Source organism: Sorex araneus, chromosome 3 (assembly GCF_027595985.1).
Source record: "Sorex araneus isolate mSorAra2 chromosome 3, mSorAra2.pri, whole genome shotgun sequence".
In the NCBI taxonomy this organism is placed as follows: domain Eukaryota; kingdom Metazoa; phylum Chordata; class Mammalia; order Eulipotyphla; family Soricidae; genus Sorex; species Sorex araneus.
In genome coordinates, this window is record NC_073304.1 from 27,739,360 (window position 1) to 27,883,538 (window position 144,179).

The 144,179-nt window shown below is 43.2% G+C and overlaps 2 protein-coding genes and 2 pseudogenes across 5 annotated transcripts in view; 1 reads left to right on the forward strand and 3 right to left on the reverse strand.

Annotated features, from left to right (window-relative positions):
• The first annotated feature begins 4,783 nt into the window (after positions 1 to 4,783).
• On the forward strand, positions 4,784 to 5,392 carry LOC101541717 (ATP synthase F(0) complex subunit C3, mitochondrial-like; annotated as a pseudogene).
• Positions 5,393 to 27,587: 22,195 nt separating this feature from the next.
• Positions 27,588 to 92,992, reverse strand: PSEN1 (presenilin 1). Of its 3 annotated transcripts, none has more exons than XM_055131336.1 (12): positions 92,872 to 92,992; positions 81,705 to 81,786; positions 81,476 to 81,615; positions 62,298 to 62,554; positions 59,781 to 59,922; positions 54,790 to 54,857; positions 53,977 to 54,197; positions 47,519 to 47,617; positions 41,867 to 41,953; positions 39,089 to 39,262; positions 36,800 to 36,918; positions 27,588 to 32,699 (listed from the first exon to the last, which is right to left on the reverse strand). In XM_055131336.1, exons 3-12 carry the CDS (start codon positions 81,560 to 81,562, stop codon positions 32,544 to 32,546), a joined length of 1,410 nt encoding a protein of 469 aa, XP_054987311.1. In that variant the 5' UTR covers positions 81,563 to 81,615; positions 81,705 to 81,786; positions 92,872 to 92,992; the 3' UTR covers positions 27,588 to 32,543. The 3 variants fall into 3 exon arrangements, with proteins under 3 accessions (XP_054987311.1, XP_054987312.1, XP_054987313.1); XM_055131337.1 differs by having other exon boundaries at positions 92,876 to 92,934; XM_055131338.1 differs by lacking the exon at positions 92,872 to 92,992 and adding an exon at positions 92,404 to 92,571.
• A 7,476-nt stretch (positions 92,993 to 100,468) lies between these two features.
• Positions 100,469 to 100,585, reverse strand: LOC129404080 (U6atac minor spliceosomal RNA; annotated as a pseudogene).
• A 4,241-nt stretch (positions 100,586 to 104,826) lies between these two features.
• Positions 104,827 to 144,179, reverse strand: part of RBM25 (RNA binding motif protein 25) — a 53,856-nt gene continuing 14,503 nt past the window's right edge. The window contains exons 5-19 of one of the 2 annotated variants that reach the window (XM_004612299.2): positions 140,648 to 140,705; positions 139,297 to 139,457; positions 130,184 to 130,369; positions 128,738 to 128,791; positions 128,423 to 128,506; positions 124,835 to 125,121; positions 123,085 to 123,307; positions 122,897 to 122,986; positions 119,788 to 119,861; positions 116,385 to 116,535; positions 114,958 to 115,282; positions 114,292 to 114,566; positions 112,876 to 112,974; positions 110,644 to 110,691; positions 104,827 to 106,436 (exon numbers count right to left, since the gene is read on the reverse strand). In XM_004612299.2, coding sequence (XP_004612356.1) covers positions 106,344 to 106,436; positions 110,644 to 110,691; positions 112,876 to 112,974; positions 114,292 to 114,566; positions 114,958 to 115,282; positions 116,385 to 116,535; positions 119,788 to 119,861; positions 122,897 to 122,986; positions 123,085 to 123,307; positions 124,835 to 125,121; positions 128,423 to 128,506; positions 128,738 to 128,791; positions 130,184 to 130,369; positions 139,297 to 139,457; positions 140,648 to 140,705 — 2,208 coding nt within the window. In that variant the 3' untranslated portion in view covers positions 104,827 to 106,343. The remainder of the gene's footprint in view (positions 106,437 to 110,643; positions 110,692 to 112,875; positions 112,975 to 114,291; positions 114,567 to 114,957; positions 115,283 to 116,384; positions 116,536 to 119,787; positions 119,862 to 122,896; positions 122,987 to 123,084; positions 123,308 to 124,834; positions 125,122 to 128,422; positions 128,507 to 128,737; positions 128,792 to 130,183; positions 130,370 to 139,296; positions 139,458 to 140,647; positions 140,706 to 144,179) is intronic. The other variant, XM_055131265.1, reaches the window with a different exon arrangement.

The window sequence follows — 144,179 nt, forward strand, 5'->3', positions numbered from 1 at the left end:
AAGAAATTACCCTCTTGGGATCAGAGCAATAGTACAGTGGGTAGGGTATTTGCCTTGCATGCCATGACCCAGGTTCAATCGCCAGCACACCATATAGTCCCCCAAGCACCACCAGGAGTGATTTCTGAGTGCAGAGCCAGGAGAAATCCCTAAGCATCACCTCTACCCCCTAAAAATAAATGATCCTCTCATATCTCATAACTTTTTAATTTTTTAATTGAATCACCTATGAAATAGGCCATTACAAAGCTGTGTTCATGACTGGATTTCAGCCATACAATCTGCCAACATCCATACCTCCACTAGTGTACATTTCCACCACCAATGTTCCCAGTTTACCTCTCACCATCCTCCAAGCCCTGCCTGCTTCTATGGCAGGCACCTTTTTATTTTTCTCTTTCTTTGCATTATGGCTTGCAATACAGGTAATAAGAAGTTATTGTGTTTGTTCAGGGCAATCAGTATTTTTATTGGGAAGGCACAGCTGGTGTCACTTTTTTAATTGGGTGGTAGCTTTGGAGTGTGGATGTAACTGCCAGGGCTTCCAGAAGTACAGAGAGCCGGGGAGAGGTAACCCATCCTGGAGAAAGTCTGGTGATTTCAGTCACAAAATCCACATCCCCAAATTTTTAGCAGATTAATATCTCGGAGAGGTTTGTCCCGAGATAGTGGAGTCCAGAGAGGGACATGACAACGATTTGGGGTTGTGGGGGCAAGAGTCTTCCAGCGGCTCTGTTTGGGTGGGCACTATGCTAACCCGCCCCCTTCCTAGGTGCCCTAGGTTGTTAAGCCATGCACAGGTCATAGAAGTGCAGATGGCATTTCTGTTGTGTGTTTTTGGGCCCCAGGGAATATTCCCAGAAGTGGTATTGCTGGGTCATATGAAAACTCAGTTTCTAGATTTGTCTTGTCTAAAAGAAGCCCCTGTAGACTGTCTTGCAGAGTTGGTTTTGAATCTATGAAGTTCTTGAGTTGTTTATCTGCGAAGCTCTGTATTGTTCCTTCAGATCTGAATTAAAGTCTGGTTGGGTAAAATGTTCTTAGTGAGGCATTCCTTTCATTGAGTTGTTTACTTTGTTTTTGGGGGCCATACCTGGCAATGCTCAGGTGTTACTTCTGGTTCTGCACTAAGAAATCACTCCCGATGGACTTGGGGGAATATAGAGGATGCTGGAGATTGAACCCAGGTCAGCTGCAAGCAAGGCAAGTGCCTTCCCCGCTGTACTATCACTCTAGTCCCCCATGAGTTTTTTTGTTTGTTTGTTTGTTTTTGTTGTATCTCACACTATCCCACCATTGTCTTTGGGCCCATAGGGGGACACTTGGTAAATCTGCTATAAGCCTTAGGCATGCTCCTTTCTACAAAATTTCCTTCTTTCATCTTGCTGTTTTTGGTATTCCCGCTACAGTTTTCCTCATCCTGATTAAGTTTTATCTTAGGTCTTTTTATTTGGGTCTCTTTTAGCTGGTACCCTTTGGACCTCTTGGATTTGGGTGCCTGCACTCTCCAGCTCTGTGGCAACTTCTCAGAAATGATGTCTTTGACTGTTACTTCTTCATCGAGATCATCTTCCTAGCCTCCCAGGACCCCAGTGATTCTTATGTTGCTCCTCTTGAATTTATCTCAAAGTTCTCTTGCCTGCCATTCATTTATTTTTAGGCTTTCCCCCCATTTCTGCTGATATTTAGAGGTTGTCTGAATCTCATCTTGGGGTTCGCTGATTTTGTCCTCAGCTGCTGTTACTCTGCTAAGACCTTCCAGGGAGTTTTTCCTCTACCAAATGCTTTTTGGGTCACACTGGGTGATGCACAGGGGTTACTCCTGGCTCATGCACTCAGGAATTACTCCTGGCGGTGCTGGGGAGACCATATGGGATGCTGGGGATCGAACCCAGGTTGGCCGTGTGCAAGGCAAACGCCCTACTGGCTGTGCTCTGGCCCCTCTACCAAATTCTTAAGTTCTGTCATTTCTGCTTGTGGTTTTCTCATTTGTTTTCATCTTATGTCTGATGACTATTTGTACCATTGTGGCTTTGAGCTCATTGAACCTTCTCAACATTTCCTTTCTAAACTCCTTTATCTGAGAGGTTATATACTTATGTTATTTGAGTCTTTAGAGTCACACTTCTTGCTCAGTGCACGTGGTGGGGTTCTGTGCTGCTTTCCCATTGTGCCCGTTACTGCTCCTTGTATTCCTGCCCAACTACAGCTGAGCTCACTGTGTGTTATGGAGGGAGAGTACCAAGTGGTTGCGTTAGTGGCTGTATACTTCTGGGAGGCCCAAACTGTTCTTTGGCTCTGGGAGTTTGCCTCAGCCCCGAGCCTGTTCCTTGAGGGTACTCACCTGAAGATTTACCAGAATTGAAACTCTGGCCGTCATTCCTATTGCAGTGCAGCACTGTCGTAGCACTGTTGTCCCGTTGTTCCATTTGCTTGAGCGGGCACCAATAACGTCTCCATTGTGAGACTTGTTGTTACTGTTTTTGGCATACTGAATACTCCACCGGTAGCTAGCCAGGCTTTGCCGTGTGGGCAGGATATTCTCGGTAGCTTGCCAGGCTCTCGGAGAGGGACGGAGGAATCGAACGCGGGTCAGCCGCGTGCAAAGCAAATGCCCTACCCGCAGTGCTATCACTCCAGTCTCATTGCAGTGTGGAAGTTTCTCAATTAGGTTTAGTCCTATTGTCTATCTTTGCTTTCATTTGCTTATCTTTGCTTCTATTTGCTAGGCCAATGGCATTGAATCATTGAAGAAATTTCTAGATTCAGTATCATCTGGATTCAGTGTCCTGGATTAGAGTCACACTTCTTGCTCAGTGCACATGGTGGGGTTTTACCTATGTTCTCCTCAATATAATCTATGGATTCAAGTTTCCTATCAAGGTATTTAATCTAATTATTTTAATTTATATTTTTCCTGGTGACTAACCAGTTTTCCCAGCACCAGTTGTTGAAGAGGTTTTTCCTTATTTTGTTTTTGTTTGGGTGCCACACTGAACATTGCTCAGGGACTATTTCCCCAGCCTCTGTCATTTTAATTTAGCACAGCAGGTAGGGAGTTTGCTTTGTACACAGCCGACCTGGGTTTGATTCCTCTGTCCCTCTCAGAGAGCCCGGCAAGCTACCAAGAGTATCCCGCCCGCACGGTAGAGCCTGGCAAGCTTCCCGTGGCATATTCAATATGCCAAAAACAGTAACAACAAGTCTCACAATGGAGATGTTACTGTTCTTGCTCGAGCAAACCGATGAACAACAGGAGGACAATGCCACAGTGCTATGTTAAGGAAGGGTTAGGGAGGCAGCAGCTCACAAGGCTGGAGCACATGCTTTGCTTGCAGGAGCCCTGGGTTCAATACTTGGTATACATGAGCACCACTGAGAGTGATCCCAATCACTGAGCCAGAAGTAGCTCCTGAACACCATCAGGTGTCACCCCCCCGCCCCCCCCCCCCACAAAACAAAGAGACAGGCCAGAGAAATAACATAAATAGCTGAGTGCATATTCACAAGCTGGAGACTTGGGTTTGATGCATCTGTTAGGTTCCTTTTGCCCACATCCATGCCAACCCACACAGACCAGAGCAGAAGTAGTTCCTGAGCACTGTCAGGTGTGGCCTCCGCGCCCTCCCCCTAAATAATAAATGATAATTTAAAAAAAATAGAACCCAGGAGCTGGAGCGATAGCACAGCGGGTAGGGCATTTGCTTTGCACATGGCTGACCTGGATTTGATTCCCAGCATCCCATATGGCCTCCTGAGAACCGACAGGGGTAATTCCTGAGTGCAGAGCCAGGAGTAACCCCTGAGCATCACTGGGTGTGACCCAAAAAGCAAAAAAAAAAAAAAAAAAAGGTGGTTTAGTGGAAAAGCACCTACCTTGAGACTCTGAGTTTTTTTTTCTTTTTTTCGGGGTCACACCCAGTGATGCACAGGGGTTACTCCTGGCTCATGCACTCAGGAACCACTCCTGGCGGTGCTTGGGGGACCATATGGGATGCTGGGATTCGAACCCGGGTTGGCCGCATGCAAGGCAAACGCCCTACCCGCTGTGCTATTGCTCCAGCCCTCTGAGTTTTGATTCCTGCCACCACCCCATGTTGCTGTGATTCCCAGCACTTGGCTCTGGTGAGGGTGATCCCTCGTGATCTGCAACCAAGTGTGTGGCAGCACCCCAGCCACAGGTAGAGCCCCCAGTGAGCACTGAAGACCAAGTGAGCAACCTCTTCCCAACAACACACAGTGTGCAACCCAGGATATTCATTCATCACAGGATATTCATTCTTCAGGATGCAGAATCCTGGAGATGGATGGTGGGGAGGGTGGTGTGTCCTTTATTCACAGAACCACTTTTTACTGCAAAACTGTCTACCTTATAATTGTTGCGTGGTTTTAAAGAAAAACAGCATAATTTTTAAAAAAAACTTCACATGACGCCACTACTGTTTTTTGTTTTTGCAAAAAAAGGGAATAAAATCTGACCATTATGCAATGAAAGGTAGTGCAAACTTCCCTGTGATTAAGATGGCAAATACTTTTGTTTCGGGAGCACATTTGGTACTGCTCAGTGCTGACTCCTGGCACTGTGCTCAGGGATCTCTCCTGAAAGTGCTCCAGGGACCATATGTGGTGCTTGGAATTTAAAGTGGGGTTCACGGGTCCCACTCCTTTGACCTCTGCCGCCGCCGCTGCTGCCACCACCTCCGGGGAAGAGAGGAAGCGGGAGAGGAGCCCATTTCGCCTGCCACCCATGTCCTCCAGCAGCGCCACCCCAGAAGACTCTAAGATGTTTGCCTGCGCCACGCTCGCCTGCACCCTGGCTCTGATCCGGGTTGGATCCGGCGTTGCTTACAGACCAACATCAGCATCAGTGTTATCTCGACCAGGACTGGAGACGGCTCAGCGGTATTTAGTGAGGCCCAGAATGGTGTGTCTCAGCTAATCCAGAGGGAGCTTCCGACCAGTGCGATCAGCAGAGACACTGATACTGCTGCCAGATTTACTGGTGCAGGTGCTGCAACAGCAGGAGTGGCTGGGTCAGGTGCTGGTGTTGGAACAGGGTTTGGCAGCCTTATCGTTGGTTATGCCAGAGACCCTTGGCTGAAGCAGCAGCTCTTCTCATATGCTATCCTGGGATCTGCCGTGTCTGAAGCGACGGGTCTCTTGTGTGTGATGGTGGCTTTCTTGATTTTGTTTGCCATGTAACAGAAATTACTGCTTGAAATGTTGGCATTCGTCATAATTATGGATGTTAATTCTGTGTGTCTTACTGTGACTCCAAACGCCGTAGTATGGGTGTCATGGAAATGTATGTTATTTCCAGTCATTTCATGAAAGATGAAAACTTTAATTTTTGCTGTGATTTGTACTTAACTTAAATTTAGGTCAACACAAAGAAGACTCAGCGTTTGGGCAGGTGCTGTCCACATGAGGAAACTGCAGCAGTTGCCCTGTTGACGGAAAAGATCCTGGTGTGCTTTTTTATGGGTATTCTCGTGTGGAGTGTTCTGCACCATGTTAATTTATAGGGCTTTTGTTCATACAAATACTGGATGTCTTGAATGTCTATAAAATCTTTTTTTTTTGTGTGTGTGTGTGTGTGTGTGTGTGTCACACCTGGCGATGCACAGGGGTTACTCCTGGCTCATGCACTCAGGAACCACTCCTGGCGGTGCTCAGGGGACCATATGGGATGCTGGGAATTGAACCCGGGTTGGCCGCGTGCAAGGCAAACGCCCTCACTGCTGTGCTATAGCTCCAGCCCCTGAATGTCTATAAAATCTTATTAAAACCAACAATTCCTCAAAATGTTTTGTATATACATGAGTTACAGTGCTTGGAAGCAGACTTGGCTGGTTTTACACAATTGACTTAAAATATGTCAACTTCCTAAGAACTAAAGGCTTGGGGCTAGGGCACATGTTTTGCATGTAGGAGGCTGGACCTCAATCTCCAGCACTTCATGGTGCCAGAGCACTGCTTGGTATGACTCTAAAATGAGAATTGAATGCTTCGGGTGTGGAAGTCGATGTGGAGGTCTCGTTCTGTTCAGCAGGGAGAACCCTTCGTAGGGCGCAGCCGAAAGAACAGACGCAGAGCCCGGAGGAGGGAGAAAAGGCGTTTATTCTATGGCAGTTACAGTATTTTATACCTCCCTGTTGGGAGGAGGTGGTTCCAGGACCCCCAACAGAAGTGCAGGGTGTGGCACGGGATTTAGCTAGTAATAAACAAATGCTGATAGGATAAGATCAGTAAGATTAGGAGTGGCAACCTTTGCTAGGTGTGGCATGGGGTTAGCTAGTGATTAAACAAATAGTGACAGGATAAGATCAGTAAGGTAAAATGGCTCCCTACATCTCCCCCTGTTTTGTTTTAAATTAAATGTGGTCAGGGGAGGCATTGTCCGGTATCCCTTGTGACATAAAGACTCCATTTTTGCAGGGAGAGGAAGGAAAGGATGATCGGGTCTATGCAGGGGGCTCCTCATAGGCCCCATCAATCCTTGGTTTTGGAGTAACCTCTAAGCTATACCAGAATACCTCGCAGGGAGCCAGGCCAGGGTATCAGCCCTCCCTTGCAGTGCTTTGCCTGGCAACCTGATCCACAAGAATAAATCCTTGGGAGCCCGGCATCCTCAAGGTAAAGAACTGGGGGAAGATGAGGTCCTACAAATCAAGCCAAAGATCCTTAAACACTCGAAAATCTCATTTGTTACTCTAAGATATTAACCCAGCCCTGGACCCAAAGTAGCACTTGCTGTAGAGTGTCCAATTGTTGCTCAACATCATGGTTGACAGTAGCCTGCATTGTCCCAAGGTGGTAAGAGTCATTTTGTCATGTTTAGACGAAGTTGTGTGTCTGGACCGAGGCTTGAAGAACTATTCCTGCAACAGCATCAGTGGTGGTTACAGCAATGAGTCCAGGATAGCTGTGATCAGAGGCCCAAGGAATCATCAGGAGCACCGGAGCAGTTGTGTCAGATCTTCAGTCAGGAGCCCTTTATCGGGGGAGCGTTGCCATTCTCTGGTCAGGTTCACTGGTAACCATATGCGATCCGGCCCTTAATAAAATTATACTGTGGGGAGAATCTTGGATTGAGAGGGAAGAATTGAGACAGGTAGATAATGCACAATCACCAGAAAAGAAAAATCTTTTTGTGAGTGATCAGAGGTAGTATGAATTTGGGACTTGGTATGAATCCAAGTCTGAAAGTGAAGAGGGAGACAGGGAGGCACTCCAATGCAGACAGGATCAAGTGAGTATCCTAGAGAAAAAATTAAAAGGTGTTTCTTCTTTATTCGGCAGCTGAGGCATCTGTGAATCCCATGGAGGGGGTAAAAAAAAGGAATTGTTAGCCCAGATACTGGGTCCTGGCATGGTCCAATCTACAACCTGTAAAAGTGGAGGGTGAGGAATGTAAGTCCAATAGATATGTTTAGCTTACTAGAATTCAAGAGGATTTCAACTGTTAATAACTATTAATGTTCTCCCAATATGAAATCTGGATTAAAAATTTCAATTTCTTTGTAGGCGCCACATTCTGATTAGAAATCTTTGTTTAGACCTGAATCTAGCAAGCTCCAAAGATACTTAGATCTTTTAAATTGCTGGGCTCCAGATCACTCTGACCTCCCTTGATTTTGTTTGCCCAGATCTAAGAATTACTGACTTTAAACTAGCTCTAATACTCGAGTGTTCCACAGACAGAGAGACAGACAGTCAGACAATAAACATCACACATGTGCACAAATATATACTTGATCGATCAATCTGACCCTTCAAGAATGGCAGGAAAAAACTGATAGACTGAGAAAGGAAAGAGCAGTCCCCAGGGCAAAGTGAGCCCTGTCGGCCGATTGGGAACATTGCTCCCCGTTTCTCTGCCTGAGCAGCCAGTTTCCTGCTTGTTGAAAAAACGGGTCAAGAAAGCACTTTTGTTGATATAAGCTGGCAAAACCTTCTCAAAAGTTGTTGAAAAGTAAGCAGAACTAAGAAAGATAATGAGACAATTGCACACACACTAGGAGCACACGCACAAATCTTACTCCTGCACACGCTCGGACCGGTCCTTCTTTCACGCGGGTGCGCACCCCACTCACCACATTCACACTGAGACTCCCGATCCTGCCCTACGGGCATCATCTTCGGTCTTGAAGTAATACTGGTTCCTGCTCCAGCCAGGCCAAGTCTGAATAACTGTTCTGTGAGCGAGACCACTAGTTGGTCACTCCCGACGCGGCTGACTGAGCACAAGCAAGTTCCTGGGCAGTGGCAGAAGGGACACTGTCCTCAGAGGATTCATTTATTCTCTGGGTGGAAGTCGGTTCAGCCTGAGCAGGTGTGTCGACCTGCCTTATCAGTCGTTCGGGGAGCCAGCGGGCTACACTATCAGCAGCATCAAATATGCAGGCTGATCCTCGGCCCCATATAAGGACTGGATCAGGGCCCTTCCATAGACCACTCAGAGGGTCTTTCCACCTTACTTTTGCATAAGTGTGGCTGGTGGAAGTATGCCAAAAACGGTCTGCTGCACTGCGACCTTCTTTGTCCAGTATAAGAAAGTTCATGACAAACAAAGCGTGAGATAGTAACGTCTTAGGGGAAAGTGAGGCTGGGTACAGTTCCTTTTCTGTCTGGAGCTTTTGAATATATGTTTTAAGAGTGAGATGGGCTCGCTCCACTATCCCCTGCCCTTGAGGGTTATAGGGGATCCCTGTATGATGGGAAATCTGCAGCTTCTTACAAAAATGCTCAAACTTTTTTCCAGTGTATCCTGGACCATTGTCTGTTTTTATTAGCTGCGGTTTGCCCAGTACAGAAAAGCAGTGCAAGACATGAGCAATGACATTTTTTGAGGCCTCTCCAGTCTGGGCTGAGGCGCAAATAAACCCACTAAAGGTATCAATAGTCACATGCACATATTTAAGCTGCCCAAAGGAATGAATATGAGTGACATCCATTTGCCAGATGGCATTAGGGACTAGTCCTCGGGGATTGACCCCTAAGTGAGGCACGGGTAGAAGGGATACACAGGAAGGGCACTGGCGCACAATCTGCCGTGCCTGCTCACGCGTGATTTTAAACATAAGGCGGAGAGTTTGAGCATTCAGATGGTGAAGGGCATGTGCAGTTGTGGCCTCCTGCAGCGGATCTGCTTGTAGAGTTAGCGCTGTGAAAGATCGGGTGGCCAAATCTGCCAAGTGATTACCTGCCGCCAGTGGCCCAGGGAGGTTAGTGTGGGCACGAAGATGACCTATGAAAAATGGAGCTCGCCGGGAGCGAATATACTGTTGGATTTGCAAAAACAATGACGTTGCGGGGGAGGAGGGTTTAATGTAACTAATAGTCTCCAGTAATGGTATAGAGAAGGCCACATAGGCACTATCCGTGTATAAATTAAAAGGAAGAAGGGAAAAATTTTTAAAAACCATTAGAACAGCTGTGAGTTCAACCAGCTGAGCAGAGGACTCCTTTGTGGAAAAAGAAACAGTCTCACCCTCACAGGCATAGGCGGCCTGGCCATTAGAGGATCCATCAGTGAAAATCACTTTAGCCCCAGGGATAGGGCTGGTCTTAGTGACAACAGGAAAAACCCATTGATGTAAAGCCATAAATTGTATCAACTTATTGGGGGGATAATGATTATCTAAAATTCCTGAAAAGGAAGCGCAGGCGATGGGCCAATCATCAGTATTTTGAAGAAGCCAATCTATCTGTTCCTTATTGTAGGGTTGAATAACAGAAGCCGGTTCAAGACCAAAGTGTCTACGAGAGAAACTCCTTCCTTCAATAATTAAGGATGCCACTAAGAGATAGTAGGGTACAAGAACTTTCTTTGGTGTGGCAGGAAGGTGAATCCAAGAAACAGGGTTTTCCTGCCAAATTAAGCCCGTGGGAGAATGAGGAGTAGCGAAGATAAGGAGGTGAAAAGGGCGCTGATAATCTAGAGAGCAAACAAAGTGACCTTCAATCGCTTTTTCTATGAGAACTAGGGATTCTCGGGCTGCTGGTGTCAGACTCCGAGGGGAAGAAGGGTCAGCGTCACCGCGCAAAAGGTCATACAGGGGCATAAGGTCTCCTTTGGTAAGTTTCAGATAGGGACTGAGCCATGTAATATGCCCAAGCAGTTGTTGAAAATCATGTAGTGTCTTTAATGAAGTAAGCTTCAGCTGCGTTTTTTGCAAAAGTACACGGGACCCCTGAAGACGAAATCCAAGAAAGGTATAAGGGTCAGCGATCTGAATTTTTTCGGGGGCAATTTGAAAGCCAGACTGAGTAAACGCACGGATCACCTGATTGCAACAGAGCATAGTGGCCTGTGGGTCAGATCCAGCAAGCAGTATATCATCCATATAATGGATCATATAGATGTCGGGCCATTGTGCCCTAATGGGAGCAAGAATTTGAGCCACAAATTTTTGACACAGTGTGGGGCTATTTGCCATTCCCTGGGGTAAAACCTTCCATTGAAAACGTTGCATGGGCTCTTTATAATTAATAGCTGGCAAACTAAAGGCAAAACGGGGGCGATCATCAGGATGCAAGGGAATTGAGAAGAAGCAGTCTTTTAAATCGAGTACTATCTTATACATTTCTGAAGGGATGGCTGCTGGGGACGGCAGTCCAGGTTGAAGCGCCCCGAAAATGACCATGGTTTTATTTACTGCTCGTAGATCCTGTAGCAGTCGCCAACTGCCGTTTTTCTTTTTTATAACAAAAATGGGTGTGTTCCAGGGGGAAGAGGTGGGTTCTATGTGTCCCGCCGCGAGTTGTTCCTGCACTAACAACCTGGCAGCCTGTAATTTTTCAGTGGGAAGCGGCCACTGGTCCACCCATACAGGCTCATTGGACTTCCATATGATCTTATCCGTATGGGGTGCAGGAGGAGCAGTGGCAGTAACTGAGAATAAACCTAAGCCTGTGTGGTCATTTTTCACTGGGTCGAGGGCTAGCGGCGCAGGCGTGCCCTGGAGGTATTTTCCTAGAACCTTTCCGGGAGAATAACCTGCTGAAAGGAGCATGTCTAGGCCCTTGGCATCAATTAGTATAAGGTCCATTTGTGAAAGGATATCCCTGCCCCAGAGATTGAGTGGGAGTCCGGGCAGAACATAGGGGCGTACCATCCCGGATTTTCCCTCCTTGGTGCGCCAATCAAGGGTAAATGAGCTTAACATAGGGTTTTGGGATTGACCTATACCCTGAAGGTGAGTCAATGAGGGGGTGAGGGGCCACCTTTTTGGCCAGTCTTTTTCAGCAATGACTGTTACATCCGCACCAGTGTCAATCAGACCTAAAAATTCCTTCCCGTTGATCTCTAAAGTCATCAAGCCCTTGTGATTAAGAATGCGTTGGGCAAAAAATGCAAAAGTCTCTGACATTGGGGGTGGTTTTTGTACTGTTGTTATTGGAATGAGTATTAGCTGTGCTAGCCGCGCGCCAGCGTCCAAGACTGAAAATGGGGAGAGTGATTCAACTACTACTCCAATCTGCCCTTGAAAATCAGCATCTATAATCCCGGGGAGTACTTGCACGCCCTGAGGGAGCATATTGCCTCGCCCAATAATTAGGCCAAAAGTTCCAGATGGCAAAGGGCCACAGGCGTTGACATACACTATCTGGGGTCCCTGTTCTTTAACTAATATTGTGCGGGAGGTGGCACAGAGATCCAATCCGGCTGAGTATGGGATGGCTCTGCAGAGGGGTTGGGTGCCGATGGGTTGAACAGCCCATGATTTTGAGGTGCCCCGGTCATGGGAGAGGGAGCGAATTGGGGGCTGGACGCCGATGGGTTGAACGGCCCATGATTCTGAGGTGCCCCAGACACGGGAGAGGGAGCGGACTGGGGGCCCTGGGGCTGGCCCTGTGCCCAGTTTCCCGGCCTGGCCTTCTGGCGGCACTCTGACGCCCAGTGGAAACCCTGTTTGCACTTAGGGCAAGGACTTCTAGGTCTGGGCCGCGATTTTTTATTGGGACAGTTTCTTAAGAAATGTCCAGGCTGCCGACAGCCAAAGCACAGCTTGTTCTGACTGCTCGATGGTTGAATAGAGAACTGTTTGAAGGCAGCCCCTATAGCATGCCCTATTTTTTGGGTGGTGGGATCAACCTCGGAGCATAGCCGAATGTATTCTGAGAGGGTCTTCCCACGCTTATAGGGGCGGAGTGTGGCCTGGCAGATGGGATTAGCATTCTCATAGGCCAAATGGCGGATCAGCTCATTATCCGTCTCTTCGTTTCCCATGAGTTTTTCAGCCGCCTCCGTGAGGCGCCCTATGAAATCACTATAGGGCTCGTTAGCTCCCTGACGAACTTTGGCTAAGGATGTTACCACCGACCCTTTAGAGGGAAGTGCCTTCCAGGCCCGGAGGGCAGCCACATGTATTTGGGCAAGTAGCCCTGGGGGAAATTGAGCCTGCACCTCATTAGAATCAAAGGGTGCCTGACCCTGAAATTTAGCAAAGATCCAGGATGAGGAAGAGCCTCCTGCCTCGATGTTGCGGCGCGCCATTTCTTGGCATCGTTCTAAATAATCTGCTTTCCACAAGAGATAGTCTCCCCTACTCAGGACAGCCTTAGCGACTGAGAACCAGTCGTTCGGCGTGAGCCATCCCTCACAAAAGGAGTCCAAAAGGCCAAGCGTAAAAGGAGCAGTGGGGCCGCAAGAAGAGACAGCAGCCTTTAAATCTTTCAGGTCTTCGAATTTCAATCTACGGTAGCTTTGGCGGATTGGTGCCTGCAGAGCTACGTCCTGAGGGGAATTTTCCTCTTGGGAATGTGCCCCTTCCTCAGGCTGATTGGCCTCCTCAACTTCTCTGTCTGAGGGATCATCATCAGGTGGAGCCGTGGCAGAGGTGGGGTATTTGGGGGCCCGAGAATGGGACCTGGTAACTGGGAAGGCAGCCATAGGTTTTGAAGCTAGAGTGTGGCAGGGCGGAGGAGAGACCGAATTTGCACTAGATTCTTGGGAGAGGGTAGAAGGCTGCAGGGCACTCACTAGTTCTTGAACCACCTGCCTTATTAAGGCAGCGGTGTCCTGGGCAAGCTGGCGGGGTGCCTCACTGGCGTATGGGGGATTAAAAAAGGCAGTGTCATGGGACAGATAATGGAGTGGTGGAGCTGACGGCTGACACCTCTCCTCCTCATCTACCTGGGTAGCCTTGTCCTCCAGCTTACACCTCTCCTCCTCATCTACCTGGGTAGCCTTGTCCTCCAGGGGCAAGGATTTAAGTTCCGGAGGAGAGGGATCGGGGATATCAGAAGTCACAGGATAAAGTCTCGGAGGTGCCTCTGCGCGGGAGGAGTCAGTCCCCTGCATGAGGGGTGCCTCATCCCCAAAGACTGAGGAAGCCTCTGAACTCTCATACTTTTTCCTCAAAAAAATCTCAATTTCGGAAACACGGTGCTGAATCTCTGCAAATGACTGACTTTTTCTCGCCTTAAAAATCTCATTTAAGATCCAAATAAAATTAGCGAGACAAAGGATGCAAATAACACAAAGGATGCAAATAACTGGGGATTCCCAGGAGTAGGTAGGGATGGAGGAATCAGAGGGTAAGTAGGCCATTCCCGCACCACGGTGTGTGCCAAGAGAAAGGCGACCCTCAGAAATACTCACTTTTTCCGTGAATTCGACAGCCACGTTGGGCGCCAGGTGTGGAAGTCGATGTGGAGGTCTCGTTCTGTTCAGCAGGGAGAACCCTTCGTAGGGCGCAGCCGAAAGAACAGACGCAGAGCCCGGAGGAGGGAGAAAAGGCGTTTATTCTATGGCAGTTACAGTATTTTATACCTCCCTGTTGGGAGGAGGTGGTTCCAGGACCCCCAACAGAAGTGCAGGGTGTGGCACGGGATTTAGCTAGTAATAAACAAATGCTGATAGGATAAGATCAGTAAGATTAGGAGTGGCAACCTTTGCTAGGTGTGGCATGGGGTTAGCTAGTGATTAAACAAATAGTGACAGGATAAGATCAGTAAGGTAAAATGGCTCCCTACATTCGGGCCCAAAGATGATGCTACTGCCGTGTGGGCTGAGTCAACTGTAGGAAGCCAGATGTAGGAAGCCAGATATAGGAAGCCAGATGCAAGGAGCCATTTTAAGACAGAGCCTGGCTTTTTTCAAACAGAGGCCTACTTAAACTTCCTGCCATTGCTGACCTTGCTGACCTTACTGCCCCGCCATTGTTTATCTATGATTGACCACTACCGGTACGGGGGTCCAGGCACGTATACCATACCACTGCCTCCCAGCAAGCAGGTATAAATGCTGTAGCTTCCAGTGAATAAACGCTCTCTCTCTCTCTCTCTCTTTCCTCCTCCCTTTGTCTCTGCGTCTGTTCATTTGGCTGCGTCCCCTTCTCAGTCCCACAAAGGGTCCTACCTGCTGGACAGGGCAGGGCCCTCACACCTGGCGCCCAGCGTGGGGCAATAGGGGACCACTGAATGCCCGGTCAAGTTCACGTCGGCCGACAAACTCACGAAGAAGGTAAGTATATCTGAGGGTCGCCTCTCTCTTGGCGCACACCCTGGTTTGGGACCGGGCTCGAATACAGTCTCGTCACACCCTGGCATGGGACCAGACTTGACAGTCTAGTGTTAAGGACGAGACGGTCACTGGTGGAAGGCTTGAATTCCCTTGTCTTGTGTGTGTGTGTGTGTGTGTGTGTGTGTGTGTATGTGTGAGTGATTGTGCAGTCTTGGACGTCCTCGTCCTTGTACTGAGTCTGTGGCTCCACGACTTGGCATCCTTAAGATCCCTTTAAGGTTACGGAGTCTGATTGGGCTGTCTGCGATTCCACGAGGAACATATGGTCTAGGGTGGTGCTGGTTTAGACACTGGCCTCAAGTCACCTCTCAGGCTGATCCACTATGGCTAAGTTCCTCACCGGCCAGACATGCATCTGAGTGGTTTGTTATGAGTGGACCCATCCCCCCCACCCTTCTTGTGCCTTTTGTGCTTTCATTTCAGCCGAGTTAGAGAAACAGCCTGCCAGTGACCATTTCTTTCTGTACTTTCATTTCCGTCGAGTTAGTTCAGAAACAGCCAGTGAGGATAGCCACTGGTGGAAGGCTTGAATCTCTTTGTCCTAGCAGAAACAGCCTACCAGTGAAGACAGTCACTGGTGGAAGGTTGAATCCCTTTGTCCTGTGTTTTCATTTCTGTCGAATTGGCAGAAACAGCCTACCAGTGATCCTTTCTTTTCTCTTCTTGCTTTATGGCCTGCTTATCTTCTGTTTCCAAGGCTCCCTCAGTCTGGGGGGGTGAGGCCACCCCTATGCACGGGGCTGACTCCTCAAATTCTACTACTATAGACTCTGACCATCCTGCTCCCCTACCTGAGCCCTCCCGTGCGGAGGCACCTCTGAGACTTTATCCTGTGATTTCTGGCATCCCTAATCCCTCCCCTCCAAAACCTGAATCCCTGCCCCCGGAGGACAGGGCTATCCTGGAAGATGAGGTGGCGAGGTATCAGCCCTCAGCCTCTTGGCCCCCGTCAGGAAAACAGCCACCCCCTTATCTGTCCCATGCCACTGCCTTTTTTAATCCCCCATATGACGCCAGTGAGGCAGTCCGCCAGCTTGCCCGGGACACTGCCGCCTTACGTGCAGTTCTCCAACAGAAGCAGGAATATGTCCAACTTTTGACTCAAATAAGGCAGCTGGATAAGGAACTAGTGAGTGCCCTGCAGCCTTCTACCCTCTCTCGAGGACCTAGTGTCTCTCAAGGACCTAGTAAGAAAAGCTTGGTCTCCCCTTCACCCCGCCAAACTCTAGCTTTATATGTCGATCCCACCACCCAAAGAATACGGCTTGCTATAGGGGCTGATTTCAAACAGCTTGCCATTCAATCAATGAACAGCGAGAACAAGCTGTGCTTTGGCTGTCAACAGCCTGGACATCTTTTAAAAAACTGTCCCAATAAAAAACCGAGGCCCAGACCTAAAACTCCTTGCCCTGTGTGCAAACAGGGCTTCCACTGGGCATCAGAGTGCCGTTGGAAGGCCAGGTCAGGAAACTTGATTCGGGGCCAGCCCCAGGGCCCCCAATCTGCTCCCCCTCCCATGACTGGGGCACCTCAAAATCATGGACGTCCAATTCCTTTGCAAAGCCATCCCATACTCAGCCGGATTGGACCTTTGTGCCACCTCCCGCACAAATATTAGCTAAAGAACAGGGTCCCCAGAGAGAGTATGTCAACGCCTGTGGCCCTTTGCCATCTGGAACTTTTGGCCTAATTATTGGACGGGGCAATATTTCCGCTCAGGGCGTGCAAGTACTCCCCAGGAATGTAGATGCTGATTTTCAAGGGCAGATTGTAGTAGTAGTTGAATCAACCTCCCCATTTTTAGTCCTGGATGCTGGCGTGCGGCTAGCACAGCTAGTTCAATAAACCTGTGTGGGTGGACCAGTGGCCCTTCCCATTAAAAAAATTATAGCCCGCCATGTTGTTAGTGCAGGAAAAACTCGCAGCGGCAGCAGAGGCCAGCGGGGCCCAGCGGGGCCCGGCGCCCCACCCCCATAGAACCCACCTCCTCCCCCTGGAACACACCCATTTTTTTTAAAAAAAAAAGAAAAAAATGGCAGTTGGCGACTGCTACAGGATCTACGGGCAGTAAATAAAACCATAGTCATTTTTGGGGTGCTTCAACCTGGACTGCCGTCCCCAGCAGCAATTCCTTCAGAAATGTATAAGACAGTACTTGATTTAAAAGACTGCTTTTTCTCAATTCCCTTGCATCCTGATGATCACCCCTGCTTTGCCTTTAGTTTGCCAGCTACTAATTATAAAGAGCCCAATGTACATTGGAGCAACCCCATTGTCAGGGGGATATGACCAAAGATAATGTGGACGTCCATAGAGCAGGTTCAGGAATCTCAGTGTGAATGTGGTGAGTGGGGTGCACACCCGAGTGTAAGAAGGACCGGTCCGAGCGAGTGCAGAAGTGTGCTTTGTGCGTTTGCCTTTAATGCGTGTATTTGTCTCATTATCTTTCTCTTAGTTCTATTTGTTATCAGCAGAGAAGGCAGGAAAATGCAAGATCATGTGGTTAAGTGTTTAATAATATCAGGAATGAAAAAAGTATATCACTAAGGTAGCCTATCCCCAAGTCTGATAAGAAGATACTAGTTCCCTGCCTTAGAACTAGTCTTGACCAAGAAAGAAAAATACTAGCACCTGACCACCTTTCAACAATTTTGAAAAGGTTTTGCCATCTTATATCAACAAAAGCGCTTTCTTGACCCATTTTTAACAGGCAGGAAACTGGCTGGTCAGGCAGGGAAATGGGGAACAATGTTCCCAATCGGCTGACAGGGCTTAACTTTGCCCTGGGGACTGCTCCTTCCTTTCTCAGTCTGTCAGTTTTCTCCCTGCCGTTTCTGAAGGGTCAGATCGAGAGATCAACTGCAGACATGTGCACATGTATGTGTGGTGTTTTTAGTGAACTTATTGTCTGTCTGTCTGTCTGTCTGTCTGTCTGTCTGTCTGTCTGTCTGTGGAACACTCGAGTGTTAGAGCTAGCTAGAAGTCAGTGATTCTTAGACCTGGGAAAACAAAATCAAGGGAGATCAGAGTGATATGAAGCCCAGCAATTTAAAAGATCTAGGTATCTTTGAAACTTGTTAGATCAGGTTTAAACAAAGATTTCTAATTAGAATGTGGCACCTACAACGAAATTGAAAGTTTTAATCTAAAATTCTTATTGGAAGGACATTAATAGTTATTAACAGTTGAAATTCTTTTGAATTCCAGTATCCGTACTATCTAGAAAAAGCTACAGAACTAGAGCCAGAAAACTAAATGTGAAATAAGAATTCAGAGAGTGCTGGGGCCGGAGCGATAGCACAGCGGGTAGGGCGTTCGCCTTGCACGCGGCCGACCCGGGTTCGATCCCCGGCATCCCATATGGTTCCCCAAGCACCGCCAGGAGTAATTCCTGAGTGCAGAGCCAGGAGTAACCCCTGAGCATCGCTGGGTGTGACCCAAAAAGCAAAAATAAATAAATAAATAAATATAAATAAAAATAAAAATAAAAAAAGAATTCAGAGAGTGCAAGGCTTTATCTTACAAACCTCAGCCAATTTTAATGAGGAATTTAGTTGTTTTTTAAGCAACAGAGGTACAGAAATCTTCAAAGTAAACAAAGTTTTCTTGTGTTTCCATAAACATTGACAGTCCAAATGTTTTTTCTATGCTATTATCAAAGTTTGGTTAAAAAAAAAATACCTAAAGGGCTCTTTCTGTGTTTTAAAGCATATTTGTATTGTGGAATTGATAAAGTTAGAAAGCTTGTGATTCAAACTAACTAAGGTATAAGAACTATTGAACTTAAGCCAAAGAAGGTTTACTTATGTTTCATAAAATTCATGGTTTAAAGGTCTTATTTTATTGTGTCAATGTACACATACATCTGCATTCAATCATTAAAATGTGAGCTGAAATAATTGTAGTAAAATCAGGTTCTAAGAGTAATGGTTTAGTTAAAAGATGAATTTCTAGAGTTATAAAATTGGTTGCAAAACTTATCCTACCAGTGTTTTATTTGATCTGAGCTTTTTGATAAAGCTACTTAGTTCAGGGTTATAAGTGGTTAATCTCAGTTGTCACCTTGAGAGTTTTTAAAGATTTTTCCCTGAATCTGCCCATCCCCCTTCATTCCCAGCTCAGCAAGCTCTGCCTCAGTCAGACTGGATATGCAGACCCTCCCTAACTCCAACAGTGAATTCTAATCACACTTTTGCTCAGCAGATAAGACTTGCTAATTTAGTTTGTTAACTCTTCCAGGTATCTGGCTCTTGCAACTTTGTAAATGAGAAAGGGCTTGGGAAACAATTGATTTTTATATTTGCATTAAAATCTGACAAACACACAATAAAGGAAATAGTGGGAAACCTCCTTGTAGGAGGAAAAGTCTCTGCTTATATTTTAACAGATGACAGACCTACTAATACATTCTGGATCCTGCTATGGCCTCATCGGGAATAAAATTCATCCTCCTGGCTCAGTCTCCAGACCACCTGAGACTCCAACCCTCCAAACTTCAGCCCAGAGCAGATCTCAGCTGGAAGTCACAAGAAAATCTGAAGAAGACTCAGCAAAACAGAACCCGCATGGGGAAGTGCAGGCTGAATTGGCCTGAGGACTTAGTCTGGGATTTACGGCACCAACCTTATCCTGAACCTCAGAGAACTTTGAACACAAGTGTAAAATCCTTACTGTTTCATGGTAATTTATGAGTGTTTTAATCCTTAAAAAGTGTTTTCCTAGAAATCAGAATTCTAAGATGTCCCCTGGTTAATTTCTAATGTAAAGCGAACTTTCTCCCAGTGAATATATGTCATAAGATCTTTAGTTGTGATCATCTTTAAAACTTTTTGAAAATCTATAGAACTGATGTAATGCCTTTTGAATGATACTGCAGAGTAGTTTTTTCATGTTAAATGAAAAGAAACTGTAATCAATCTATATTGTAAAAACTCTTTAAATATATCTGCAGAATTGTTCTAGTATCCAGACTCCTGTCACAGTGCTCTTAGATAATGGAAAATCAATGTTTTCAACATGGAACTAAATGAATATTATGTGATGGTCACTGTGCTTCCCTGAATCCTCTACTATGAAGGAGACTCTTTATCCCCACAGGTAACCCATCATTCCCATTCAGAAGAGGGAGGTGATATCCACTCTAACCATAGCCACGCTGTTTGGAATTGGACTGGCAGCTGTTTGGAACTGGACTGGCAGGAGCCGGAACTGGTATCAATTCACTTGCAACCCAGTGGAGCAGATTCTCATCCCTTCGAGTAGCTACTGGCGAGGACCTGGAGAGGATCGAAACCTCCATCATCATCTCAAGAAATCCCTGACGTTCCTATCTGAAGTGGTGTTGCAGAATAGGAGAGGACTGGACTTATTATTGTTGCAACAGGGGAGGATTATGTGCTGCCCTAGGAGAGGAATGCCGTTTTAATGCTGTTTTTTTGCAGACCACAGGAGTGGTCCGCGATTCCATGACTAAACTCAGAATAGAATTTAAGATTATTTACTCCCCTTGCTGGGTCCACTGTCAGCTGTATTATTGTTAGTTACTGTTGGCCCTTGCCTTTTTAATCGAATCTTGGCTTTTATTAGACAACAAATTCAGCAATTAGAAGCCAAGCTTGGTTTGCAGGACGCTCACACCTCTGTTCAGATTCATACCTCATCTTCCTCCAGTTCTCTACCTTGAAGGATGCCGGGCTCCCGAGGACTTCTTATAGTGGATCAGGTTGCCAGGCAAAGCACTGCAAGGGAGGGCTGATACCCGGGCCCGGCTCCCTGTGAGGTATTCCGGTATAGCATAGAGGTTACTCCAAGACCAGGGTTCGATGGGGCCTGTGAGGAGCCCCCTGCATAGACCCGATCATCCCTTCCCTCCTCTCCCTGCAAAAATGGAGTTTTTTCTTTGTCACAAGGGATACCGGACAATGCCTCCCCTGATCACAGTTAATTTAAAACAAAACAGGGGGAGATGTAGGAAGCCAGATGTAGGAAGCCAGATATAGGAAGCCAGATGTAAGGAGCCATTTTAAGACAGAGCCTGGCTTTTTTCAAACAGAGGCCTACTTAAACTTCCTGCCATTGCTGACCTTGCTGACCTTACTGCCCCGCCATTGTTTATCTATGATTGACCACTACCGGTACGGGGGTCCAGGCACGTATACCATACCACTGCCTCCCAGCAGGCAGGTATAAATGCTGTAGCTGCCAGTGAATAAACTCTCTCTCTCTCTCTCTCTCTCCCCCTCTCTCTCTCTCTCTCTCTCTTTCTCTCTCTCTCTTTCCTCTCTCTCTTTCCTCCTCCCTTTGTCTCTGCGTCTGTTCATTCGGCTGCGTCCCCTTCTCAGTCCCATAAAGGGTCCTACCTGCTGGACAGGGCAGGGCCCTCACAGTCAACCAGGGCAGAACCACTGTTCATGATTCACGGAGAGAAGGAGCCATAAGATAGGTTCATTTTTCTGGGGGTGGACCTCTGAAGCTTTTCAAGGGGTCATGCTCAGCAATACTTTGTCATGACATGTGTCAAAGCTTTCCTCACCGCCCCATGGTCCCGGGCTCCCAGGAAGGGTTTTTAAAAAAGTGGTTTTAAGTCTTGTGAAATGGAGGGTGAAAGTGGATTTTATGCTTTTCAGAAAGACATTAAGCAATCAGATATCTACAATAAACCTTCTATGTCTTGTAAAAAAAATAAAAATAAAAATAAAGTGGGGTTCATCACATGCACCTGTACCTTTCACTTGTAACCCCCTGTACCTTTCTGGCCCTGTGGTAGTAATTTTTTTTTTTTTTTTTTTTGCTTTTTGGGTCACACCTAGCTCTGCACAGGGGTTACTCCTGGCTCTGCACTCAGGAATTACTCCTGGCGGTGCTCAGGGGACCATATGGGATGATGGGAATCAAACCCGGGTCGGTCGCGTGCAAGGCAAACGCCCTACCTGCAGTGCTATCGCTCCAGCCCCTGTGGTGGTAATTTTTTAATGTGTATTTTATGAAGATAAAACAACAAATTACATCACAACATTAAAATGAAAACATATTTCTAGGCAGGGGATTGAGCCACACCTGAGGGACTCAGGGATCACTTCTGGCTGTGCTTAGGGAGACAATATGTGGTGCTGGGGATCAAAGTTGGGTCAGCCATGTACAAGGAAAGCAGCTCAACCCCTGTTCTCTCTGGTCCTTAAAGCTTTTTTGTTTTTGTTTTTTTACTTTTTGGGTCACAGCTGGTGGTGCTCAGGGGTTATTCATGGCTCTGCACACAGGAATCACTCCTGGTGGTGCTTTGGGGACATATGAGATGCTGGGGATCAAACCTGAATAGGCTACATGCAAGGCAAACACCCTACCTGATGTACTATTGCTCCAGCCCATTTTTATAATTTTTGTAACTCCAGAAATGCTCCTACCTGCAGCCATACTTTGGGCTGTGTCCTTGGGGGGTTCTTCACAATCCTCAGCTGAGTGAACAGCTTCAGATGATTAGTCAGCGTGGGTGAGGGACTGTGAGCAATGTCCTCAGGTTTTTTTTCCCCCTTTGGTTTTGGGAAAACCATATCCAGTTGCATTCAGGACTTACTCTAAGCTCTGTGCTCAGGGATCACTCCTGGTAGGCTTGTAGGACCATATGGGATACTAGGGATCGGACCTGGGTTGGCTACGGGAAAGGCAAGCGCCCTACCTACTGTACTATCACAGATTGCTTTTTGGGGCCAAATCAGTGCTCAGGGATATTCCTGGCTCTGTACTCAGGAATTAGTCATAGTGGTCCTTGGGGGACCATATGGGATGCTAAGGATCAAAACTGGTTTGGCTGTGTGCAAGGCAAGTGCCCTACCTGCTGCACTCTCACTGTGGCCCCGAAGTTTGCTTATTAGGGGAGAACACTGGGAGGCTGAGCACAGCGGCCCAGTCCCACAGCCTGCCAGGGAGGTGACAGACACAGAACTCCTTGGGCAGGGCAGCCTTTCCCCACACCTTTGCGGAAAGTCTGGGGATATGGCTCATATCTGGAAACTTCCAATTTCTCACCTGTGAATTTAGAACGACCCCGGCGCCATCTGGCCGCACACAGCAGTCAAGAGTCCCAGCGGGCACCACAACACCGGAGAATTCTCCGGCCCCATGCCGGGCCGGTATCACCCCAGATGGAGCAGGTGCAGTCTCCCCACCTCCTCCTGACGGAATCCCGGCGACCATGAGCTTCTACAAGCATGGCTCTGGTATGTGGGTATCAGGACTGTTCCTCCGAAACAAAGTGAGGAATGGACTAGCGTCTGCCCCTGGGAGGCATGAATGGTGGTGGAAATACCGGAGCAAAATGTAATGCCCAAAACTAGACAGAGTATCTGAGCAATTGTCTGGCGTAGAGGCAGGGTAAGGACTGGGATGGAAGTGGAAGTGTGTGTGTGTGTGTGTGTGTGTGTGTGTGTGTGTGTGTGTGTGTGTGTGGTTGGGGTAATGGGGATATTGGTGGTGGAAAGTTTGCACTGACGGAGGGATGGGTGATGGATCATTGTATGGCTGAACATTAAACATGAAGGCTTTGTAACTGTATCTCACGGTGGCTCAATAAAAAATTTAAAAATAAAATTTAGAACGAGGCTCCATCTCACAGTTTGGAGTGACAAGGACCCAAAGGGCTGGGAGGTTTAGCATAGTTCTGGGGCCTATTCACAGTAACTTCTCAACAGACATTTGTCTAGGGACAAATATCCTCCCCCAGGGCTTCCCTTAGTTAAATGAGGGAGAAGCCTAAGCCCTTTCTTTTTGCATTCAGCAACTTGGAGCGCTGACCTGCCGCGCCCCCGCCCCCAGCACCCCAGAAACCCAAACATCTCTCAGGATGCACCATGTGTCCCGGGGAGAAATGTTTGGACTCACCCTGACCACCGTCAAAAGCTATAAATACGGGTTTGCGAGTGGAGCAGGTCTCCAGAGCAGCCCTGTAAACAAGGGCAGAACTGATGTTTGCTCTTCCTCCCACACACGCGCACTCCCACCGGCGCCCTGCTCGGAGTGCTCCTCCTGTCAGCTTCCTTTCTTCCCCCTTTGGGCAGCAGATCCCAGGGGCTTGAGTGAGGGGCGCTGTGTGGCCAATGAGAGGTGCACCCGCCCTGCTGCCCGCTGCCCGGCCCAATCCACATCACTTCCCTGCATCGGAGTTGGCCAGCTCCCCTGCTGCTCAGTCTGTGGCCAGAGGGAAATCAGGGAGATGGAGGGAAGCAGCCGGTGGGGGTGGACCCACGTCTTCCCTTCCCAGCTGCAGGCAGCACCCTGGGGGCAGCACGTGTGGCTTCAGGAACACAGCTCGGTGGCTCAGATCCCACGGAGGAAGTGGGGCTCTGTTCCAGCCCCAGCCTGGGAACCTGCCAGCCAGAAGGCTGGAGTGTTTTCAGGAGAAAACCTCCAGAGCCTTCCAGGCACCTCTGGCCTGGGTACAGCAGCAGAAGCCCCAGGCCTGTACGCAGGTGGACCCTCCAGTTCAGACCACCCACCTCCCATCACAGAAAATATTAACCACTGCAGGACTCTGAAACAAAAATCAATTCATGCAAGTTTTTTTTTGCGGGGGAGGTGTGGTGATGGCACACCCAGAGATGCTCAGGGATTAGTTTTGTCACTGACATTCCTGATGGTCCTCAGGGGACCATATGGGATTCAGCCCGGGTCAGCGGCGTGCAAGGCAAATGTATCTGCTGTACAGATACAGCAGGTCCTACATGCAACAACTACTAAATGCCTTGAGTGCCTTGGTGAATCAGACCTTTAATGTCCAGGGCTGCATAGCTGCTTGTAACAGTAGCTTGTCTTCTGAATTTATCTACAGGAAAGAGGGTGGAGGGATCCCAAGTCTTGCAGACCATAATGCATCCCCCATTAGCAGACTGCCTTATGTAGCCAGGGACAGGTTGAGGACCACTTCCTGTCTCTCTAGACTGGGAAACTGGGAGAGCATGGCCAAAGGGCATGGTCTGCACCCCGTACATACTCGCCCTGGGAATTTCAGTGTGGTGTAGTAAATGTTTTCTTGCTCCATGTGGTGTTCGTGTTTAAATCACCCTTGTGTCTCTGAATTTAGTGGTTCTTGGCGGGCTCAACCACCAATTCTTCAGGCCACCAGGAGGCACACAATGTATACAAAGATGAATAAAATCCTTTGGTGTAAAACAGATCTTGAGTTGCTATATGATTAAAATAATTTTAGGAGGGCTGGAGCAATAGTATAGAGGGTAGGGCGTTTGCCTTGCATGTGGCTGACCCAGGTTTGACCCCTAGCATCCCATATGGTCCCCTGAGCATCACCAGAGGTAAATCCTGAATGCAGAGCCAGGAATAACCCCTAAGCATCGCCAGGTGACCCAAAAAGCAAAAATAAAATAAAATAAAAGTAATACAAATTTTAGGATAAAAAAAGAGGAAGGGGTTATTGAGATAGTACAGTGGGAATGGCATTTGTCTTGCACATGGCTGACCCAGGTTTGATTCTAAAATGTTCCCCTGAGCACCTCCAGGAGTTTGCTGTACCTCACTACAGCCAAAGTGCCTAAGACTCTCCACCACTGACTCTTCATCACCTTTGGGCCACTTCTTTTTCCCTTCCCCCCTCACGGCTGCTTGGCAATCTCAGTTTTGTAATCCAAAACCCAAGGTTTGTCTTGATTTGATATTCTGTATGCCCATGTTTTGTTTTTGTATAGACCGCAGATGAGTGAGATCGCCTGGGATCTGTCCTCCTCCCTTTGACATTTCCTTTAACAAGATGCCCCTCCCCCAGTTCCATCCACGTTGCAGCACACAGCATGATTTCATCTTTTCTCACAGCTGCAAAGTATAACATTGTGTATATATACAACTTCTTTATATGTTCTAGTATATGTAATCATCTATTAGACATTCTAGGTTGTTTGCATATTTTTTTCCCTCTAATTTTATTCTTGCAGGTATAATGAACAACTTTAACCACAAGTTTCGGCCATTGAATGTGTCAGGCATTTAGCACCAGTCCCACCAGCAGGGTGACCTTCCCTCCACCATTGTCCCCAACACCCCCTTAGCAGGCACAAAGTAATTTATTTTATATTGCTTGTTGCAACAAAATGACAAATAGAATTATCAAAAAATTGTTCGGTAGAAGATTTGTGAAAATTATTATACCTCTCAGTAGTGTTACTAAAGTAATTGAGGATTTACCAAACTATTTCTTGTTGGTTGAGCCCTTGAGCCCTTTGAGTCATCTTCCCAGCCCTCAAACAACTTTCTCTTTGGAGGGGACTCCCAAGTGGTGTTCAGGAGCACTGGGACCCCAACAGTGGTTCTCAGCTAACCAGGCAGAGGTTTAATGCAGAGATCTGAGAATGTGGTGCAGTGACTCAATATACTACTTCGGAGCGTGAGGCCCTGAGTTCAATTCCCAGCACCACAAAAGCTATCACAAAATAGAAAAAAAGAATAGAACTGGAGAGGTAGTAGAGGTTAAGATTCTCGGCTTGCACTTGGCCAACCATAGTTCAATCCCTCAGGCCACATATAATCCCCCAAACATTGCCAGGAATGAGTGCTCTCTGAGCACAGAACCAGGAGTATGCCCTGAGCACTGCTGGGTGAGGCTCCGAAAAGGAATTAAAAGAGGAAAGGCCAAATAGTAAATCATATCTATTTCTAGTTGCTTAAACTGTCTCTCCCTTATTGAATGACGAGTAGAGGCTGGAGAAAGAGCCCCGCTGAGTACATGCTTTTTATGCAGGAGGACCTAGTTTGATCCCCAGCACTGCAGAGTTCCCTGAGCACTGCCAGGAGTGACTTGTTCTCCTGCCAGTTCAAAGCCTGGAATAGCATCATCCGACTTCTGCACCCCCTAGAAACCACTATATCACTGTCATCCCATTGCTCATTGATTTGCTCGAGCGGGCACCAGTAACATCTCCATTGTGAGACTTGTTACTGTTTTTGGCATATCGAATATGCCACGGGGAGCTTGCCAGGCTTTGCCATGCAGGCGAGATACTTGCCAGGCTCTTCGAGAGGGCAGAGGAATCAAACCCGGGTTGGCCGCCTGCAAGGCAAATGCCCTACCCACTGTGCTATTGGTCCAGCCCCCAGAAAAAGACATGAAAATCATGGAGGAAATTTCCTAACTTACCTCAGGGGCCTTTCAAGTCTCCCTGGGGAAGAAGGGATCACATTCTCTGTGGCCTCTTTGTGTGTGTATATGTGTGGCTACCCTGGTGATTCTCAGGGATTACTCCACCAAAATGATAAACAGTAACACTATTGTAACTGTATAAACATTAAACTCTTATAACCATCTGGCCTGAACTACAATAAACATTTAAGATTTGATTTAACAATTAAGCCTTGGGCCAGAGCAATAGATAGCAGGTAAGGCTCTTGCACACGGCTGATCAGGGTTTCATCCCCGCATCCCATATGATCTCCAGAGTCCCTGAGTAGTCAGGACTGAGCCTCAAGCATCGCCAGATTACCCCCCCAAACAAAAATACATTTAAAAAGCCTTTACTGGAGTTGGGCAGCCATAGATGGCAAGCTCATTTACTCATCACTATTTTCACCCTATGGTCTTCCGGACATCCCAACAGGAAGCTGATGTTAATTTCCAGACAGGAAGTCATCCACAGCTCCACCAGCAACACCATCCATCACCACTGAGAAGGTCTGCAGTCTAGTCACCACTACTGTGATCTCTCTTCCCATGAGCTCCTTTCAGAACCACATTCCTCGCCCTGCCTCTGTAAAAGCGGTTCACTACTCTTTAGATTTCCAAAATCAATGCGTAGCATGCTCTTCAGAAGTTGCAGTTCTTTTCTTAGTAAATAAATCCACTTTTTTTCCCTGGCTTTTTGGATCACCCTCAGCAATGCTCGGGGGTTACTCCTAGATCTGCACTCAGGAATTACTCCTGGTGGTGCTTGGGGGACCATATGGGATGCCAGGGCTCAAACCTGGGTCGGCTGCGTGCAAGGCAAATGTCCTACCCACTGTGTCATCGCTCTGGCCCCTAAACCCACTCTTCTGAGAAGAAAGCAAACTCTGCACAGTTAGCTGGATTCATGCAGTCTTTATTCATCTGATAAATACAGGAAAATCAGCAATCATCTATCAAAATTATCTTACCAAGAATCTGAAAGGTATTTAAAAAAGATGTATTCACAGTCTGTCTGCGTCACGTACAGAGCGGTGTCTGTAGCGGTGAAAGCCAGACGATGGACATGAGAATAATGATCCCAAGGTGGCCATGTCCCAGCACCTCCAATCATATGTAAACAGTTCAGCCTTCAGTCCCCACTCTAGACCAGGGTTTCTCAAGCTCTTCCATCATAGTCCCATCCTGCAGCCAGCCCACCACATCCTACCCGCTGGTCCCTAGTCTCACACTGTGCCCCTCCTTCCTGCTCATGCAATTCTCACCTGTGGCCCCCTGGAACTTTCTGGCAGAGAAACACTGCTCTGAACAGTTCATTTGGAAGCATCCCTGCTGGAACAATTATTGAAGAGGAAAGGTGCTTTCCGGGGAAAGCGTTATTGCTACACAGACCAGGCCGACACCATCCTGAGTCGGCCAGGACAGAGCCTGTGGCAGACTCAATGACCAGCTCAGGCAACGCAGGCGGCCAGACTGGGAAAAGCCTTCAGATATTTGGACATTTTAGGAAGGGAGTTTGATTTCTGAACCCCTTTTGAATTTATAAATCAGGGGCATTTCCTACCAGAGAAGAGGACAAAGGTGACAGCCTGGCTGGTACTCTTGGTTTGGCAATTTCAATGAAGGTTTTAAAAAGCTAACGCTGCCATTTTAAGTATGTTTGGGGAACTGAAAAAGGGAAAAGGATCACAAGGGTCACTTTCGGGCTCAGCTATGATGTACTGTTTTCCAGGGCAAAATGAGAAGTCCCAATTTTTCCAGTCTTGGTTCACACTGTTTGGGGTAGCTTTAGAGGTGAGGGTTATCTGCAGGCCAGATTATTATTTTTAAACAGTTGTTGTGGTACGGAACAAAGCAAGGAGTCTGGAGGGACTGGGAATGGCTGACCTCAGCTTCCCTTCTCTGGGGTCACCAGAGATCCGAGAACACGATTTACCACCTCCCGCCAGGAAACCCCATCAGGCAGAAGGCCCCAAAGTGGGGCGGTGTGGGCTGGGAATGAGGGAGCCATTAAATGCAAAGGCTTCTACTGGAGAGGAAAACCATGACGGTGCCCTAGTATATCCTGTGCATTCGTGGAAGGAGACACAGGTCCACAGAGATGAAAGCGTTGTAGCTCACTTGCTCACAAAGGTTGTCTAAACATTCTCAAAATATTTCTCCACGAAGGGAAATGTTCTGAAGATGCCACAGCTGGGCTCACAGCTGGTATCGCCTAAATGTCAGCAGGTGGAAAAATAGAGTGGAAAGGCCAACTGGGCATGAGGCAGGCCAAGCAAGTGGGGCTGGGGCAAGTCTGCTCTTTATGGACTAACCAAAAGCGAATTCAGAAAGCAGTGTGCTAAAGGGTTGGTTTCTAGAAGAAGGAAGTCATCATTAGATCAGTGTTAAAGCTCTCCATAAAGTTAACAGTGAAAAGGAGTTCTTGTTAAGTATGCAATATTTTAGAGCCGTTAAAGATGGCTTATACCTGGAAACAAGAGATCACAGATGCATTCTGGGGATATATATTTCTCTCTTTTGGGTGCGAGTGTTGGGGACTATTTCCAAAGCAGTGCTTGGGGGGACCACAGGGGCCAGGGATCAAGCCCAGGCCGCTGCATGCAAAGCAAGCGCTCCAAGCCTTGGAGTCATTTCTCCAGTCCCTGGGAATGTATCTAGTTCATCTTTGCATTTTCATTAAAAAAATATTTTTGGTTTGTGAGTCACACTTGGTGGTGTGGCTGAGTGAGTTGGGGCATGGGGGGCTGGGGGGGGGTCACTCCGGGCAGTGCTCAGAGGGCTACGTAGTGCTGGGGATTGACTCTGCTCTTCCTGAATGGACTTAGCTTATGAAATCATTTCTTCAGTCCTAATTTTTTGTATTTCTAGATCTTGGCACCCTGACCAGAACATGGAGACAGTAAATAAATCTTTTTTGTAGTGGTTTCTGAGCACTTTTTCTTTCAAGGATAGATCATAAATTTATCATAAATCTATCACTACCAAGTGCAGGGGTTGGGATCGGCGGTCTTCCGAGGCTTCAGACTTGGGGAACTCACAGGGTTGCTGACATTCTATGAGTGCCACGGAGACTACCTGGACAAAGCTGCTCGAGGCAAGGAGAAGGAAACGTACTAAAATATCATTTGTTTGGGCACCTTTTTTAAACCAGGAGAATCTCTGTAGTTAGTATCCCTTTGTGAAGCTGATAAATTGCTTACATATGTTTTCTTCCACGTTACTTAAACAAGTTTTCCCCTACCCCCCCTTTAAGGAATTTAGGAATTTACAGTGAAAGCTGTGATCCTAGACCACACACTAGGGAGAAGCAGAAACAGGAACGAGAGCCCTTCGTCTCTGAAAAGGATTTACCATTCTTCCCGCACGGTGGGGTATTTATGGAGAGAAACATAGCAGCAGTCTGTGTGCGAACACTCCTCTCTCTGCAGGCCCTCAGACCTGACATCTGTGGCTCCTTTTCTGCCGCTCTGCCTACTAGTTCTGTTTTGCTGATTTGTTTATTTTCTTAAGGAGCATGGCTGAGCTAATCAAGCTGGATCAGTTGTTTCGCCTGGTCCCAATGCACAGTCTCTGTGGGATTCTTACTGTCTCCTCTGCGGACATTTTCCAGAGTGGAGGAGTAGCATTTTGTTATTTCAGGAACAAATGCATTGGTTCAAAAGGAATGTTTGCAAGAAAAGGTCTGCATCTAAGACTGTGGCTTCAGAGAAATGTTTTATCCCTATGTCAAGATGTGCTTCCAACTTGTAGAAAAACGAGAGATTTATTGCAAACGTTCTATACGGGGCCACAGTACACAGGGTGGATTCAAACATGTTCATGTACACCACACGTATTTCATCTGGGGTGAGCCTTTTGTGAGAGAAAGCACATCTGGACTTGGGAACAAATCAGCTGCCCTAGATTAGGACTCCCCGACACTGCTTCCAATCACAAGTCTGTTCCAGTGGTTGCTAAACTGTGCCTTTCTAGAAGACAATATTCACACTGCCTTAAGGCTGAGAGGATAAACAGAAACTAAAAATGTGGGGGGAGGGGGAGGGCGTGGGGGGGGGAGCCAGGGATGAGAGAATCTACAGCTCTAAGACCCACTCTCTGCAAAGCTCTTCTTCAAGTTTTCAACGACCCGATAAGAACCAGCAATTACTTCTATTCCGTTTAGCACATGACTCCTTAAGCTAGTTTATCTGAACTACTCCACATCAGAAGCCAAGGTGAACCCCAAGTGACATCCCAGATAGGTTGGGAGAAAAGGTCAGGAAAAAGGAAAGGCTGCTCTTTGTCTAGTCACAGGAGGAGACGACTGACCCCCTGGCCCGGGTAAGGAAAGGCTCTAGTTAGAGGTGTCCTGGGCCCATGACTCTGATAGGGACACTGCCTGTCATAGGGCCAAACACCACTGCCCAACTCACATGACCAAAGGGAAACCCCAAGAACCCCTACTGATTTTCTGGGGTGGATAAGTGAATCTACTCCTTAGTATCTGCCAGGGAACAGCAGCGCATTCGCCTGAGGGCTGCCAGAGGCCTCTTCTTGGTTCTGGCAGCTGCTCCTCCTGACTCCAGATTCTCCCACAGCTCACAAGTGAAATGCTGGTTTCCTTTAGACCCCGTTTTGAACTGACACAAATGGTCTGTACATTTTATAGACTACCAGTTTGGGGCTGATGGTTCTAATTCTGACCTGCTATTAAGAAATAGGGGACTGTAGTGGACAAAAAGAAAAACGAGGACAGAAAGTGCTTCACCAGCCATTTTACTCTTCTTTAATTCTACTCTCTTTGGGCACACATTGTACTTGTGATCAAAAAAAAAAAAAAAATTAGGTCAGCAAGGCTGACAGTACTGATTCATAGCACATTCTTTGCACCACACGAAGAGCAAAATCCTAGAGTAACTGGGTCATTTGCTCCACAGTGAGCTGTCTTATTTGCTGCAGAACTGTGTATGGGGAAGTGAAGTGGAAAAGGGGGAATAGGAAGAGGCATCTGGGCGAAGTGACCCGACAAGTATGTTGGAAAATTAGGAATTTGGTGGAAAACCCAAAAATCACCTAAATGGAAGTAGGAAACTGTTGAGTAGTAGTCCCATTATTTCCAGAAATGACTGAATTTTGGAACCTAAGGTTAAGACTTTTAAGATAAAGCAACTTCAAAAAAGTTCAGACTGGCCTTGGGCAGAATTGGCAACCGTCAATGGCAATGAGTTTCAGTGCTTGAGAACAAAAATCATCAAAACCAACCTACACACCTGACTTGACTCGAGGTGAAAACAAGTGTCATTTAAAAAGAAGTTCAGCAAAAAAAAAAAAAAAAAAAGTCTGCCATGAACATTTTGCTCCACCTTTCCATTTTGCTGGTATTGCTTGCTCTCCCTATGGTACCTCTGAAAAAGGTTCAGGATCCCATACAGATTTATTACGTTGCTTTTCACTGTGGAGTTTATGATGAAGAATTCTGTTTGGCTGAAATCACTTCATCTACCTCTTGGTAATGGCATCCTGAGAGGCTGCAGCAGTGGCGAAATTCACCTGCCACCAAAGGTCAAACTGCCAGCAGGAGCACAGCAATGTCTGGGCCCATCACTTTTCCTTGTTTTCGTCCCTCAAATCAGGTAGTTTGCACCAAGGGACTCAATTCCACCAAGATGTCACCATGATGAGTGTTCATAGCCATTTTCTGTAGACTCCTTCTAATGCCCCGGAGTATAGACGGTCAGGAAGACTTGAAAGGAAGCTGCAAAAGTCCAGCCGGGAATCTTGACTTTGATGTGGACACAGGAAAACCACCTTGTCCTCCCCAGATTTTATTATAGTCAAAGGAGAAAAATCCATGGGATTCTAATTGCATATGTGCTAGATATAAAACTGATGGAATGCTAATTGGTCCATAAAGGGCTGTACAAGATAATCTGTGGCAAAGTAGAAAACAAGCCCAAAGGTGATAGAGATGGGAAGAGCTGGCAATGCTTTCTTGAAAATGGCCAGGAGTAATAATGTAAGGCACAGACCCTGTGGAGAGGGAAAACACAAACGCATGTATAATTATCAAAGTATTTTATGCAAAGGAACTCAGTCACAAGCCTGGGCTTTGATTCTGGACATTAAATACTATACCCTCATGAGAGCTCGTAACTATCTTACAGTGATTCAATAAAGTTAAAAAAAAAATACTATACCCTGAGGTCAAATTCTTTTTTTTTTTTATAGTTTATTTTTAATTAGTGAGTCAACGTGAGGGTACAGTTACAGATTTATACATTTTTGTGCTCATGTTTCTCCCTTACAAAGTTTGATAACCCATCCCTTCACCAGTGCCCATTCTCCACCACCAGTAAAACCAACATCCCACCCCCCCTTCCCAGTCCCGTCTCCCCCCACCCCACACTGCCACTATGGCAGGGTATTCCCTTTTGTTCTCTCTCTCTGATTAGGTGTTGTGGTTTGCAATAAAGGTGTTGAGTGGCCATTGCGTTCAGTCTCTAGTCTATATTTGGCCCGCATCATCTTTCCCCCACATGACCAACAACCACATTTTACTTGCTGTTCCCTTCTCTGAGTTGCCCAGAATGAGAGAACAGCCCTGAGGTCAAATTCTATAACAAATGTTTTTATTAAATCTGGGGAGGGGAGTCATTAAAAATGTAGTGACTAAACAAAAAGGGAACCTATTTTACTTTGCAAGGGAAGAGCTTGTAACAAACACATTATGAAAATACCATCACCTAATTCTAACTACGGACTGGTATCTGGAATTAAGTAAAACTCCTTTTGAGGGCCCAAGAGATAGCAGAGGGTTTAAGGCACTGGCCTGCACAGAGCTGACCCCCAGTTCAATTCCTGGCACTGCACAGTCTCTGGCACCACCAGGAGTGATCCCTACGCAGTCAGGGCAGTCTCCAACCACCATCAGGGGTATCCCCCAAACAAATGAACAATCCCCCTTAAATAAATTAAGCAATACTGGAATTCCTATCTCAAATATTAACTGGCTGTTCTTTTTTCTGTTGGGCAGGCTATAATTCTTACAGTGAAGAACAATCTTTATATTTTGTGGAAGTAAAAAAATGCTCACAGGATAAACTGACAACATGTTTTTGTGTCTGATGCAGAGGTTGAAATTAGGGCCTCACACATTTAAGATAAGTTGTGATACAACTGAATTGTACTATCCCCGGCCCATATAGTCCATTTTTGACTTTATTTAGTAACACGCTAGCTATTAAGTCTGGAGGAAGAGCATCAAGAAAAGAAGGTTTTTTTTTTTTTTCCTCTTAAAAAATACACCAATCATTCTGTGACTAAAATCTCTAGGCTTTCTCGGAGTTGGGATGGGCTACTTCCCCCCATTTCTTTATACTCCTGGAAGCCCTCTCAGTCACCTCCACAAACCAACTCCAGCACTACCATGTAAGCTCTTCTACTGGCCTTGCTCCAGAAATCCACAAATCAATCTTGAAAGAGATCAAAAAATGCCATTAATCTTGAACCTGAACAAAGTTGAACAGACTGGGGTAGATTGGGAGGGGGGCAGGTTAGCCTGCTACAAAGAGCCACCCCAACTGAGCCCTTGGCAGTCACTTGCTCCCACAATCCAAAAATGCCATATCCTCGACTGGACTCCACCATCTTAGGATGGACCTCACTGAGACAGTAATCTGCTGAAGATCCAGGTATGTGGGCTCTGTGACTGAAATCTCAAGGCATCTCCCAGGGACGAGATGACCTACCTCCCCGCACCTCGCTGTACTTCTGGAAGCCCCAGCAGTCATGTCCACACCCCAAAGCTGCCACCTAGTTACAAAAGTTACTCCAACTGTACCTTCCTGATAGAAATACTGAATGCCCTAAACAAACATGATGATCTCTTGGTACCTGTATTGCAAACCATAATACAAAAAAGGAGAGAGAAAGAGAAAGTAAAAAAGTACCTGCCATAGACGCAGGCTGGGCGGGAGGCGGGGGTTCGGGAGGGAGGGGGGCATTGAGGGATGGTGGGAGGGAAATAGGTGGTGGAAAATGTACATTGGAGGAGGGATGGGTGTTGGATCACTGTATGACTGAAACCCAATCATGAACAGCTTTGTAATGGTCTACCTCAGGATAATTCAATAAAAAAATTGAAAAAAAAAGTGTTAATCATACAGAGTTAAATATGGAATTAAAAGGCATATAATGGACAGTGTTACTCAAATGGGGAATATTAACTAAGGAAAAGAAACTGGAAAAAAAAAATCTCACTCAGACTTGATGAAATTTATGGTGGTTCCCAGAGAAACCAGGAAAGCAAAGTGGGAGGAGATGGGAGAGAGGACTTTTAAGTTGTGAAAAGAACTCAGGAATTTTGCTGGTTGGGGTGCTAAGTTTTGCTGCATATACAGAGGTGTTAATATAATACTCCTGAAATTCTATAGTACTGTAAAACAACAAAAAGCTGAGAAACAAAACTACACAACACACCCTCAAACCAACCCCGAAAGAGAAAACACGAAGTTCTTTGTTTGTTTTTTTTTGGGTACCCCTGGCAGTAGTGAGGACTTTCTCCTGGCTCTGAGCTCAGGATCTCTCCTGGCAGTGCTCAGGGGACCACGTGGGGTGCCATGGATGGAACCCAGGTTGGGCCCATGCAAGGCAATAGCCTCACCTGTTCTACTATCTGATATGATACTCTGGCCCTAAGAAAACATAAAATTCTAACTGGTTTTTAAGTCATGATAAATCACAAGTATAAACAAAAAGCAAATGTGCAAGAAAAGTACTTAATGAGTCTCTCATCTAACTTCATTTTCATATTGTATATGAAATATGTCTTTAATTCAAAAGAGCAATGTGACATATCTTTTGAATTATTTATGTAAATCAGTCTTGAAAACTCCGGAGTTCATGTGGCACTGTAAGATCTCTGAGGGATCATGATTGTACTTCCTTTTTATTTTTTTTGCAAGGGGCAGGGGGAGAGGAGGGCAGCATTGGGGCCATATGCAGTGATGCTCAGGGACCACCCCTGGAGGCTCAGGGATGGCAGATGCCAGATGCCAGGGATTAAACCCAGGTGGGCGACATGCAAGGCAAACACCCTACCCTCTGTACTATCACTCCGGTCCCTGTGCTTGCATTTCTTGCCTTACCACATACTCGCTGCCCAAAGGAATATGGTGGATTGGTTGCAGGTGAAAAATAAATACACCACCAAATCTCATGGAGTTGAGAGGTTCTGCTTACCCTTTTAAGACTGATACAGTACATCAAATTTCTTAGTACATCAAATTTCTTATATACTTATGCTGTCAGGTTAGAAACAGTGAAAGTACCTTATAGTCAGAGGTATTTATCAGTTTCTTAGGGAACTTGAAAAAACAGACAACAAATCCAAATCAAGTAGGGACTCTGAGGGTAAGCATACGGCTTTTTTGCTGCTGTCGTCTTGGGGCTGTACCCTGACGTTGTAGCTGCTGGGATGGTGGTGAGATCTTCCCAGCTCTGTGCTCAGGGAACCCTGTGGTGCTGTGGGTCAAACCCAGGCCCTGGGCCTCTGGTGCGCAAAGCCTGTGTTTGGCCTGCTGATCTCTCTCCAGCCTGTGCACTGCTGGTCTGTGGATTCTGTGGTCAGATGAAGCAAGAGCTCTTCAGGGGAGCTCTTGAACTTTAAAAGCTCTGCAGCTGGGGTCAGGAGACAGTACAGCAGGTAGTGCACTTGCCGTGCACGCAGGCAACCCAGGTTCAATTCCCAGGACATATGGTTTCCCAGGCACTATAGTGCTGGTGTGACCCAACATCAAACTCCCACCCCCACAGCCCCCAAACACACAAACCAAAAAGAAAAAAAAAAAAAGGAAAAAAGCTTTGCAACTGACTAGACCTCTCAGTGCAGCTGCGGTTCAAACGGGCTGGGGAAATGGCTCAAAGGACTGGAGTTCCAATGTCAGAGTCCCAGGCATGGGCCCCTAAGCATTGCCTGAAGCAACTCCCAAGTAGGCCCTGAGTATGGGAAATGCCGAAACCAGAACAAAATAATAAACAAAAATTCCCTAAGCCGCAACAGGACCAGTCTGACGGGGAAGTATGGGAGTTCTGGCAGGAGCATGGGCACACCTTTGTCTGGGTATACTCACAATTAATATGGCTACGAAACAGGCTATGGTCGTGTTCCAGTCTCCACTGGCTGTTGCGGAAGCTTTGCCAACCAAAACACTGTAGAAAATGAAATCTCCTAATCCAAGTTTTACTCCCCCTAAAAAATGAAAGATTACAAACAGAGGGTCACTCTGGGCTCTGATTTCAAATCCAACAACGTCCTGCCCCACCGCACCCTGACCAAGTGAGGCGCCAGTACACGGCAGCATGCAGAGCTCAGCTTAGCGACGTTTCCTTTTTCTTTTCCTGCTCCTGCACACTAGGCACTTCAGAGTCTTGGTGGCTGACTCTGGGGCCTTAACAGTTAAATGCTGCTACAATATACAAAATAATAGGAGCAAACACCATCTATTGAATGCCTTGTTTATACTTGTCCCTTGTTACAAATCCTTAAAAGAACCCCTATAAAAATAGATTCCATTTCTTTAAAGTTAAAAAAAGTGCTTTATTCTATCCATTCACTCTGTAAGATATGTGATAGCTCGATGATTATAAATTATGCTTTATGGAGTTAGGCAGCTGTGAGAGCCTAAATTAGAGAAACCATGTCTGGAAGGCAGGGGCTGAAGGTCCTGAGAAGTCTTGCAAGCTTCACAGGGAGGGAGAAAAAGAACAGTGAGCTGGTTAGTATATGTTTACTGTTCTGAGATCATGGAATCCAGAAGAAAAATCTTCCTTATAAACATATAACCGGTGAAATCTGATGCTATGAACTAAGGGCCAACTACACGAGCAGCTTCCCAGACTGATGGATATGCTCACCAGTTCAGGTGTGCAACAGGGCTCGGTCCACTATCCAAGCACTTGCGTGATGTAGGGCAAGTTGATCAGCTTCGATCACCCTCAAATTCCTCACCTAAACATGGGGTTTACAGAGCTATTTCACAGGGCTGTTATCAGAGTTAAAAATAACAGAGCCATCATTCTTATAAACATAAAGAATGGATAAATAAGAGTCTTAGAAAGGCTTTTGACTCCAAATATTATAAGAAACAAAACTGCAGTTCTTCAGAAAAAAATACAAAACATTTAAAAACAATTTTACTTTGGGTTTGGGGACCAGACCCAGCGGTGCTCATGGACTGTTCCTGGTTCTGAGTTCCGAAGTGACCCTTGGTGGTATTCAGGGTGTAAGTGCTGGAGTCTGCCCTTTGAAAAGGATGCACTCCAGCCACTGGAGCTACCTCTATGGCTCATAGTCGGGTTTTTCTTGAAAGAAAAAACAAAAAAAACCAGAGAGGGGGCTGGCATGCAGTGGGTATGGCTCTTGCCTGGCAAAGAGCTGGCTTGAGTTCTATCCCTGGCATCCCATATGGTCTATCAGGAGTGATCCCTGAGTGTAGAGCCAGGAGTAGCCACTGAGCACTGGTGGGTGTGATCCAATCTCCCCACCCCCTGCAAAAAAAAAAATGATGAAAAGGAGAAGGACATGGACACAAAGAGATGATAAAGAAAGAAAACGCTCAGGTTGGAAAGGCAGAGCGACACTGCAGCTCTGCTCAACAGCCTGCATCCTCCTTTCTCCTGAAACCAGGCATCCCTCAGGAAAGAGCTGAGAATCAGGAGACACGAACTTATTGCCGTGGTGACTTTGCAGACACAGAAAGTACCAGCCAGGGCAAGTTCAAGCCTGGCTGTAAGAAGAGGGTCCACAGACTAGAGATGCTCTAGCACCTGGAATACTCAGCCAAGCATCAAGGTGATGGATATACGCAGGATCTGAATCAGTAAAGTTCTACTCAAGCAGAGAGATAATGTTAAAGACATATACATGACTGACTAGTTAAAGCAGTGAAAAAAATCTAGGTGTTTGTTTCTTTAAAACTAGTTAAATATTTCCACCATGTTTGAATTCAAGGCTTTATTTTGTAAAACCAACATAACTAAAAGTAAGTCAGTCCACTTGGACAATTTGTTCAGCTTATTCAATAGTGACACCATTACACATTAGTGATGCCTCTTAAATTTAACCGAACAGATGCCTGAGTCCTAACCAAACAGCCTTATTACAGTCAACAAGTCTTACTGGAATCATAATTTTAAAAAGAAGCATTCACTTTATAAAACAAATGCCAAGATAAGGCTGTACATACAGTATTGGGTCCGTGAACATATTTAGCTATGGGAAAGCACAAAGTATTGACATTTCCCATTAAAACCTATATTATTATTACTTAGAATCAGATTATTAAAGTCCCAGTTCATTTTAATTTGTGTGAGTATAACAATGCAGCAACTAATGGGGTCCAATGTAGAGATGCACATACTTTCCTCTGGGTCCTCACTGGTCAGGATGCTGCTGGAAATTTCCTGGGCAGCAGCTCGTGTCTCAGCTGTGCTGCGATGAGGTCCAAGACGACTATCTCTCTGGGCTTCCCACTCCTCACTGAAGCCGCCATCGTCACTCTCTGTCACAGGGTCTTGTGAGTTACCTTCTGAGCCTTTAAGAGGAAACGGGAATTACAACTATGATGTTCAGAAAAATGCCTTCATTCCTTAAGACTTCTACATGAAACAGTTAGAGCATGTGTGTATTATGTCTGGTGCAGGGTATAAAGCCTAATGCCTCATACACCAAAGCACTTGCTCTACACTGAGACACCTCTCTACGTTGTTTTTTTTTTTTTTTTTGCTTTTTGGGTCACACCTGGCGATACACAGGGGTTACTCCTGGCTGTGCACTCAGGAATTACTCCTGGCGGTGCTCAGGGGACCATGTGGGATGCTGGGAATCAAACCTGGGTTGGCCACGTGCAAAGCTACCTGCTGTGCTATTGCTCCAGCCCCGACATCTCTCTACTTAGCCCACCCACAACGTGGCTGTCTTTTTGGGGGATTGGAAGGGTGTGGTGGGGTCAGGGACTATTCCTGACTCAGGGCTCAGTGCCTGGTGGTGTTTGGGGTAATCATATGCACTGCAAGGGATCAAATGGTGAGGTGCATGAAGGCAAACAAACACCTTACTTCCTGAACTATCTCACAGATGTACAACTGTCATTTTTGGGGGTGATGAGGGGTTTTGGATCATATCCAGTAGTACTTGGAGGATATTCTTAGCTCTGATCACAGGCCTGACTATTGGTGGTGCTAGGGAACCATATGCAAGGTCAGGGATTTGAACTGGGGTAGACAGCATGTACAGTAAGTGCTTCACATTCTGCACTGTATCTCCAACCTGCCCACCCATGAGTGCTTTTAACTAGAGTATTGAGGTTCTTTCCTGAGGACAGAGTCTACCTCTTGCCCACAAGATTCTGGCATTATATAAAACCCAATCAAGATAATTCCATCATTCTTCTTCCTGGTGAAGACTCCAAGGCTGTAGGTTTGGTGAGGCAATGGTCTCTGGGGAATTTTGGAGGAGGAAAAAAAAAAACAAACACACAACAGGGTGGGGCTGGTGTGCATAGCTTACTCCTGGTGGTGCTCAGGAGATATGGGGTTACCAGGGATTGCATCTGGGTTGGCCGTGTGCAAGGCAAACAGCCTAACCACTGTACTACCTCTCCAGTCCTGGGAGAAACTGTTTTAGACATAATGAAAACATAAACAGCTCCTTCTTGTTTTGGAAGCTTTGACATTGAACAAACAATGCTTGTTTGCACATATCCTAAATCCCTATCCTTAAAATCAGCACGGAGTTTTCCCACAGAGTAACAACAGAAAAGACTCAAACATGCAGCTTCACAAGCCTTTGTACAGCATATTCTGAGCAGCTGTGACCAAGCATTATTGTGTGGCCCAGAGGAACAAGGGAGTAAGGACCAAAATTATACAGAAAGGTGGTAGAGCTGGAGGATGGCAAGAAACTGGGCAGCAGATAAGATCAGTGGAGCACAAAATTAACCAACTCTGCACACACTTAAAACTCGGGACTCTGGTTATATAAGAGAACACATTTCTTTGCTTTTTAAAGCAATTGATTTGGGTTTTCTGACATTTGTAGCTGAAAACTTCCTAATTCATGGCACTAAGGAGCTTGAGGGAATAAATTACTGGACCATTACTGGAGACAGCAGTAGGCTGAGAAAGCGGGGAGGTGAAGTTCTTTTGTTTGTTTTGTTTTGTTAATGAACAGTCACTGTCAATATGACTAAAAATTATGAGCAAAACATTAGTTTTGAGCTCTTCTATAATAAACATAAACCACATGTATTGGTACCTCTTACTGTACTCCTTAATTTTTTTGGACTATACCCAGCAGTATTCAGGGACCACTACCGATTCATTTGTTCGGGACCGTTCCTCGCAGTGCTCAGGGATGAGGTGACGCTGGGGCTTGAATTCAAGCCTACTGCCTGCAGCCTAATGAGTTACCTTTATGGCTTAGAAATTCTGAATTTTGTGCTCAGAACTTACTTTTAGTTCTGCCCTCAGGGAATCACTCCTGGCAGGATTCGGGAGATCATTAAGTAGTGCAGGGGATGGAACCCAGGTCAGCGGTGTGCAAGGCAAAACGCCCGACCCACTGCATTACTGTTCTGGCCCTTGGCCTATGGCGTACGTTGGCTGTTTTGTTGTGTTTGGAGCATTTACCTCTTTAGGCTTGGGGTCATAAGCCTAAAGTGTTCCCAGTGAAGTGCTTGGGGCTTGTCAAGGGATCGTGTGGTTGTTAGGCACTGAGCCCAGGACTCCTGCACACAGCATGGGCTCCAGTCCACTGAGTTAGCTCCCCAATCCTGGAGCAGTGAAGCCCCTTCTTTTCTTTGTTTTTTCTTTTTTCCTTTGGAGTCCACCTGTCAATGCTCAGGGGTTACTCTGGGCTCTGCACTCAGGAATTACCTCTGGCGGTGCTCAGGGGACAATATGGAAGGCCGGGGATTGAACCCGGGTAGGCTACAGGCAAGGCAAACGCCCTACCCACTGTACTATTGCTCCAGCCCTAAGTTTCTTATATATGTATCTGTTTTTACTTGTACCATCATACTTTACAGAAGCTCTCAAAGAAGATCATGACAAAAGTGGTTATAATCACTGCTTCGTAATTCATTGTTAGCTTATGACAATGACCCAAGTCAAGGAACGGTCAAACTAAAGTCACCTACTTTGTGCATTGTGATTGGAGGTTTTGGATACCTTCCTTTGGGCTTCTGGGTCTCCTTCTGCCATATTCACCAACCACACCATTGTTGCTGTTGAGAGAGACAAATATCTAGGTAAGCACTGAAAGCAGAGAAGGAAAGGAAATACACAGACAGAGCAGTCCATTATTTTTCTACATAAATAACTGTTTTCAATAATATTAATATTTGAGGTTTGAGGCTCTTCGTATTCCTGGAGCGAGCAGATACCATTGGGCTATACTAGCACTTGACAGGGATGGATGGAGACATTACTGGCGCCCACTTGAGCAAATAGAAGATCAACGAGATGACAAGTGATACAACTGATACAAGTGTTAATATTTGTGGTTCTGATGTAGTTACATCTCATCACCACAGAATGTACCCAAGATCATCCCCCATAGTCCCTGAATTACTTCCAGTTGGCCTTGTCACTCTCCCTTTTGTCTGGCCTCCCTCCCCTTGCTTGGTACGCTGAGTTTTGTCATTTTAGGCCAAGGGTTTGTTATCACTTATTTGTGGGAAAAGCCACTCCTGGTGGTGCTCAGGGGATCACAGTGATGCTGGGGATGAAATCAGGATCAGCCGATGCAGGCAGGTGCCTTATCCACATCACAACTACTTTATCCATTCATCTGCTATTGGATATTTGGGTTGTTTGTGTAACGTGGCTACAGTACCCATCTCTTACCCTCTCCCCTGCAAAAGAGTAACAAAAACAAAACAGCAACCTAGGAAAGGTCCTAAGCACTGTCACCAGTCACCCCTGAGCCAGAAGTGGTCTCCTTGAGAGGGCATTTGGGAGAGAGAAAGGACTAGGACAATGATGGCCGCAAGGGATCACTCTGGAAGGGGGATGAGTGCTAGGAGTGGGTGAAGGAACAAACATGATGGAATCTCAGTATCTGTATTGCAAACCATAATACCCAAGAGGAGGGAGAGAGGGGGAGAGAGAGAGAGAGAGAGAGAGAGAGGGAGAGGGAGGGAGGGGGGAAGAGAGAGAGAGAGAAAGAGAGAGAAGGAGGGAGAGGGAGGGGGGAGAAGAAGGGAGGGAGGGAGAAAAAGTGCCTGCCATAGAGGCAAGCTGGGGGGGGAAGGGGTGGCAGGAGGGATATTGGGAATATTAGTGGTGGGAAATGTGCACTGGTGGAGGGATGGGTGTCGGAACATTTATGACTGAAACCTGATCATGAAAGCTTTGTAAAGGTATATCTCATAGTGATTAAAAAAAAAGTGGTCTCTCTGAGCACAGCTAGATGTGGTCTCCCCCTCCCTCCCCTACCCCCCATAATTATGAAAGGTTCTCTTAGATCTAAATAGATGAAACATTTTGAAGCTGAACACTGACTAGAGCTTTCAAACTACAGTTGCTGTTGAAAAACTGTTCACCATTTACGATCCCTAAAACTTAACCATAAGGAGCTGGCGAGATAGTACAGGGGCTACAGTGCTTGCCTGGCATGCCGCCAAACCCAGTTCTGGTACTGCATCTGGTCTCCTGTGTACAGAGCCTGTGCACCACTAGGGGTGTGGCCCCAAAACAAAAACAAAGCAATAAAAGCACAAAAATCAATTAGGTCAGCAAGTTTCACCAAGTGAATAGCTGGGTTTAATAATCTTATGTTAAACAGTGTTAATTTGGGGCTGGAGTGGTAATACAGTGGGTAGGGAGTTTGCCTTGCATGCGAACAACTGGATTTGATCCCCAGCACCCCACATGGTCCTGAGCCTCACCAGGAGTGATCCCTGAGCACAGAGCCAGAAGTAAACCCTAAGCACTGTCAAACAAAAGCTTTCCCTTCACTGATGGAATTACTTATTAGAAGCAGAGGACAAACTGACCCACACACATAAATATATATGCATGAGATCAATATAATTCTAAAGATGAATACATTTCTGGAATTCTCAATAATGCTAAACTGTGTTGGACACACAGAATAAAAAAGACTAAAAGTAACAAACATACAGAATATAGTCACCTGGCCTTGCTTATGTTCCTTCCACAAAAATACAGGTATATCAATATATCTAAGACATAGATACACAAAAACATGTCACATTTTTTTGTTAAGATAAAATGTCTTAACATTTTGTTAAGACCAGTTCAAATGGTGCATGTTTCACACACTGCAGGCAGGATGAGAAGTGGAACTGCCCCTTCCCTTTAGGAAGGGAGTTTGGAAACATCAAACACAACTACACAAGCATTAGCCCTTCAACTGAGCAGTACCACTTGTGGGAATTTATCCTGAAGACCAACAACAACATTAATAAAAATACATGTGAATATGTGCTATATGCAGTTACTATGAAACCAAAAGTCCCCAGCAGCCTCCAATCTGGTCAGAGAAAAGCAATTATCTTGTTGTTTTTGGGGGAGAACCACACCAAAGGTACTCAGGGCTTACTCCTGGCTCTGCACTCAGAGATCACTCCTGGGGGAACATCTGGGATGCCGTGGATTGAACCCGGGTTGACCACGTTTAAGGCACTGCTGTACTATCACTCCAGCCTCCACAGTAAGCAATTTTTTTTTTTTTTTGCTTTTTGGGTCACACCCAGCGATGCACAGGGGTTACTCCTGGCTTTGCACTCAGGAATTACTCCTGGCAGTGCTCAGGGGACCACATGGGATGCTGGGATTTGAACCCAGGTTGGCCGCGTGCAAGGCAAACGCCCTACCCGCTATGCTATCACTCCAGCCCCCACAGTAAGCAATATTAAACAAGATACTTGGCGTCAGGAGGTTTGCTCCATGGCTTGGAAGCCGGCCTCACATGCTGGGGGAAAAGGCAGCTCAGATAGAGAAGGGAACACCAAGTAAAGTGTGGTTGGAGGACCCACTCGGGAAGGGAGAAGCGTGCTGAAAGTAGACTATAGATTGAACACGATGGCCATTCAATACATCTATTGCAAACCACAACACCCAAAAGGAGAGAGAGAGAACAAAAGGGAATGCCTTGCAACAGAGGTGGGGTGGGGTGGGGGATGGGATGGAGGGATGGGAGGGATACTGAGATCATTGGTGGTGGAGAATGGGCACTGGTGGAGGGAATGGGTCCTTGAGCATTGTATGACTGAAACACAAACACGAAAATATGTAAATCTGTAACTGTACCCTCATGGTGATTCACTAATAAAAAAAATTTAAAAAAAAAACCCATGATTCATGTGGAAAACAAAAAAGATACTTGGCATCTATGCCTCTCGCTTTTTATTACTCATTTTATAGTTACATCCATGTTGGATATAACTAATCTTTTGGACTTTTTGGATAACTTAGGAAAGAAATATACAACCAAGAGGCCAAGACTTCACCAACAGCCCCACCACTGGCTTCACCAGGTTGTGTAACTCTGAAGTCACACCAGGTTCATAAGATGACAAGCCCACTAAGTGGTCTAAGTCAACATGAGCCAGAAAGACAAGGCAAATTCAACCTAAATGCAAAAAAAATTGAAGGACAAAACCACATGCAGTGCTTATGCAGTGCTTATGCATTCCTACAGCTTCCTTGAAAAACAAAACCAGCAGGTACATTTTTTAATTGCATTTTATGCAAGAACAGAAAAATAAGGCTTCTCTAGCTAGAAGGACAATCCCCGTCCGCCATCTGCCACAGAAACAATACTGAGGTCACAAGAGTGAGGGTCACTCACAGGTGTGCCCAAACCTTACCTCTATTTTCACTGTCCTCACTACCTTTTCTTCTTCTCTTCTTTCCCCATTCTCATCTAATTTCTTTGCCTTAACTCAGAGCAATTTCTACCTGCTTTGTTGATCTGTTCCACTAATTATTTCTTCTTTCCTCTCTAATTCATAGGTTTTCTTCACCCTTAGAGGCAAGATTAAATCTTTCTTCTGGAAATGTCACCTCTTCTCATTTGCTTTTGCCCATGACCACTTCTTTGTAAGATAAACTTTGAGGTAGTAGCTAATGCTTATAACACTCCCTTCTCCACCACTCACCCTGCCTACTGCCCACACCCCCAACTACGCCGCAGCTCCAACAACAGCAAAACACAGACTTTCTGTCCTTTGGGATTATTGTTCAGGCTTATTATTCTTCTGACATGGCTCTCTTAAATGCCAATAAAGATGTCTAAGGTAGGATCAGGAGTAATGGTATGGGTCTTACAACATCTGCTTCGCAACATAGTCATGAGCACAAATCCCTGGTGCCCAGGTGCACTGAGAGCAATCTGGCAGCTCTGCTGTCTGCAACCCCAGGCAATGCAAGAGATTTCCAGCCACACCACAGCCAGGTGTGTCTATGCAGGAGTGATCCCTGAGTGTAGAGCCAGGGGTAGAAACGGTTCTACAGCAGAACCTCAGTGAGCATAACAGCAGACTTCCCATCAGAAACAGTGGGGGTCAGAAGGCAGTGGGTCAATAAGACTTATTCTCAGGACTGAAAGAACCACCAACCAAGTATATATGCTCAATAAAACTATCAAAAAGGACAATTAAATTACATAATGGTTATAGTAGCACGATTTGGTATATATATCAAAAATCACTACAGTGGATACTGCAAGAGGGAACTCTCTATGAACTATAGTTCTTTCTTGAGCAGGAGTTGCCTGCAATATATAAATATATGGAATAAGGGCTCATTAACTCTTGCCTGATTTTATTTTTTTTTTATTAATTTATCTTTTTTTGCTTTTTGGGTCACACCCGGCGATGACAGGGGTTACTCCTCGCTCATGCACTCAGGAATAACTCCTGGCGGTGCTCGGAGGATCATATGGGATGCTGGGAGCTGAACCCGGGTCAGTCACGTGCAAGGCAAACGCCCTACCCGTTGTGCTGTTGCTCCAGTCTCCGATTTTATTTATTTAACTTTACTTATGTATTTATCTTAGGCACCATGATTTATAAAGCTTTCCATGATGGAGTTTTCAGGCATTCAACGTTCCATCTCCAAACCCATCACCAGTGTCAAGGTCCCTCCATCAATGATCCAAGGTTCCCTCCCCCTCTCCTACCTACCTCCTAAGCAAACTGCTTTTTCTTTCTTTTTTTGGGGGGGAGGGGAAGTGGCACACCCGGTGATGCTCAGGGGGTTACTCCTGGCGCTGTACCTAGGAATTACTCTTGGCGGTGCTCAGTGGACCATATGGAATGCTGGGAATCAAACCCGGGTTGGCCAAGTGCAAGGCAAATGCCCTACCTGCTGTGCTATAGCTCCAGCCCTGCCTTAAAAAAAAAAACAAACTTTACTTATTATAGTTTGGGTCATATGTTATAACAATAAGTGTTGACTCTTATGGTTTTGATGTACATAGTTACCTCACTTCTAAACCACCCAAATCTCTAAGACTCTGGATCAATGTCCTTACGTTGTAAGACCCAATGTATATTGTGTAAGTTATACAATCCAACAAATGAGATTTTAAATGAGAATATTGGCTTCCCATCTTTAAAAATTCCTTCAATTTCTACTCATACTGAAAACTTTCTTAATTAAGTTTTCGGGTATAAGATAATAGTTTTGCACTTAAACAGAGATCTATAGAAAATCCATTAATGCTTTCAGATAAAATACCATGATAGAGGCATAATTACACAAATTTGAGTTCCTATCATTCTAAAATTACTTATCTCTTATCATTTTGATATACTTACAGGAGTAAATGAGGGCTGGAAACAGAGTTTCATTCCTCTCCTGAGCTGTTTCAACCAGCATTCGAAGTGGGCCTTTTGGACACAAAACAGCCACTAAATCTAGAAAGAGAAAAGAAAAACTTTTATTCACCAAAAATATATTGTCTAAACTTGTAAGAGAGTGTGTTAGAGAGCAAGTACCCAAGGAAAAAGATTTATTTTCTTTCCAACACAAAAAGATGATGAATTAATGTAAAATAAATGGCAGATAACTGGTGGGGGAGAAAATAATCTTAAGCAAATAAACAAAACCAGCTGGGAAATGACTCAAAGTGAGGCCCTCTAGCTCTGCATGTAGATCTCTAGCTCTGCAAGGAACAACAAGCAGACCAGGAATGGCCCCAGCACCATGCTGGGAATAACTCCTGAACACAGCCAGGTGTGGTTCAAAAATGGGGGTGGGGGGACCAGAGCAATAGTATAACAGATAGAGCGTCTGCCTTGCATGCAGCTGACCAGGGTTCAATCCCCAGCATCCCAGATGATCCCCTGAGCAACACCAGAAGTAATTCCTTAGTGCAGAGCCAGCAGTAATCCCTGAGCATCGGGATGTGACCCAGAAACAAAAACAAAAAAAAAGGTGGAGAGATAAGTGGGGAGATGTCTGGAAAGAGCTCAACAGGCCAAGCACAGACAAAAGCATGCTTTAAAGGAGAGGGACAAGGCTGGAGAGATAGTACAGCAGGTAGGGTGCTTCTCTTGTCTGCAGCCAACCCAAGTTTAATCCCCAGCACCCCAAGTGGTCCCCTAAGGCCTTCCAGGAGAGATCCCTAAGCACAGGTAGGAGTAAGCCCTGAGCATTGAGGGTGTGACAGTAAACAGGAATGTATTCACTTTCTGTCTGCAATGTATTTACTGGTGCTTGACTGGACAGTCAATTTTGCTTGCAATTTTTGGTTTGGTTTGGTATTTATTTTTTTGGTTTGGGTGTCACACCAAGTGGTGCTCAGGGCTGACTCCTGGCTCTGCTCTCAGGGATCACTCCTATTATATTATCCTACCTGCTGTACTATTGATTGCTCCAAGGTTGTTTGTTTTTATTAAGATGTTAGGAATTGAACCCAGGGTTTACACAATGCCTCTACCACTGAATTACATCTTTGGATCCACAAACTGCCATCTTTCTACCCCAGTGGGTGGAGGGGGTCTGATGCGACACCTGTAGGTACTTACAGGCTATTTCTGGCTCAGAATTTAACAGCTGCTCCTAGAGATCCTGAGAGGGCCATGCAGTGCTAGGAATCAAACATGGGCTTTGGGCATGGAAAGTAGGCACTCTAGCCCTTTAAGCCTTCTCCCCTTCCCAGAACTGACATTCTCAATCACACCTATGCAATAGTAAATGGGTATTTTACAAGCCCATCTCTGACCATTAAACAGTAAGTAACTTGGATCTGGAGCAACAGTACGGCGAGTAGGGCATATGCCTCGCACATGGCTCACCTGAGTTCAATCCCTGACATCCTGGAATAATTCCTAGGTGCAGAGCCAGAAGCCCTGAGGACTGCTGGGTGTGGCCCCTGAAAGTACTATATAAGGCAAGGCTGGACACAGAGTATTTGTTTTCTATAGTTCTACCACTGAGAGCTCAAACATGCCAACAGAACCAATTCAGTTCTATTTCCATGAGCTCTTATCAAACAAGTGGGAATGATGCTGGGCTGTGGAGTGTGTTTTGCGTAAGGGAGCCCCACGCCCTTGATCACTAGCACTGCATGGTACCCTGAGCCCTGCTAGGGTTGCCCCTGTGGCTCCTAACACCAATCAGAAGTGCTCCCTCAGCCCCCTCCACAAAAGAGGATGCTTTTGACAACGTACATGGTTCACCTGACATATTACTGACTTATATTTAGGAGTTTTGGGTCATCACTGGCAGTGCTCAGGAGCAACTCCTGGCAGTGTTTAGGGGAATGTATGTGGTTCCTAGCATCAAACCAGGTTTGGCCCCCTGCAAGGGAAGAGGCTTAACCCATATACTCTCTCCCTAGCCCTCCGCCAACATTTTTTTTTCTTTTTGGGTCACACCCAGTGATGCTCAGGAATTACTCCTAGCTCTGCACTCAGGAATTATTCTTGGCAGTGCTTGGGTGACCATATGGGATGCAGGGAATCGAACCCAGGTTGGCTGCGTGCAAGGCAAATAAATCCCCTACCTGCCAACACTTTTAAGTACTGGACACCCAGCTGAAAAGTTCCTTTAGCCTTACCATCCCGATAAAAAAACCAAATGCCCTGAACAAACACCATGGCCTCTTAGCACCTGTACTACAAACCATACTGCACAATAGGAAAAGGAGAGAGAGCGGATAAAAGAACACAGTGGCACCTTTCATTCTGGAGCAAGGTACATCTACTTTTGCCTTATGGGATCGTGCTTCTACCTCTTCCTCTTTCTTCTCCTCTCTTCTAAATATAGGGCCAGGCTGGCTCTTCAAGCCTGGGCTCTCCCTTAAACACACATCTCGTCTGCTTGTTTATGTTTCTTTGCTTGCTTATTTCCACTCAGGAGAAGTCTGTGTTCTCTCCTGAACACATATTTCCCCTCTTTCTCTCCGTTCACATCTTTCTAAACAAGTTTTATTCAATAAAAACTACCACCCCCTTGCTTCACTAAAAAAAAAACAACAAAAAAAAAACTAACCATATATACATACATACATACATAAATTCATACACACACAGATATATAAGACCAGAAAGATAGTATAGTGGGTAAGGCACTTGTTTTGCAAATGGCCAAGTCAGGTTTGATCCCAGAAACCATCTACAGTTCTCCGAGCATTACCAGGAGTGATCCCTGAGAACAAACCAGGAATAAGTAAGCCCTAAACACCATTGGGTATACCTCCCCACAAAATTCCCCCGGCCAAAAATACCCCTTATTTTTCAAATGTGAATATTTTAATAGCACTGTAGCATTGTCACCCATCCGTCGATTTGTTCAAGCGGGCACCAGTATGTTTCCATTGTGAGACTTATTGTTACTATTTTTGGCATATCGAATATACCACAGGGTAGCTTGCCAGGCTCTGCCATGTGGGCGGGATACTCTTGGTAGCTTGCCGGCTCTCCGAGAGGGATGGAGGCATCGAACCCGGGCAAACACCCTGCCCGCTGTGCTATCGCTCCAGTCCCATGGCTCAAGTAGTAGAGCAAATGATTTGGATGCATGAAGCACTAGGTATTATTACTGACACAAATGTCCCTACCCCAAGTATTGCCAGGTCTGGCCATTACAAAATATATACAGAAATTTCAGGGGGTATGATGCCGCCAGCAGGTCAACCTGTACCTGTGGGTCGAGTGCATAAGCAGCCTGATGGTGCCTTCAGGCTTCCTGATACCCCAAAACTGCCGCTGTGCCTTTGGCTTGATCCCAACAACTTGGGACCAAGTTTACCAAGAAATTAAACGGCAAAAATTAGGTATGTGGGAGCCATGTACACAAACCACCTCCAGCTCAGCTATATAAGGTCATTTATTGACCTTGCCTCAGAGATCCATAGATAAATCTCGAAAGAGATCAAAAGCTGCAGTTAATCTCAGACCCATGTGTGGCTGAACAGACCAGGGTAAATCGGATGGGGATGGTTTGCCTGGTGGTCTGCCCAAGCAGAGTTCCCGGCAGCAGCTTGCTTCCACAATCCAAACTCACTGCCATACCCCTTGCCTGACTCCACCGTCTCAGGTCAGACCTCAGCAAGATATAATCTGTTGAAAATTCTGGTATGTGGGTTTCGTGACTGAAATCTCCAAGCTTTCTCAGGGTCAGGATGAGCTACCTCCCCCCACCCCTCCACTTCCAGAACCCTCAGCAGTCACATCCACACCCCAAAGCTGACACCCAATTGAAAAGTTCCTTTAGCCTTACCGTCCCGATAAAAATACCAAATGCCCTGAACAAACACCATGGCCTCTTAGCACCTGTACTGCAAACCATAATGCACAACAGGAAAAGGAGAGAGAGAGAGCAAGAAGGAAAGTGCCTCCCATAGAGGGAGGCTAGGGGTGGGAGGTGGGGGACTGGGGATGGTGGTGGGAAATGTACACTGGTTGGGAGATGGGTGCTGGATCACTGTATGACTGAAACCCAATTATGAACAACTTTGTAATGGTCTATCTCACAGATATCCAATTAAAAAAAAAAGTAACGTGGAGTTCATGCCCAATTCAATCAGCTTAATCAATGGCTGAATAAGTAACAGTACTTCTACACTAGAAAAATATATATGGAAATTTCAAGCTGGAGAAACTTGAAACTGGGGTGGTTAACTGCTTGTCTTATCCACAGCAGACACTGGTGGAATTCCTAGCATCACATGGCAGCCTGAGAGCAATTCAGAGCTATAGGAATTAAGGGGGCTGGAGCGATAGCACAGTGGCAGGGTGTTCGCCTTTCACGCGGCTGCCCCGTGTTTGATTCCTCCTCCCCTCTCGGAGAGCCCAGCAAGCTACCGAAAGTATCAAGCCCACAAGGCAGAGCCTAGCAAGCTACCCGTGGCGTATTCAATATGCCAAAAAAAAAAAAAAAACCAGTAACAATAAGTCTCACAATGAGAGATATTACTGGTGCCCGCTCAAACAAATCGATGAGCAACGGGGTAACAGTGCAATGACAGTGACATGAATTAAGGCACATGCTTTGCATGTGACCAACTCTGCTTCAATCTGCAGCTGCTTATGGCCCCCAGAGCATCACTGGGTGCAGCCCTGAAGGCCCCAAGCACTGCCTGAATAGCACAGGTAGTCCTTGGCACCGCAGGACCCAAGCAACACTGCATGCTTAGGCCTCAGCACTAAAGTGCCAAACCAGTTGGTGTAGAATAGCCAAGGGCGAGAGCAGGCCTCCTAAGTACCACTTGGGAGGCCTCAAATGAAGTCATTTATTTTAAAATTGATTTAGGGAGCTGGAGTGAAAATACAGCAGGCAAGGTGCTTGCCATGCACATGGCTGACCTGGGCTTGATCCCCAGCACCCCATATGGACTCTCCTGAGCCCTGCTAGGAATGATCCGTGGGCACAGAGCCAGGAGAAAGCCCTGAGTACTGCTGGGTGTGGTCCATAAACTAACAAAAAAGAGCACTCTCTAATGATAACCTAGTAACTTTTCAAAATGTCACTTTTTAGCCTTCATGCAGTAAGAGAGCTACACAACCTTATAGCTGGTCTTGTGTTTTCCTGGCTAGGATGCTGGCTAACTTTTCAGTAGCTGTATTTTTCTGGGTGTTAACAAATCTGAATTTCACACTGCCCAGTGAAACTGATTTATTTATAATTTATTTTGAGGCCACCTCCAGCAGTGCTCAGGTGTGCAAAGGACTAAACCTGGGCTCCAGTATGCAAAGCATGTGGTCCAGCTCTTTAGGCTTCTAGCTCTCCAGCCAGACAAGCTTATTTTCAGTATAATAAAACTAAGATGACTTACAAAACTTAGTAACCTAATTTTGACTAAGAAAATCAAGCATTTTATGTGCTGGGCACTCTACTAGTGCTTTTATCATGTCCTTTTTTTTTTGTTTGTTTGTTTGTCTTGTTTGTGTTGGGGGTCCCACCCAGGAGTGCTTAGGGTTTACTCTGGGCTCTGAGATCAAGGGACCACTTTTGACAGGACTGGGGAACCACAACAGGTGTGTCCAGGTGGGGTGCTGGAGATCCAACCCAGTTCAGGTGCATGCAAGGCAAGCAACTATACTATCTCATATGCACTATGCTATTACTCCAGCCCTCATATATTCTTTTCTTTCTTTTTTTTTAGGGAGGTGGGGAGGGTTTGGACCACACCTGGCAATTCTCAGGGCTTACTCCTGGCTCTTTACTCAGAATCACTCCTGGCAGTGCTTGGGAATCATATGGGATGCTGGGAATCAAATCTGGGTAAACTAAGCAGAAGGCGATGCCCTACCCTTTGTACTATTACTTGAGCCCTTATTCTTAACTCTTACAGCTCTAAGAAGCACTGTTCCTATTTTCCAAATGAGGAAATTGAAGCCTGAATATGAAAGAAAACATTCCTAAGACCACAATCAGCCGCAGAGAGAGGATTTGAATGTCTTCTGACCAGATGTCTATGAACTTGTCAATTCATTACTGATTTAAACTAGGAGCAGTTTACTTAGAGACCTTTAACATCAAAAGATTGGAAATTGTGGGCCCAGAGTGATAGTACAGCAGGTAGGGCGATTGCTTCCATGGGGCTGACCTGGGTTTGATCCCTACCATCCTACATGGTCCCCAGAGGCCACCAGGAGTGATCTCTGAGCACAGAGTCAGGTATGTCCTAAGCACTGCCTGTTATGTCCTCCCACCCCTGCCAAAACCAAAAAACTAAAAGCCCTAACTACAAAAAGATACTATAGAATAAGAAGGAAAACACACCAGTGAACTATTTCTGTGATGAACAAAATGTCTTGGGCTTTACCATATACTGAAATCACAGCCAAGATGAGCCATGCGGTCCACTCTGGGAGGTACTTGATGAACACCAGGGCCATGAGGGCACTGATCATGATGAGATATGCCTGCTGCAGTCGCAGTGGCCCTTTCCAGTGAATGGCAATCATTCCCACCACACCGAAATTGAAGATCAGGAGAGCAACAGTAATGTAGTCCATGGCAACATTGTAAGTTTTAAATACTTCCCTGGAAAAAATTAAGAGAGGTACATAAATAGGTGTATGTACAATGATTTCCATCAAAACACACTATTCCATTTGGCAGTCCCAGATTCAATCCTTAGCCTTAGTTCAATCCTAGCATGGTAACCAATACCACCAGAAGTGGCTCCCAGGTATTAGGTGTGGCTCCCCGCTGCCTCAGAAACAAGATAAATTTGCTAAGTCCTTTACTAAGGAGCAACTTCTGTCTTATGTGTTTTATCTGGTTTTGTTCTAAGGAGCCTCCCTAACAGTGCTGGGGGACTACAGGGACATACCCAGCAGTGCCTGGGAGGCCAGTAATCAAACCTAGGCCTTGTGAAGCTGAGCATGCATTTCTGCCCCTCTAAGCTATCTCATTCCTCCTGTCTTACATTATTACAACTCTTTATTTACAAGCAGGGACCAATAAGAGAATATTCCCATCAATAATAATAACAACCTGTTACATAAACTATGACCTATATGTGAAATTAACTGTAATTCAAAGAGTATTGAATCAACAAAGTTCATGGTTGGAAGTGAGTTGCAGAATCCAATTAATTTCAGAAAAGCAGACCAAATATTTCACCACTTACCCCAAGTAAATAAATGAGAAAAAGAACAGCAACAACAAAGATGAAATAATTAGCCAGCCATGAATGACCTAGAAAAGAATCATAATTTAATTAATAGAGTCCATACATTCCCTAAAAAAAATAATTTTCTTGGGGGCTGGAGCGATAGCACAGTGGGTAGAACTTTTTTGCCTTGCATGCGGCCAACCCCGGGTTCGATTCCCAGCATCCCATATGGTCCCCTGAGCACCACCAAGAGTAATTCCTGAGTGCAAAGCCAGGAATAACTCCTGTGAATCGCCGGGTGTGACCCAAAAAGGGGAAAAAAAAATTTTTTTTCTTCAAAAATTATTATTTGTATATATGGTTTTCAAATAGTAAGAAAAAAATGACAGTCATCATCAATGTATACTTATATGAAACATTTAAAAATTATATGCAATAATAGATATTGAGACCATGGAGTCATTTCAAACTATATACAAAAACCAAATATTTCAATAAAATATTTTAACATTTAGGGGCTAGACAGATCAGACTGAGGCACATGTACTGCATGAAGCTGACACTCGTTTGATCTATTACAAGGTCCCCTGAGAATCACTGGGTGTAGCCGGTAAGGCCCCCAACACCTCCAACCTGTCCTGGGTAACCTGTGACGCACTGCATCTTTGGCCCCCAGACTGAACCACTAGCCCAGCTACTGAGAACTGCAGGAGACCAGATAATAAACAGGGTTATCATTTAAATAATATAGACAATTCTCTCTGCCCAACGACAACCAGAGTGGACAGTAACATTTTCTTTACAGACGTATTATTTCTTTACTTTTTGGTTTTGGGGCCACATTGGCAGTGCTCAGAGCTTACTCCTGGCTCTGAGTTTAGAGATCACTCCTAGTGGTGCTCAGGGGATCAAATTGAGTGCTGGTGATCAAATCTGGATTAGCTGCATGCAAGGAGAGTGTCCTGATTGCTGTACTATCTCTCCAGCTTCTTTACACAGATATTTTGTCTGCATGAGTAGGCATGTGCAAAGACCTTTAAACAAAAGGTATTCTGTTTTTTCTGTTTGTTAGTTTTCCTCTTCTTGGGAGACACTCAGCAATGCTCAGGGCTTACTCCTGGCTCTGCACTCAGGAATTACTCCTGGCAGTGCTCAGGGAACCATATGAGGTACCATGGATTGAGGTCCCAGGTAAACGTCCTACACATTGTACTATTGTTCCAAAATAAAATAAAAAGCTCTAGCCTAGATCAGACTTCTGTACTAAGATTCTGAAAGAGCTCTGCTTCGAACACCAAGTGTCTCCTCTAAATTCTGACATAGGCAGGTCAGAAACATAGAACCTTGGGGCTGGAGAGATAGTACAGTGGGTAGGGTACTTGCATTGCATGTGGTCAATACAGGTTTGATCCCTGGCACCTCTATGGTCCCTTGAGCCCTCCAAGAGTGATCTCTGAAAGCAGAGCTAGGAGTGAGCCCTGAGCACATGCCGGGCATGGCTCAAAAATCAAAGGGAAAAAAAAAAATTACGAGACCTCAATAATTTCCATTTCTACCTTTTAGAGATCTGATTGGTCTTTTAGTTTTGGCACTGCTGAACAAATAGACAGCAAGTCCTGAAGGTTTATTCCAAACAGGTCCTAGCAAGTTTTGGAATTTCTGACTCAAAAGCTCCTTTTATTTTATACTAGGAGTGAAAGTAAACAACTTACTTCTGTAGAACTGGCTGTGCTTGTTAAGAACTGAACATTAAAAGTCTTTTTGCTAAGGAACAATTAAGCATGGCTATCTGGCTGAAGATAACCATTATAGACTATCCCAAGTAGTTTCTTAGGAAAGATGCAAGAAACTAACCTGAAACCTATCAAGGTAGGTTGGAGTAAAGGGAGGTGAAGCACAATCCACCCTCTCTCCTCCCCAAATACAACAATGAAGCCCTGAGAGGGTGCACGCAGGGGCTGGTGAGGAATTTGAAAGTAAAAGGATTGGTGCGCTGGGGAACTACAAGCACCAGAGACCAGCAATGAGTTTACCACAGTCTCCTCTCTTGGGAACTACCTGCTCCATACCAGCAGCTCGGGGGAGGAGCATTTATCAAGAGAGTGACAGCTCCAGGAGCAAGACAAAAATGCAGGACCCTGAGCTAGTATAAGGGTTCAGGAACTTGCCTAGTCATGCCTAGGTTTGGTGCTGGGACACTGGAGCAGCTCCAGAGCACAGAGCCAGAAGGAGCCGTAAGCACTACAGGGTGTGGCTCCAAAACTCAACACCCCCATCAAAAAACTTTTTTTTTTTCACATTTCACATTTTTTCACTCTCTCATGTCTAGTCACCAAACAATTCTGTGGTGACGATAACGGTAAGGACAGAAGCCTAAACTTCAATGACTTCCTCTTTAGTTCTTGGAGAATGAGGCAAATGGCTCTAGCTTTATTTTTCTGAGTTCCCATTCCTTGTTTCTGATGCTGGGATAATAAAGGTCAGTCTTGGGGCTGGAGAGAGAGCACAGCGGGTAGGGTGTCTGCCTTGCACAAGGCTGACCCGGGTTCGATTCCCAGCATCCCATATGGTCCCCCGAGCACCACCAGGAGTAATTCCTGAGTGCATAAGCCAGGAGTAATCCCTATGCATCGCCGGGTGTGACACAAAAAGAAAAATAATAATAATAATAAATAAATAAATAAATAAAGGTCAGTCTTCTTATTGAAGGAAAGAGAGAAGTCCAAAAGAACCAGAAAGGAGCAGGGAATCACAGAAAGAAAACAGCTCAGGAAAGTCACGCTGAAAAGGCTGTCAAGAACTTATGTGCCCCAAGATGTGCAAGTGTGGCTATCACCCCGAATAAGGGGCATATAATCCAGTTTAAAACCACAAAATAAGTCTAATAAAGCACAAAAGTAGAACTAGGAGGCAAACCTAGGCAAACTCAGAGAAAACCTTCATGAAAAGAAATATGAAAATTAAATGAGATATGAGCATATTTGAACAGAAGACTTTACAGCATTTGCACTTGGCTGCCTAAGTGTTGATGAGTCTTTTTGTCTTTAATCTTCTCTATAACACTATGCAAATAGCTACTCTCAGGTCAATACTTCCACCCACTTAAACATTCAATACACACGCAAATATAATTTTAGAATCTGCAAACATTAAAAATATATCTAATTGTACTAGTACCGATACATGCAAACTAAGGGGGCTTTTTTTTTGTTTGTTTTGGACCACAGCAGTCTATGCTCAGGGCTTACTCTTGGCTCTGGGAGTCACTCCAGGCAGGCTTGTGGTACCATATGGGGTTTTGAGGATCAAATCTGGGTTGGCTACCTACAAGGCAAGTGCTTTTGCCCTCTGTACTATCTCTTAGCCCAAGATATTTTGTTTTGCATATAAAATCAGTAAAGCCTGAGAGATAATACAGCTGGTGTGTGCTTGCCTCGCACACAGCTGACCTGGGCTCCATCTCTGGCCACATAAATTAGGAATGGTAGCTGAGCAGAGTCAAAAGGAAGCCCTAAGCTCCGATAGTGAGCCCAAATCAGTAGGTTTAAAAAAAAAGAAAAATTCAGTGACGCTTGAGGTAAGAAAAACTGGGTCTTATTCACTAACAAGTTAAGTATAAACTGGTACTAAGATTTTGAAAACGGAATTTTGTACATCATGACAGCTAAAAATGATTTGTCCCAAATTCCTGCGTCCAGGATCTTATCGTAAGAAAATAATTGGAAAAACTGAAAAACTTTTTTTTTTTTTGCTTTTTGGGTCACACTCCGTGATGCTTAGGGGTTACTCCTGGCTCTGCACTCAGGAATTACCCTGGGCATTACTCAGGGGACCATATGGGATGCTGGGAATCGAACCCGGGTTGGCTGCATGCAAGGCAATCTCCCTACCCACTGTGCTATCGCTCCAGATCCAAAACTGAAAAACTTTATGCAGAACATTCATTATTGTTTTCCAACAGTTTAAAAAAACAGAAAATATCCAACAACAAAGAGTTTAGAAGAACACAACACATTCATTGAATCAAGTATGACACAACAGCCACCAGACATGTTTTCTAAGAATTCATAATGAAAAACTAAACAAAAATTAAAACCAGAAGACAAAAGAGTAGACCTCAATATTTGGAAAGTGACCAGAGAATACCCCAAAGGCTTATGGCTTGTAATGATTTGTTATTTTCTGAGGTATTAGTGTGAAACATGTGCAAGGTGGCTGAATTCTGAAATGAATCACTGGGTTAAAGAGTGAGGTCGGGGAGCAGAGCCTGAGATCAGGCCTTCATCATTTTTTATCTTATCCTTCATGCTTATTTCTTAAAGAAACAACAAGCACTGATGCAGAAGAAACAGTGGAAGAAGGGATGGCCAACAATTTAAAAGTAGGAATTAAGCTAGTTAGCACTGAGTTGAACACCACCATCTAAAGATGGCTGTGTTTTGTACTCCAATATGAAAATCTGAATTTAGTTAAGTATTATGGGAATAATCATATCCTACATATCCCATAATCATTTCTCCCATTCACAAATCATATTTGTGAATATGATACCACAAATCATATTTGTGAATGGGAGAAATCACAAAGGTCTTAGGATACATCCCTTCCAACTGTCGTAAATATATAACGCAAATCAAATGCTAAAATCATTTTGTTTGCTTTTTTCCTTCTGGCTTGTTTGAACCAGAAGCAAGCTTTCCCCCTTTCAATGTGTTTTAATCCTTGAGCCACACCAAGCTATGCTCAAGGACCTCTCCTGGCAGTGCTCAAGGGATCATATGTGGTGCCGGGGATCAAACTGACGTTGGCTACATGCAAGCACCTTATCCCATACTATCTCTCCAGCTCCTCCTCTATTTGAATTTGTAATAAAGTTACACAATGGGGTTGGGGTGACTAAAAATTTCTAGTATCTTCTGCTTTTCTAAAACAAGTAGGGTATGTGTGTCAGGAATACCCAATCAAAAGAATATGGTGGATAGCAAAGCCCTGTGTCACATGCTTACCTTATAGCACCTATATTTATATAGAACCACCAGGAGAATTGTCATGACAACAATGACACTGATCATGATAATAGCATTCAGAATTGAGTTCAGTGCTCGCTGGCCCACTGTCTCAGTGTCTTCCGTGAATGGGGTATATATTCTGCAATGAAACAAAACACAAAAACCCATGTAAGTATTAATGAAGATCCTAAAAAACATACTTCCTTCCTCCGGGAGTTCTGTCTCCTTCATTTAACTGATACTGTATATATGTTTTCCATGTCATCAATTACTTTTTGTTTTGGTTTTTGTGCTTTATCTAGCTGTGCTCAGGGACCACAATTAGCCCTTGGGGACCACATTTAGTGCTTGGGGAACAACACCACCAACATTTAGTGGTGTTATGGATCAGACCTGGGCTGAAGCGATAGCACAGCGGTTGGGCGTTCGCCTTTCACACGGTCGACCCGAGTTCGATTCCTCCAGCCCTCTCGGAGAGCCCAGCAAGCTACCGGGAGTATCGAGCCTGCGAGGCAGAGCCTGTCAAGCGACCCGTGAGTATTGGATATGCCAAAAACAGTAACAATAAGTCTCTCAATGAGAGAAGTTACTGGTGCCCGCTTGAACAAATCGATGAGCAATGGGATGACAGTCACAGTGACAGTGATGGATCAGACCTGGGCTGGCCATGTGCAAGGCAAGTGCCCTACCCTTGTACTGTCTCTCTGACCCTGGAGTCAAAACTTTTGACCTATGAAAGTAACTATATAGAGAGGTAGACTTGTAAATCAGACATTAGCTCCATCTAGTGGTTGCTTCCTTCACAGCATCAGTGATTTGTTAACCAGACTCTCAGTGATTTGTTAACCAGACTCTCGCATAAATACCTTGGCTACAAATAACCGTGTCATTTGCCTATAACTACAAATAACTGTGTCAACAGCTTATAACTATTCTTTCCTCTGTAAAGTGTTGCAACTAGAGTTGTCAAGATAATATCATATTCATCTCCCCCTGTTTCTTATTCACATATTAAACATTTTTATTCGAGGATCAGAAATCAGACTATTTCTGACCCACTCTTACAATATAAGGCAGCCATGGGCCTCAAACAAACAAACATAAAAAGAAAATACAATGCAGAGATAGCACAGGGGCTGCCAGGTAGTTTATATGAACTTGCCAGTTCCATCCTGTATATACATACAGCTTCCCAAGCTACGCTGGGTGCAGGCCTCCAGACCCACAAGCACAAGTGTGGCCAGGTAATTCCTGGCACTACAAGGCTCGAGCACTAATAAAACTCTGGGTTCTTGCACTGAATTGCAGTTCCAGCAGGCAAAGAATAACTGGAAGGAGGTCCTGGGCCTCATCTAGGAGGCTCAAAAAATTTTTTTAAACATGTTAGGGGCGAGAGATAGCACAGTAAGTAAGGTACTTGCCTTACCATCTTACATGGCCAATCCATGTAAGATCCCTGGTTTTCCATATGATCCCCTGAGCCTTGCTAGGAGTAATTCCTGAGCACAGAGCCAGGAGCAATCCTAAGCACAGAGCCAGGAGCAATGCTGAGCACAGAGCCAGGAGCAATCCTGAGCACTAAGTATAGCCCAAAATCCAAGCAAAACCAAAAAAGGGATCTTAATAGGGTCATAATCCATAGTTAAAGAAATTAGGGTCTAGAACAAATGTCAACACCTCTATTGCAAACCGCAACACCCATACGGAGAGACAGCAAAAAGGGAATGCCCTGCCACAGAGGCAGGGTGGTGTGGGGGGGTTGGGATGGGAGGGATACCAGGATCATTGGTGGTGGAGAATGGGCACTGGTGAAGGGATGGGTACTGGAACATTGTATGACTGAAACGTAAGCATGAAAGCTTATAAGTCTGTAACTGTACCCCACAGTGATTCACAAAAAAAAAAAAAAAAAAAAAAATTAGGGTCTAGAGGCTGCCACCTTGCATTAAATTTTCATCCCTTTCTTTTGAGAACTTATTATACACCTAACCCTGGAAACAAAGTGTTCCCATAGCATTGCAATATATAAGGACATCAGGCCTTAAATTATGCAAATAAATACAGCTGCATATTGTGAGCAGTGGGAAAGAACAAGTTGCAATAAAACGGAATAGCACAAAAGATCTAATTGCTATGAGAATCAGAGACGTTATCTTTGAAGCCAAGATGAGGAAGATAGGGAATTAATCCTCCAAAGTCAGCAAGGAAAGAACATTTGTAGCAGAAGAACAATCAGCCAATGTTCATACCCAACTCTTTGGCCACTCGAGTCCAAAAAAATTCAGTAACGAGTAATAATACACAGGAAATATAATTTTGTCAGTTTTATATTCTCTACCTAAAGCACCAAGTAATAAAAACCTTCCTTCTCTCAACCGCTCTTGGTTGTCAGAGAAGATGAACTCTCCAGTTTCCTTGCCCCTGTAGTAGAGGCCATCCAGCTGAAAAGGATACCAGGATATGTGTGAAGAAAAGAAAGAATGCCTTGAGAACGGCCAAACGCTCAATACGTACAGCTGTCCATCCTTCCGGGTATAAAAGCTGACAGATTTGATAGTAGCCACAACCACCACCATACAAAGAGTCACGGGGACAAAGAGCATGATCACATGCTTGGCGCCATATTTTAATGTCAGCTCCTCATCATCTTCTTCCTCTTGTTCCAATGCCTGCTGGCCACCACCCTGGGGTCGCCCATTAGAGACTGATTCAGGGTTGCTGCGCCTCCGCCTCTGCTGCTGTCTCTGCTCCTGCTGGTCCCTGCTGTCACCCTGAAAGGGAAGGAAACTGTTTCAGAAGAAAGTCAGGCTTTACAGAATTATCACCGCATTGTACATTAAAAACAGAAAACAATTAGATCTGGGATCAATTAACAATAGGCCCATCAGTAACTGAGTTCTAAAAAGCTGAGGTACGAAAGAACCAACTTACCAGAAAAGTACTGTTTTCAACTGCTGGTCCACTGGCATAAAAAGTTTGAAAACTACTTGCCCGATGAAACAGTTAACTGCTGGTCTTCAGACAGTACTTGGACAAGTGCCCATGACTGGTCTTCGGACAGTGATTGGACAGGTGTTAGCCCTCACATGCCCATAGGCTGAAACCACTGGTGAGGCTATTTACTATGGATCATGGAAGGAATACAGGTATCCCTGGTTTGGGTACAACGAAACTCCTTCTTTCAGGTCTGGCTTAAAAACTGCTATCTGCATAAAACTTTTATTTGCTACAGCTGCAAATAATCTCACTTTTTAAAAGATTCATGAGGAACTTTCGAACTGTGGATTTGGGTCAGTTATACAAGGAACTCTCTTCCCTCCCTTATTAAGATTTAAAGTACTGTAATGGCATATCAGAAATCTCTGTTAATGTCTTGCAATTGCACATTATGTTCCCAATTACCTAACAAAACATTCAATGGAAAAATCTATTTGGTCTCCCCCCTGCCCCACGGTTTTTGGGTCATACTCAATGGCATTCAGTTTTCACGTGGTGCTTGCTAGGACCAGAAGCCAGGGTTCCTACATGCAAAACACGCACTCCAGCCATCTGAGCTATCTCCCTGGCAATTCAGCTTAAAAATCTTTACAGGAGAAAAGCTGGGAGGATGTCTGCCTTCCATGAGGCCAACCTGGGTTCCACCCCTGGCATACCATATTATCCCCCAAGCACTGCCAGGAGTAACCAACAACCCCTGAGCATCAATGAGTGTGGCCCCAAAACAAAATCTTTACAGAGGGACAGAAAGATAGTACAGACATAAAGATATGCAAAGTAAAGCCTTGTACACAGCATTGGCTGTAGCCAAAACAATGATTCAAAACAATAAATCCCAGCACCATGATCCCACAAACTCCCCTAAAGTATGGCCCCTGAGCACAATGGAATACAGCCCCTCAAACAACAAAAAAATCAAAAAAACCATTTTTACAGAGAGCTGTCAATGCCCCTTCCCTAAGCATTCCCACCTGACCTGTAAAGAGTAAGGACTCGGGGTCGAAGAGATACTGCAGGGCTAAGGCACTAACTTGCCTTGCAGGTGGTCAATCCCAGTTCAGACCCCAGCAATGCTTACAGACCCTTGAGTGATGGCTTAACACAGAGTCAGGAGAAGCCTTTGAACACCACTGAATGTGACCGAAATACTCAAAACAAGCACATGTGTTAGTCCCTTAATAATACATACTTAAGGGACTAATACATACTTGAAGAATGACAAAGAAAATAAGAACTGTTGAATTTTTTTTTTTTTTTTTTGCTTTTTGGGTCACACCTGGCAATGCACAGGGGTTATTCCTGGCTTTATACTCAGGAATCACCCCTGGCATTCCTCAGAGGGCCATATGGGATGCTGGGAATCTAACCCGGGTCGGCCACATGCAAGGCAAAGCCCTACCCACTGTACTATTGCTCCAGCCCCAAGAACTGTTGAATTCTTAACTATTTAAACTAAATATTATTTTGTTACCTTTATTCTTATTCTGGAGTTTCTTCTCCTAGTCATCAAACTTAATTTCTTTTTAGCATCCCTCTCATGTCTAAAATTTAGGTTTTGTAAAGGGTAAAGTAAGTCCCAAGAACAGTAACAATATCAATAAAAAATAAGAACTATAGTAAAATAGCATGCACTTCTCTGACAATGAAATAGAAAGGAGATGAACACAGACTGCTAGTGCTGCTGGTTAAACAATCAGTTTGGAAATAAAAGGGTTTGCTTAGGAATATTATGTGAGAAGACACAACTCTTCGTTTTGTTTTGGGACCACACCTGGGAATGGGATGCTGGAGATCAAACCCAGGTTGATCATGCACCACCCAAGTGCTCTACCCACTATACTATGGCTCCAGCCAAGACACAACTTTTTTGTTTGTTTGTTTTTTTCAAGACACAACTCAACTCTTATACCTCACCTTTACTATAGCACACAACAAAGTATTCCTACAGATTATTATTCATTAAAATACATGATAGAGGCTGGAGTGATAATACAGCGGGTAGGGCATCTGCCTTGGTTCGATCCTTGACATACCATATCATCCCTGAGCACTGCCAAGGGTAATTCCTGAATGTAGAAACAAGAATAAACCCTCATCATCACTGGATGTGACACCCCTCCAAAAAACCCCCAAAATTAAACAAAAAAAGAAACACATGACACACTGCGCCAGAGAAGTAGTATAGTGGATAAAGTGTTTGCCTTGCATGTAGCTGACCCAGGTTCAATCGTCAGCATCTCATATGGCCTCCCAAGCCTGCCAGGAGTGATTCCTGAATGCACAGCCAGAAAAACCCACTAGCACCACTGGGTGTGGCCCAAAACCAAAACATAAAAATACATGACAAACTTTTAGATTAAAATGTATCAAGGCTATGATAAGATGCTTTACATTTAATTCTCACAGCTGCTCAATCACCACTTTACAGGCGAGGGAAATGCTACCACTAGCAAATGTGGGTAAGGGTTTCAACCCAGAGCTACCGTAGAAACTGTAGAAACCAGTCTTTGTCTGGGGTGGGGATGGACACTGAATCCAGGGTCTCACATATGCAAGGCCAAAACTCTCCACTGAGCATTTTCTACAGACCAGGGAGATACCTGAAGGGACTACCATTTATGCTTTGCATGCAGAGCCCACAGTTCTGTACCTGGAACTGAACCACACAGCTCTTTGGAAACCACTGGATGTGGCTTATAAAGAAACAAACAAAAATCTTCTATATTCCAAATGCTCGGCAGTGGCAATAATGAAACCAGTGAGGTCTAGAGCCTACCCTTAAGAACTCCTTCAGTTAGGGTTCCCCTGACACACACCCAGCAGTGCTGGGGGTTACTTGTAGCTGATTACTGGGGTATTACTCCTGACAATGCTTGGGGGACCATGTGTTGTTGGTGATAGAACGTGGGCCTCCAGCATGCAAAACACGTCCACAGGCCTCCAAGCCAAGTTTTAATATAGGAGAAGCATTACATAAAAGATACAAATAAGTTACTGCTGACTGATTCAATGAGATCAAGAAGGGCAATACAGTGTAGAGGAGATGATTCCTGAATGGCCCTGTGAGAGTGAGTGGACTGATTCCAGGCGGAGATCTTCCACGAGGCACAGACACCAATGCAGACAACTGTGAGTCTGGCTGAAGCAGCTGCACTACAAGGTTTGTCAGGGCTGCAGGCAGGGAAAGATTAGGATAAGTTGTAAAAATCACCATGGGCAAGAGAGAGTTCAAGGACATACACTGCCTGCTTTGCATGCAGGAGGCCAGGTTCAATTCCTGGCAGTTGGTCCCCCAAGTACAGCCCGGAGTGACCCTGACAACCAAGCTGGGAGTAGTCCCAGAGCACTACTGGGTGAGGCTCCAAAACAAACAAAACACAATGAAAAGGACTTTGCAACATTGAGGACTTCAGACTTAGTCCTGTAGGCAATACACAGTGATAAAAATGACTTTAAGGCTGGGGAAATGACATGCGTAAATGATTATGCTTCAGAGTTAAGAAACCCAACTGAAAAACACAAGAAAGAAACCCGAGAGGGCAGAGAGTGCAGGGTTAAGACAACTTGTCTTAATAAGGCTGACCCCGGTTCAGGTCCCCAGCAACACAGAGTTCCCCACAACCTGAAGCACCTAGTTCACTGCCTGGGATGGCACCAGCTGCTCCTCTGCCCCTCAAACCTGTCTTCTGAGTGGTGAGGAAAAATAGAAGGCATATTAGAAAGATGGAAGGCCCAGAGAGAGAATACAATGATTAAGGTGCTTGCCTTGTATGTGGCTGACCCTGGTTCAATCCCTGGTACCACCTATGGTCCTCCAAACACCCTCAGGAGTAAACTATAAGATCAGAGCCAAGAGGAACCCCTGAGCACTGTCAGGTGTGGCTCCCCAAACCAAACGTCCTCCTCTCAACCACCACCACCACCACCAACAAAAAAGATATTTCTGAAGTGAAACTCATAGGGCTTTGTGGCAAATTCCATGGGTCAAATATGACTGTAGGCTTTTACATAAGGCCCTAGGAGGGTGGTGATCAGACTTTGATAGGAAACATAAAAAGATAAAAAAAAAAAACCACATAAAAACACAAAAATAGGAAACATAAAAAGTAGGTGAGGGGGGCTGGAGCAATAGCACAGCAGGTAGGGCATTTGCCTTGCACGCAGCCGACCTGGGTACGATTCCCAGCATCCCATATGGTCCCCTGAGCTCGGCCAGGGGTAATACCTGAGTGCAGAACCAGGAGTGACCCCTGTGCATTGCCGGGTGTGACCCAAAAAGCAAAAAAAAAAAAAAAAAAAAAAAGTAGATGAGGGGCTGGAGTCATAGCACAGCGGGTAGGGTGTTTGCCTTGCATGCGGCTGACCCAGATTTGATTCCCAGCATCCCATATGGTCCCCCAAGCACCGCCAGGAGTAATTCCTGAGTGCAGTGCCAGGAGTAACCCCTGAGCATCGCCGGGTGTGACCCAAAAAGAAAAAAAAAAAAAAAAAAGAGTGAAGTGCTAGCAGTCAAACAGGGCAGGCAGTTAGTTGCAGTAAGAATTTCACGCTCAGGCAGGAGAGACAGCTCAAAGGGGTTGTGCATATGTGTTGCATGCAGGAGGCTCAGGTTAGATTTTCAACGCTACATGGTTTCTTGAGCACAACTGTAAGTGACCTATAAATCACTAGGAGTATTCCCTGGGCTTTGTCAGGTAACGCCCAAAGGAGCGGGGAGAAATTCAAGTCTGGATTAGAAAAAAAGGTAGTAATATATGTCTAAAGCAATGGAAATGAATGAGTTCTCAAGAAGACAGTATAGATGGAAACTAGCAACATCAGACTCATTGATATTAATTAATAGATAAGAAAGGGGCTGGACAAATGGTCCAGCCTTTTTGGAAAACAATATGGATGTTTCTCAAACTAGAACTAAGCTCCCATTTGACCTAGTAATACAACTTCTGTGAATATATTCTGGGGGCCAAAAACCACACAGCAGAAACACCATCTGCATTCCTATGTTCATTGCAGCACTATTTACCATAGCTAGAATCTGGAAACAACCTGAGTGCCCAAGAACAGACAAATGGATAAAGAAACTATGGCACATCTACATAATGGAATACTACGCAGCTGTCAGGAAAAATGAAGTCATGAAATTTGCCACAGCCAAGGGAAATAGGGGTTAGGAGGACTGGCCAATGGTTGGAACTAACAACAGGTGTGCATGGGGACGAGGGTAGGTAAGACAGAGAAGAGACCAGTATGATAATAATAGCTGGGAATGATCACCCTGGACAAGATCTGAGGGTTAAAAGTAGATAAGTAGATAATTCTTGATAACCTTTCTTGATAACCAATTCTTGATATTCTTGATAATCAATATTGCAAACTACAATGCCCAAAAGAAGAGGGGTGGGGAGAGAGAGAAGAGAGACAAGAGGACGAGAGAGAGGAGAGGGGGGAGGGAGTGAGAGAGAGAGAGAAGAAAAGCAAAAGCACCTGCCATAGAGGCAGGCGGGGGGTGGGGGTGGGGGGTGATGGGAGGGAACCCGGGGAAACTGGTGGTGGGAAATGTACACCGGTGGAGGGATGGATGTTGAAATACTGTATGACTGAAATCCAATCATAAACAGCTTTGTAATGGTCTATCTCACAGTGATTCAATTAAAAAGTTTTTTTTAAAAAAAGAGGGGGTTGGGATAGTACGGGGGGCAGGGCACTGCCTTGAAACAGACAACATGGGTTCAATCCCTGGCACTCCATATAGTCCTTTGAGCCCCATCAGGAGTGATCCCTGAGCAGAGCCAAAAGTAAGCCCTGAGCACCTCTGGGTGTGATCCAAAGCCACACAAACAAAACAGTTAATTATAGAGGAAATATGTAAAAGAGAAGCAGCAACCAAGGAAGTATAAATAATCCCTAAAATTAAACAGCTAGTAATATAAGAAAAATCAGCAAAAGAGATCATGAGAATGGGGGTGAGGGGGCGGGGAATTCAGAAATTAGCATTATCGCTAAAATCAAAGGAAAAGCACTTATCAAAGAAGTTTAGGATGGAAATTAATGTCACATATTTGAAGGTCAACACAATGTTAACAAAACCAAATAGTGGAGAGAGAAGTCAGATCATAAACGATTAGATATTGCAGAACAAAGGGGAGCTGAGACATAAAAGGCAGTCATTCCTGGGTTGGAGAAACAGTACTGGGTTACATAAGGCACGTGACCTGGTTTGAATCCCTGGCACCACCTACAGTACACTGAGCACTGCCAGCGGTTAACTCCTGAACACAGGACCAGGAACAGCCCCTGAACACTGCCAGGTGAAGCTCAAAACGCTCCTCCTTACTCCACCAAAAAAGGCAGTCATCCTGGGGCGAGAAAGACAGCTCAATGGGCTGCAGTACAGATTTTCGTACAGAAGCCCCAAGCTTGATTCCCAGCACTGCATGGGCCCTAAGTACTGCAAGAGGTCAGGGTGAGGGGAAGGGAAGGAAACAATCATTCTTGGAAGCAAAAGATAATGTATCAACAGATGGAATTTAAAGTTGTAAAAGTTATTTTAGGGACGGGGAGACTGGTCAGTAGGCTGGAGAGCACTTAGTATGCTGGAGGCCTGGGCTTGATTCCAGGCGCAGATTAGTCCCAGAAGTACCACTGGGCGTGGCCTCCCAAGCAAAACTAAACAAGCAATTTTATGGCTATTAAATAAGGAATTGAGCTTATTCATTAGGTCAAAGTATGGAGTTAGACTTAGAGGAAGAGATTTTGAGATACTCAACAAAGACATGGTAATAAATATAATCGGGTAGGCGATGGAGGGAGAGAAACAAAAGAGAAGAGTTACAGCAACATTGGCCTCCTTCTACTCCAACCCCGTTCAGTCCGGAAGTTAGGAAGTAGCTTTTTGACCTCATGAGGAAACATTTATGAAGACTTAAACCCGATGAGGAATGGAAAAAAAACTATGCCAAAGCACAGAAGGTAGAAATAAATATAGAACTCATCAAGAAAGAATGTTTGCTCAGCCGAGTCACTAGAGTGGCTAAAGTACAGAAACAGTAAGAAACGGTTATGAGGAAAACGGGGTGGGGAAGACAGGAATATGATGCAACAGACAGCTAAGGGACGGGAGAACTGAAGGAGTTTTACTCCTAATATTTAAGAAGGAAGTAACTAAGTCACACAATAAGAATGTTTCCGTCAAACGTTCTGCAATAGAATTATGAACAACTTGATGAGCTGATTTATTTATTTTGGAGGGGAGGGCCACACTCGGTGGTGCTCAGGGCTCACTCCTGGCTCTAAACTCTGGGACTAGTCCTGGTGGGCTCGGGGACCATATGGGGTGCCTAGGACTGAACCCGAGTCGGCCATGTGCAAGGCAAATGCCCTGGCTTCTGTACTCTTGTCTTTGCTTCACTCTGAAACACAATTGTTATTTTTATATAGTATTGGTAGCTAACAAAGCACTCTTACTTTTTTTTTTCTTTTTGGGTCACACCCGGCGATGCACGGGGTTATTCCTGGCTCTGCACTCAGGAATTACTCCTGGAGGTGCTCAGGGGACCATATGAGATGCTGGGAATCGAACCCGGGTCGGCCGTGTGCAAGGCAAACGCCCTACCCGCTGTGCTATCGCTCCAGCCCCGCACTCTTACTTTTTTATTCTTACTATAAACTGGAGAAATTTTGACAAACACTGAAGTAAAATTGTCTAAACTCTAGGAGCCAGAAAAAGCAGAGACAAGAATTAAATATAAAGGGCCGGAGCAATGAGCAAAAACACAGTGGATAGGGCATCTGCTTTGCAAGAGGCCAACCTGGGTTAGATCCCTAGCATCCCATATGACCAGCTGAGCACTGCCAGGAGTAGTTCCTGAGCACAGAGCCAGAAGTAACTAACCCCTGAACATCACCAGGTGTAACCCAAAAAGCAAAAAAAAAAAAAAAAAAATTCCATAATCTTGGGTTAGAGTCAGCATAGTGGGTAAGGGAGGTAAGGTGCTTACTCTGCCCTTGGCTCTCTCAGGTGGGCTCAATCCTGGCATCCCAGGTGGACCCCTGAGGGTTACTCTAGGAGTGAACACTTTGCACAAAGTCAAGAGTAAGCCCTGAGCTTTGCCAAAGGTATCCTCCCCTCACGCAAAATAAACATCAATTTAATAATTTCCCTCCAAATCCTGTATTCTTTCTAGAGCACCACAGCTTTTCTATGAGGTTGCACAAGCAGTCTCACTAGTAGGTCTAACAAGAAAGAGATAATATCTAACACGGCACTAGACTGGAAGTTCTGGTTTGTAACAATCATTAGCTGACCCCACCCTGCCCCACCTCTGAACCTGATAATGCCATGCTGAAGTCCTGTTTCTCTTACATACATGTAGGAAAGAATTTTTTAAAATAATTTATGTATAATGTCTCTTAACATAAAAATTTAACATAATTCTAAAGTCTATGAGTATAAATCAAAAAGTAAATGCCCTCCTGAAATGACATCCTCAAACTATAGTTTCCTAATCTCTCAGGTTACCAATCACTGTTCTCTGTATATCCCTTCAAAGTCTGTGTATGTACATTTTAGGAAATACAAATATATAAACACACACACGCACACACACACTTTTCTTACAAATGGCAGCACAATAAATACAGTTTATTATGCCATTACAATAAATACAGTAAATTGCTTAACCATTATCGGATTTTTTAAAATTTATTTTATTTGGGGGCTATACACAGCTATACACAGGGTTAATTCCTGACTCTGCACAGCAGTCATTACTGGTAGGGTTCAGGGGACCATATGTGGTGTCAGGAATTAAACCAGGCTGGCCACATGCAAGGCAGTGCCATACAAAGTGTATCACTATCAATGACCTAAAAACTTAATTCTTGTAAACACCTGAACTTCTAATGTTCTACAACACACATAGTCATAATGAAAGCTCATACTGTGCTTTTAACAAAAAATGTCATAAATTGGGGGGCTGGAGTGATAGCACAGCGGGTAGGGCGTTTGCCTTGCACGCGGCCGACCCGGGTTCGATTCCCAGCATCCCATATGGTCCCCTGAGCACCGCCAGGGGTAATTCCTGAGTGCAGAACCAGGAGTGACCCTTGTGCATCGCCAGGTGTGACCCAAAAAGCAAAAAAAAAAAAAAAAAAAAATGTCATAAATATATTCCTATACGAGTAAAGAGAGGCTGCTAAAATCTCAGGGCTAGAACGAATGGAGACGTTACTGAGACCGCTTAAGAAAATTGACGATCAATGGAATGATGATGACGACGATGATGATGATATATTCCCATGTAACAACATAATCAAGTTATAACATATGCCACAGTATATATTTACTTATTTAAAATGACTAAGAAAAATGTCAATTTTACAAGCTTTCCTGAGTACTGTTTAGATTTCTAGGACTAGAAATGTAAGGCTAAACCTATATACTATAGGAAAAGTTGTTTAAGTGAAGAATCAAGAAATTATGTGGAAAAATCTGAAAATATTTATCTTGCTGAGGGCATATTCCTGGCTCTGTGCTCAGGGATCAGGGATCAGTCCTATGGTGTTCAGAAGACTATATGATGCTGGGAATATCAAACCATGGTTGGTCACATGCAAGGCAAGCATCTTAAACCCTGTACTATTTCTCAAGTTCCTTAAAATATTTATTAACCATAGACAATATGTTTCCAACAGCATAGAGAATTTCATTCAATACTTGGAAAAGCTCAAATTTAGAGTCCTTTTTTTGTTTTGTTTTTGAGCCACACACGGTGGTGCTCAGGGCTTATTCCTGCCTCTGGCTCAGTGATCACTCCTGGCAGGCTCTGGGAACCTTTTAGGATGTCAGAGATCAAACCCAGATCAGCAGCATGCAAGGCCAAGACCTTACCTGCTACTATCTCTGGCTCCCGAGATAAAGAGTCTTAATTATTACATTAATATCAAAACAGGCTATAATTTCCCTGTACCATTCACTTAACTGGTCAGTGATATTTAGTATTTATGGGGCTGATGTTCTAGGCTTGAACCCAAATTTAACAAACTGTTAATATTAAGATCTTTGCCAAAGATTTCTGGCTTCCCCTTCATTGCAAAAGGAAGTATGTGGCTCTGGAGGTCATCAACATTTTTGAGTTTTTTTCTCTTTACTCTGATCAGCTGGGAAAACAAATCAGTTACTATGAACAACTTAATAACACTATCAAAGGCTGACCGGGATTATAGATACTAGATTAGGTTTAAATTTAGATCACTCTTTTACTTTTTCTCAATGTCTCAAGCATTTAACCATTTTAAATAGCTTAAAGGATTGTTTTCTGTTTAATTTTATAGGTTTTCTCACACTTTTAGAAAGTGATACACCATCTTGAGATTAATAATGACAGTCTGGATTTGCTAACAATAATAAAGCTATTTGCATTTAATGTCTTTGAATTCAGGAAAGATACTACAGGTGATTCATTTCCAAAAACCAGTCACATTTTAATGTTGTAGATCTAGCAAAGGAAAGCAATGGACTTACATAAATACTTGTCAGCAATTGCTTTATATAGAAAACATTACTGAGCTTTCCAAGCAGTTTACTTTAAGGCTTCTTTGTTAGTTAACAAATGGCTTTCTATTTTCAGTGGAAAGAGTCTGCTAAGAGCCTGAAGAGATAGCTCATCAATGAGAAGAGAGATGCTTGCAAGCAGGAAGCCAGGTTTAGTATCTCAATACAAAGTTGGGAGTAGCCTTCAACATGCCTGGTGTAGTTGCTGACATTTTATTTCCTTTAAGGACTAGAAAATTTGGGTCAAAATAAATCAGTATGAAATTAAAAAAAAATTCTGGTATTCAATTTAGAAATGTAGTAATTTGGGAGAGCTGGAGAGACAATATAGGAATAAATGCACTTGCACTGCATGTATCTGACCCCTGGCAGTACACATGCCCTCCTCAGAATGGACTAGGATAGTCCTGGGTGGCCTGAGTAGCCACCAGCACTGCAAGACCCAAGCAGGCCTTTCACAGAATCACTGGCCTGGCTGGCCCAAGAATTCTAGGAGGGTCCCTGGCCCTCCTGAAGCACCGCTTGGGAAATCCTCTAGTCCCCAAAAGTTAGAAATGGAACCATTTCTCTGTTACTTTCTCTTTATTTCTTTACTCAAATAAAATGGTTCTAAGTCTTACACCAGACACCTTGGTAAGAAACGGAAACTGATCAGAAAGACGAATTATTTGGGGGCTGAAAAGATACTAAAGCAGGTAAGGTGCTTGCCTTTCATGTGGCTGATCAGGCTGATCCTAGGCACTGCACATGGTCGCTCAAACACTGCCAGGAGTGATTTCTGAATTCTGAGCAACGCTGGGTGTGGCCCAAAAGCAAAGACTAACAAAGAAAGGCAAATTTTCTGGCACATCTCAGACCTACAAAATTAGGGGCTTTGGAGTGGGTTATATTAACAATTCTACCAGGAAATACCAATGCATACTGACAACTGAAAAGCAGTACTCTGATATACATTCCATAGGCTAAATTTAAAATGCAAACTAATTTTGGACTTAATAACTTTCTCAGAATGTGCCTTTCCCTACTTGGGTTAAAAAACAATGACATTCTAGACTAGGAATATATAGCTCAGTGATAGAGCACATGCTTTGCACGTATGAAGCCCTAAGTTTGAGTCCCAGAACCGGGAAAAGCAAAATTAAAAATACCAACATTCTTCCTATCTTTAAAAAAGCATAAAGGGGCCAGGAATGCATGCATGAGATCTTGGTTTGAAACCTAGCAACACACAAAATGAAAAAAGATCCCATTTAGTTCACAAACGATGTCTAACAGAGTCAGTGAGATAGTACAGTGGGCAGGGCACTTGCCTTGCCACAGCTGACTAGGTTCGATCCCTGGCACCAAGTATGGTCCTCCAAGGCTGCCAGGAGTGATCCTGAGCACAGAGGCAGAAAGTAAGCCCTGAGCACTGCTGGGTATGAACCTAAAACCCAAAAAAAAAATTTTTTTTAAAGTACATTATATAAAATGCACAATTTTGTTTGATTAGGATTTCGTTTAGTGTAGGATAACTATATAAAAGAAACAAAAAACTTATAAAAATATTCTTGAAAAATACAGTATGTACACAATAAGACAAGATCTTAAAAGTTTAATACAATTAGGTACTGCATATAAACTATTATGACAAACTTTTCTATATATGTCTAAAATATTGCTAAGAAAGTCTGTGTTTAAAAGACACTTTTTTTTTTCCTTTTGAGTCACACCCAGGAAGGCTTGGGTTACTCCTGGCTCTGCACTCAGGAATTACTCCTGGTGATGCTTGGGGGACCATATGATTTGCTGGGGATTGAATCCAGGTCGGCCGCCTGCAAGGCAAATGCCCTACCCGCTGTATCGCTCCAGCCCTTAAAACACACTAATTTTCTGTTCTCTAGGATTTCTTTTTTTTTGAATCACCATGAGATAGTTACAAAGCTTTCATGATTGAGTTTTAGTCATACAACGACAGACCACCCACTCCCTCACCAGTTGTGCATTTCCCAACACCAATATCCCCAGTATCCCTCCAGCCATCCCAACCCCACCCCACCTCCTGCCTCTGTGGCAGGCACCTTCCTGCTTACTCTCTCTCTACTTATGAGCATCACAGTTTGCAATACAGATACTGAGAGGCCATCATATTTTAACCTTTGCCTACTTTCAGCACACATCTCCCATCCTGAGCAATCCCTCCAAACATCATTGACTTAGTGGTCCCTTCTCTATCCCAACTGCCTTCTCCCCCAACTCATGAGGCAGGTTTACAAACTGTGGAGCAATCCTCCTGGCCCTTGTCTCTACTGTCCTTGGGTGTTAGTCTCATATTATGTTATTTTATATTCTTGGAATGTTTTTGTTTTGTTTTTTTCTTAAATACCCTGAGTGAGAGAGAGAGAGAGTTCTACTTCTCTAGTTGTCTAGTTCTCCCTCTCAGAGAACCTGGCAAGCTACTGAGAGTATTCTACCCACACAGCAGAGCCTGACAAGCTCCCCGTGGCGTATTCGATATGCCAAAAAAAGTAACAATAATGGGTCTCATTCCCCTGACCCTGAGTCTCCAATGAGTCTCCAATGAGGCACTGTTGGGAAGGACGAGTAAAGAGAGGCTGCGAAAATCTCAGGGCTAGGACAAATGGAGATGTTACTGGCTCCCGCTTGAGCAAATCGATGACCAACAGGATGACAGTGACAGTGATACAGTGATACCATGCAGTAGTGCTCAGGGGTATAACAGCTCTGCTCAGGGAACCATGTGATAGGGATCATATCCTGCAGGTAAAGCATGTGCTTAGCCTATTGAACTATCTCTAGTCCTCTCTAACTGAACACCAAACTTGAAATCCCAGAGACAGCAGAGTAGATAGGGCTTTTGCCTTGTATATGGCTGACCGCGGACCTGGCACTGTATATGGTCCCCCAAGCACTGCCAGGAGTAATCCCTGAGCAGAAAGCCAGAAGTAAGCCCTGTGCAACTCTGGGTATAGCCCCAAAATGAGAAAACAAAGAAACCCTCCAAATCCCTTTGCTATAAATGAGATTCAGAGAAGCCTACAAAAGGGAAAAGTTTTTTCTGGGCTTTACATTTGCTAAGAAAGTCAAGGGTAACATTTGACCTTTAAGAGGAGGAAAATGCTCTAAATCTTATCCTCTACTTAAACACTAACATCATAGCATTTGTAACACTATTTGAAGTTATACAAAAAAACTCATTTAACTGAGTAGACTTGGCTAATCAGGTCCAAAATAATTTCAATGTCATTCTATTTCTAATAGGGTAATCAACTGATTCTATTTTCTCAGAGCTGACTGTCCCAGTTTTAAAACCAAAGGTCTTAAGACAGAGGAAATAGCTCAACCAGCTGGTGTACACACTCTGCTCCAAATTCCCAGGCAACACATGGTTCCCAGAGCACTTAGCCATGAGTGGCCTCTTAACACTACTCAGTGTGGTCATTCCCCTCCCCCAACAACTTGCAGGGCCTTCTCAATGTAGGGCACACCAAAACAATTAGCCAGACACTGATAAAGCACAGCTAGTTAAATGAGAAGTTTAAATTTATACCTAAGTTTAAGATACAAAAATGAGGCTTTATGAAATTAAGTAAAATAAATGAAACTTAAAACAGCTGCTTTAAATTATAACTGGATCAAACAATTTGTTTCCTCTGAGGGTTTTATAAGTCATAACTCAGTCATTATCCTTAAGGCCAACTCATCAGTGGTAGCTGTTAGTATCTGGTTACCCTCTTATATCTTTCCCATACTAAAAGAACTGTCTTGTGCTATGAATTAAGATTACAGATGCTCCTACACCTGGAGTTTAACACTGAGAAGAAAGAAAGAGAAGATGATCTTCTTTTTTAGGGGAGAGTGTCAGTCATCCCCAGAGATGCTCTGGGCATTTCTTGAGGGGACATGTAGTGCTGGAGCAAATTGAGAGAGACAATATGGGGGTTAAGGTTACAGAACCAGCTGTGGCCACTCTCTTCCTTGTCCCCCCTAAAAATAACAGGGTTTCATGCATTCAAAGCATGCACTCCATCCCTCTGAGTTATCTCCATGGCCAGAGGTCCACTTTTTTACAGACCTATTCTTAAATATGCAAAAAAGTTATTCACTCTTTATCCAATACAAAAAAATTTTTTTAATTGTTTCTTTTCTTTTATAATAGTGTAAAACAATATGCATGTAAACTCTAGAAGACACGTTCACATAGTATTACTATCACTCAAAGCAAGAGAAAACAAAATAAAAAGTTTACTTATGGGCTCAAAAATGCAAGGCCCAAAACTACATACCTGTGCCCATACTTAGGTGCACTGAAGGCCTGTGCCCAGCACATGTTCAGTATGTTCTCTTTTCTGAGAGCATGAAAAGATTCAAACTTTCCACATCTCTAATTTTCCTCCTTATTCCTCTCTAACTAGCTATTGAGCAAATAAAGGAAAAAACCTGACAAAATTTGTTTGCTTGCTTCTGGGCCACACCCTGCGCTGCTCAGGACTTATTCCTGGCTCTGCGCTCAGAAATCACTGCTGGCAATGCTCAGGGGACCATATGGGGTGCCAGGGATTGAACCTGGGTCAGCTTTGTGCAAGATAAATGTACTATCTCTCCAGCCTCAAGATAAGATTTTTTTATGCCTGCCTGTAAGGGTTGGTCTTGGAGTACCTGTATTTAACAAATCCACTCTCCAAAAGCAGAATTACAAAAGCTGCTTTATAAATCCATAAAAAGTGATCTTCCAATTTAAATCTGGATCAATTCCCATGATTTCATAAGCATATATATATATCATCTACTTATAAAATGGCTTCTTTATAACCAAAAAAAAAAAAAAACTTGCTTCACAGTGTCTTCCCTCATTTCGATTTTTTTTAAATCATACTAGTACAAAGTGAATATATAAACTTTGTATTGTTCTTCCCCAGAATTTTCTCCATACAGTGTCTCTCCTTTCAGTATTATAATATTTTTCTGGGGTTAAAAAAAAAAAAGCTGTAATTGGAATAATACTGGAGAAATTTTGGAATCAGAAAGCATTTAAAGTTCTAAGTCTGTTGAGGTCAAGGACACCGGCCCACTAGTAAAGCACTTAATTTGCCTTGCATGTATGAGACCCTGGACTCAGTCCCTAATACCACAGACAGACAGACTAACACACACAGAGAAATTAAATCAAGCTTAGGCAAGCACTTATGCTGCAAAGTGGTATAATATTTATTCCATGGTAACAGATACATGCCACTTTATGCAGAAGATCTTTGTAAGTTATCAACAGCATCTTTAAGAAGATGTATTGGCTTACCTGATTCATATTATCAATAGAAGAGTCAAAATTAAACAATTAGGCCTGATATTCTAGATAATGATGCCCTACCCTATTAGGTCTAGAAGGTACACCAAGAACATCAGCAATTGCTGGAACTATAGCATGGACATATTTAATCATCAATAAAAATCCTGTGTCAACTCCACCTCCTTCACAATATCATTTGTTTCGATTTATCAGTTACTGAGGTGTTTTTAAAAAAAAAAAAAAAGGCAAAAAATGGGGCCAGAGAGGTAGCTCAAAATCAATAGGGGAAACAGATAAACATGACCAAATGAAGAGATAGTACCTTAAGAAGTACTTGATGTGGGGCTCGAGAGACAAAACAGTGGGCAGGACACTTGGCTTGCATGCGGCCGACCTCGGTTCAATTGCCAGCACCCCATATGGTCTCCTGAGCACCACCAGGAATGATCCCTGAGTGCAGAGCCAGAAGTAACCCCTAAATACTGCTGGGTGTGCACCCAAAACAAAACAAAAAGGAAATACTGCGTTTTATATGCACAATCAAAACATGGGAGGGTCCGGGACTTGGGTGGCAGGGAAGGGAGAGACCTCATGACATGGCCCTCTTATGAAGCCTCTTAAGTGACGAAGCTGAATATGGAAGGGGTCATCTGAGAAAAAAATGGAGGAAATAGAGTCCCAGAAGCAGAACTGTAAGGGAGCAGATGTTAACAGGTAATAAAGAGATAGAGGAAGTGCTCACAGACTTGATTTTATTTCATGAGATGTTTTAGAAGGTCTGGACAAAAGACATATAACTATTTGGGGCCAGAAAGATAAAACTAAGGGCTAAGGCACTTGCCTTGCATGTGGTCAACTCTGGGTGAATTCCCTGGCACTGCGTATGGCTGTCCAAACACCAGCTACAGTAATCCCTGAGTGCAGGGCCAGGAGTAGCCCCTGGGTACCCTTGCACGTGGCCTAAAAGTATATAAATTTGGAACTTGCTAGTTCTAAGATATTTTGTTTAAAGAGATGTTAGTCAGAAAATATAATAGGAGAGAGCCCGGAGGATGGCTCAGAGGCTTGAAGTACTAGCCCAGCAAGCCCATTAGTTCAAAACCTGGCGCGGCAGCTGCATGTGCTGGGGCCACCTTGAGAGTACCCCAACTGCGTGCTTCCCGGTGAGGGAGGAAACAAAGTTAAAACTGGAGCTGTTCCAGGTAAGGCCAGAACCCAGAGACCTAAATCTGCAGACCCAACTCTTAACAGTCTAAAGTGTGGCATTCAGACTTTAAGCTTCTGAAGCCAAAGAGCTTCACTATCTGCCCACTTCTAACTTCTCAAAAAGCTATTATCAAGGAAGAGCAAAAAAGGCAAATCAAGCTGCTGATATATCATAGAGGGTGTACCAGAAAAACAGGCTTTTTGGGAACCTCAACAGGGGTCTAAGTAGGACAGCATTAGAGGACTTGCTTTGATGTGTGAGGCCCTGGGTTTGATCCCTGGCAAGACAAAAATAATAAAATAACACCATTTAACAAACAATGTGGCCTATCAACTTAAATTTTAAAAAAAATTTTCCACCACCAGTGAAGAACTGATGTTAAAATATTGCATGCCTGAAATCCAATCATGAATAACTTTGTAATTTCACAGTGACTGAAAAAAAAAATCCTTCCTATAATGTTATTTCATCAGTACTGACTTCTATTATAATCTTACTCATTCATCAAAGTCAACTTTGCAAAGCCTTCCCTCCGCCACCATTTTGACCCTTAACTGGAGTTTAAATATTGAGAGTGTAAAGAACCTTCTACTAGGCCCTCTAGCCCTAGTACACTAGTCATTCAACCCTCTGCAGATCAGGCCGAGTCTACCCCCTCTGTGACCAATTTTAGCAACAAGCACACACTAGCAAGTAAGAGTTCATGCTCTTTCAGAAGCAGGGTAATTATGTTTCCCTGTACCTCCCACCACTGTTTCTGCCTTCTGGTTCTGACAGAGCCAACTCTGAGGACATTACCCTTCTCCCAGCCACTCCATTTAAGTAGCCTGAATATTGACAGTTGTTTTTTTTTTCTCCCCACTTCATGTGTCACCTCTGAAAACCCTACTGATGAGTTGGAGAGGCAGTACAGCAGGTAAGACACTTGTCTTGCATACAGGCAACCCAGGTTCAATTCCCATGGCCAAATATGGCCCCCTAAGTCCTTCTGCCAGGAGAATTCCCTGCATGTAGAGACAGGAGTCAGCCCTGAGCATCACCAGAAGTGTCTGAAAACCAAAAATAAACTAAATTATTAAAAAACAAAAATCCTACTGATTTCCCAACCATCTCACAGGTGATCTGAGGCACCTGCATCTGTGGTGATTAACCAACAGGGTCAAAACTAGACTGCTGTCTGTGCATGAGGCTGGTAAGGAGTCCCTGTCCCATGGCACAGATTACATCTTTCTTCATTTTCTCCTTTGTAATAATCTTGAGACTATGACTTTGAGTCTTCCACTCATCACACATTCTGATAAAAAACCATCTACATAGCACTGTCAGGAACTCTGCTAGGTACTGACAAAATGAAATGAGCTCAGGCCACAGAACGGTAAAAGCAAGAGAGGTAAAATTAATAGCTGGAAAAGTTGGAGAAGCTTTTAACGGAGAATGAGCTTTCTACCAGGGAGGAAGTCTCAACACAGCTTTGTGTTGCCAGCACCACAAAGTTACCCACGCTTTGTCCTCAGCTGAAGTTCAGCATATATGCAAATGAGATAAAAGCAGAGCATGTGTACTCAGCCCCTTCAGTCTATCCTGGAGTGGAGAGGGGATGATCAGTGAACCCAGTCTGGCAAGAGCAGTTATAATAGCCGATACTGTACCTGGTTACGTATAGCAGTGCTTGAATGGTTGTCCTCGGACATCTGTGCATTCTGGAAGTAAGACAAAGGTGCGGGTAACTCTGTCATTGGAGCAACTGTATAGAAATATTTTTTCACAGAAAACAAAGTCTCTTGGGGTTCTGGAAAGGGAAAAAGAAATCAGTTATCTGTGCATTACAATTATAGTTTTATTATAAATGCTTTGATAAATTACTAAGGGAAAACAAACCTTTTTTTCATGTGTCCTCTTCCTGGCCAAGCTTTCTAGGGATTGCACAGGCTGCTGTCACTTGCAGGTTCCCAGAATCACTCTGAAATAGGATATTACCAAATCACCCAAAGCTGGTCAAATCCTAGCAAATCTATTATACAAAGCAAATGGTTAAAAAATTAAAACAACAATTTGCAACCCAGAAGTATATTCATTTACCAAGATCTCAAATTCACAAACTTATTGTCAGTTCCAGATACCACCTAGGTAATGAACAGATCTACTTGAGAAACCATTTTGGTGCTGGGGACAGAATCCAAGACCTTATACATACAAAGCATGTGCTCTTAGCACAGAGTTACATGGAATCAACCCAGCTTTAGAGCAAAGGAACCTGAATGATCTTAAATAATGTTCATAACTATATTACTTTTTCTATGCTGACCAACACAACCTTTTCCATCTCCTTAAGTACTGTCATAGGATTGGGGAGATAACAAGGGCAAAGGTGCTTTATCAGGCTCGATCTCTGGTACTACATGACCCCCTGAATACCAATAGGAAACCCCACAGTCACATTTGCTTACCTTAATTTCCATCAGTCAATTCTTTTGTGTATGGAGGAAGAGGAAAGGAGGAGAGGGTGGTGGTGGTTTGTATACCTAAAAGTGTTGAGGGCTGGGGGATTGCTTGAGTAGTACTCAGGGGTCGATGGCATGCTGAGGATTGAACTCAGGGCTCCTGTATGTGTTCTAGCCTTTTGCCCTCTCTCCCCCTCCTCCCCATCACTTTTCTTTATGATTTCAACTTTCCTTCTCATAAAAGTTTTCAGAAATATATAGGGAAAATACCTATTTGCATACCTATACAGCATTTGGAGGGCAGTGCCCAGGACACCATATGTGGTGTGAGGAACTGAACCAGGGTCAGCTGCATGCAAGGTAGCTGTCTTATCCCATGTACTATTTCTCCAGCACTCCCTTGGGGTGGGAAGGGCACAGTTTGGGCTATACATGGTGGTGCTCAGGAGTGACCCCTAGTGGTGCTGAAGGGAAACAATGTGAGATCAGGGTTTTAAATCTGGATCACAGCCGCCAGAGCAGCATGTAAAGTAAGACATAATAAGGTAAGTACGTCCTCTTGTACTATGTCCCTGGCCTCCGTGCTGTATTCTAAGTACATATTTATGAAAATGTTCTCACTATCCTATTTTCTTTTTGCTGTGTATGGTTTTGGGGCCAGACCCAGCAGTGCTCAGGGGTTTTGCTGGGTATGGTTTTGGGGTCAGACCCAGCAGTGCTCAGGGGCTACTCCTAGCTCTGCACTCCAAGCAGTGCTTGGGGACCATATGGGATATCAGGGATCCTGGGTCAGCCATGTGCAAGTCAAGTGCCTTCCCTGTGTACACTCACTCTGGTGCCTATCCTGTCGCACTTTTAACTTCATGATCCTCTGCCTCCACATACTTTTTAAATCCCAAGGATTTGGGGAAGGGAAGCAGTGGAAGGCAGAGCCCCACCAGCGGTTCTCAACTGACCAGGCTGACAGATGAATGAGAAGGACCAAGATGTGATGTTGGTCAGGCCCTGCCTGCACTGCCAGGGCGCCCAGGGCCACACACACCCAGCTGTGCTCAGGAGACCATGTGATGCTGGAAATTAAACCTGGATTGGGCACATGCTAGGTATATACCCTAAATACTATAACATCTCCTAGCCCCCTAAATTCTTATTTTTGCTTTTTCTTTTATTGGTTTATTTTGGGGCTACACCCAATGGTGCTAAGGGCTTATTTCTGGCTCTGTACTCAGGGATAACTCCTGGCAGTCTTGGGAGACCATGTAAGGTGCGGAGAATCAAGGTGCACCCTACCCGCCGTAATTTCATTCTGGCCTCTCTCAGACAAATCTTATAAGAATTATCAATAATACAGGGGACCAGAGCAATAGAACAATGGGTAAGGCACTTGCCTTGCATGAGGCAGACCTGAGTTCAATCCCAGCAACTCATATGGTCCCCTGAGCCCACAAGGAGTGATCTCTGAGCACAATCAGGAGTAAGCCCTAAGAACTCCTGGATGTGACCCGAAAACAAAACAAAAAAATCATCAATATTATAGTAGCAACTTTATTCCAACACTATTTTCAGAAGTAAAACTTGTTAAAAAAATTTAAAACAAAAACAAAATTAAATGATGGCATAGGATAGGTAAAAGGATTAGCCAAAGCTAAACTATGGAACAAATAACAGCAATTCCAGAACCCAGGTTTTCTGATGCCTGATCGGCCTGGCCTTTCCCAATTCACCAAGGAAAGTTCATCCCTTTGCTGAGGCTTTGAAGATCACAATGCTACAAGATGACAGAGATGCTCTTTAGATGAAGCTTTGGTAGGAAACAGAGGAAGGCAACAAGACTAACTAGGTCTTCAGTCAGGCCCAGTGAACAAACATACACTGTTGAGACAAAGAAAGGGGGCAAGGAAAGCCAGATTTCATTCTGGTTGATAAACAGCTCAAAACAATTGTTAATTGCATAGAAAAGGCCAAGGACCCCACTGAACAGGCATTGTTGCATGGAAAAAGACACTAGGGGAATTTTATAGCAATCTGAGCCATGCCCTGAGAACATGTGACCTGCAGGAAGTGAGAGCAGAGACCAAAGTCGATTCTGCAGTTTTCTGCCACCTGCTAGATTTTCTGAAATGGACAGCACAATACTTGAATTTACTTCCATCCACTTCCTTTTTCTCAAACACTTGCTCAATAAGACAAAAGGGGGAAAAAAAATCTTACTCTGATGGGAAAGTTCTATCATATACAAAGAGACTAAGAAAAGTTCCAGGAGAACACAAATAACTTTGAAGGTTAGATATGCTGAAGAGAAAAGTCTGCCTAGTCTTTTCTGGGATCAAACCAGAAAACCTCCCACCTATCAGCACGTCAAAAATATCACAGAGGGGGCAGAGAATTATGTGCTTGTTCAACCCCAACTCAATCCCCAGCACCCGCTATGGTCCCCTAAGCCCTGTCAGGAGTGAGTGCAAAGCCAGGAGTAAACGCTGAGCACTTCCGGCTATGAACCAAAACAAAAAACAAAAAACCCGATTTAATGAAATGCCAAAAGAAAAGTATGTTTCTGTTTCTCAGTGCTTCTCAGGTAATAACTAAACCTTAAATTGGCACATTATAGTTAATTATTGATACCATTTTCTTCATTCACAGATGCAATGTAAACAAGATCTTTACTCTGCAAATATAAGTATCATTACAAAACTATCAAAATCTTCTAAAAAGAGTGTGACGGTTGGAGCGATAGTACAGAGGGTAGGTCATTTGCCTTGCATGCGGCCAACACGAGTTCAATCCCCGGCACCATATATGGTCCCCCAAGAAACACCAGGAGTAATTCCTGAGTGCAGAGTCAGGAGTGACCTCTGAGCATTGCTGGGTGTGACCCGAAAAAGCAAAAACAATAATAATAAATAAAAATGAAAAGTGTGTGGTTTGTTTAAATGACTCGAGCTATTTGATTAGTTTCACCTAAAAATTTAATGGGGGGGGGCAGGAGCAATCACACAGTGGGTAGAGCTTTTGCCTTGCATGCAGTCGACCTGGGTTCGAGTCCCAGTATCCCATATGGTCCCCCAAGCACCACTAGGAGAAATTCCTGAGTGTATGAACTAGGAGTAACCCCGGTACATCACCAGATGTGACCCAAAAAGCAAAAAAATAAAAATAAAAATAATTTTTTTAATTGAATCACCATGAGACAGTTACAAGCTTTCATGTTTGGGTTACAATCTCACAATGATCAAACACCCAGTGCACATTCTCCACCACCAACTATTTCCCCGGCATACCTCCCTTTTCCCACCCTCCCCCTACCTCCATGGCAGACAATATTCCCCATACTCTCTCTCTACTTTTTGGGCATTATGGCTTGCAACACAGACACTGAGAGGTCATCATGTTTGGTCCATTATCTACTTTCAGCACACATATCCCATCCCGACTGATTCCTCCAGCCATCATTTTCTTAGTGATCCCTTCTCTATTTCATCTAACTTCTGCCCTCAGCTCATGAAGTAGGCTTCCAGCCATGGGGCAATCCTCCTGGCCCTTGTATCTACTGTCCTTGTGTGTCAGCCTCATGTGATGTTATTCTATACTCCACAAATGAGTGCACTCCTTCTATGTCTGTCCCTCTCTTTCTGACTCATTTCACTTAGCATGATACTCTCCATGTCTATCCATTTACAAGCAAATTTCATGACTTCCTCTCTCCTAACAGCTGCATAGTATTCCTCTGTGTAGATGTACCAAAGTTTCTTTAACCAGTCATCTGTTCTAGGGCACTTGGGTTGTTTCCAGATTTTGGCTATTGTGAACAGTGCTGCAATAAACATGTAGGTACAGATGTCATCTCTACTGTGCTTTTTTGCATCCTCGGGATATATTCCCAGAAGTGGTATTGCAGGGTCATATGGAAGCTCAATTTCTAGGTAGTTGTTTTTTTTTTTTTTTTTTTTTTGCTTTTTGGGTCACACCCAATGATGCACAGGGGTTACTCCTAGCTCATGCACTCAGAAATTACTCCTGGCGGTGTTCAGGGGACCATATGGGAACCTGGGAATTGAACCCGGGTAGTCCACACGCAAAGCAAACGCTCTACCCACTGTGCTATCACTCCAGCCCCTCAATTTCTAGTTTTTAATCAAGAGGGGGATGGAGTAATAGTACAGTAGGTAGGGCATTTGCCTTGCACATAACTGACCCAGTATTAATCCCTGGCATCCCATACGGTTCTCAGAGCACTGCCAGGAATTACTTCTGTGCACAGAGCCAGGGGTAACCCCTGAGCACCACCAGGTGTGATTTCAATACCCCCGCCCCCCAAAAAAAATCAAGAGGAGATAAGAGATAGTATAGGGTGTAAGATGCTTGTCTTGCATGAGGCTGACTTTGGTTTGATCCCCAGCACCACACACTTAAGTACCACGAGGAATGATCTGTAAGCACAGAACTAGGAGTAAGCCTTGAGTACTGCCAAATGTGGCTCAACCCCTTAGCCCCCAAATATCAAGGGAGATTAGAGAGACAGTACAGGGCATAAGACACTTGTCTTCATGTGGCACTGCATATGGTTCCCCGAGCATCAAGGATCACTTCTGTGTAGAAAGACAAGAAAAGGTTGGGTGTACAGAAGTCTCCACTCTCCCAAAATCAGGGGTACCAACAACAGTTTAAAGGGTAACATTTCATGTCTTACATGCAGGAGGCCTAGATTTAAATCCCCAGCAATGCATGTCACCCCCCAAAGAAAAAAACCATAAAAAATTCTTCAGGTTTTTGGGTCAACCTGCCACTACTCAAGGCTACCCCCAGCTTGGTGCTCAGGGAACCCTCTGATGCCATGAGTCCATCCAGAGTCCATCCAGTATACAAAGCATATGTACTAGTCTTAAAATATTAAAATAATTTTTTAAAATTTTAGGCACCATGGCTAATAATATTGTAATGACAGAGCTTCACCTATAATTCAATGTAATACCACACCCTCCACCTGAGTATCCATTCCCTTTTACTATATCCCAGTGTCCTATTCCATCCACCACTCCCTTTTTAGTTATATCCCCAACCTTCCAAACATTTTCTTCTGGCAGGGGGAGCACCTCCTAATTGGTGCTCAAGGGGCCCCAGGGCCAGTTTCTGGTGATTACTGGCCAGATTCTTGGCTACTCAGGCCAGTAGCTCAATGCAAGGACCTGAGGATAAAGTGCTGCTCATTTCAAAAGTATTTTTTTAAGCAGCCCGCTGCTCTCTGAAGTAGTATACACTGTACTCTCATAGGGTACTCAAAAAATGTTTCTTACTTGCTCCTAAAATAAATAAATAGGGGGTGGGGGGCAGAGCGACCATACAGCGGGTAGGGTGTTTGCCTTGCAAGTGTCAACCTGGGCTTGATCCCCAGCATCCCATATGGTTCCCTGAGCACCGCCATGACTGATTCCTGAGTGCAGAGCCAGGAGTAACCGCTGAGCATCTCCTGGTGTGCCCATAAAAGCCAAAAAAAAAAAAAAAAAAAGAAAAAGAAAAGAAAAGAAGAAGGGACTAGAGAAATTAGAGTGCATAGGGTGCTTGCGTTACATGTGGCCGACCCAGGTTCAATCCCTGGAATCCCATACAGTCCCCTGAGGACCAACTAGAGCAATTCCTAAATGCCTAGCTAGGAGTAATTCCTGAGCATTGCCCGTGTTGCCCAAAAATAAAAATTTTAATTGAATGAATTTTAAAAGAACAAAAGTACCTTTTTACTTTAAGATATTTTCAAGTGCCAAAGCTTAGGATTAATTTTTTCCACAATTCTTGGTGTAACTTTGACAAGCTTATGAACAAGAAGCCAAAGTTCTGATTATGTGAAGGACTGGGAGAACTACCTGAGGTTTTAGAAGCTCACATTCTCACATCCAACAGTAAATTTAACCATTATCCAGCTTGCATTCTATAAATTAAAAATAACCTGAACTTAACTTTAAACTTCATAATAGATCATTGAAAAGACTGCTCCCTATTTTAAGAGACTAGGAGCAAACAATTTCCTTAGCCCTAAAACGGTTTGTGAAGTAGCAGACTCAAAAAAGAGCAAAGAAAAAAAAGAGCAAGGAGGCTAGTAATATCCTATTTATTTTCCCCTTTCATCCCACTCCATTTCAGTGAACCATCTGTAGCAGATTAAATTTAAATGCAATAAATAATCCCTGTAGGGAATATTCTCTCCAATTACGTTAGGGGCTTGGTCCTGTGATTTCCTTTGGTCTCAGAGCGGGCAGAATCTACCGATCACCGTGCTTTGGGGGCAGTTAGGACTCACTGTGATCAAAGGGGCTCAGCAGATAACTATTCCTATGCAGCCAGCATTGCCTTCTTGCACTTCTGCTCTTGCAGTGAGAAAATTTTACTGTGGATAGTCACTACCCCTTCAACCTGGGTCACAGAATAAAATACGCAAAGCAGAAATTGTCCTAGCTGACCCAAGGCCTACACCATGAAGCAGAACCTAAGTGAGAACAAATCCTCTAAAGCACTGAATTTTATGGAGACCTGCTCTGCAGATATTTGCACTGTTGAGGACAGAACCCAGGTCTTCTACATGTAAAACAGCTCCACCCCTGAGACACATCCCTGTCCCAGAAGATACAAAAAAATAAACAAGAAGGTCAGAAAGAGGAGATAATATGCTTGTCTTGTGTGTAGCCAAACTTGGTTCAATTCTCAGCATGGCAGATAGCCCCTTAAGCAAGGCCAATTGACCCAAGAGCACAGAGACAGGAGTGAGCCCCAAGTACTGCTGGGTGTGGCTCAAAAACAAAGAGAAAAGAAGGGAAAGGAAGAGAAAATGAAAAGGGACAAATCCAGAATCCTTGTCTGAAATCTAACTTTAGGACTAAAGAGTAACTCCCAAGCACAGAGCAACTTGGTGTGGCCCCCAAATACAAACCACCCCCACAAAGTAATATATTCTTTAAATATATTATTCAAGTTAATTTTAACCTATTTCTTTTGGGGTACAGGGGTTGGGGTCACATGCGATGGTGCTCAGGGCTTACCTGACTCTGTAGTCTGGAATCACTCCTGAGAGGATTCAAGGGACTGTATGGGGTACTGGAGATCAAACCCCAGTCAGGTGCATGAACTGCAAGTACCTGACCTGCTGTACTGTCTCTGGGCCCAATTTCACCTACTTCTATCTTTTAAAATGTTTACTAGATGATATGACATGAGGGGCCTCACAGGATGGGAGGTGGAACCGGCCCCTCTACCCGCCCCAACGAGGTCCTGAGTTGCCACCCACAAACAGCTCCTGGCTCCTGAACGGCCATGATCCCAGAGGCACACAAAACAATTTTGGAACCCAGCGGCTTTTGGCAGAAATCCCTCCAGACTCATTACTAAAATATCAGAAATCCAAAATGCTCTTCATATCAGCAACAGAAGACAACTTATCTAATGATGCCTTTTCCGCAGGTCTGAATGTTGGGAAAAATTCCAAATAATAATGGTGGATCTTTTGTAGAAATACTGAATGTGATCAAAGCGGAGAGACAGTAAGGTGGAAATCATCTACCACATAGGCGGGTAGAGGGTTGGGATAGGGGATATCCTGGGTTTCTTGGTGGTGGAGGGTGTGCACTGGTGAGGGGATGGATGTTTGATCATTGTATGACCGAGATTAGACTGGAAAGCTTATGTATGTAACTGTTCTTATGGTGATTCAATAAAAAAAAAATCTTATGAGGAAGATACTCTTATTATTATTTTATAGATAAGGAAACTGAGCAGAGATTAAATAGATTTTTCACCTTTTGCTAAAAAAATAAATGTTACTAGAAAATGCACAAAATTTGTAGGTCTTATTGCTTCTACTGATAATACTATATGAATCTTCACTATTCAAATACAAAAAAAAGCCTGATGTTCAAAATCTCTGACCACCTTATCTTTCCTGGGGTTTCCTCAGCTCTGTGACAAGCAAGTATGTATGTGAACATATATATGAACATGAACATAATTCCCCTGAATTCTGCAAAGGTCACCTCAGTTCTGACCCCAGCCCCCTCCAGAGTGCGGTACCTACAGAAATGTTGGCCCCCAGGGCCATGCTCCAAACACCTTCCAAATGTGCGAAGTTCAAGCACACAACTGAGCAGCATCAGATTAGAATGCAGTTCTGAAATGCTGTTTTGTTGGAGCATGAGTTGGTGTGGCCATACAGAGAACATGCAACATGCAAGTTCTGCCTCCACTCATCACCTCAGCTGATGACTCTTCCATCTTCCTCCTTAGAGGTCAGCCTGGTCTCTCTTTCCCCCTCTCAGGAGTATCCCCCACTGCGCCAACATTAACCAGCAATGATGGTCCTTGTTTATGGCTCTGGGCCCATTTATGGCTTCATGGGGCCCTTTATACCCAGTGGGACTTTGCAATTCCAACTACTTCCTCATCTTCTTCTCTAGGTCTCGGCTCCTAAATTTCTGATTCCTAAAACTTCGCCCCACTCTACGAACTTAAATCATCCCTAGTCAACTCTATACTTCACTCCTTGTTCAAGGGCTAAGGCTCAAGCACCACTGAGGAGCAGACCTGGGGGCAGCCTGACAGCACTACCGGGTGTGCTCCAGCTCTCCAACCCCCTTCTGGACACCCTACTCCCTGTTCAATCGGTTACTCCGTCGTCCTCTGTCCCTCCCTGCTTCCTGAGAGAAGCTCAAATTCCCATCTTCCCCTGAACTCTGCAAAGGTCACCTCAGTTCTGACCCCAGCCCCCTCCAGAGTGCGGTACCTACAGCAATGCTGGCCCCCCAGGGCCACGCTCCAAACACCCTCCAAACGTGCGGAGCTCAAGCACATAACTGAGCAGCATCAGAGTAGAATGTAGTTCTGAAATGCTGTTTTGTCAGAGCATGAGTTGGTGTGGCCATACAGAGAGAAGCATGGGGTGCCAGGACTGGAGATAAAGCGGACACCAGCGAACACACAGGGTCCACCTTCTCACAGGCCCTCGCTCAGAGCCCAGCACACCTTCCAGCCTTCAGTTCTACACAAAAGGGTATTCATGCCACCCTTGGTTAATCTCAGACTACTTAGCAATAGTCATTAACTTAAAAAAAAAAAAAGTTGGTGCCAGAGGGATAGTACGACAGTACCACAGCGCTGGCCTTGCATGCAGCCCACCAAGCTTCAATCTTCGGCACCCCATATGGTCCCCCACACCTGCCAGGAGTGAGTGACCCCTGAGCCAAAGAGCCAGGAGTAAGCCCTGAGCACCTCCGAGTGTGGCCCAAAATCCAAAACAAAGGCAATAAATCTTTTTTTTGTTTGTTTGTTTTTGGGTCACACCTGGCGATGCACAGGGGTTACTCCTGGCTCATGCACTCAGGAATTACTCCTGGCGGTGCTCAGGGGACCATATGGGATGCTGGGATTTGAACCTGGGTCGCCCGCATGCAAGGCAAACGCCCTACCCGCTATGCTATCACTCCAGCCCCAAAGGCAATAAATCTTACCCATTCAGACAAAGTATACCCACAACTCTGGGCAGAGAACGTCTGCCTGTCCTGGAAGCAGAGCGGCCCTTGGACAGACCCAGAGGTCAGACCCTCCCGGGCCCCCAGCCCAGCCTCTTTCTCTGGGGGTGCCGGTGGGGTGGGAAGACCCATGCCCTCGGTCAAACAGGCTCTTCATAGTCGGGGCTTGTGAAACCGGGTGGGTGGGACTCGGGTTGTCGGGTTGCTCGCGCCCTGCCCGTGTCTTAAGGAGAAACCAGATAGGCTTTTGCAGGCGACTGGAACCAACCGGCCAGACCAAGTGCCCGGTCAACACTGCTGCCTGATCCTCCGTCCCGGGTGCTGACCCCCTCCGATGAGAACGGCCTCCTCGGTTCACCTTTGGTGAAAACCTTCGCCCTGTCAAGGGAACTCCGGTGACAAGGTGCCCTTCGCCAGGTGCGCCTCCCGTCTCCCGACCCTTCCTTCCCAGCCTCGGCTCCGCCGGGGGGCTCCGCGCCCCCCGGGCCGGCAGAGGCGGTGAGAACGCTAACTTTCCGACCCAGCAGCGGCGAGCCGAGAACGTCCGGGGAACGCTCGGACGGACGGACAGACAGACGGACGGCCAGGCGCCGATCCCTTCCACGCCCGGGACGGTCCCGACTCAGCCCGCACCCGTCCTCCAGTGGGTCCTCCAGCTCGCAAGGGGCCAGGGGCCGCCCGCCGCTGCCCCCGCACACAGGGACGCGCGGGGCGCGGGGCGCGGAGGGAGTTTCACCAGTTGCTCCACCCGGCGAGCGCACGGGCGCTTCCTCTTTCTCCTGCGAGACGACTCCATCCCGGCCCCGGCACCTGCTCCCGCGGCCGCCGGCGGAAACCCGCACTTCCGGAGCCGGGCGGCCCCGAACGCGCGCCCGCTCCGCTCCGGCCGCCCAACAAACGGGCCGGGCCCGGCGTTCCGCACCCGCCGGCTCCGCGCCCCCCGGCCGGCCGCGCCCCACTCCTCCTCGAAGGCGGCGGCTCGGCCGCGGCCCCGGCGCCCACAGACGGGCCGAGGCCGGCGGCCCACCCCACCCGCCGCGTGGTGTGCAGGCGCCGGACCGGTGTCGCCTTCCGACTCCTCACTCCTTCCCCACCACGCACCTACTCTTTCTCCGCCGCCGACCGCTCGCCACCGGGCTTCCTTCCTGAGGAGCCGCTGTTTTGTTTCCGATGTGAAATCGCGGACCCAGGAGCAGCCCGGCTCAGGCCCCGCCCAGGAGCCTTCACCGCTGCCGTCATTTCCGGCCTTGGCGTCGTTGGCCGAGAGCCCAAAACGAAGGGGGAGGGGGAGGAAGGGCGGGGCGTGAGGTCGGAGAAGGGGCGGGGCTTCCGGGAACGCGCGCGGAGGGCGACCGGGGGCGGGTGTGGGGGAAGAACCCTACAGGCCAACCAACACCTAGGAAGGAGAGAAATCCGCCCAGTGAAGTTGAGGTTGTCAGCAATGGGGACAGCACTTGCGTCTAGAACCAAAGTTTCAGTGTCCTGGTTAAATCTCACTCTTTTTTTCATCCTTTGTATTTGTAGGTTTCTCGGATCCAGTTGCATCAAGAGGATGGTAGGGGCTGGAGCGATAGTACAGCGGGTAGGGCGTTTACCTTGCATGCAGCCGACCCGGGTTCCATCCCCAGCATGCCATATGGTCCCCTGAGCACTGCCAGGAGTAATTCCTGAGTGCAAAGTCAGGGGTAACCCGTGTGCATTGCCGGGTGTGACCCAAAAAGAAAAAAAAAAAAGGATGGTACCAAAAAATTGCGAATACCTCTACTCTTCCCTCATCCCTATCCAATGAATCAATACTTCTTATGAACAAAAGCAAGCTTAGGAAACTGACTTGTGATTAAAAGCATTCTTTGTGATTTTTTTTTTTCTTTTTGGGTCACACCCAGCGATGCACAGGCTCATGCATTCAGGAATCACTCTTGACGGTGCTCGGGGGACCATATGAGATGCTGGGAATTGAACCCGGGTTGGTCGCATGCAAGGCAAACGCCCTACCCGCTGTGCTATCGCTCCAGCCCCATTCTTTGTGCTTCTTGGACTCCAAGTTTCCAGACAACAAAATATTTCATGTAACCCTCCAAAACCGATTATCTGGTACTCAGATAATCAACTCACAACTCAGAGTTGTGCAACGACGACTCGACTTGAATCTGCCAGTTTCGCGTCCAAACTGTGACAAAGAGGGTACTAAAAACTCCTTTTAAAAAATTTTTTGGAACACCCGCGGTGTTCAGAATTGTGGTGCCGGGGATACAACCAGCTTCCAACATTCAAAGCCTGTGCTACGGCCTCCGAGTTACCTCTCTGCTCCAAAATTAACTCCTTAAATAGCAATGCCACATTTATATACTCATATGAAAGCTAAAAGGTAAATAGCAAATATACAATATCAAATCAGCAGTAGATGGGATTTGGGGTTTAAATCCCTTTCTAATTTCTTTCTTTGCCATTTTAAGCCATACTCAGCCAGTGCTCAGAGATAAGTTATTCCTGGTGGTGCTCTGGGAACCATACAGGATGCCTCAGATCAAACCAGGGCCTGCCACATTGTGTAAGGCAAACACCCCACCCGCGCTGCTCTGGCCATTAGATTCCTTTTCTAATATTCCCAAATCCCTTCGTATTCCTAAATCGACCTCCAATCCCTTCCAGCAACGTGATATAAATAGGTTCTACACACATTCCCTCAATTATGGAGGAATATTGAGGAAATAAGTATTTCTTGATTTGGGTTTTCTTGGTTTGTTTTAGTTTTTCTGTTCTTTTGGGGCCACTCCTGGCGGTGCTCAGGAATTACTTCTGGCTTTGCACTCAGGAATATATTTCTGGTGGTATCAGGGGGTCCTATAGAATAATGGGAGATCAAATCTAGGTCAGCCGCATGCAAGGCAAGCAACCTACCCTCTTTACAATTACTCTGACCCCTGAAAGGTATTTTAAAATTTCTCATCTCCTCCCTCAAACTTTCCAAAGGTGAGATACTGTCTGTTAGCTTACACATTGTTAAGGACTGAGAATGGTGTCTAAAATAATTCTATGCATCTCAAGAACAGATCTCTTTAAATACAACTGGTAATATGAGTAATCGTCATCATCCCGCTGATTGTCAAATTTCTTGAGCGGTCTCAGTAACATCTCCATTCATCCTAAAATCTTCTAAGAGAGATTTAAGAAGCCTCTCTTTACTCGTCCTTCCCAACAATGCCCCATTGGAGGCTCTTTCAGGGTCTGGGGAATGAGACCCAGCATTGTTAATGGTTTTGGAATATGAATACACTATGGGGACTTTGCAAGGCTCTCCCATGTGGCCAGGAAACTCTTGGTACCTTGCCAGGTTCTCCCACAGGGAGAAGTAGGCTATAAGATGTCTCGAGGTGGCTTGGCTTCCGGGAGCTTGGGATGGGAACTGGGTCTCTTCTGCCCAGATTTCCCATCTTCCAGTAGCTAGGAAGTCACACACAGGAACTGTCCCCGGACCCGTGTAATCCCACCAATGGCCAACATCCAGAGACTTAAAACCAAGCTCCTGGAAGAGAGCGACGCAGAGTCTCTTGCCCGCACGTCTGGCTGTCTTCCTCGGAGGGGGTGGGCTCCAGCTTCCCTCCCCGCCCCAAGCAGAGCTCCCACGGCCGAAGACCCCCGGAGCCTCGCCACAGCCATGCTCAAGGCCCCTGTCCACACGTTCGGACGAGCCTCACACATGAAGGAACCAGCAGAGGAACCCAGGTGTGTGAGACGCAGGGCTGAGACCTCGAAGCCTGTTCAGATCGGGACTGGGCCTCTTCCGCCCAGATTTCCCATTTTCCAGTAGCTAGGTGGTCACACCCAGGGACTGCCCCCGGCGCCATGTAATCTCACCAAAGGCCAACATCCAGAGACTTAATATGAGTAATAAGTCTCAAAATGCTAATTCTTAGAAATAAACCCAACACAAAATTACTTTGAAATTACACACAAAATTTTCATGAAATTTTGTTTACAGGAAAAATTGGGAATCATGGGGCCGGAGCGATAGCACATCGGGTAGGGTGCTTGCCTTGCACGTGGCAGACCCGGGTTCGATCCCCGGTATCCCATATGGTCCCCCAAGCACTGCCAGGAGTAATTCCTGAGTGCAAAGCCAGGAGTAACCCCTGAGCATCGCTGGGTGTGACCCAAAAAGCAAAATAAATAAATAAATAAATAAATAAATAAATAAATAAATAAATTGGGAATCATCTTGTGCCACCTGCTTCAGGGAATATCATTTTGGGTTCACTTTAGGACTACTCCCAGCTCAGTGTTCAGGGTTCATATTGGAAGTTGCTTTGGGACCTGAGGAATTGAAACCAGGGCCACTATTATGCAAGCAGTGTTATTCTTCCATTGAGCAACACCAAACTGGGAGCTAAAGAAATAATGCAACAGGTAGGGCTCTTGCCTTCCAAAAGGCCAACCAGGGTATACCATCAGAACCCCTATGATCCCGAGACCCACCAGGACTGATCCCTTAGCACAGAACCTGGAGTAAGCCCTGGGCATTGCTGATGTGGCTCAAAACCCAAATTTTAATAATAATAATAATAATAATAATTCATTTTAGTTTTAATAAAAATCTAAGATTTATGTGTAAGAGTATCCATGTCAAAAACACATTCAAGCACAAAGCGGGGGGGGGGGGTTGGAAAAGGAGTTACGGGGTGGGAGAAATTTAAAGGCTAGAGCATATGCTTTGCATGTATGAACTGAGGATACCACCTTGATAACACACATGATCCCCTGAACACTGCTGGGAACAATCCCGAAGCACTGCAGGGTGTCACTCAAAACAAACAAAAATTAAAAACAAAAAATATGTAACATTTGCAAATTATTTTCTACAGTTCTCTATATATATCTTAGGGATATGAACTCTATGAGGATGAATGGAAGGGAGGTGGCCAAAAAAATCCAACTGCGGAAAAAACAAAAAAGACAAGGCAGTGATATATCCTAGGAACCAAATATGTCCCAAAAGAGAACAAGTGACTGTACTTCTAAGAGATACTATATGCATTTAGAAGAATCTTCCAGCCACTAGTCGAATACTGAGGTACAAACTAGATCAAGTTCAGATACTTGAGAAATTTGCAGTCTCCTGCCCGCACGCCTGGCTGTCTTCACTGGGGCCCCTCGGAGGGGGGCAGGTTGAGTTTCCCTCTCCGCCCCAAAAAGAGCCCTGGCAGCCAAAGACCTCCAGAACCCAGCAACATTCATGTTCAAGGCCACTCTCTACACACTCGGATGAGCCTCACGCATGAAGAAACCAGCAGAGGAACCCAGGTATGCAGGACCTGGGGCTGAGATCTCCAAGTGTGCTCGGATGGGGACTGGGCCTCTTCCACCCAGATCCCCCTTTTTCTAGTAGCTAGGCAGTCACACTCACAAACTGCCCCCCACCCCTCCACACCATGTAATCCCATCAACGGCAAAGATTGAGACTATAAAACAAAACTCCCGGAAGCAGAAGGCCGCATTCGTGGCTGTATGACCTTTTATTATCTAGTTCTCCCTCTCTGAGAACCCAGCAAGCTACTGAGAACATCCGATATTTGGAAGGGAAGGGGGTACAGCCAGTCATACTCAGAACTGTGATCCCTTGGCAATGCTTGGGGAACCACATGCCATGTAAGAAATGGAACCAGGGTTGGCCATACTATCTCTGTACATAAGAGCTCCTGTACTAGCTCTCCAGCCTATCATTGTCATTGTGTGTGTACGTGAGGAAGGTGGGGGTGGGAGAGAGGTGGTTGGCACATGGCATACTTCAATATTTTCTGAATTCTACTTAGGAAAATGTTCACTACTTTTTGTTTATTATCTTTATATACATTGCAGACCTGAGAGTATTTTTTAATTAGGTCTGCCTACTCTGCCACATATGTAAGTTGGTTAACAACTTTTAGAATTTCATTTATTTATTTTTTTGGAATGGGAAGACTGGATATTTTTCCCGGCAAGCTACCGAAAATATCCTGCCCCCACAGCAGAGCCTGGCAAGCTCCCGATGGCGTATTTGATAGCCAAAAACAGTAACAATGATGGGTCTCATTCCCCTGACCCTGAAAGAGCCTCCAATGCGGCACCGTTGGGAAGGACAAGTAAAGAGAGGCCGCTAAAATCTCAGGACTAGGACAAATGGAAATGTTACTGGTGCCCGCTCGAGCAAATCGACGAACAACGGGATGACAGTGATCAGTGATACAGAATATACGTTGCAGTGCTTAGGGTCTTTGTTGTACTAAGACCAAACTATTCTGAAGTGGGACTCCCACCTCCCAGTGCTCAGGTTAATTCAATGCTAGGGCCCTAAGGTAACAAGAACCAAAAAGACCATACTGTGAGAACCTGGGTGGGAGAAGCTGGGGCTCAAACTCAGATCCTTGTGCATGCAAAGCACTGAGTTATATCCCAATTTAGAACTATTTTCAGTTTTTTTTTTTTTAAGGTAACAACTGGCAGTGCTAAGGGGTTGTTCTGGACTCTGTACTCAGGGATCAATGCTGGCAGTGCTCAAGGGACCTTATGAGATAATGGGGATAGAACCCAGGTTGGCCACTAAAAAGGCAAGTGCCCTATCCCCTGCACAATGGCTCCAGCCTCTAGAACTATTTTGAAATTTGAGCAAATAGTCAACAAAAATTTACTAAAATTATTTCACATACAAGAATTCTAATACTTTCCTCTTAGGTTATCAACATAAACCAGACCTATTTAATGAATTTTGCAATTACAATTTTGTTTTCTTTTGTGGGGCTATCCTGGATGGTGGTTAGGGCCAATTCTTGGTTCTGCATCCAGGGATCACTACCAACAGTGCCAGGGATCAAACATGGATGGCCACACACAACGCAAATACCTGCAGGATATCTCTCCAGTCTCAATCATAATGTTCTGTAATCTAAAATTTCCATTGATTATTGGCAGACACTGGCTACAGTGTGAAATGAGAATGTGCTATGAAAAGAAGTATTTGAGGGGCTGCAACGATAGCACAGCGGACAGGATGTTTTTCTTGCATGCGGCTGACCCGCATGCAAGAAAATTCTAAGCATTCCATATGGTCCCCTGAGAACCACCGAGAGTAATTTCTGAGTGCAGAACCAGGAGTAACCCCTGAGCATCGCCAGGTGTGACCCAAAAAGCAAGAAGGAAAAAAAAAAAGGTATCTGAGGCTTTTTCCACTTTGGTTGAAGCCATGTTCTCACCTGAATATGAATCTCTCTCCTCATGGTTCTGTCTTTAAAAATAAAAACTTTAGGGGCTGGAGTGATAGCACAGCGGGTAGTGTGCTTGCCTTGCACGCGGCCGACCCGGGTTTGATTCCCAGCATCCCATATGGTCCCCTGAGCACCGCCAGAGGTAATTCCTGAGTTCGGAGCCAGGAGTGATGCCTGTGCATCGCCGGGTGTGACCCAAAAAGAAAAAAAAAAAAAACTTTATTACTTCACACACGCCAAAGGAAAAAAAAAAAAAAAGCAGAGCCAGGAGGGGGAGAAGATACATAAATAAAAAAGATACTTGAGTCACTCAACTTTGAAAACTTGAAATATGACTTAGGTAATTGAAGAACTGAGCTTTAACAATTTTTTTTAAATGGTGCATATTTAAACTATGAATTTGAATCCCATAAGCATCTGGCCATAACACTGTAGCAGTGGATAGTACCCTCGGGTCTCTAGTAGACCAAGAACAAATGCTGAGGGGTAGAGGTGCCTTACACCCTTAAAACAAAACATCCTTTTACTGTGTCAGTTCTTCACATACATGATTCCACAATAACATCTTAATGCCAAGAATAAAAAAAAGGGTCACATATATGTAGGCCCAAGCATGTCAAACCTATTCTTCAAGGTCAAGGGAGAGCACACTTGCTTGCATATAGCTGACTGCAGTTTGATCACTGAACAGCAGTGGTTCCCCAAGGGGTGAGGGGTAACTAAAATTAAAATCCCAGGGCTGAAGCAATAGCACAGCGGGTAGGGCATTTGCCTTGCACGTGGCCAACCTGGGCTAAATTCCCAGCATCCCATACGGTCCCACGAGCACCACCAGGAGTAATTCCTGAGTGCATGAGTCAAGAGTAACCCCTGTGCAACGCTGGGTGTGACCCAAAAAGAATAAAAATTAAAATTAAAAAAAAAATCCTAATTTTTTGTTACTCAACATTAACTGTATGACTACTTCCACTACTGCAAATCTTCCTATTGTCTTTTGGGGGGATGGGAGCATCGCACACATCCAGCAGTGTTCAAGGCTTACTCCTGGTTCTCACTCAGGGATCATTTCTGAGAGGGCTCACTGGAGCCACATAGTATGTTGAGGATCAAACCTGGAGCAAGGCAAGCACCCAACCTCCCGCCCCTTTCTCTTTTTTTTTTTTTTCAAACTTAAAAGGGATTTATTTGTGATTTCCTATATATATTTAGCTTGTAAATACAAGACTGTAAATGTATTAAGAGACAATTTCTGTTAAAGTTTTCATTGTGTTTCACTTCAAGTACTACACAAGTTAAAATCTGATAAAGGATTTACATTCGGTTATCTGAAACTTCCCATCTCAGACTCGTGTTTAATGTGGTGGGTGACTCCATCATCTCCATAGACACCACCAGCAGGAAAGTCTCTCCTTTATGGCTTCTGGGACTCTCGTTAGTTAGTGTGCATACAGTTTTCGTTTTAAAAACGTTGGTTAGATGCCACGAAGTAGGTGGCAATACCTTAACCGTATGCGTGTTGCAAGGCCGAAGCCTCTTCCATCCTTGTCAAGGGGAGTGCTAACCTTCTCTAACAACACCCGCCCCTTTTTCTGATCCATCAAAGATTGATTAAGTTTGACTGTTCATACAGTTAATGAAATGGGTTTAAAAACATGTTAATTCTATTATTTCTTTAGACTGTAGACAACTTAAGGGATAATTTTGTCTACTAATATACCTAGCATATAAAATGAAGTATGAACTTCTATGATTAAATGTAAACTACATTTAAAAAAAGTCGGGGGGAGTGGGCAAAACATCTTTTAAAAATTCAGGATCTAGTTCATGTTTAAAAGATACAAAAGTTGCTGGCAAGAGATAGTACAACAGTAGGGTGCTTGCCTTGAAGGTGGCAGATCCAGGTTAGAATGCAGGCACCCTATATGGTTCCAAGACCTGCCAGGAGTGATCCCTGAGGGCAAAGACAGGAGTAAGCCTTGAGTAGGACTGGGCATGGACCAAAAAAAGAAAAAAAATTATGAAAATTAAGGCCAGAGAGATAGTATAGTAGGGATGGTGCTTGCCTTGCATGTAGACAGCTTGGGTTCGGTCCCTGCACCACCTGTGGTCCTCTAGACTAATGCCTGAACACAGAACTAAGAATGGAAGAAAGAAAAAAAAAATCATGGTCGGAGAGATACTGGGATCATTGGTAGTGGAGAATGGGCACTGGTGAAGGGATGGGTACTCGATCATTGTACGACTGGAACGCAAGCATGAAAGTGTGTAACTCTGGACTGTACATCACGGTGACTCACTAATAAAAAATTCACTGTATCACTGTCATCTTGTTGTTCATCAATTTGCTCGAGCAGGCACCAGTAACATCTCCATCCGTCCTAGTCCTGAGATTTTGGCAGCCTCTCTTTACTCGTCCTTTCCAACGGTGCCACATTGGAGGCTCTTTCACGGTCAGGAAAATGAGACCCATCATTGTTACTGTTTTTGGCATACTGAATACGCCACAGGGAGCTTGCCAGGTTCTGCCGTGCGGGCAGGATATTTTCGGTAGCTTGCCGGGAAAAATATCCAGTCTTCCCACTCCAAAAAAATAAATAAATGAAATTCTAAAAGTTGTTAACTAACTTACATATGTGGCAGAGTAGAGAGACCTGAGAGTATCTTTAATCCAAACATGGCTTCAAGAGTTTTATTCAGGGCTGGAGTGACAGCACAGTAGGTCAGGTGTTTGCCTTACACGTGGCCAACCCGGGTTCGATTCCCAGCATCCCATATGGTACCCCAAGCACCGCCAGGAGTAATTCCTGAGTGCACGAGCCAGGAGTAACCCCCGTGCATCACCAGGTGTGACCCAAAAAGAAAAAAAAAGTTTTATTCATTTTTTTTAATAGAAATTGTTTGATTATTTTTAGATTGTTATTCCTAATTTGGAGGTCACAAGTCAAGTAAACTGATGTCAATTAAATGTTAAAGATATGAGCATTCAGATGCAAATACATTTCAAACTGAACACAATCACGTTTCAGAAATCTGTAAGAAACTTTGGGCTGTATAATAACATGCAGTAGCAATAGTTTCTAGGTTGTGGCATGGGAGAATTACTTCAACAGGCTGAGCACTTTGTATGCATGCAGAAGAATCTAGGTTGATCCGAACAGGATGTGGTGGGGAAAAAAAAAAAACAAAACACTAATTTGAGAATCCTCTTATCTTTTCCCAGTAACACTCACATATTAATTTTATTATCTCTCCTGAACCTTTCCTCAGTTTCACATTGTTAACAAAATACAGAAACATATAACCCCCAAAATATCACTTTAACATAAAATCTTGAAGCTTTTTTGTGAAAATAGAATAATTCATTGAATTTCTTAGAAAAATCTGAGGTTGGAAGTCAGGGGTAATGAAGCTGGGTAAATAAGCCTTTTTTTTTTTAAATTACAAAATAAGGCTATTTTACAAAATACATATTCTGTAACTATGCTTTTTTTTTTTTTTTTTGCTTTTTGGGTCACACCCAGCGATGCTCAGGGGTTACTCCTGGCTCTGCACTCAGGAACTACTCCTGGCGGTGCTTGGGGGACCATATGGGATGCCGGGGATCGAACCCGGGTCGGCCGCGTGCAAGGCAAACGCCCTACCCGCTGTGCTATCGCTCCGGCCCCTGTAACTATGCTTAATGCATTAAAAGTTTTTATTTTATACTAAAGGGAGAAAGAAACTAGACCAGTTTCCATCTAAAGCTTGTCACCTTTTTCAAACTGTTCACCATACCTGGCATTTGTGCATGATTAGTGTCTATAACATCACTCTCAAAATAATTGGAGCTGAAGAGACAGTACAGTGGGTAGGGTGATTGCTTTCTTTGCACATGGGTAACCCGGTTTGATTCCCAGCATCTCATATGGTCCCCAGAATACTACCAGGAGTGATCCTTGCGTGTAGTCAGGAGTAATCCTGATCACTAGGTGTGACTCCCACACCCCACCCTCCCCCAATTGTCATTGATAGCACATAAAACCTAACAAGAAAAAAAAAAAAAAGAGGAAGGGAAAGAGCACCTAGAATATTGGAGTTATCACTGGTCATCATTGTGGGGAGTTTATGCTCATAATATTCTCTTTCAAATAGGCTGTACTTATGGTTCGTTAGGATAAAATAGTAGCACTGATTAATACCGCTGAAAGTATAATGCTCAGATTACCATTACCATCATAAAGTATGTCCCCCCCCCTTAACTTGATTTCAGTCTTGAGTCTGCAATCTCAAAAAGATCCTTCAGGTAACAGCATGTTCAAGTTTGAGGGTCAACTACAAATAGTTTACTCTTCCTGCTATAAATAGATGTGCTTTAAATTATTTTAATATAGGAATTAGGAAAGAATGGTTGGTTTGCTTTGTTTTGGCAGTGGGAGATGGGAGGGAGGCCCACACTCAGTGACACTAAGGCCTTCCTCCTGGCACAGATCTCAGGGATAACTCCAGGTAGTACTCAAGAAACCATTCGGTTTTCTAAATATCAGATCAAAAGTAATTTTAAACCTCCATATAATTTCACAAAAATGGAAAGGAGCAGTGTGAATTAACTACAGTTTCCAATGAAATTAACCTGTAAGTAAACTGGTAAAGATACCCAGAAAGCTCAAGCAATTTAAAGAAATATTTTTCCATGTGGAGAGTTGGGAGGAGATTGAGCCACACCAGCAGTGCTCAGGGCTTACTCTTGACTTTGCTCTCAAGGTTCACTCCTGAAGGTCTCAAGCGACTATTTAGGTTAAGAAGGCTGAACCTAGGCTGGCCAAATGTAAGGCAAGCGCTTTACTCACTGTACTGTCTCTCCAGGCCAAAATTTAATAAAACTTTGTGAATCCCCAAATTGGAAAACCTCCCCAAGTTCAATGAACCGATAGAATAATCTAACTTGAACTAATATCAAAACTGTTAAAGAAGTTCTTTATGCCATTGAGAATATTGCTGTTTGGTTGTAGAAATATGTATTTTTTAAATTTCTCACACTTTGGGAGCCACTCCCAGTAGTGCTCTAGAGACTAAACTGAGGTCAGTCCCATACAAGATAAATATGCCTTAACCCCTATACTATCTCTCTAGCTCTTACTACAGAAATATTAGCGCATATTGGAATCTAACTGGAGATATTATGCATTACATGGACATGCATGGTAAAAACCAAAGGAAGGAAAATTTAATCTACCCAAATTAATCTTCCTGGTAATGCAACCAGAGACAGTCCAACGTATGTTTTTCATGCAGGAGGCCAAGTACTATCCCCAGGACCTGTCCCTCTGTACTGCCAGGAGCCACCCCTGAGGAACCCCTGAGCACCTCTGGAAGTTGCCCAAAAGGTCAAACACTGCAAAGTTCAAACAAACTTCATGCTAACACCTGTAAATTACAAACAACCTAGAGAGAACTAGTATGGGAGGTAGGGTTTTCAGGCCATACCTGAGGGTGCTCAGCAGTGATCCCCATAATGTTCTGGGGATCATAAGAAGTGCTGGTATTAGAACCAGGTTACCTGGTCGCATACCCTTTTCTTCCTCTACAGCCCTGGATGAATTTTAATTGCAAAGTGGCATATGACTGACATTTTTCCCTAAAGAAACCAGAACACTAAAAAGGCGTGTCTCTGTAGATACATAGATTATCCACATTAATGTTAAGTGATCTGAGCTTTATTTTCTAATATTCATAAAAATCATTAAAAAACTGACCTATATTTCATGTTATATGGTATGCACCACAATTACAACATGATGCCATTTATTGAACAAGACTCTGAAAGAATGAGTCCCCAAGATCAAATATATACATTTTTTAATATTTGAAATATTTACATAATGGAACCATGTCATGGTCCAGTATTAAGAACAGTGTCTTCAAATGTCCTCTTAAGATGTTAAAAAAAAAAAATCTAGTAACTCAAGCTTTGTTATGCTTTTGTAAAACCCCTTCACACTTTCTTTCATTGAAATAAATATTAAGACATGGGAATAGCTGCACCTAATTTATGTTAAGAATTGTTAAAAACTTTTTACATTTTTCAGGAAACCTCAGTCCTTGGAGAAGTTCTGATCTGCAATAAAGAAAGACCCAGTATGTCTTTCTTAAGTATACTGTCAGTATATTTCTAAGCCTTGATGAGAGGTAAACAAAATGTCTGTACGTATACTCACACAAGGTATGCTTTACAAAGCAAAAATTGAAACAAAAAATTAGTGATACCTGCCTGAACAGTTTACTTTATCCTTAGAAATAAAAGGCAACTGGCCATGCTGGATTCCGCAATTCCTCTGTCAACGGCCTCCTGAATTTTGTTAAACTTTGCTGTTTTTAAATCAACTTTTAAATCAAATTTTTCCCATCACTCTGTTCTGTGAATTAAGACTTTTTTTTTTAAAACAAAAAGGTACACCAAAATAAAACTAAGGATCAATTAGTGCAAAAATGCATTAAATAAAACTATCCAGAATTTACGGGTCTGTCTCATTTCTAAACAATGAAAGGTGGATGGAGTTTGGGAATAAGGAAGGAGGCAAACCACCATGATTCATATCCTCTTCAAAAGAAATAACAGGCTATAGGAAAACCCCATCACATTTAGCAGACTGTTGCTTGCCAATAGAGTGCATCATACTCTGGGAAACTAATGACCTAATTATCTCAGACATTTGAGTTGGCAAAATACCTTGATTTCTTTATGATCCTATTTTTCAATTAAAAAACATAAAAGGGAGCCCTACAAATCAAATTAGGAAAAGTAAGACTTTTATACATACATCCACACAAACACACTCGTACAGAGATACAGTAGGGACAGATTGTCTGCTAACTTGCACACACCCCTTTAAAATTCCTAGCCTTCAATAGGGTTTACCATTTCTGATCAAGGGGAAGTGGGTCAAGATGTGACTGGTATTATTTGAATTAAGATCATTCAGATTGGTTCTTATACAGTACAGTTCAATATTAAGTGCAATTCTGCAAAATAATTGGGGAGTCATTTTAATATTTACAAGGAACAAATCAGCAGAACAAGATTATATCAGATAAGCTGTATACAGTAGCTGTGGCTTATAAAACATTACCAGTAATTTGTACCTGGTGAGTATAAAGAGAACCAACGTAGGATCGGATGACTTTACAACCAAAGGCATACACAGGGCATCAACAAATTAGAGGACAAAAAAATTCACATTTCTACATTAAAAAAAATTACAGATGTCACAACTGTCTTTGAAGACAAAGAAAATTCAAAGTCCATTGAAGAATGGAAAAGAAGAAATCTGAAATGGAACACACTAAATGTAAAAAGTTTTACTTCACAAGACCAATTTTCTTGGCTTCTGTTTCATATATCAATAATCTCCACATTTTGACTATAAAAACTTCTGCTTCTTCATCAAGTACCTAGGGAGAAAAACATAAAACAGTGTAAGAGATCTAAGAAACAAGTTAAAAACAAGTACTTTCCAACAACAGTCACTGATATAACTATTAATAAAGAACATGTCTTCTGTGAAAATTAAACAGTAGCTTATAAAAGTGATAATACAGTATTTAAATACGCCTGGAAAAAAAAATTTCCTAGAGAAAGGCAATGACTGTTATATAGAACAAGTTTCTTTAGGCAGGCCCAAAGAATAACTACTACCAGGGGTAATTCCTGATTGCAGAGCCAGGAGTAACCCCTGTGCATCGCTGGGTGTGACCCAAAAAGGGAAAAAAAAAAAAAAACAAAGAATAACTGCATTAACAATAACATTATCTCATTTTTACTCTCTAAAAGAATCTTACAATCTTCATGACTTACTAAGTGACACACAAAGATTAAATGAGAACATTTATAAAGCATTTACATTTGTATCTGGGACACAGTACACGAAATAAGCAAACAGTAATTCATGTTCTGACAAAGAGCTTTCTTTCTCCCCCTCCTTTAAATCTTGGCAAATTAAGACCAAATCATCTCTTTACTTTAAAGTTAGATGGAACATGTGCCACCTCATCTACTGCAATCATCCCACACATACTTAAGATCCAGTTTATCATTGTTAAATGACAATATAGATGGCCTAGAGTTCCTGACTTCTGAAGAGACACTCAGGCTGGGTACAAGAAACGTATCTATTGTCAGACTATATGGGTTCAAATCCCACTCCTACTTTCAATTATTTGCATGTCCTTGGTTGGGTTTCTTAATGACACCTGTAAAATGGAGAAATAAGTAGATATATCATACTAGCGAATCCCACTGTGTGGAGTCAATGTATGACAAAGGTTTGAAAAGTGCCTAGTTCATAAGTGATTCTAAGACTACAAAGAGTCAGAAATTTTAATTTCTTTTCTTTTCTTTTTTTTTTTTTTGGGTCACACCTGGTGGTGCACAGGGGTTACTCCTGGCTCTGCACTCAGGAATCACCCCTGGCAGTGCTCAGGGGACCATATGGGATGCTGGGAATCGAACCCGGGTCGGCCACATGCAAGGCAAATGCCCTACCCGCTGTGCTATTGCTCCAGCCCCAGAAATTTTAATTTCTTTGATAGATTCCTCTATTTCTCCTGACTCTGTGCTCAAGATTCTCTTCTGAGAACCTGTATGTGGTGCTGGGCATGGATTCTGAGTCAGTAGCATGCAAGCTAAGCCTGCTATACTCTCTCCAGCCCCCTCCCTGACCCATCTTAGCACTGTCCTTTGGAACACTATTGCTCTTTACACTAACCATTCTTTAGTCTTTACATCTTTTTACCATATTTTACTAAAGAAATTTTCTGACGGTCAGTCAGTTGTGTGTGGTAATGCAGATACTATTACTAGTACCACACAGTCTTCTCCAAGCACCAATGAGACCACTCTCTAGCACAGCCGATTATAGTATTTCAGGGGCAGAGGATGTAGTTGTAGAGTAATAACGCACTTGCCTTGCATGGTATGAAGCCCTGAACTTGATCCTCAGTACTCACCCCTTCCCCAACCCACACAAAAAATACTGGACCTCCTATAGATCATGAAACTCCGGGCAGTTCAGTATCGGAATTTCCTCAACAGAAGGGAAAAAGTAGGATATTCAGTATTTCTATCTTTATATATATAAAATCTCCATTTAAGTTTGTAAGATTGAATTATATCATCCTTTTACTCCAATAATACCCATCTAGCAAATGTTTAGTTTTCACCCATATTAAATGAGCACTCTAACAGCTGATTTCAATTATTTCTCTCCAACTGCAGTGACAACATCCAGAAATTAAAATTTCCTGAGTACGACCCAGACTTCAAAAAAAAAAAAAAAAATCAACTGATACTGAATGGTACTCTAAACAAAGACATTTAGTTCTGTCCCAGACACATGCTTCCATGGTCAAAATTAGTATCTTGTACTCTGCCATTATTTGAAGTAATCCAAACGTTCATTCTTTAAAAATCTACTCACTCAGGAGTCAGAACAAATAGTACAGTAGGTAAGGCATTTGCCTTTCACCCAGCCAACCCAGAAATGCCTGCAACTTATATGTTCCCCTGAGCCCATCAGAAGAAACTCCTGAGTTCAGAGCCAAAAATTAAGAGTACAGGCCAAAACCAAAAAATTAATTTATTAAATAAAAGTCTATTCACTACTATAATCTAATTTCAAGAATATTCAAACATATCTCCCACAATTTCCTTGACTTATATAAAACAATACTGTTCTGATACTACTTTTTACTCTTTCAAGTTTACAGTCCAAATAATCATCATACACTCATTATTATTTGCCCCTTTTACACAAAAATCATACTATTTCAGGAGTTGGGGGCAGAGCTGGAGCAATAGTACAGAGAGTAGGGTGCTTGACATGCAGGTGGCTGCCCTGGGTTTAATTACTGGAATTCCATATGATCTAGTGAGCTCCATCAAGGGGTGAACCCTGAGCACAAAAGCCATAAATAAGCAGAGTACTGGCCTGTATGGCCCAAAACTAAATAACCAACCAAAAAGAGCAATCACTGAATCGATTCTAACACCAAAAGTAAATGGAACGGAGGATCTGATGTTTAACTGCAAGCCCAGAATGCGTGCACAAGTAATAAAACAGATTTAAAAAAAAAAATTCTTCATGTCTGCTTAACCTGTTTTACCTGGGATGCTTTCACATACTCCTAACTGAACACATCAGAAATACTGTCTCCTCTGCTTCCACTCTATTAGCACATTTATTGCATAGTTTAAGATGATATATTCTTCATCCTAGACTACAGAGACTGCCATACATCCAACAGAAAAAGAGAAATCAATCCTGCCCTAAATGTGGGAAAAAAGGGATTCTTCTTCACCGTTGGTGGAAATGCCGACTAGTCCAGTCTTTTTTGAAAACAATATGGACATTTCTCAAAAAAACTAGAAATTGAGCTCCCATTTAACCCAGCAATACCACTTCTGGGAATTAAACCATAGGGGCCCAAAACACAGAGCAGAAATGTCATCTGCACAATAGCCAAAATTCACAAACAACCCAAGTGCCCAAGAACAAAAGACTGGATAAAGAAAATACGATACACTTACACAATGGAATACTATACAGCTGTTAGGGAAGAAAGTAATGAAACTTGCTTATAAATGGATTAACATGAAGAGTATCATGGTGAATGAAATGAATCAGAAGCAGAATAACAGGTATAGAATGATTGCGTTCATTTTATGGGATTTAATATATGTGATTATTTTTGTTTGTGGGATATAATATATACAGTATGGAACTTACATCCAAGGTCAAATAGGGGCTAGGAGGACAGGTCAAAGGTTGGAAGTTTGCCACAAGAGTGTTTGTGGGGTGAAGGACACAGTAAAGGGATGTACCTGATAATCTTTCATTACAAACCATAAGGCTGCCCCTAAAGAGGGGGAGGGGGAGGGAGAGGGAGAGATGATAGGGAGAGGGAGGAGGAGGGGGGGATGGATGGAAGGAGGGAGGGAGAGAGAAAGGTGCTTGCCATAGTGGCAGGCAGTGCAACAGCAGGAGGGAAACTGGAGGAGGGAAACTGGAACCATTTTGGTGGTGGGAAAATTATACCGCCGAAGGGATGGGGATTGGAGCATTATATGACTGATATCCAATCATGAGCCGCCTTGTATATTATACTGTGATTCAGTTAAAAAAGTATATAGCAAAAAAATGATGAGATATTCCACTTTAAGTCTTTTAACCAAATTTCTCTTCACAGTGAGCACTGTCTAAATGTAATGACAAAGTCCAGAATTTGCATTTATGCAAACACTGAAGGTAGATGAGGGTAGAATTGGGTAAAAAGAAAACTAAGTTTAGTTTTATCAAATGATAACTTGTTGAATCCCTTTATTCTGTTTTAATACTTTAAACCTAGAAAATTTTAGCGGATAGCTATAAAAATATCTGGAACCAAAACTGGTTAAAAAAAAATCAAGTTATTGAGGCCAGAGCAATAGTAAAGTGAGTAAGGAGTTTGCCTTGCACGCGGCCAACTTGGGATTGGTTCCCAGTATCCCATATGGTACCCTGAGCATCCCCAGGTGTGCCACCTCACCCTACCATCCCCTCCCTCCAAAAAAATCAAGTTCTATGTTCATTATTTAAATATTAATAACTGAATTTGAACTTACCATAGCAACATCATCTAAAATGCTCTGAGGTGAACTATGAGCCATAACCTAAAAAAAAGAAATAAAAGAATGCCAATTTCAAAATTAAAAGTTAGGAATACACTCAGGGAACATTAGATACAAACATACGAGTATGTAATTTTCTTTTTTGGGGGGGCTGAATAATCTGTTAATACATTTCTTAAATCCAAAAATTCCAGTGTCTTCCATCACACCGAAGTTTCAAACCTTAATCACTACTATCTTCCAAACCAAACTGAGACCTAAAAACAGGCTATCTTTAATGTTAAAAGAGCAGCGCTTACCAAATCCCAGTGTTCTCAATAAAATACAACTGGTTTTCCTCGACAGGGGTTTATTAAAAACATAAATTTGCAGGGCCAAAGAGAAATTCAGGCAGGGAGCTTGCGTTGTACATGGCAAACACAAGTTCAATCCCTGGTACCACATAGGGTCGCCCAACCTCTGCCAGAAATGATGCCTGAGCAGAGAGCCAAAAATGATCACTGAGCACAGAACCAGAAGTCACCCTTCAGCACTATTCAGTGTGGCTGAAAACAAAGCAAAGCAAAAATACAGAAGGAAAAAAAAAAGTCCTTGCCATTAAAAATAATGGAAGGATAGGTAAACCTAGGTGGTTGAGCTCAAGTTTACAGAAATAGCCATGTTACTTATAATCATGGTCAGACACTCTAGGGGCTGTTGAGAAAATTCAATAGGGTGGGCACAGGCTTAGGATACAGGTGATCTGGGTTCAATCCAGCACCACAAGGACCAATGACCACAAAGACTCCTTCACAGCACGCTGGGGATGGCCCCCCAAAACATCAACAGAGAGCAAAAACGACATTTCTCCTAAAATCACATGAATGGAATAAGGGGGACGAGGTGCCAGCAGCAGGTCAACCTGCACCCGCAGAGCAAGTGCATCAGCAATGCCTTCAGGCTTCCTGATTACCTCAGAATTGCCACAGTGCCTCTGGCCAGACTCCAACTTAGGAGAAAGTTTCCAGAGAAATTAAATAGCCAAAAGTTAGGAATGTGGGAGCCATACCCACAAACCACCTCCTGCTCTGCTATACAAGCTCAATTAATGACCTTGCTTCAGAGACCCATAAATAAATCTCAAAAGAAATTAAAGTTGGGGCTGGAGCGATAGCACAGCAGGTAGGGCGTTTGCCTTGCACGCGGCCGACCCGGGTTCGAATCCCAGCATCCCATACGGTCCCCTGAGCACCGCCAGGGGGTAATTCCTGAATAAAGAGCCAAGAGTAACACCTGTGCATCGCCAGGTGTGACCCCAAAAAGAAAAAAAAAAAGAAAGAAAGAAAGAAATCTAAAGTCACACTTAATCTCAGAGCCTCGAAAGGCTAAACAGGAGGGTAAATTGAAGGGGGGGAGTTCAGCCTGGTACCTGCCAAAGAGAGCCCCTGACAGCTGCTTATTTCTCTGGAAGGACCTCACCGAAATAATCTGCTTAAAATTTGGGTATGAAGGTTTTATGATTGAAATCTCCAGGCTTTCTCGAGATTGGGATGGGCTACCTCCCCCCACCTCCCTGTACTTCCAGAAACCTCTGCAGTCATGTCCATATTCCAAAGCTGCCACCCAGTTAAAGCAATTCCAGCTTTAAGTTCCCGAGAAAAATCACTGAACACCCTGAATAAACACAATGACCTCTTAGTACCTGTATTGCAAATCATAATGCACAAAAGGAGGGAGGTAGGGGTATTGGGGGATGGTAGAAAGGAATCAAAGATCATTGGTAGTAGGAAATGTACACCGGAGAAGGGATGGGTGTTGGATCATTGTATGACTGAAACCCAATCATGAACAGCTTTGTAATGGTCTATCTCAAAGATATTCAATTAAAAAAATTAAGAAAATTAAAAATTTAAAAAATTTAAAATACAAGAAAGAAATACTAATATTACACATCTTAAGGTTGTTGTAGGTTTCAATAAGTGTGCTTAACATAATCTTTTAGCTGAAACTAAATTATCACAAATTCGTCAAGAACTTTTGTTGTACAAATTAATATTTTAACAGAGAAACAATGTTAAGGAGGCGCAGGAGACAGTGCCAAGGTTTGAGCCTCCTGCCCTGCAATTACCTGAATCCCACTAAGAACAACTCGCAGTATAGCCAATTTAGGCTCAAAAATCATACCCCCAACATCCTACTCCCCCTAATTCAAACAAATTTTGGGGTAGTGGGGAGTAAAATACTAACCTTAGAACACACAAAATCAACTAATGTAGCTTCTTCTTCACCTATGTACTCTATGATTTTCTTATTAATCCACGGTCTAATCCGTCGTTCCATCAGTATCTGCAAAATTTTGCATAGTTATTAATTAAAGACAACATTATTTTATTTATTACAAAACCAGTTAACCCTTTGATGCATTTTCCTTAAGACTAAAACAAGTAAAAAGTTACACTAAGGTATATATCAAGAAAAAATTATTTGTTTCTAGATTATAAAGTTGGACTGGAGTGAAAGCACAATGGGTAGGGCATTTGCCTTGCCTGCGGCCGACCCAGGTTCGATTTTTCCGTCCCTCTCAGAGAGCCTGGCAAGCTACCAAGAGTATCCCACCCACATTACAGACCCTGGCAAGCTATCTGTGGCGTATTTGATATGCCAAAAACAGTAACAAGTCTCACAATGCAGATGTTACTGGTGCCTGCTCGAGCAAATTGATGAACAATGGGACAACAGTGCTACAGATTAAAGTTAAAGCTCCACCAAGAATTTTTCCAAAAAAAAAAAAAAATTTTCTTTCCAGTAATCTGAATTATATGGGGAAAAGGTGAAACAGCTAGAAAAAACCAGAAATGCTTGCTCTGCATGCTCTAGGTCCCAAGTCCAATTTCCAGCACCACATCACATGCCACCCCTTTTCTCTAAGCACCACTAGGTGTAGCTCTGGTGGCCCAACAACCACATGCTAGGCCTCAGGATTCAACTATTAGGCTCTCATTGCCAAAAGAGAAATACTACAGGTAGAGGCCACCTAGCTTCCAAAACACTACACAGAGAGCCTCTTCTTGGTTGGGGTGAGAGATCTATCAAATTTCTTAACCATGGCAATCACTCAAGGTCAAGAATTCAGATAGAGTGGCTGGTGCGATAACATAGCGGGGAGGGAGTTTGCCTTGCATGCAGGCAACCCCAGCTCGATTCCCAGCATCCCACATGGTCCCCTGCGCACCACCAGGAATAATTCTTGAGTCAGAGCCATGAGAAACCCCTGTGCATTGCCAGGTGTGACCCAAAAAGAAAAAAAAGAATCTAGACACGTTATTCGACTGGAGCAACAGCACAGTGGATAAGGCGTTTGCCTTGCAAGCAAATGACCCCAGTTCAATTGTTCCGTCCCTCTCAGAGAGCCCGCCAAGCTACCTAGAGTATCCTGCCCGCACAGCAGAGCCTGACAAGCTACCCGTGGTGTGTTCGATATGCCAAAAACAGTAACACGTCGTCTCACAAAGGAGACGTTACTGGTGCCCACTTGAGCAAACTGATGAGAAACAGGATGACAGTGGCAGTAATACAGACACATTATTATCCCTGTCATTTATAAAATCAAGTTTACGTGCTCATTCAAAATCATTCTCAGTAACAAAATAATGTGCTACTCACAGAATCCACAATAGACCAATCCAGAGGATACGCAAAGAGCTCAGGTTTGGCTGTAGGAATTTTCTCAATGAGACTTTTAATGTGTTTTCGTTTTTCTTCAGTATTTACAGTGCCTTTGGCAGCATTTTTATCATCTTCACCATAATCCAATGGAACCAGTTTCCTTTTTCGGGGTACATCATCACTGTCTTCATCCTCAAATTTATTAAAGACGCTATCTACAGGGAGTTTCTTTCTCTTCACAGAATTAGGTTGACCAGGACTATTGGAAGCACCTATATTAAAACCAATGTGTTAATATGACGACTTAATTTTGAAATATTACATTTTATAAACCCACCTTCCCTCAAAAAAAGACAAAGTATACTTCCATATATCTCAGAGGAAGATCCCAACTGTAAAAAAAATAACTCACTACTCACAAGTGCTAGAAAATTTAACTTTTCACTTCTTCTCAGAAGTCGAAGCAGCTGCAGATATAGGAGCACTACTAGAACTATGAAAACAATCGTGAGCTAGACAGGCATTTAAAAAATATTTATCTAACTACCTACCTAGCAGAATATTAACCTTCTCCTTTAAGGCAAAAATTTAGGACTTTTCAGAGGATAAAGAATAAACAATGAAGGAAATCAATGTTAAATAAATAAACAATGAAGGAAATACCTAGTTTAAGACTCAGTCCTATTTTTGGCCTATGCTCCTCAGGTTGTTGCTGATCTGGTGAATTTTCATGAGGAATAATAATACCACAGGGAGACTCATCCCCAGGAGTATTTGGGGTTGCATTGCCACTGGCAGAGGAAACAGATGGGGCAGAACTGATAGGTCTCAGAGTTGGTTTCAGGCAGGGCTTTTGCTCAGGCTCTTCTTCCTCTTCTACAGGTTCCTCTCGTTTTTCTTCCTTTTCTTGCTTTTCCTCTTCTTCTTCCTCTGATTCTGGTTCTTGCTTTATTTGTGGTTGTCTACGCCTTTCAGCCTCTTGTTCCATCTAAAACCAAAAATTAATCCTATAAGTATAAGCAGGACACAACAAGACTACCAGCTTTTTATTATCACTGTTCATGAAATCTCCATTTTTCCTTTATATTAGGAATAAAGAACTATTCACATCACTATAAATCAGTATAGTACAAATTTTACATTAATTCACTAATGCCTTATACACGCTTGAAACTAAAGGTAAGCAGAACGGCTAAGTTCAAAATGAAAAAGTATGTTTTTATATCTTTGTTAAAAAAACAGGGGTCAAAGTCAAAGTACAGGAATGTATGTGACTAACCCAGCTCGATACCCAGCACCCATATGGTCCTGGAGCACCACCAGGAGTGATTCCTAAGGACAGAACCAGAAGTAACCATTGAGTACCCCCGAGTATGGCAGCCCATCAAAAAAATAAATAAACAAAACCCGAAACAAACAAAATCAAGATTTGTTTAGATTATTAGTTTAGGTTGGACCAGAGTCAGTACTTCTGAGGGTCTATTCCTAGCTGTGAGACTATTCCTAGTGGGGTCTGGGATAGTGATGGGAACTGACATGGGTCAGTGGTGTGCAAGGCAAGTAATATTGCTGCTGTTACTATGTCTCAGAACCCAAGATGTTTTATTTTAGAAGAGCATACGAACATTATACTTACACTGTAATAGAATGCTGAGCACAGAGAAAGGAACAGCTCCTTAGAATGGCTGGATTTAACTCAAAAGAAATTATTTCAAGCCCACACACACACACACACAAAAAAAACCCACCCTTGGGAACAAACTGCCACCTTTGTTGCTAATGTTGAGTACCAAGTTAAAAGACAATTTTACTCATTCTAATTTTCTAAAACAAGTTAGGAAAACAGATTTCATATGACAGTGAGAACTCACAATGCCATTATTCAGTTGCGGAGTACAGAGATAAGAGTATAGTGGGTAGGGTGCTTGCTTTGTCTGCCCCAGACCTGGAATTTACCCCCAGAACAACTAATGGTCTCACAAGCCATGAGTGAACCCAGAATGCACAACCAGTTCTGGGAAAAAAAAATTAAAAAACCAAAAACCTCCCAGAAGACAATCTTAAAAGCACTATTATAAATATCATCTCACCCTTTGGAGCTCTGCATCTGGATCTGGATGTCCTTCTGCCAGAAGGCGCTGTCTAATTTCTTCTAGTTCTTCCTTTTCTCTTTTTCTATCCCGTTCATCTGCTTCCATTTCCTTTTCCCTATCACGCAACCTTTTCTGAAGAGCACTGCCTCTGCAAAATTAAATAACAGGCATTATTTAAGAATGCTGTCAACTATTAAACATATATACAAAAGCACCAGAACGATACTAATAGTTGAGATTAAGAGATTATCTTTTGTATTTTATGCCACACCCAGCTATGCTCAAGGCTTACTAAGGGATCACTTCTTGTAGTATCCAGGGGAATATATGGGATACCAGGGACTGAGCCTGTGTTGGCTTTATGCAAGGCAAGCACCTTGGCTACTGTATTATCTTTTTGGCCCTAAAAGATTGTCTGTTAATGTCCTGTATCTGCAGGATGCTTTCTAATGTTTTGTTTATGGCACACACCTGGAGTTGCTGAAACCTTACTCCTTACTCTTGAGCTGAGAAATCACTCCTTGAGGTTAGAGCTATTAGCATAGCAGATACGTATTTGCCTTGCATACAACCAACACAAGTTCCTGATACCTGGCACCCAGTATAGTGCCCACCAGGATTGAGTGATCCCTGAGTGTAGAGCCAAGAGTAAATCCTAAGAACCACTGGGTGTGGCCCAAAATACAAACCAAATTAAAAACGTAATCACACCTAAAGGGCTGAGGGACTGTATGTGTTATCGGGGATAGAAATTAGATTGGCTGTGTGCAAGGCAAGCACTCTACCATCTGTACTATTTCTTGGCTGTTTAATGTTAATACTTGGTAAATAAATAATGCCTTGACAATTTACCAGAAGTCTCTTGTTTAAGTCATTCCAAATATAAATCAAGTTAGAAAAATAGCTCTCAGCGACAAGAAAATTCTCTTATCCTACAGCACATAGAAAGCCAACACATATTTTGTGTTTCTTAGAAACCAAATCATGAAACATTAATACAAGTAGTATCAGGGTTTGGGGAGATTGTACAGTGATTAAGGTGCTTGCCTTACATACTGCCAATCCACATTAGAATCCAGCACTACACAAGGCTTCCTGTGGGCAGCCAGGAGTTTCTCCTGAGCACCAAACCTGGTGTAAGACTGAACATGGCAGTGTTTCCCCAAAACAAAGCACAAAAAGGGAGTATCAGTACCGCTCAATTCTGTATCCTTGTATTAATCTTTTCAGGTGGAAAAAAAAATCTAAGAATGTTATATACTGTACAATCAACAGTAACAGAGGTTCTATTAGTTTATCTTAAACACTGCTATTATGTACGCCCTGCTATTTTAATTAGTCTTGTTTTGGAGCCACTAAGGTTATGCTTGTGGTTGTAGCTGGTGGTGCTCAGGGGACCATGAAGCATCAGGGATCAGTCCCAGGGCCCCTTCAACAAAACACGTGCGAGTCCTATGTACCACCTCCCAAAGCCTCTTACTGCTACAATTCCTTTACTGCTATATTTCATCTACAAAAAATAGCAGTATATATAATGTAAAATATCTCAATTAAGAAGTATAAAAAATTGGGGATGGAGCAATAGTTGAGTAACCCCTGAGCATCGCTGGGTGTGACCCAAAACAGAAAAAAAAAAAAAGGTATTTCATTTCACTCATTTTTCTTTTTTCTTTTTTGTACTTAAAGGACTAAATCTCATGAGGGAAACATGAGCACAAAAATGCATAAATCTGTAACTGTACCCTCACGGTGATTCACTAATTAAAAAATAAATAAATTATTAAAAATTTTTTAAAAAATAAAGGGCTAAATCTCTAGCACTCTTTCAATTAAAGTTGCTTATTTCAGCATTTTAATTATTTCACTACAATGCATTAAATTATACATTCGATACCTTTAGCTACATTTTTGGATCACACTGGACAGGTAACTTTTTATTTATTTATTTATTTATTTGGGCTTTTTTGGGTCACACCTGGCGATACACAGGGATTACTCCTGGCTCTGCACTCAGGAATTACCCCTGGCCGTGCTCAGGGGACCATATGGGATGCTGGGATTTGAACCCGGGTCGGCCGCGTGCAAGGCAAACGCCCTACCTGCTGTGCTATCTCTCCAGCCCCTGGACAGGTAACTTTTTCTTTTGGCAATGCTGAGAGATAACCAAGGGCTTCATACAAGGCACATACAAAACAATTACTCCACCACTAAGCTATACATCTATCCTGGGCCACGGATATGTATGATGGGCCCACCATGTCTGGAGGTCTCCCGGTTCTGTGGTTGGCGGGGCAATGAAGTACCAGAGATGGAACCTGGGTCTCCTACATGCAATGTGTGTGCTCAACTCCATTGAGCTATCTTCCTGACCACAGTGCCCAAGTTTTTTTGTTTTTTTTTTAAATTAAGATTAGTTTTCAAATCCTTCAACTAAAGTCAGATGGAGATGGAGGAGAACAAAGCAAAATTGGACCAGAGAAATAATACACCAGGTAGGGCATTTGCTTTGCACATGGCCAAGCCGGGTTCGATCCCTGGCATCCCATATGGTTCCAAGTAGCTCCAGGAATAATTCCTTAGTGCAGAGTCAAGAGTAATGCCTGAGCATCTGAGTATGTCCCCCACAACCCAAAACCAAACAATCAACAGAAACAAAGCCAAATTTACAAAACTACAGCATACTACCATGAACGTAATGCTATCAATGGCCAACATGCAGAGACTATAAAACAAAGCTCTGATAGCCTAGTTCTCCCTCTTAAGAGAACCTGGCAAACTATCATGAGTTTACTGCCTGCATGGGAGAGCCTGGCAAGCTCCACGTGGTATATTCATATGCCAAATACAGTAACAATGATGGGTGTCATTCCCCTAACCCTGAAGAGACTCTAATGCAGCACCATTGGGAAGGACGAATAAAAACAGGCTGCTAAAATCTCAGGGCTAGGATGAATGGAGATGTTTCTGGGCCAGCATGAGCAAATCACTGATCAATGGGATGACAGTGACAGTGACAGTGACTACCATGAACGTTAGAATGGAATTTGAAAGCTGGGGAATGAACTAAGGTAGGCCAAGAGAAGGCAAACACCTTATCCACTGTACTACCACTCCAGCCCATTTTTTACTTATTCCACTAAGTGAACTTACGTTATCTGCTAAAATAAAAGTTAATAAAAAGGGGGCTGGAGCAATAGCACAGTGGGTAGGGCGTTTGCCTTGCACTCAGCCAACCCAGGTTCGATTCCCAGCATCCTATATGGTCCCCTGAGCACCACCAGGAGAGATTCCTGAGTGCAGAGCCAGGAGTAACCCCTGTGCATTGCCAGGTGTGACCCAAAATGCAGAAAAAAATAAAAAGTTAATAAAAAGCTGCAAAGTATGAGCAAGGCTTCTTTACCTGTAATACTTGGGATCGTCTCTATCATCATCATAATCTTCTAAGAATTCTTTGAGTCGTTTAGCTTCTTTTGCCTTTGATGAAATGAAAAACAAAGGGTGCAAAATTAACATAAAAGTGACTTCAATCATCCCCTCCCCTTTACTATGAAGCTAGTTTTCCTTATTCAACAACCTAAACTTTTAATTTTCATATGCAACATCTGATACTTTTATATCTTTTGGGTACAAAACAAATTTTATTTAGAGCTTCTAAATGACCAATTGCCAAGCGAATGCAAGCAAAGATAAATAAATGGGACTATAGTAAATTAAGATGCTTCTACAATTCAAAGGAAATGAGAACCAGATTACCCACCACAAACTGGAAGAAACTATTTGCACACAACTCATCGAGTAAAGGGTTAATAACCCAAGATACATAAAGCACTGGTAGAACGTTACAAGAAAAAAAAAGAAAAAAAAAAGAACAGAAACTTCCTCAGAAAGGAAATATAAATGGCCAAATGACAAGTGCTCTGTATCACTTATCAACATGGATATGCAAACCAAAAGAACAAACCCGGAGATATAACCTCACACCAGTGAGAGTGGCACACATCAAAAAAAAAAAAAAAAAAAAAAAACAACCAGTATTGGCAAGGATGTAAGAGAAGATGACCCTAAGTCACTGCTGGTAGAAAAATAGACTGGTCCAGCCTTTCTGGAAAAGTTTGACCATCCTCAAAATAACTGAGCTTCCACATAACCCAACAATTCTCACTTCTTGGAATAAATCCCAATGCCTCAAAAACACAATAAAAAAAAAAAGATGTCTATCCTCCTATAATCATTGCAACACTGTTCACAATAGCAAGAAGTTGAAAACAACCTAAGTAACAAAAGACAGGTGACTGGGGATTAAAACCCTTTGAGTCATTTGACTTGCTGCTATATGGATGGATCTGGTGAATATCATGCTGAGTGAGTTTAGTCACAAAGAGAAAGACACAATAACGTCCCTTATGCTATACATGGGGTATAAAGCAATATATCTGAAAAATAACAAGTGTCCAATGGCAATAGTAATGGAAAGTAAGAAATGGTCTTCGGTGAGCGGTGAGAAGCTTGCCAGAAGCCCTCTGCCCAAGGACAGGGAAGTGAACACTATGTCGGTACAGGGCAAGGGTCACCTGGAAGGACAGGGACTGAAAGGAGGTAAAGTATTGAACATGATTCCCCATAAGCAACAATAGTGTAAACCACAGTGCTTACAAGGAAAAAAGAAAAGAAAGCTTACTTCACTTTTTTTTTTTTTGCTTGCCTATTTGCACTCTGGAAAAACCTGTGTGCCTATGTTCTCTGTCTGCCCAGGTATATATAAAAAGATAAAAAAGCATACCATATGGTTCCCTGAGCACCACCAAGGGAAATTCCTGAGTGCGGGCAGAGCGAGGTGTAACACCCCCCCCCCAAAAAAAAAAAAAGAAAGAGAGAAAGAGAGAAAGAGAGAAAGAAAGAAAGAAAGAAAGAAAGAAAGAAAGAAAGAAAGAAAGAAAGAAAGAAAGAAAGAAAGAAAGAAAGAGAGAGAGAGAGAGAGAGAGAAAGAAAGAAAGAAAGAAAGAAAGAAAGAAAGAAAGAAAGAAAGAAAGAAAGAAAGAAAGAAAGAAAGAGAGGAAGGAAAGAAGGAAGGAAGGAAGAAAGGAAGAAAGAAAGAAAGAAAGAAAGAAAGAAAGAAAGAAAGAAAGAAAGAAAGAAAGAAAGAAAGAAAGAAAGAAAGAAAGAAAGAAAGAAAGAAAGAAAGAAAGAAAGAAAGAAAGACATGGAAAACATGACAATACATGATGAGATGAATTTACTTTTTGTCATCTTTTATATTCTGGGCATTTGTTTATTAACCACACCTGACTTATGTTCAGAGGACCATACCAAGCCAGGAATGAAGGCAAGCATCTTAATCCAAGCACCATCTTTTTGTCATTCTTTATAAAAACCTGTGTCAATCCCTCTATTAATAAAATTTATCGATATACATGCAAACAGATTTATTTTCATATCATATGATTAAAGAAACTTAGAAACTTGAAAGGTCCATTATATAAAAAATGCTGCTTTATAGAATCTTCTCATACGTAATTTATCCAAATATACCAATATCAAGAGACAGAGGGAACCAGAGAGAGAAACAGACAGAGACAGACAGAGAACACAGGCACACAGGTTTCTCCAAAGTGTAAATAGGCAAGCAAAAAAAAAAAAAAAAAAACCCACTGATAAGCAAGTAAGTTTTCTTTTTGGGTCACAACTGGCTCTGCATTCAGTAATTACTCCTGGCAATGCTCAGGGGATCATATGGGATGCCAGATCTTGAACCTGGGTCTGTGGCATGCAAGGCAAATGCCCTCTCCACTGTATTATGACATCCCCGTGAGATAAGTTTTCAAGGAAGAACATGGGCATGAAGAAAAAACTGCTTCACAGCATTTTAAAAATCATTGCAGGGAACAGAGAGTACAGTGAACAGCACACTTGCCCTGCACGTACCCGACCCAGGTTTGATCCTCGGTCCCCAGTATCCCTCCAGGAGTTAAGCCATGAGCACTGCAGGCCTGATCCAAAAATCAAATCAAATCAAAATAAAACCACTGCAGCTAATGGGTGCGAGTTCCCCAGCAATGTTCAGGCCTTGATACAATCGAAGATGAGTGCCAGCAATTAAACTGGTTCTATGTGAGTGCAAGTCTGCACCTGACCACTGAATTACCTCCTTGTCTCCAAGATATTGCAAAGTCTGAACAAAGTTTCAGTTCATACCTCTGAACAATTACTATTACGGCATGACAAAAAATTGTTCTTAAGTAGCAATGTAATAGAAGTACACTATTTAACAATAAAGTTATTGAATTTAATTCTGATGATTTTTCTCAATTGTATCTTAAAATAAAACAACTTTACAGTAAGGAAACACCTGGCAGTCTTCAGGGACTGTCATATCTGGCTCTGAGCTCAGTGCTGAGAGACTGTTATATGGTACCAGAAACTGAACCATGGCAGCATTCATGCAAGACAAACACTTTAAACTCTATACTCTCTCCAATCCCAAAATGCCTGTTTTTAAACAAGAACATTACCATTTCTCGTCTTCGTTCTTCTTCTCTTTCTGCTTCTTTCTCATATTCCCTTGTTTTCTTCCGTTCTCTTATTTCCCAGTTCTTAAGGCGCTTAAAAAAAAAAAAGAAGTCAAAGTTTTAAAAGGGGTCTACAAATTCTGGCCTACTGAATGTCAAACTCTTAGTATAACAGCATTCCCTTATCTTACCTCTTGATAGGCAGCTTCTTTCTCTCGAAGTTTTCTTTCAAGTTTTCTTCGTTCATAAGCATCTTCCTCATCCTCTTCCCTGTCACGTTTCTTGTCTTTCTCTCGTTCTCGTTCTCGTTCCCTTTCTCGTTCTCTTTCACGTTCTCGTTCTCTTTCTCGTTCCCGTTCTCTCTCGCGTTCTCTTTCCCGCTCCCGTTCCCTTTCACGATCTCTACTCTTTTCTCTGTGTAAACCAAAGTTTAAAACTGTCAGAGTCCACTTTTCTTTATAAAAAACAAGGGAGGGTCAGAGAGAGTGCAGCACATAGGAGAACTGCCTTGCATATAGCTGATCCAGGTTCAGCCCCTGGCAACCTATATATTATGTGCCCCCAAACCCTGTCAAAAGTGATCCCTGAGCACAGAGCCAGAATAAGCCTTGAGCACAATTGGGTCTGGTCCAAAAACAAGGGGAAAGTGTTAACTACTTTGGGGCCTGAGAGATTACAGTGTTTCAATTGGCTCATAGTAGATTTCTGTTATCACATATGTTCCCTGAGAGCCCCAACAGCAGCAAGCCTTCAGAGAAGCTAGGTATGGTTAAAAAATTTAACCCTTCCCCAAAAAATTTATGTTGGCAACGTTCAAAGAAAACGAACTTATAAACGGTAGGGGAAAAAAGAGCACTGTGATATGTTGTACAGAAACGAACTTTTCAGCAAAAGTTCTCAAATATTAAAAAATAAAATAAAGGGACTAGAGCAATACTACAGTAGATAGAGCATTTGCCTTGCACACAGCCGACCCAGGTTTGATTCCCAGCATCCCATATGGTCCCCGAGCACCGCGAGGAGTAATTCCTTAGTACAAAGCCAGGAGTAACCCCTGTGCATCGCCAGGTGTGGTCCAAAAAGAAAAAGAATAAAATCAATTACAAAATGTTTAGCATGAGGCCATGAATCTCTATTGTACAATCTCTCTGGCCCAGAAACAGATGTTTAAAAAACTCCCTTTTCAAGGAGCCAGAGATATCATAGTGTATTAGATGTTTGCCTTGCAAAAAAAAAAAAACGAACCATGGTTCAAGACCCAACATCCAGAATGGACCCCCAAGCCCTGCCAGGAGTGATCTGAGTGCAGAATCAGGAGTAAGCCCTGAGGAGCATCAGTTGTGGCCCCAAAACAACAAAAACTCTTTCCTTTTATACTTCCTCCTATAGTTTTTTCCTTTGACCATTTTCATTACAATATTGTTAATTATACTTTTCATACATGTTTCAACACCATACCTATCACCTGAGTGTGATTTTCCTCCACCAATGTCCCAAAGGTTCCTCCAAATCTACCCTCCATCTAAGAACATGTACCTCTCTAAAAAAATTTCTAATTCTGATGTCTTTTGTCACTGTTGGTTTTTCTCTCACAAAGATTGTTTGTTGGTTGATTGTCTTCCAGCCACTGACATTGTTCAGGGATTATTCTTGCCAGAGCTGACCAAAGAGTTGTCTACCAATCCAATTAGACAAAGGCAATTATGTCTACATACAATAGTAATTGGTGTGTTCAGGTGTCACAGAAGATTGGCTTTAGGCAGAAACTTTTCATTTGACAATTGGACTTCAACAAATATTCACACATGTTGAGTCAGCAAACAACGAAATATCTATACTTCAAGAACCTCAGCTCGCATATGTGAAACTCAATTATTAAGAACAAACCTACAGTTCTGTTCAAGCTAACATGAAAAAGCAGTAATTCATGCCAAGTCTTACCTTGATCGACTCCGATCCTTATTCCGGTCTGAGCTCCGTTCCCGATCTCTGTCGCGATCTCTTTCTCGATCCCGATCTCGATCTCTTTCTTTTGTCCGGTCACGATCCCTATCTCGTTCTCGTTCCCGCTCCCGTTCCTTCTCCTTTTCTCGTTCACGTTCTCTTTCCCTTTCTCGTTCCCGTTCTCGCCTTTCTCGTTCCCTTTCACGCTCCCTCTCTCTTTCTCTCCGTTCTTTCTCAATTTCCTGTCTTTCTTTTTCCTTTTTGCCTTTCTCTTCTTCCAGTTTCTAGAAACCAATAAAAGTACTTTTAGAGTTAATTCTGTAGCTCTCGTCTTCAGGTATTTCCCGGTACAATGCCCAATATTAGAAACAAACAAAAAAAAAGAACAAAACAAACCACTGGCACTTTAGCATTAAATATCTGTGGTTTTACTTGAAAAACTAAAGAAGTAATCACAAGACTAGAAAGATACTATGCAAAACCATATACTCAACACAGACCAGGAATTTCCAATCTTGGGTGCTGGGAGACTGTGTCACGCTACTGTGGACTCCCATTTTCAATGATTATGTAATAAGAAATGATTGTGAAGAATGTGGTGGATCGTGTACTTCAAGAATCATTCTGGAAAACTTAATTCTTCCCATTATGAGTCACTGTACATTAGCTGAACTATTGGCATTAATTATAACCCCAGGTTTCCTATTACCTCAGGACCTTATTAGTTGAAGGTTTAGAAGGGAATGGGGGGAGGAGTCAGGTAACTGACAAGTAACTAAAATCTGATTTTCCCTCTACTTTGCCCACCCTTAAATACACAAGCTGAATTCAGTCAGAACTGCCCTAATATCTATATAAACATTTATTCCCAACATCGTAAGATGGACTGCCCACCAAACACAAAAAGTTTGAAAATCACTCATTTCCAGCGAAAACGTACAAATTGTAGTTATTTTCTTTTAACTTAACTTTAAAAGCAATATAATTATGCCCATTATGCCTCTAAAACAATGAAATATATCAACACGATAAATCCATCCTTGGGAAGGAATGATTGTATATTAACTTACAGATGCTGTGCTAGGACATGGACCGCCAACACTGGATTAACCTTGCCTACAAGCTATATTTCTGGGAGGAAGAGCAAGTACATGGTTCACAAATAAACCAAATAACAAAGGCAGACCAACTTTGTACCCTGACAAGATTACCAGTGTACCAAATGGCTTTTACACAAACTCAGAAAAAAATAATTACCCAAAAACAGGAAAAACAAACGCAACAAAAACAACACATTTATCCCTTGGTTCCATGTTTAGTGTCACCAAAATACAAATTAAACTATAACAATAAAATGTGCATTCTTTTCTTTTCTCAGTCATGTAAAGCATTTAAAACAACTTTAAAAAGCAATCTTACCTGTCATACTCTTTTTCTCTTGCTCACGGACCAGAGAACTGAGAGAAGATTATGAAAGAAAAACTAATGCATGAAATCAATATATTCAGTAGCTATGCCAGTGTATATTAAAACATAATTGTAGGCAAGGCCAGTACTGAATATATTGAAATTACAAAGGAAATACAAAAGAAATGGAAGAAAGAGGACAGAAACTAAAAGGACGTAAAGGGGTACATTCTAATTCTGAAACAGTTCTAATATAAAAACATGTATTTTAAAGAGCCTAGACTACATAACTTACCTCAGTATCATACACTTATAAAGAAATTTGTTTAATTCTGGTAACAGATACTTACAGATTATTTTAGCTGTTCCAATAATAATTTCTTTTGTAGATTTCCTCATTTTTTTACTTTTATTATCTGTATTATTCTTACCAGATTTAGTTACAATTATAAAAGAAAATTTGTTTAATGACTTATTCAATTTTCTTCTATGTAAATGAAAATGTAAGATAATCTGGCTCATACTGTTTCTGAAAGATTTTATGCATATGTAATCAGTAAATAGATACACATATATTTTAAGACAAAGACTGGAGAACAGTTGACTAAAGAGGGTTTTCAGATGTAAGAAAGTAATGAAATAATGAAGAGGAAAGGACAGGGGGGAAAAAATCGTAAATCTTACCTTATTCTCTCTTCAGACTCGTCCGTGCTGTAAATGGACGCCCCCTGCCACGCTGATACCCTGACAGTCTGCGGTTATTTAATATACTCATACCAAAACATGCAAAGGTTCACTGAGCTCAATTTTTTTGCTACTGGAATTTCAACCATATAACCCAATATAAAGAACTGCTTTTCTATTTTTTTTAAGGGTATTTTGGAAATTCAATCCTTGCCCCACCCCATCAAGTAGGTCTAAGGCAGTCAAATGCCCAACAGTTTCTCAAACTATGAAGCACAAAGCTTTTGAATTTATTATTTTAAAACACAATTTTCTCACGCTTTACCAATGGCATTACAGAATTTTTTTAAAGGGTAAACCACACACACAACTGTATACCATTTTCAAGCTTGCTCAGACCCTAATTCTATGTAATGAACCTAACAAAGTATTTGTCTAACTTTAAAAATTAATGTGGAAAAACTACAGCTGTGCTTTTAGATATATTTAATTCCTGAAAACAAAAAGCACTAAGAATCAGGATAAGCATTCAGCAGAATTGATTCAATGACCTTCAAATAGTCAACTTGAGATTATAAAAGAAGATCGAAAAAAATTATAAACAACACCTCATTGAGTTAAAGGTTATTTAATCTTATGGGTAAGAACCACTAACATCTTATCTAATATCAAAATACATTTCATGCAGTATTTTGCATTTCACCATCCATAAGCATCACCTTCAAAACCAACATTCAAGAGAGGCACTGTCATTGAGAGAAGCTTTCAATAGGCAAAACTCGTGAGTGGGATTTACTATGCACAAATACCCATTTCCAAGCCAGTTACCCCTTTGCATATTTTTCTGAGGGGGCATCCATAAATATAATAAAAAACAGAAGCTCATACTTACATCCTATTCCTTGTTACTTTCCAAGCTGAGAGTTTCATCTTGCATTAGTCACCATATGATCTCTATCATAATGGTGGGGGTCAATGAATAGATTAGCTTTATGGGAATTTACAGTTCTTCCATGCATCTAAAATTTGGTAAGTCTGGTAATCACTGACCTACTTTTAAAAATTTCCCCCTCTCAACTATAACCTACACAAATATAAATTTAAATTTTAATCTCAGCTCTAAAGGTTTTCCTAAGATTAAGTTAAATAACTGCCCCAGGAATACTTTAGTGTATGTTATTCTGTTGCCCCCTTGAATATATTCTAATTCTGACCATGATGTTTATGTTGAAATCTAAAATCAAAATTAGATTTATTCATATTAAAGTGAGATGACTGCAGAGTAGTCAATAACTGAAAAAACTAAAAACATTATGTCCACTTTAACATGATATTATTGGTCTTCTGTTTCTTTGTTGCTATCTAATAATTAAGCCTATGAAAACCATTTTTAAATTATATTCTTATGTAAGGTTGTTTTTTTTTTTGACTGTTTGCTTTGGATTCTGCAAAAAGTCTAGGTTGGTATCAAGTGAAAAAAAATAAGAATACTACCTTGTGTGTATCTCTGAATTTGCTGATCTCTCGAGATATCAGGTCTCTTTTATCTTCTTCCATTTCTATAGCATTTATATCCTCCTAAAAGACAAGGGGGAGAGAAAAAAAACACATAAAATTCAAGCCATATTCATCTATACAACTAAAGGTTAGACAATCTGTAGAATCTTATAAAAGACAAAGAAAAAGAACCAACAGAAGTTATATACTAACAAATCTACATTAAACAGATAAAAATGAATAAAAGTAACAAAACTGATCATTATCATCAAACATAGTTATTGATAAGCTCTAAAGTATAAACAAACGAACCTTAGTGATGAGTGGATAAGGGATCAATGGGGCCACTGGAAATCTGCGAAAAATCTGCGGAAAATCCACGAAGATTAAAACAAAAACAAAACCCTAAAAGTTCACATTACTCTACAAAACATTGCTGTTTAATTTTGTAAATAGTGCTAAGTTTGTGACATTTTTTCTTAATTTTATGTTAGTTAATAAAGATTTCATTCACTCTCTATAACCCTTCCCATCACCCGCATGTGTTGATTGTATGAAACAGTATGAAAACAGGGCTAAACAGTATGAAAGCAGGGCTTTTTTCCTTGACCCTCATCCAAGAGACAGCAAATAATTTTAACTAAATTTAAGGATAATGTCTACCTTATTACAGATCCTGTTCTCCCAAAATGTATCTTAAGAAATGCTGAGCTATGTACTCCTTTCACAGTAATAGGATAAAAATAACATTCTTCAGGTCTCAAGTCCCTTGTACCAGGCAAGAGCTCTGAGTTTTAGTCCTAAAACGTAGTTCCCTGAGGACTGTGGTGCAGTACCCCAAAATATATTTAAATATAAAGATAGGTCTATATGTATATGACTACAAAGAAAATTGAAAATTACTTCTAGTGGGCAACAAACCCCAAAATATTACCAATTATTAAATTGATATTTCACATCAATTCTTCATTGTGCATAAGAGTGTACTTCAACCTCCAGTGTCAGAACCAGCACTGGTCCTCAGGTTAAGAAAGGTTGAAAACCACTTGCCTAAGACCCTTGACTGTCAGTCTGTAGACCAATATATAGGAAGATGCTGGTCAAAAAGGCTGAAGGATCACTGATGTGTGGAACACACATCCAATATTTTAAAAGAATATGCTCCTAATTTTTCAAGTTTATCTAAGAGAAAGATTATGAGACAACAAAACATTTCTTTTCAACCTGGACTCCCCACTGTTCAATTAGCTTAGGATGGGAAAGTAGAAGAATTCTGGGAAGGGATCTTTTATCTGGTCCTCTTTTCATAGTTCTCCAGTTAAAAATTTAACAGCACTGCTCTCCATGAGAGAGAATAGGACAATGTTTATAAGGGGTGTTGACTGGAACCTCAAATACATGTGAAATTCTTTAGTTAGTGAGACTGATATCATGCTTGAAGCAGAGACAGGCCATCATCAGAGAAAAAGGTAAAACAGGGAAAGCCACTTTGTAGTCATATTCGCCCCAAGCCCAAAACTCTGCCTATAACCCATTATATCATGTATCAGTTCCTACTTCATAACATTTTTGTTTTCACATAATCTGAAACCACAGATATGCATAATGTTTGATGCCAATACATTCACATGTCAAAAAGAGTCAAAAAAGGCTTAACTGTACATTGTTTTAAGTGCTATAAAGTATCGAAAACACAAGTATAACATGAAAAGAAAACTGTAGTAATGGCACTGTAGTCAAAAATCAGTTAACACATACGTCCTCTTTCTTTTCCTTCTTCTTCTTCCTAGGATGAGAGTCAGATTCTTGAGAAGGGGCATTGAGCTCGCTGGAATATTCACGTATTAAAACCTCAATGGCTCCTTTGATCATTTGATCTCTTCTTTTAGTTTCTTCATCTAAGGCTTCTTCATCATCATTAGCTACAGTTTCTGGCCTGGCATTCTTTTCAAAACGTAACAAATTAAAGAAGGGAGAGAGGAGAAAATCCAAGTTATTTTAAAATAATGGTACAGAAAATAAAAATGTGTTCTCTAAAATACCTCCATGTCTAATAGAATAAAGATAACATTCTGTTCTTAAATTGAGTTAAATTTCATTTGTTTGGGCATTTTCTTTTCTGAGATACTGGTTCTTTATTATTTTTTTTCTTTCTTCCCTTGATAACTAACATTCTATTATCTAAACCAATTTCAGAAAGTTAATAATTTAAAGGAAAAATTAAAGCATTAGAACAGCAGACATTGGTAAGGCTTTACAGCATATCTGCAAAGCCTTACCAATGTATGCTTTCCTGCTGAGTACTTGCATTAAGGATTATTATTCATATTTACCAAGGAACTCATCCAATAGATAAAACTTTAATTGTGTGGAAAAGCAGAGGGATAAAAAAACATTTTATGTAACTTAATAAAAGCCATCAAGAGGACCAGAGAGATTATTACAGTGGATAAGGTACCTGGTCCTGCCACACAACGTAAGTTTGATTCCTACCACTCCATATGGACTCCCATAAGCCCTGCAAGGAGTGATCCCTGAACACAGAGTCAGGAGTAAACCCCGAGCGCTGCTGGGTGTAACCCCAAAACAAAAATAAAATTGAGTCAACACTTAAAATACACAAAAGTATGTGTAAATTAAACAAAATACACTAAGAAGCTATATTCAACAAAGTGTAATCATCAGAGGTTAGGGACTAACATACTTTCATTCCGCCCTTTGCTTCCTATAATTTCTGCATATTAGCTTGAGCACTGCCCAGGAATAGCCCAGGAATGGCTGAGCACTGCCAGCTGTGGGCTCAAAACTCAAATATGGTTAAAATCAATTATATGTGTAACTAGGATGGAAATACAACACATATCTTTCTGCCCTTGACAGTCAATCTTCACCCAGAGAAGCAAAATATCACTGAACATTAGCTATACTCTGTGAAATATTGAACACTTTTAAGTAACCTTACTGATATTTTAATTTTTAGTTATTTTCTTTATACCAAATTCTCCATTCATTTTTTATTATGGTTTCTACTGTTTCTTAGGTTTATAGGTACACTTCTTCTGTATTTTTCTTTTCCCAAACAGGGTACTCATTCCAAAGTCATCTATGGACTTATGTGGAGGTTTGAGTTTCAGCTGCCTCTCTCCAGGTGTCCATATAAATGTAATTATTATAAAAATAAAGCAAAATTCATGTTACAATTCTGAGGGCCTAAGACAGCCCAGAGGACAAGGTATCCTATCTATACCAGCCAGAAACCCTGGCACAACATGTTTCCTGGAACACCACCAGTAGTCACTCATCAGTCATCAAGCCAGAAACAGTCCCTGAACCCTGCTGGGGATGGCTTATTTCCCTCTCTGTACCTCCACCCAGGGGGAAAAAAAAGACCAAGAAATCAACTATAGGACTTTATTAATAATTCTTTAAGAGAGAGCTAGACTAGGGCCAGAGAGGTAGAACAGGGAGTAGGGTGCTTGCCTTGCAAACTGCCAACCAGGGATTGATGCCTGGCATCTCATATGGTCACTTGAGCCTGCTGAGGCCAGAAGCAGCAGTAACCCCTGAGTTATTACTGGGTGTGGCCCAAAAGAGAGAAAGCAAAATAGTTGTGTAAACATGAAAAAAAATTTTTTACTCGTTTCCTGGGCCTGGGAAGTGGCCGAGTAGAACAACATATGCCATCAGTGTGGTATAACTGAAGATAAAATAAAATTACTCATTTCTAACATGCTATTATTCCTTGCTAAGTCCCCTGGTGAATTCAGTTAAAACTACAGAATGCAAATAATAACCCTAAGGCTTTGGATCACTTCTTGGATCACTCCTAGCTAACTTTTTTGTAACTGGAAAAATGGGAAAGAATGAGGAAATAAGATAAAGGTAGGGAGTATGGTGCCGCCAGCAGGTCAACCTATACCTGTGGGGCAAGTGCTTCAGCAACCTGATGGTGCCTTCAGGCTTCCTGATACCCCAAAACTGCTGCTGTGCCTTTGGCCGGACCCAACAACTTGGGGCCAAGTTTACCAAGAAATTAAACGGCCATAAGTTAGGTATATGGGCACCACACCCACAAAGCACCTCCAGCTCCGATATACAAGCTCATTTACTGGCCTTATTTCAGAGACACATAAATAAATCTCGAAAGAGATCAAAAGCCACAGTTAACCCCAGACCCACGCATGGCTGAACAGACCATAGTAAATTAGACGGGGGCTGGTTGGGCAGGGGCCTGCTCAAGCACAACCCCTGGCAGCCTCTTGAATCCAAAATCGCTGTCATACTCCCCAGTCTGACTACCCTGTCTGAGGACGGATCTCACCAAGATATAATCTGTTGAAAATTCAGGTATGTGGGCTTTGTGACTGAAATCTCCAGGCTTTCTCAGGGTTCAGGATGGGCCACCACCCCCACCTCCCTGTACTTCCGGAAGCCTCAGCAGTCATAATCACAAGCCAAAATGGCCACCCAATTGAAAAACTACTCTAGCCTTACCGTCCCAATAACAATACCGAATATCCTGAATAAACACCATGACTTCTTAGCACCTGAACTGCAAATCATAATACACAGAAGGAAAAGGAGAGAGAGAACAAGAAGGAAACTGCTTTCCATAGAGGGAGGTGAGGGGTGGGAGGTGAGGTATTGGGGGATGGTGGTAGGGAAATAGGAGACATCGGTGGTGGGAAATGTACACTGGTAGAGGGATGGGTGCTGGATCACTGTATGACTGAAACCCAATTATGAACAGTTCTGAAATGGTCTATCTCACAGATATCCAACTTAAAAAATAAAAAATAAGTAACGTAGAGTTCATGCCTAATTCAATCAGCTTAATCAAATGGCTGAGTAAATAGCAGTACTCCTACATTAAAAAAAAATAAAGGTATATACAAAGCTTTAATAACATACAACTATAGGAAAAGGGGAAGTTGAAAATGAAATATATTTTAAAAACATTTAAAAAACATATACACACATATAAAGCCAAAGGAAATTTTGTTAAAAAACACTGCACATTATCATCTGTTTTAGAAAGGCAGCATACTCTCTAGCATTAAACCATTAGCTCTTTGTCTCAATGCATGCAAGTATTAAAGGTAAGTTTCATTTCACTTTTTTGTTTTGGGGCCATGCTAAAATGTGCTCAGTTATTCCCAGCTCTATTCTCAAAGAGTGACAACTGGAGGGTGGTCAGGGGATCATATGTAGTGCTAGGAATGTGAACTGGCATTTTGCAAGATGTGCCAGGTAGGCGCCTTTGCTTCTATACTCTTTCCTGCCTCCATTTAAGGTTTATGGACTGTGTCTCCTTAATATAATCAAGAAGTGATCTTATAAGTTAGCCACCAGTTATATTTTCAAAAAGCACCTATTTCTCAAATTTTCGCAATCAAAAAAAGGAAAAGGAAAAAAAATTTATTCTTTTATTCTTTTACTTTCTGGTTTTGGGACCACACACAGCCATGTTCAGAGTACACTCCTGTCAGTCTCAGAGGACCGTATGAGTTGCCAGGAATCAAACCTCGGTCAGCCACATGAAAAGCAATGCTCTGCTCCTGTACTATCACTCTGGCCATGAAAATAATTCTTAAAATGCTAGCCACTGAGGCAGGCTAGGGGAATGGTGGAATAGTGGTGGGAAACATACACTGGTAAAAGAATGTACTGAAACATTGTACAATGAAAACTCAATCATGAACAACTTTGTAACTATGTATCTCAACTGTGGTTCAATTCACAGCAGTTTTCGAAATTTCTTAAGGGCTATTCTTTAAAACATAGTATTCTATGAAGAAAAGAAAAAAGGAGAGGCGCCACACCCAAACATCCAAAAGAAAGAAAAAAAAGGTGATTTTGACCTGCAGAAAGTGATTCAGGAATGCAAAATCTTTATCACCACCACCACCACAACAACAACAAATCTAGATACTGGTCAATCTGTTGAGTATGTTTTTGGGACACATATGGCTATTCTAACCCAAACTCTTGAGACCTGAATTTCTTTTGCTGGTGTTGCTGCTGCTACTGCAAAATCACACCCAAGTATGAAGGGGAGTATCCCCTCCTATCCAAAACTAAACTTTGGATAGAGAAAATTATCTCACTCTGGACACTGTAGAACTATACAACTTATTTTATTTTCTCCTCTGCATGGTAGTCAGAGGAACATTCTGGTATAAAGTTTAGTAAAGCTTTGCAATGTTTTATTCTCATATAATCCACATTTTAAGACACTGCTTTAAACTTTTCTAACAAGATTTTAAAAACTCACGTCAAATCTACACCACTTTAGCTTATTTTTGCAGAAAAAAACTTGATATGAAAGTTGTCCGACTTTGTGCTTTGTAACAAAAATGTTGAAATAACTATATCACTGTCATCCCATTGTTCATCAATTTACTCAAACGGGCGCCAGTAACATCTCCATTTGTCCCAGCCCTGAGATTTTAGCAGCCTCTCCTTACTCATTTTTCAAAATGATTGGACATTCTTTTCTGGGTCAGGGGAATGAGACCTGTTATTATTACTGTTATTTGGCCTATTGAATAGGCCACAGGGAGCTTGCCATGCTCTCCGAGAGGCTATACATACATATATATATATATATATATATATATATATATCCCTTTATGATAATGTGTCACAGGCCTGCTTTGCGGCCATGCAATCCAGGGATATGTTCACTCATGCGTGAGGCTCAGCATGAGTGTTGAAATAACATTCTATGAAAATAATGCAACATATGTCTTATAACATTAAGTACATCTGATCGTAAAAAATGCAACCAAGTTATGACTGCTAATTTCTACTAGTTTTTATGAGAAATAATTTGTTTTTACTGGGAATGGCTTCAATACCATTCTGAGTTATTTTGCTTTGCTACCACGCTCAGCAGTTTTCAGAAATCATACCTGGCCTTGCTTGGGGGACCAGGGTGCTCGGGATCGAGTCTGGGTCAGTTACGTGCAAGGCAAGCACTTTAACACCAAAATTAATTCTCCAGCAACATATCATTTGTTCTTAAAATTACAGGAAGATTTAAAGTGTGATTCCTCTCCATAACAGTGATTACAAATTAAATCAAAGCCACATCATTATTCATTTGTTGTTTGGATTTTTCTTTTTTTGTTTTTGTAGCAATGACATGGATCAAACTCAGGGCCTCAAGACATGTAAAGCGTATGTTTCACAATAGATCTAGTCATTTCCAATTACAAATATACAGCTTAGGTGATTTTATTTCATGTTTACAAATTACTACAAATAAAACCACCTCAGAAGCAAAGATTAAATACAAGAAGCCCCAAGAAATGAACAAAAACCTTTGGGACCAAAGAGATATTATAGAGGGGGCTCTTCCCTTGCACACACACCCAATCACATACTGATCACCAGGACTGAATAAGGTCTCAGGAGTCCATCCAAAAATGATCCCTGGGCATAGAATCAAGTGCAAGTTCTGGGTTAAGCCAAGTGTGGCCCAAGCAAGCCCCCCAAAATCTTTGAAGACACTAAATACGTATTTAGTTTAAGAACATTTTTTACTGCAACAAAGAAAATAAGAGAATCCTTGGTGCAGTTTAGGAATAACATTTTGACAGGCAGAGACAAAGAAAACCATATTTTGATGCAACTTACACAACAGAGAAACTTTAGGTTATTATTTCCTTATAAAACTAGGTGACCAAGATCACAGTGATTCCATTAAAAAATATAATAATAAGGGCTGGAGTGATAGCACAGCGGGTAGGGTGTTTGCCTTGCACGCGGCCAATCCGGGTTCGAATCCCAGCATCCCATATGGTCCCCTGAGCACCGCCAGGGATAATTCCTGAGTGCATGAGCCAGGAATGACCCCTGTGCATTGCTGGGTGTGACCCAAAAAGCAAATACATATATATATATATATATATATATATATATATATATATATATATATATATATATAAAAAATAATAAAAATTGGAAAAAAAAAACCCTAGGTGAGCAGGGCATAGTAAGATAGTACTTGCAGGAAGGGTGCTTGCCATGCACAATGTCAACCTGGGTTCAATCCCCAGCACCCTATATGGTCACCCAATCAACCCTCACCAGCAGTGAGGTGTGAGCACTGAGGGAACAGTGCTAGGTGTAGCCAAAAATTAAACAACAACTCTACTACAGCTGAGTAACTTAAATGTACATTCTGTTCCAGTTATGGCCCAACATTATCGTAACTGCTAAAGGTATGAGATGAAGAGACAAATACCTGTAACTTATTGCTCTTTTATCTTGTAATCAAAAAATAGGGAAAGAGAATGGGGATAAAGACATAGGCATGGAGATAAAAATTAAGATAAAAATTAGAAAACAGGGCTGGAGTGATAGCACAGCAGGTAGGGCGTTTGCCTTGCACACGGCCGACCCGGGTTCGATTTCCAGCATCCCATATGGTCCCCTGAGCACCGCCAGGAATAATTCCTGAGTGTAAAGCCAAGAGTAAGCCCTGTGCATTGTTGGGTGTGACCCAAAAAGAAAAAAAAATTAGAAAACAGAAAAAGCCTGCCATTTAAGAAAGAGAATTTAATTCTGCCTGACAGAAACCAAGAGCAGGACTAATAAAAAAATACCAAGAAACACTTTAATTAGAAGTACGTGGCTATAATATCAACAGGAGCTTAGAACTGAGAATAAGGATGTGAGATGTCAGCAAATTACATCAAATTTGTAATGCACATAAAGGGTAGAAGAAAGAAAATCAAGAAACAGACTTGGATGGAGCAAGCCTTGAATAACATACTAAGAGTAAAGACTTTGTGAAAAAATATTTTGAAACAGCTGGAGAGGAAGCACAACACTGAAGACACTTATTTTGCATATGGCTGCCCTGTTTTGATCCTAGCTCCACACAGGGTCCCCCTACACCTCCAAGAGTTATCTCTGAGCACACAGACAGGAGTAAGTCCTGAGCATAACTGGTATTTTTTTATTAGTCCTGCTCTTGGTTTCTGTCAGGCAGAATTAAATTCTCTTTCTTAAATGGCAGGCTTTTTCTGTTTGGTTCAAAAACAAAATTTCTTTAAAAATCTTTACTAAATATGCATGAAGAGAAGTTTGATTAAAGTACACTTGTTTTAAAAGGAGAGAGAGCAAAAGGGAATGCCCTGGGGGGGGACAGATGGGGGTGGTAAGAGGAATACTGGGATCACTGGTGGTGGAGAATGGACACTGGTGGAAGGATGGGTACTCGATCACTGTATAGCTGAAACGCAAGCACGAAAGTTAGCAAGTCTACAACTGTACCTCATGATGTCACTAATAAAAAGAAAAAATGTACACTTGTTTTAGTTAATATACTATTTTAACAGATGAGAAATAAATGTAGTGAAACCAGTAAAAAGTTAGGACTAGGAAACAAATGAAAAAAGGATATTTACAAAGCAGTACTTAGAATATAACCGTCTATGGAAGAAAAACAAATATACACAACCTAATAACTATACATAGACAAGTGGAGAAAAATGTCTGAAATAATACACAAAAAGGCATTTACAATGTTTACAAATGACCATAAGGTGTTTGAGATGTCATTCTGTGACATAGTAAGCAGATGCCTTGCAGGTAACGAGGGGCTAGGTTCCATTTCAGGTTTGATTTTTTGTCATCAAAAAACAAAAAACACTTGGGGGCTGGAGCAATAGCACAGCGGGTAGGGCGCTTGCCTTGCATGCAGCCGACCCAGGCTGACCCAGGTTCGATTCCCAGCATCCCATATGGTCCCCTGAGCACCGCCAGGGCTAATTCCTGAGTGCAGAGCCAGGAGTAACCACTGTGCATCGCTGGGTGTGACCCAAAAAGCAAAAGCAAAAGCAAACAAACAAAAAAAAACCCCAAAGGAAAGAAAAGACTATAGGTAGTACATACTGTGTTATTACTTTTTTTAATTTTACAAAATAAAATTATTTTGAAAATGAGAAATAAAATATAAACTTTTTCTTATTTTTATTGTGGACCACACTGGGCAATGCTGAGAGATTATACCCAACTCTGACTCAAGAACCACGCCTGGTGGGCTCAGGAGACTACATGGGATGCCCCGAATTGAATATAGGTCGGCCTTGTACATGGAAAGCACCCTACCTGCTGCTCGGGCCACAACAAAAAAATATTCCTATTTTGAGTGGAGAAATTTTGTTTTTGGTTTCTAGGTTTATGCGTTTTGGTTCGGTTTTAGGGCTACACCCAGAGATACTCCTAGCAGTGCACAGGGGACCATATGGAACGCAAGGAATCAACGTTGTTTTGATAAAAGAGGATAATGTTCTATTTTGGATCTGCTCAGTTTAAAGTACCACAAGAAACTGGGAAAGGAAATCTAGAAAACATTTCCAAGTTTTAGCTATCTTTTTTATTTTGGTTGAGAACAATGAAGTATAAAGCATATAAAACTTTAGATTTCACATGACATAACCACCCACCTGAGAAAAACAATTAAGACTTAAATTAATTCATTTGAGAACCTGTGTACTTCTAAAAGAGAGGGCAACTAAGAAAAATTGTGTAGGGTGAAATATATTTTGTACTTACTTAAAAAGCTGCCTTAATGAATTAGCTCTGTTTGGAATAGTCTGTACCAGTGTTTTCTCTGGCAAGTTAACCTTGTCCAGCCTCCCTTACTACCTTCATCCCAACCTGGAACAAGCAAACCAACAGTCATCCACCCACTATGGGTAGATAAATAAAAAATAATTATATACTATAAAGTACTCTTCTGTATTTTAGCCAAGTGATGATCTTGTGAGTCCCCTTGTCAGATTTATTCAGATAAAACGTTATATTGAAAGAGTACATTTAGGATGACCTAAAGACAATAACCCTAGTCAACATACCCCATTAGAAGCTTTCTTCTTTGCTTTCCATTCATCCAACTGTGCTTTTGTTTTTGCATCAACTTTAACAAGTAGCTTCTTCTCTCCAATCTGCAGATCATGCAATAACCTGAGTGCACGGAGGGTAGATTCAGGCTCCTTATACTCACAGAATCCAAAGGCTAGGAAAGAATGCAAAGAATTAGTGACGTAGCAATGCAATTATGAAAGATGAAAATTTTAATTAAAAACAAAAATGGAAGACAAAATGTTATAACAGGGCTGGAGCAATAGCACAGCAGGTAGGGCGTTTGCCTTGCCTGCGGCCAACATGGGTTCGATTCCCAGCATCCCATATGGTCCCCAAGCACCGGCAGGAGTAATTCCTGAGTGCATGAGCAAGGAGTAAATCCTGTGCATCACCGGATGTGACCCAAAAAGCCAAAAAAAAAAAAAGTTATAACAAAAAGACTGCCAATGGGGCTGGAGCGATAGCACAGCGGGTAGGGCGTTTGCCTTGCACACGGCCGACCCGGGTTCTATTCCCAGCATCCCATATGGTTCACCAGCACCACCAGGACTAAGTCCTGAGTGTAGAGCCAGGAGTAAGCCCTGTGAATCGCTGGGTGAGACCCGAAAAGCAAAAAAAAAGACGACTATCCATGTCATGAAATCTCCTTCTCTACTTAAACTACTTTTGACAAGGATTTCATGTTCCGCATCCTCAAAAATCCAAAGACGAGGCTGGAAAGATAGTACAGGGTTAAAGGGTATGGGTTCCAACTCTTGCAATTTCATCTTCAGCACCAAGAACAATTCATGGAGCATAGACAGGGTTCACTCCTAAGCAGATAACCAGAAGCCCTGAGCACTGTAGGATGCGCATGCTCCTTCCCCAAATAAAACAGTAATTTCTTTTTAGCAGAATCAGCAAATTCCATGAATGAGTTTTTAAAATATTTATTTTCATAGTGAATTTTTCTATTTAATTTTAATTTTGGAAAACTGGACTGCACCCAGCACTGCCAGGAGTAATTCCTGAGTGCAGAGCCAGGAGTAACCCGTGTATTGCCGGGCGTGACCCGAAAAGGGGTGAGGGAGGGAACTGGACTGCAGCTGCATCTACTCCTGGCAGTGTTCAGGGGAACAAATTCAATGCCAGGGATCAAACCAGAGTCAGCAGAATGTATGGCAATGCTTTAATTCTGTACTATCTCTCCAGCCCTTCATTTTTTTAGTATACAATTTAAAGTTATGGTAATAAAATTAATTCATAGTATACCATTCAACATAATAAGAATTAAGACATGCAAAAAGTGAATTCTGCACCAGTTAAAATATTCTGAATAAATTATGGGAAAATATTGCTTACCTTGAAGTTTTCCAGACGCACCTTGTACTCTCTTCCAGCTCAAAACCAAGCCACATTTCTTAAAAAAGAAAAAATGCATATATATCAGTACCTCATCTTTAATGCAAAAAAAAAAAAAAAATCCCACACAAGTGAAAAATTCCTCACAAGTGAAAGAGAAGCAAAAAACTAAAGATTAAAAACTTCCAAACACAGAAACCTAATAAAACATAAATCCTAAGGACTGGAGCAGGTAGGGTGTTTGCCTTGCAGGAAGCTGACCCAGATTTAATCCCCAGCCCACCAGATGGTCCCTCAGGTCCCACCAGGAGTAATTTGCAAATGCAGAGCCAGGACTAAGCCCTGAGCACTGGGGCGGGAGCAGTGGCCCCCAAACAAAACTAAAACGAATTCTAATATATCCTTATTTGAAAACAAACATAATATTAGGGTATTAGGAATTAGAAATGGTATAGCATTCTTTTGTTTTGTTTTTAGGCCATACCCAGCTTGCTCAGGGTTTATTCCTGGCTCTAAACTCATGATCGTCTTTGTAAAGCATTTATTCTGTAAGAAAAGTCAGCAACTATTTTACCCTCACTATGCCCCAGTTTAATCTTCAGTAACACAAAAAACCACCACAGGCACTGCATGTGGTTAACCAAAGTTGGACCCCTGGCACCTTAAGAGCAATCCCTACACATACAACCACCAGGTGTAAGTTCTGAGCACAGCAGATTTTGGTCCAAAGCCCCATCCCCCTGAAAATAAATTAACAATTAAGCAATACATACAACCACATACATAAAAACACGTAAAATAATCAAAGCTGGACTTTTTTTTTTTCTTTTTGGGTCACACCCAGCAATGCACAGGGGTCACTCCTGGCGGTGCTCAGGGGACCATATGGAATGCTGGGAATGGAACCCGGGTCGGCCACGTGCAAGGCAGGCAAACACCTTATCTACTGTGCTATTGCTCCAGCCCCGACACCTTTGCTCTTATCCTGTGACTTCACCAGGGTCTCACTTTCACTCATCACACCTGGCGATGCACAGGGGTTATTCCTGGCTCTGCACTCAGGAATTACTTCTGGCGGTACTCAGGGGACCATATGGGATGCTGGGTATCGAACCCGGGTCAGCCGCATGCAAGGCAAACGCCCTACTGGCTGTGCTATCGCTCCAGCCCCCGAAAGCTGGACCTTTTTGTAAGCTACTTTTCATCGCCTAGCCCCGTTGAAGAGTCTGAAAAATTATAACCTGAGGATAGTAAATGAAACAGACTTGAGACATGAACCATCAGATCTGAGTGAGAAGCCAGAGCAATAGCACAGTAATAAGGAGCTTGCCTTACATGTGCTGACCCAAGTTCAATCCCCAGCAACCCATATGGGCCAAGAACCACCAGTAATGATTCCTGAGTGCAGAACCAGGAATAACCCTTAAACCTTGCCAAGTGTGGCCTAAACATCACACCCCTCCAAAATTATATCAGATGTGCATGATGACCTAAATGCACAAAAGTGGAAAGGTAGAAAAAATTTATGAAAACTACTTGAAGGACCAGAGCGATAGTACAGCAGGTAGGGCATTTGCCTTGTATACGGCCGACCAGGGTTCTTTTTCCGGCATCCCATATGGTCCCCTACACACTACCAGGAGTAATTTCTGAGTGCAGAGCCAGGAGTAACCCCCTAGCATTGCTGGGTGTGACCCAAAAAGGAAAAGATATATGTGTGTGTATGTATGTATGTGTGTGTATATATATATATGTATATATATATAAACTGCTATAAGCAACAATCATAATCCCCTAGGTAAGAACTTCCAAACTTTTTAGAGAAATTAATCTCAAAAAATTAAGATGGTGACATAGGTAACATCCAAAACCTCTACTGGCTAAATTATCCTACAATACCCAACATTTTGCAAGCCTGCTTATGTACTTTGAACTATCATCACCAGACAGTTAAAGCATTTAAGGGTTGAGAGATAGTATAAAGGTTAAGGCACTTGCCTAGCATGTGGCTGTGGTGACAAGTGCCCTGTTTAAATCCCAGCAAGCATATGGTCAGTCCCCCAAGCCCTGCCAGGATTAATCCCAGAGCCAAAAAACAGGTTTAGTCCTTGTACACCACTGGGTGAGGTGAAAAAGGGCAAAAAAAAAGGGGGGGGGCAGAAAATGGGATGGAAACGTAGTACATCCCTTAGTAGGGCACTTGCTGCACAAGACCACTCTGAGTTTGATCTCCAATCACCATACATGGTCCCCTGAGCCCATCAAAAAAGATCCATGAGTAAAGATTCAGGAGAAGGGTGTGGCCAAAAAAAAGGGAAGGCCGAGAGAAACTACAACCAATAAGGTGCCTATCTTATAGCAGCCACCAGGCACTGTGTATGATACCCCCAGACATAGCAGAAGAAATCCCTAAGTGCAGAGCAAGGAGTAAGCTCTGGAGCAGAGAAGGGAGCAACCCAAACCCAACTGGGGGAAAAAAAAAAAAAAATTACAGTGACTGAGGTTTTAACATGGTAAGAGAACAAATGCCTTGCATCTGTATGGCTTGGGTTTGCTTCTAGGCACATGACACATTAGCACCAAGTTAGGTATGGCCCCAAAACCAAAAATTTGATTTCTGAAGTGAATGAAAAACAAGTACTTTTTCTTTTCATTATAAAATCATTAGCACATCCAACAATGTTATCAATAAACTAAAACCAAAGAGATAAAAAGACTGTCATCATCAAGAGTTTACCTTGTTCAAAATAAAAAAAGCTAATAATCCAGTGGATGCTAAAATTATTCCAGGGGCCAGAAAGACAACACATGGTTTCAGGAGCTTGCCTTGTGTAGTCAACCCAGGGTTATTTCTTAGCACTACAAATGGTCCCATAAGCACTAGTGGGTGCAATCCCTAAATTCACAAACAGTAGATAAACCAGCAAACAAAAATATTGTTTTGAAAAGTTACTGGAGGGGCTGGAGCAATAGCACAGCGGGTAGGGTGTTTGCCTTGCACGCGGCCGGCCCCGGCTCGATTCCCAGCATCCCATATGGTCCCCTGAGCATCACCAGGGGTGATTCCTGAGTGCAGAGCCAGGAGTAACCCCTGTGCATTGCCAGGTGTGACCCAAAAACAAAACAAAAAAAAAAAAAGTTACTGGAGAACGAGACTGGAACGATAGTACACCTTGCATGCAGCAACCCAGGTTTAATCCCCAGTACCACATATGGTCCCCGGTGCTGAAACAGGAGTGAGCAGAACCAGGAATTAGCTCTGAGCACACCTGGGTTTGACGATCTCTCCTTGAACACCCGAAAAAATTAAAAATTAAATAAAATCACCAAGGGTATATAAAAACAGTATTTCTCAGCCATTTTATAGCTGTATATCAATAGTTGAAAATTACATGGCATGGGGCTGGAGAGATAGCACAGCAGGTAGGACATCTGCCTTGCACGTGGCACCTAAGTTCAATTTCCAGCATCCCATGTGGTCCCCTGAGTACCACCAGGAGTAATTCCTGAGTGCAGAGCCAGTAGTAACCCC

Excerpts from the sequence above, each read along its gene's own strand:
- PSEN1 (XM_055131336.1), bottom strand. The coding sequence starts at position 81,562 with ATGACAGAGTTACCCGCACCTTTGTCTTACTTCCAGAATGCACAGATG. Across the intron at positions 54,858-59,780 it reads ATAAATATAGGTGCTATAAG|GTCATTCATGGCTGGCTAAT; the intron begins GTAAGCATGTGA and ends ATTCTTTTCTAG. Across the intron at positions 36,919-39,088 it reads CAGTGAGGACCCAGAGGAAA|GGGGAGTAAAACTTGGATTA; the intron begins GTATGTGCATCT and ends TTCATTTTTTAG.